Genomic DNA, 108534 nt, shown 5'->3' on the forward strand with positions numbered 1-108534 from the left:
CTTTATATATTTTACATAGAGTTACAAGTATGGACACAGATGAGTGTGGATAGTATGTTTTTATGTTTGACAGTGTTTTATTTGACAAAAGGAGTTCTATGTTTTTCCTATATGGTGTTACCAACTGTGTTAACTGACACTAATTGCATTAATTACTAAATAAATATGATAGAATATGTTCCACATGTTTGATTTTGGATACATTTTGTAGCTAGAAAAGCAACACATAAAAGGTTAATTTTATCATGTATTCTGTCATGTCTGTCGGGGCCTTTTATAGTCGACTATGCGATATGAGCTTTGTTAATTGTTGAAGGCCGTACGGTGACCTGTAAAAAATTTTGTGTCATTTTGGTGGCTTATGGAGAACTGTCTTATTGGCAAACCACATCTTTTTATATGTTTATTTGTTTACTACATGTACATGTATTTGTATGGTTCTATTATATTACTTTGTGGTGGATCGTCAGTATCATTTATTTAGTAGAACATTTTGCTAAAATGTCGAATTGTTTCTCCGATTACAAGAAATTTGATGCTTTTTTAGCAATGAACATGCCTGACATGATGATTGGGGCTAGTAGATGAGCTAGAAAGTTGACTTCTGTGTTATTGGTGGTTTTTTTTTATCAATTTGTGATAATTATAATATCTCCTTCAAAGCTGGTCAAAGCAACAAAAATGTTTTGACCAATTTGAAAATGATATCACCAAAAGAACCTTAGTGAGCATGCTTCATAACTGCTCCAAAAGTAATCTGATAGAATTTCAAGCATGTCAAGTGGATATCATGAACATCTTCTTAATATGTTTAAATGTCTAAAAGGTTATACATAGAGTTATGATGATATTAGCTAAACATTGGAATGCTAACCTTTTATATCTCATAGCTAGCATAGAAATGTTATTGAAGGAGTTTTCTTGAAAATATAGAAAAACGGAGGTTTGTCACATTGGAATGTACTGTATACTTGTTGATATACTTAACGTTTTTAAAATTTGGAAAAGAGCGAAACCTGTAGATGACGCAAAATCATTAAAAAGAATAACAACAACAATAACCCCTCGACTTTTTTCTTTTTTTAAACAAGCGTATTGTTCCATCTTTAACCTATTTACTACACCGATTTTAATAACTTTACACGACGAAGGGGACAAGAAGGGTTCCATTAATTAAATACATGCATGTTGTCTATTTCTGTATAAAGCTATTGCATGACACAACTGTACCACGTGAATAATTTCGTCATTAACTCATTAAGAAAATAGTTTTGTTCAAGTTGTTACTAGTAACTTCTCAACAAAAGCCTTTATTCAATTTAAGAATATAATATTTCACTTGTTAACAAGACAATTCTTAATTAACCAAATCATGCCTATAGTTCCCTAGTTTCAGCCTAATTTATTGCATAAAATCTATTATTACGGTTTCAGGTCAGTGGCAATATTGACAGGGACTATAATCAGATAAACAGACTACAATCTATTTAGAACAATAGATCATGCCATGCATACTTAAAAATTTGGCAACAAATCTAGATCTTGATTTTGTTGGTTCTGATTTTATTTAAAAGTACAAGAGTTGGTTTAACCTATATATTGCCTTGTAATTTATCTTGTATCTTTTAACAATTTTTTTTCTGAAGAGACCCAGACATTTTGGATGAGTAAACACTCCAACCTATGTAATCTTCCGCATACAAGATTTTCAGACACATTAATAACACAACGCAATAAAAATTGCATGATATACAATTCAATATTTTATCTTGAAATTGGTAAAATCTTAGTTAAAAAAGCTGCATCAAGAACCTTTACCTGCATTGTTACTGTTTGACAGCCATTCGACTAAACTCCTTGATACATATTTACCCTCGCAACATTATTGTATTTTTTATACTACTTGCATCATCATATCCTCTGAATCTTTTTTATTATACAATATACAGTATTACTATATACATTTTTGTAGTTTATCTGCTTATAATGAGAAATTATAAAAGTGTAATGCAGATTTTGAACACTCGTGTCACCAAATTCTTGTAAGAAAACTCTTTTAAAAATTGTGAACATCATGCTATCAAAACTAAAAAACAAACAGCATCAAATCAGCTGTAGTATTCACCCTATCGTTTGCAAAATTGCAATGTTCGTTTTTGTTATTTAACGCCACTTTTATTTACAGATTTTCGGTTATTTCGTGGCGGCCAATTTATATTGGCAGAGTAAGCTGAAATGTCCGACCTTCGGAAGGAGAACTGACAATCCTAGTCAATTAAGATTGGGGTCGAATGCATCCTCACGGGGTTCGAACTCACAACCTTAGCTACAGGTTAAGCAATTGTACATGTATTATGGAATAAGTATCTCATTGTTTAAAGCATGTCTGGAACCATTCCAAAATGGCGATTGAAAATGTTAAGATGAATTCACCATCATTCTCTTCTCAAAATAACCATGACAAAAAGTAACATAACAAAAATACCGAATTCCGAGGAAACGTCTAAACGGAAAGACACTAAGCAAATTGCACAACCAAAAGCTCAAAAACTAATGGATAACAACTTTCATATTCCTGACTTGGTGCAGATGTTTTCTAGTGTAGACAAATAGTAGATAAGACCTGGGTTTATAGCTAAATGTAATAACAACATAATGAAAAGAAATATTTTGATGATATTTTTATTTAAGCAACAATATAATTTATAAAAAATGAATACATATTGAATGACAAAATATTATATCACAGTTTGTATAATGGACGGTGTCTGATTGTTACTGTCAAACAGTAATGCTGATTACCATGGCAACAATGAAAAAAATAAAATTGTGAATTCAAGAGAAAACAAAACCACAACATAGATTTAAGAGACAGGTTTTTTGGTTGCTAAAATTCATAAAGTTACATAGATATAGATTAAGGAAATTCAAAATTCTTCGAAAAAATCAAAATTCCAAAATTTTAAATTATTAGATTTATGCTATACTAACTCAAGCGTACTTTTCTCAAAGTTTTTTCTTAAAAAATACAATATTCCATTGGTATAACCTCCAATGAAATGGTATAGTACAAAATTTAGCATGTGTTATTCGTTTCCAAGAGGAAATTATTGTTCACCTGTTTTCAAACCAAAATATAAAGCCATATTTTTTTAATTCAGATTAAAACTATAAAACAAAAAAACGTCATAATAATAGAAGTAGTTTACTTGACTAGTGAAGAGGTTTACATTGTTTATCCTTTTTTACCATCAAAAGAACGACTTGTTAAAGTTAAATCCAGAAATCTGGAATTTCATTTTGAAATAAGGAAATGAATAAAAGAAAGATGAGTACTGTGAGTTCATTTTGATGAGATTACATCCCAACAGCAGTAGCACTTTCGATAATGATAACAATGATAAAATGTAACAATAAATTAAATGCGGAAGTTCTAAACCTAATACAAACATAACGTAAGAGCACTTGCTACATGTCAATACTGAAATGGTATGTCCCAGCCTTCAAACTTAACCGTTTTGATTTAGGCTGATACAACACAAACAAACACTAACAAAAATATGGTAGAATGGGGTACCAGTTTAGAAAACACGAAACAAATGATTTGCAGAGAGAAATGGTTGTATTTGGTTAATGTAAAGGATTTTATTTTATATTTTCTCTGACTAATTTCAGATATAATATCTAATGCATAGACCACACCAAGAATTTACAGTTGAGATTGCAAGCAAGGACAATCTCATTTTAAAGAAATTTCTACATAAAAGGGAGAGAGTAAATGAAGTTAACTTTTAAAATAAACTTTAAAGAAAAGTTAAAGTTTGAATGTCTACCTAAATATATTGAAAAGCTTTCCCTATTCTACCATATTTATAAACTATCTACATAAGATGTTAAATAACAAACGAGGTAGGTATATATAATAATGACTACCAGAGGACAGTCCAACGATTATAATCGTCAATTTCCGTTCACAGTATCGACCACAGACGGAAATGGACGAAACCAGTGGACAGGGAACAGTATTGCATCACACACGCTATACGTTTACAAACAGTGTTCAATGTTAAATATGAAAACATCTAAATACAAATCAGATTGTAAACATGCTTGCACAAGTTAATATTTCAATGTGTACTATATTTTGATTGTGTTTACAGTTTTTTCATTGACAGATGGAGCTATCAATGTGATCAATAAGACTGGTTACCTATCCTTTTTCTGTTTCAATATAATAGATCTTGACAACAAGGGTGACCCAAATACCCTATTGTTAAATGGGAGATAACCCGTGTCTTTTACACTGTAACTTCATTGAAATTCAAAAACATTTCAACATGTGGTGATACCAATCCTCACACTGTCTTTTGATTGTACAATGTTTTCAGACAAGATAGACATAACAGAAAATAAATTATTATTCATCAAAACAACAATTTGTAAACAAATTCAATTTTATATTCAAATTATAAAACAATTAGAATGGAAATGATATGGCACCTAAACACATTTCACAACAAGACCTAAAAATAAAACTTTTACCCTCTCTCTAGCTTTCTATAATGACAGTCTCTATTTATGGCATCACGTATGAAATTATATACTTTTGGTAATCAATTACGCTATTAAATTACTTTCTCAATAAGGAAACATTATACCAAATCAGTAATATGCTGATCAAATTTCAGCATTTGCATTCAAATTGAGTTAATTAACACCAAATATAAAACATCAAGATTTATGCGTGTACATAATCTCATAACAATTCATCGACATATTCTATACGATATTGAAACACAGGCACATCTCTGTTTTCATTCATGATATGTGCTGTTAAAGTAAAGTAATAATTTCCTTCTTGTGGCAATGTTATGTGGAATGTCTCGGCGTTTTCCGAGTCTCGGATTTCTTCATCAATGTTATCTTTAAGTGAGTCAGCGTCCAACTCTGCACCAGGGCCAGAATACTCTAACACTGGTATTACAGCCACACCTCTTAGTAACACTGTCACACTTAGTTTACCATCGTAAGTCCGAATAACAGATTTCATACTTAACGGTCGGATATTAAAATGAAACATTGCCGGCCATGTTTTGACCGTGCCTTCAAAGTCTTCTACTGATAACGACTGGTTCATTAACATCCACCTCTTTTCCTTAGGATAGTGGGATAAAATTAAATCGTCTGGTGATGTTGCAAAATAGTGATCAATGAAATATTTCTCTTTTCTTGCTCCGAAACAAGGATCTACAAGTCTGAATTGTCCACCAATGCTCACTGCATTCCATACATGTAAAAATTTAGATGATTGCACTGTATTTCCCGGAAGATAATCTTTGTTTTTAACATAACCTTCGACCTTTTCACATTTAATGCCAGCAGCCCTGAAAAAATATGAAGTAAAAATAATAAGATGTGGTATGAGTGCCAATGCATATATAAAAAAACAATTTGTAAGTTTCATTGTATCTTTTCAATGACTGTTTTTTTTTTTAAATAACTAGTCTACATTGTTTGTACATTTCATTTTATGACTTAGAAAACCTAGTGCAAATGTAGATATATGCGTATTCGAGTCTGCGTGTTGCTGGAATAAGTATTTGAATTTCAGATCAATGCTTTTGTTGTGTTGTCTTATGAACTCAGTGCACTATGATAATGCGTTAGTCTATTTGTATTGTATTGTTCTTTATTTGAAGCTTTTTTAACTTGAAATCGAGTAGTGCTAGTATAAAGGCCACATACACATTTCTTCAACCAACAAACATAAAACAGATGCGTGCAGACACGAAAACCATTTATTACGCATGTTTGTTGCATTAAGTTTGTATTTTGTAAAATAAGGTTCTTAGTTGTTTTATTTACTAACTCATTTAATAAGGTTTATATAACCTTAATAATGTTTATATACGCGAAAACGATACTTGCATGACAAGAGCACATGTCAAATACTCCTATAACATTGACCTTTAATCCTTTTATTGAGATTTGTAACAATTAGCCAAATAGAGATGCTATCAAAATTGTATCTTTCAAATGAGATTCCAATAATCTATGAAGGTTCTATAAACAGAACAGAAAATGCAAACTATTGTTAACTAGTCTGACGAAACAAAAAGAAATTATGTAATACTTCCCAATATAGAAGATTGTGGTAAAGACGACAAAGTTAAAACCTGAGATTAAAAAACAACTTACTTGCATAAATCCTGATAGAACTGCGCATGACTGAGCTTTTTGTCTACTATCTGGCGTAGTTTAGCACATGGGGAACTTATTCGTTTCGTAGTATTTGTGCACTTATCAAAATTAATCCTGACAAGCCACTGGTATAGCGCCATAGCTTTCGTCTCAGTAGATGTTAGACCTTTGGTAATTCCAGCAACAAGACTTTTAATGTCGTTGAATGCTTCAGGTTTCACCTGCAATACACATAAACAATGTAACTATCTATAATACTAAAAAGACGAGGTCCAATTTGTCAGCCGTCATCACGTAAAATCGACGAATCAAAGAATTCAACTTTATATAAAACTAATATAGTACAAAGGTGTAGATTAAAAATTACATCACTCCAGGTCCTTTTGTTTTCCACGTAATTAACATTGCCAATAATTAAGAAGTTCCGGGTCGAGTCCGATACCGATACCAATAGTATATTCACCTGTTACCTTATCTGTACGTTCTGCATCTGACAGGCGCACCACCAAACGGTGTATTCAGGATTAATATGCTATATACACGGGTCATAATCACAGGGTTGACACTACTAAATTGTCAAATTGTTACCTATTGTAGTATTTTAATCAGTAAAACTTTCTAAGAGGTAAACAATACGAATACTAAAAATCTGGACTAAAAATAAGGCGTATAGGTACAGTTTTCAATTTGTCAGCGGGTATGACGTTAAACAACGAATCAAAGAATTCAACTTTATTTATAACTAATATAGGACAAATCTGTTGATTAAAAAATACCCCATTCCAGGACCTTTTGTCACGTTTCCAAATAATCAATATTACCAATAATTGATAAGTTCCAGTTCGACGGGTTCAAACAGAAAGATTTGAAAGCAGAGAAAACTGTGTATCTTAAAATCGGCATGACTTTATCAGATGGCAATACTAATACTAAAATAAGGCTTGCGAATAGTTATATACTTTAATTCAGTCACGGACCCGCGATATCACGGGTGTGCTCTAGTATTTCTTAAAAAGGGATTATGATAACGCTGTTTTAATTTTAAGTTTTCCTTTGACTAATTTTAAGAAAAATACAATTCAAAGGTTATTGTTAAACTATCTTCTCGTTCTAAAGAGCAAAGTAACAAAAATTCAAACTCCAAAGAAAATTCACAACGAAAAATTTCTTAATAAATGGCACAATCAAAAGCTCAAACACGACAAAGGAAAAGGAAACAACTATCATATATCTGACTTGGTACATGCATTTCCGAGCGTAGAAAATTGGGATTTTTTTTGTTTGTTAAACCCCTCATTTGTATAACAGTTCCAATATTGACAATAAAAAAGCTTACTTTTTCTACTCTATCAAGTAAAACATCAGGAATTTCCGATTGGCAGGCTTCGTCAATATCATCCCTTGGCTCCTTGGCGGTATCTGAGCTTGAGTAACTTGAGTAACTACCGGAAGACATGCTTACAGCGATGCCACTGTCTGGTCGGCTTTTAACGCTGAATTTACCCTCCGTCTGTTGATAAACAAAATACGAAACTAATAGATGGCTTGACTTTGGATTTATATAAAAAGATTTTGTTTTAAATATGCAAAACTAAAACCTTGATAAATAATAGATGTGAAACTTGGGGTGAAATAAATGGAAAGCTGCACCTTCTTCTCTCTATTTCCTTGAAATCATTCTTTGTGTTACTTTTGTTGTACTAATTGTTACAGCACTGTTTGGCATCTGTAATAATTTTCTGTCGCTGCTAAGATTGACGGATAATGTTGTTCAAACGGAAGTTGTTTTGTAATTATAAAAAACTTTCTATTTATCATGGTAATTTTGTTGTTTAAAGGAAATGATTAACACGGTAAGTAAACATGAAATTTCTGTATATAGCTGCGAAACAGGAGTTCATTTCGTGCTGTTTTGTTTCTATTACGTTTTTGTACGAGATCAGAAAGTGAATATTAATTAAACAAAAGTGAATGACCATATTTATAACATCAGCTGGTATCCAATCATAAACTGACAAGTTAAATACTACAATACACAACAATACACTAGCATCTAAATGGAGATTGGCATTTCATTTTCATCGTAATTACTAGACTAAGTTCAACCTACAATTTTTTTAATTTTTTTTTGTAAAATTTTATATCTTGCGTAAAGCAAAATATAAAAAGAAGGAAAATTAAGGTGAAAAGTAGAACTTAGTCCTTCAAATTAAAAATGGAATGAAATTTTTTCATTGAGTTTCAATAAAAAAAAAAATCTATACTTATAAATTTTCAAATAAAAATCTTTTTTTTTACACACACCTTTTTGGACACAGACTCCAATAAGTTAGTCTTATATGCACTGTTTTACTTATATGAATACAATGTCTACAGAATTATAAGTGTGATAATAACTAGAATATTAATTACCTCTTCCACTTTCGTGAGGTTGTTATCCTCCATGCCTTCATTTAAAGGTTCCATTGGAGAAATCCCAATTACTTGTGTAACTCCTGGTCTCACTCCTGGTCCGACTCGGCGTTTCCCCGTGGCCACTCTTGAGCGTGCTGATTTCTATAATACAAGATTAAAACGGTCTTAGATCCAGAAAATTAACTAATTTATTAACTGATAAAATTCCTTTCTTCATTTCAAGGATGATTTGCAGGTAGATTCTACGTGAAGATACACATATTTGGAATACGGTACGAATTTAACCCTCTAATGGAACTCAAATTAAAATATACTTGTGATAACAAAAACTAAAACAATAACACACAAAACACGATGACGTAGAAAAAGCTTCTTCTGTTTTTAAAATCGAAATAAAACCTATTTCGTTGTTCAAAACATTTTCGATCTAGCCTTTGTCTGTCCATATCAACAACATTTTGCAATTATTGTATAAATTTAAATATCATTGTAATCAGATGGCACACTATTTTAACAGTACAAGTAAGAGTCGTTGTACGGTTTTACCTTGCGTAGTATCTAGTAACAAAGTTTTCGTACAAAATGACTAACAGTCTTCAATGGAAAAAACCAATGTACAGTAGAAACCCGACCATCTTTGTCACAACTTCCAATATATATTTGATTAACTGAAGAATTTATTTAATAATGCTTATACTTTATTTATGAGAATTATTGATATGTTTCATAATGTATTTTGTTCGATAGGTTAAAAAGCAGGAACTCTATGACAAATTGTATGTTATATTATAATAGATAGTACTATTGACAATTATGTATTATGTAATTCGTTATATAAAATAAGCCGATGGAACTGAGGCTGACTTGCATAATATTTCAAATAAGCAACTTAGTCACTCTTCAAAAGTTCGACACCGAAACAGCATTTGGAAGTCTTACGAAATATTTGCAAGTAACTTTTGAACTACATTTATATTTTGTGCTTATCATTTGGTTCCGACATTGTTGTTAAAATTCAAGGTCGAATTATTAATACGAATTTTTTCAAGTATATTTGTTCATATTTTATGCAAAACAAATTATCCAAATTAAAGAAATTCAAGGTTAACTGATAATAAAATATTATGTTTTCAAGCATATTTTATCATATTTTATGCAAAACAAATTGCTAAATTTCACATTTAAGATATTTTTTACATTATCACTTTAATTGATGATATTATTGTTTACATATCTAATTGTAAATATCAAATGTTAGTTCGATCACCCCGTTCTAAAACGGCACACTAGTATTTATTTATATAATGTACATACATGAACTATTTAAAAGCCCGAGTTGAAGTTGATGATCAATAGTAATAAGAAGATGTGGTATGAGTGCCAATGAAACAACTCTCCATATAATGAAATCAGCACTTAATGTAAAAAAAGGCAGCTTTGAAAAAGGTAACAGATTTTTACTTATAAAATATACGATTAGATTTGCCGACGAATTCCGAGCCAAAGGATAATAAATGTCTAGAACATTTGCCAATAATTTCATTGTCTCGTCCACCTGCATACAAAATTCTTGTACAACAGCATGGATTATTTATGTATTCATAAAATGTAAGGGAATAATAAACAGCTTAATCATAATCAGCTTAGAAAAATGAACTTCAATATGGCATATAAAATAGGATTGTTTATGGATCATTACCAATTACATAAGTGTATTGCTTATCTGTGATAACAGTTATTCTTTTATCATATAGGATTTTTTACACTTGCTACCTTGGCCTTCCATCTCAAGGACATTTTTATCAGTGGCGGATCAAAAAAGAGGGTCCCACCCGCTATTGTGCTTTTGAATGGGGACATATGATTGGACCCCTTTTTATTCTTGATTGGAACGCACCTTTTCAACAAAAAATGACATGATCTGCCCCTGTATATCCCAATTCTCCTTTCATCAATTTATTTCAAATTTCAGTTCAAATTAATAACTATGATAATTATATCCAGAATAAATCAAAAATTAAGTGAGAATAAGAACCCACAAGGCGAAGAGAGGTAGAAAATCCAGACAAAAAAACCAAAAAACCTGGACGATGAGACAACTACAAAACACTACATAACTGCATAAAACTTAAGACTACAGGAACCCCAACAAATATAGGAATTTGTACAAGGTGCCCCGGATGAGCAAGAGTATACTTCTCCCCATGTTATACCCGTTAAAACTAGCAAAAAGACAACATAATTGGTTCCCTCTTTCCAAAACTAGATAAAAATGATTAATTTCTAAACATTTAAATAAAACTGGAAGCTTACCAATGAATTCGTTACATCCATTTTGGTCTAAAACATGACATACTGCTGTTTAATGTGTTACAATTTACATGATAACATGCTCCGATATATCCCTATTATCTCTATAAACATGCAGTAAAGTTTAAAGGTTAACTTTTTTTAACATGAATTCTGTTTTAACTGCCTCCCGCTAACATATTTGTTTTCACTTTTTAAAAAACAAAAAAATAAATCGCTACTAGAATATTGCTTACGTTGATCGATTTATAAATATTTATGACTGAAAAAACGGGTACCTGAAATTAGACCCACATTATGAAATCTTGAATCCATAATATATTTTTATTGTTTGATGTGTAAGGGTCCTCTTTTGTTGCTATTGTCGCCCATTGTTACAATCCTTCCGTAATAGTTTGGTAACTATTGTAAAAGCCAATTAAACCTTAAAATTACAATCACTTTTTTACTACAGTAAAAAGAAAGAAGTCTGATTTGTTAGAGTCGTATATTATGTATTGTTATTCAAACAATGATTGTACCAAATTGAATTTATTGTCAATATTGTTGAAACATATTGCCGGTTTAAGATGCTTAGGGGAGGGCGTTTATATAAAATCAAGCGAGGTTCTGACACGCTGTATATCAAATCTTGACGTTTTCCTAATTAATCTTTTGTGGGTATTACCTAATAAAGTTTCCTTATAATAAAATCTTAAGAAATCTTTGAAATTAATAACTTTTAATTTTATAGATATGTTTGAAAAAAGATATTAATTAGATGTTATTGATGTTGCTTAGACAGACGGGTGATGATAAAAACGACGTGGGACCGTTCGAGTCACAGGTAATATTTTTAACAATAGTAAAGCAGTTAAAACGGATTAAGGGGGGTAGATGTTCCCGAGGGGGAAAATTAATGAAATACTAAAGAATATAAAGTTTGGTGCGTATAACCACTAGTATACATGGGTAGACTTATGAACAAAATACAATGTAGACCTTAAAAGTATACCAACAGTTTTCTTTGGTCAACTTTCCATGAAGGATATGAAAACTTAATTTCATAATAGTTTCCAAATGTTTCTACAGAAAATTTTAGAATGGTAGAATGTTAAAAAAAAATACGTATCCAAGCACTGACTACTGATCTTATTGAAGTGACTGTAAAAGCAATGCATTAGCAGCAGTACTGAAGCCTTAGTTCCTACTTCTGTAAACAACATACAAATGCGAAGAAATGTAAAGAGGTCCAAATAATAAGCCACCAATATTACCGTTTATTTTATGTACGAAAGTACAAACATGTATTATCAATTATAAAAATCACATACTATACTAAAGGAAATAAATTTTCACCCAAGAGGTTCTTCCAAAAACTATTAAACAACTTTGTGGAGACATAACTAGTTGAGATACAAAAGAACGTTTAAGTCAATTATCTGAATAAATATGTACAAATATATTGTAAACACATAAAGATACCATATTATGAAGTTATCTGTCAACTATCGGATACTGGTTATGTATTGCCTTATGATGGCGTTTGAGTATAGTTTTCTGAAAGAAAAGTAGCGGGTTCTGTCTCATTAGTTTATACTCCATTTTTTTTTTATTATTTTGAATATATCAAATTGTTTAAAGAAAAAAGTTAATAAAAATGTGCACCATTAACATGTATTAAAAATATTGTATGTTATTACATGTATCTATGCGACCAAACCAAATCAAAGACATTTTGCATCAGTACTATGAAAAAAAGTTAATTCCATAAGGTGAATACAAAATTGTTATTAAATTACAATTATTCAAAAGAATATATATATTCGACTTTAACATGCATAATTTAATGGAACCATTTTTATATACGAATGATCAAAACTTAGACTAGACGGTTTCTCAGCAACAGTTCAACATGAACTCTTCTGTTAAAAAAGTACATCACGGCATATAAAACTTTCATATATATTTTTTTTATTCAGCTACCTTTAAATTATTCTTCGTATACTAAACTAAATCGATATCATACGATTTCATAAACATTTCTAATCATAATTCATATTCAATATTTTGTTCCATATAAACAGCAATGTAACCAGGTCAAGATTGGCATAATTTCAAAATAACTGTTCAAAATGGCTAGGACTTAGAAATTTATTAAAACGAAAAGAAAAGTATTAGAAATTCTAAATTTAGATTTTATAAATTGTTTTGTTTAACACGATATTGAGTTAACAAATTTTAAATAAAGAAGTGATTGATAACATTGTTAAATAGCATATCATGTTAACTGTGTCTTTATACGAGCGTATGTCGTACTGCAATGTTCTTTTCACAGGGGGTAAAAAGTCGATCAACGTTTCACTGGTTTTCCTTCCCACAGGGAGATAGTATTGCTAAACATTGAATGAAAATACTAGTCTGCTGGGTCATTTCTGGTCATGAAACCCTGGGGCATTAATAAAGACTACTTTTAAATCAATTGTTTTGTAAAAGATCTGTTTCTGCAATGAACAATCCCACTGCTCAATTTTAAATTGTATCCAATATCACTTAAAATTCCAAACGGTTCATTCATTATTTCAGAAATATTGAGTAACATTATTGATAAATATAATTAGGTCAACTAATTCTGATGTTTATTTATGAGTGTTATGACGTAAGATAAGAGATTTTTGCAGTAACAATTTACTATGCCGGGTCTATAATTTGTATAAACTCTATAATAACTTGCAACTACTTAAGTTTTATTTAAATCATTATTCATCAAATTATTACTATAAAATGTAATAAGTAATTTGGTATGCACAGACATCTGATGAAAACTAGTGTAATTTGAATATTAAAGAGTTTAAATAAAATAGGCACTTTACTTATGTCTGTATTGTAAAAAATCGAACTGACACTGCCCACTAAACAATGCTGTTGTATAATATATGAAATACCCACCAGATTTTAAATAAAGTGATAGTAAGTAATTAGGCCACCGTACGGCCTTCGACAATGAGAAAACATAAAGTATGTCTGAAGCTAAAACTTATAATTTTTGTAAAGTTTGTATATAAGGCTATCAGGTACTTTTATTTACATGGAACATGACGGTTTCATTTCTATTTGAATGCTAGGTTATAGTTTGGCAGTTACTCTATACCTAGTTGCTCTAGAAAAAAAACTATAAAAATTCTAGTTTTGAATCATCTTACAATTGAACAAGTTGTAATGCATATAAATGACATTGTGCATGGAAATGGCCATTGTGCCAATAACTTTTGGAGAAAATGGCTCTTAGTATTTGACTTGCGAAATAACCCATTACATAATTATAAGTGTGCATAACTTTAAGAGACAATTGCTCTTTTTCTTTTGACTTGTGAAAAACTATTATACAACAATTCATTTGTAATGGTCATGTTGTAACTATCTGGCAGAAAAATACTGTTCGTTCTTTTTTACCTATTATTTCATTTTCAATTTATTTTTCAATGGTGTGGTACATGTATGTACAAATTTTAAGGATAAAAATGTCGTCTCGATGACTCGCCCCCCCCCCCCCCATTATATTATATATATAATAATTATTTATTTATGGCAGTGCTTTCAATAAATTAGGAAGAAAATGGTTTCTTAATTTTGACCCTGGGAATGGCCATGTCGTAAATAACTTGGATTTACTTTTTAAAGAAACTTCAACAATATCCTTAAAAATGCTACAAAAAATGTAGGGTAGTTTGATTTAACTTTGGTACTGTCGACCATTTAAGTATAATATTATATTATAACACAGGACCTAAAGAGATTAGATTGAAATATTTAATCCTTTTTAAATTGAACAAGACGCAGTTCATGCAGGTTAATCGGACAGCGCATTAATATTTAATTTCACAGTTACTTAAATTTATTTCTTTACATTTGACAAGGCCAATTATTGTTCACAAGCTGTTGATAAAACGATACTTAATACAGTCTATATAGCCACTCTTGATCATTTGCCACAGTGTGTGATAACATGTCCTTGACCTTCACAGCTATAACTTGACTGTATGTCTCCCTTGGAACAGACATGGGCAACCCGAAGAGCATTGTAAGACTACAAACGGTTCAAAGCGGAATTGAAGTTGCACGCTACAAATGGTGCACAGACTATTAAGTTAAGCGATGACAGTTAAATGATCGTCGTGCACATGGAAACGAAGAGTGTACAATTATATAGTAATTTTAAAAAATAAAATATTTTAATGTAATTGCTTACGTCACTGAAAAACTCTGCTATTGTTATACTTACATAAGACATAAAGCTTTATTTAGAGTCGGTTTCATTTAAATCATTAACAAAAGATCATGCATATTTAAAGAACGCATCGCGACGATTTAGGGCTTAATATATTATACTTGTAGTTAGACATCTGTCTATTGTTTTAGACTAAAATGTTACCTTCTAGATTTCTTTGTGTTAGAGTAAGTCATTGGGTTGCTGTCAATGAGACTATACACAAAATCTACTTTCATCCGTATCAATATTAAAATTGCGACTTCAAACACAATTTGAAATGAAACTATGAAAAATCTAAATCTTTTCAATAATCAAACATGTCATACATAGAACAATGAAAACCAAAAGATATATATGAAGCATTCAGCAAGGTAAAGACAAGTCAAGAGTCAATCAACTAAATTCTAGTCTAATGCGGTTTATAAGTATGTTTACGACTGAGAGAATTCTACAATTGCCGTTATTTTCTTGTTTTATAAATACATGTATAAAATTAAGGTTGATGAACTAGTACTTTCAACGTAAACATTTTGGAAACGAAAACTAATTTCAAAATCAAATGAACCGCACACGTGTTATTAAATACTAAGTCTATTTTCAAATAAAGGTTTTCGCCGCTTTTAAAATATAAAAATATAGAAACATTCGAAATAAATTCTTTTAAATAATTCATTTTAAGAATAAATGAAATGCTATTTTCGTTAAAGGACATTTTTGTTAAAGTTAAATGACTTGGCGGATTCTGGCACAAGAATAGTCATAGTATTTATTAAAAGATCGTTTGCACGACGATGACACAGTAGATGCCCTGTATGAACCAACTGCGGTCTAAACAATAACCAGACTGACAAAGACGTAAAGATATGTCGGTTGTAGTTCGAGTCAAATGCTTTATTGTAGTAAATATTTAAATATTATTATTCAATTTTGTCATATTAATATTTTGTTTCTGATAACATCAACAATTTGTAATAAAGACTTTAATGCTATTTATTTTATTTTCATTTATATACGTATTATAGGTATAATTGAGTGAAGGTTTCTCTTTTTTTTTTGCTCGTTTTGATGGCTTATTAACAAAATGTGTGTGTTCATGAGAAGACTGATATTACAATAGACCAAAAGAACAGTGAATGCACCGTATCATTATGAATGTATTTTATATAAATAACTTATTTCTCTACCCATTTATAACAATTTAAGAGAATTTCTATGGATTGAAATTGAATTGACATTTACGTTCCCTTTGAAATCAATTAAGTATACATTTCATTGCTCGTTTTTTATCTTTTTCTTTTGAATAAATATAAGACTAATGATAGTGCTAATATAGTAGTAACATATCACAAAAACACGTTACCTTTGAAATTATTGAAACAACCAAACAGCGTATTCATCAATAAATGATGATTTTTCATGCCTTCATTTCCCCTATTCAAAAGTATTTTCAACTCTTTAATGAATTCTAAATGTATCATTTAATGACAATTATTGATTTCGGAATTTTTGAATAAGTGAGGAGAATGGTATCTATTATTAAATCTGAGAATAATTTTCAACTTCAATTCATTTCTTTATTAATGTGGTAAAAATTCTCTTTGGACCAAAAATTGTAGATATATTTTGTCGTTAACTTTTCTCAACTAAATCATGATATATTGTGTATATGTTGCTACATTTCTTTTTGTAAATAAACATAAGCCTAAACAATACCTACATGTAGGAGTTAAAAACAAATAGTTAATGATATTAAAAAGCAGCATTTATTAATTACTGTTGATCTCGCCAACATAATCCCTCGTTAAAACTAACAACAGGTTCAATTAACTCTTACTAACATTAAACAAAACAGTAATATTCAACAAACAAAAGTCGGTGAAAACAGTTTATCTGAATTGTAAAACTTACAGCTCTTTGGTATTTTTCCACTTCTCCCCAAATATCATCGGAATTGTTAGATCCCAATCCGTCTTTTTTCGACCATCTCCGCATGTCCGGTTCACTTTTCCGGCTGATGGTGCTTCCTGCACTGCTTGTGAACCCATCTTGTCTTGGGTCTATGGCATCAGTTAAACTATGCGTTCTTGATAAAGGTGCTTCCGCAACCTTAATGGTCTGAACGGTAACACAACTTGTTTTCCTCATGTGTATAATAATTAGTTTTTCCAAAATATCTTCCGTCACGACATTTTTATCTAACTTTTCTAGAATGTCTTTGGTGAAGCTATGGTCAAGTCGCTTTAATTCCTGAAATACATCCAATTATAAATGTTAATGAATCTAAATTATAAATTGTCTGAACTTTTGACCAGTACCAATTGTGTTAAATCAATATCCATTTTCACATTTTAAAGCACAAAATCAGGAAGTCAAATGTAAAATAAAGATTCTGATATTATTATGTAGACAACGATAGAGTCCTTTTCTTTCTTTTAATCATTCATTGTGTATGTCACACTCTATCCGTTATTCAAATAGCCACTTCTACTTTTCCCTTTCACTACCTATTGTGAACCTTCCTATGCTTATGAAATTATTATAAACGAATTAATATACCACAATGGTTACTGGTGCGTTTAATATCTTCGCTCAACTAGCGGATTTCCATTGTTATAACAATAAGTTTAAAGATCCCCCGCCAATATATACAATCCGAGAAGGAAATGTGATTCAAAGTGCAAAGGTCGTCTCGTGACAATTGTCGTTTGGTGTTCAAGTGATTGCGTTTTTTCAAACTGTGTCGCAGCAGACGGTTCAGAGATCTGAACCTATTGATGAACCCTGGGTGTAATTCATCTCCGTATAAAAAGTTGTTTTATGGCAGCTGTAAAATTATTTAGACTTTTATTGACCATAATAATTAACATATACCTGTGTTAAAAGTTTTTTAATAGCGTCTTAATTTTTCAAATATTTATACTTCTTTATTCATTTCGAAACAATTTTAACACTGTCTTTAATCTATCCGCTAAAATATGAGTATTTTTATATTCTTTTAATAAAATGCCTTTCCAACTCAATCATTTAAATATCAAACTTAATATTTATACAATTATTGAGACCACATCAGTGATAAAAATCGGATCAATTCGAGAATCGAATTTAACACTGATTTAATGACTAACCACCTCATTTCAGTCTATTACCACAAATTTTTAAAACTAACATTGACTTTCTGAGCTGTCAGAAACATATATTGATGGCTATTGACAGTTTTAAATCATAGCTGGTGAAGTAATGTAAAAAAAATAACAAAATTATTAAACACATTTTAAAATATCAAAAGAAAAAGGACAGATTTTTGCATATAAATATTCATTTATTGTATTTTTAAATCCATGTCGATACAAATATGGAAATAATACAATCGAACGCAAATTTTGCAGTATGGGATCAAAATTTAGGACAATTTTTCTTGAATAACCGAGACAAAAGCCGACACTTGCTATAGTCTTTCGTGGAAAAGAATCACGTTTGGTGCATTATCTACTAACCCTTCCGGAGAACAAGTGATCACTCCCTGTTTTGAGTGCGGTTCGTGTTACTTTGTTTATAATTTTTTAAGTGTGATTTGCAGACTGCTGTTGATCTTTTGTTTGTTTTTCATTTTTTTTTACATAGTTTTTTTTTACATAACATTACTAGTTCGTGTTTTGAGGTGGTTTTTTTTTTACATAATATAACTTTTCAAATAAGTTTAGCCATGCACATTGATGTTTAGGCAAATCAGATACATTTTCACAATTTTTTCATGTTTTGAAAACGAACTGATTTTTATGATCTAAAGATACATGAATTCATTTATTTATTTTTATATATATCTTAAACAACAAAACAACTTTTATATTTCCAATATAATTTTAGTTTAGGTTGACAGGTTATTACTATGTACATTTAAATTGCGGTAATTACTCATGAAAATTTGCCAAAATCTACCAAAGTTTCAGTTCGCAGCTATCTTTAGAGAGAGCGTATAAGCAACAAAAAAAAACAATGGAATCGATAACTTGTATTTAGCACAACTGCAAGGTCAAAGTACTTATAACCAGCTCATTTGAAACCATAGCGTCTTGTCATCTTATATCGGTTACTACAGTTCAAACAAGATTTCAGACGCGAATGCCCAAAATTAATTGTACAAATTTCAAGGCTAAATAGAAAAAGAAACATGTAAGTTTTGTTTCAAACTATAAATCAGCTAAAGATATTGTTTCGATCGCAACAAAAACAATTTTTAAAAAGAAACACAATTCCTTAACTTGCAATAAGCCTTATGAACAATATTACCATTAACTATTGGATGCAAAATAGCACTGTTATCAAATATCAAATGTTAGCTAGTGGTATAATATTTCAATACTAATAGCATTCTATTTGTGATAAATCTCTAGTGAAATTTTAAAATATTTATGATATCTTTATCCTTGCTTTAAAGGTTTTAAAGTTATGAAAATGTTACATGTACGTTCGTTTAAATCCAAAATGTATTCGTCCCGTTTATCCTAAACTTTTGCATGCAGATTGTATAACAAGAAATTCAAGGTCTTAAAATAACATCGACCACTATTACTGTTTAATTTATTTGTATATTTTTTATAGTTTCATTTTGTTTATTTACAAAAAATTGGAAAAATTTACAGAGAATATATATGTAGGCATTGTTTAAATATCAATCGAGTGGTCTATATGACATATGTATAAGTTTGCAAGAAAGAAAAAAAAACCGATCGGAACAATATTTAAGAACGAACACGTTGTAACAGGATAAAAACCCGGGGCCGGTTTCACGAAGCTATCCTAAGATAAGACATATCTTAGGACATGTCTTATGATCCTCTTATGACTATCCTAGGACATATCTCAGACCTCGTCTCGAAGCTGTCTTAGGATGATCTTAGCTAAGACATCCTAAACCTGTCTCAAGTTCTTTAAATTTTCAAATTTTCAAATATAAATATGATTTACGGAAAAAAATCATGTAAATGTAGTATGTATTTCCCATAAATTATTCTAAACGTATTGATCAATATAAATGACATAATTTGCAAAATAAATATAAAAAAAAGTAAAAGTCATTTATTTATAAATTATCTTCAAACAATACATCAATATAAATATGAAATTTTTAACTAAAAATTAAGAAAACAAGAATAAAAAATGATAATTTTTTTGGTAAAAGTGAGTTGAATTCAATTTCGACTTTATTGGTTATAAAAGGTTAAGGGATAAATCGTGCAATCTTGATATCAATTATACATCGAATTTACATTGTTGACAAATCATGATAATCCGTCAATCTAGAAAAATTACGTTAAAAGCAGGAACAGGAGAATAGATAATTAGATGATAATAAGATATTTTTTTTCAAAATTAATATAAAAAATAAGTTTAATTTGTATAAATAAACGTAAAACTATCCTAAGACCATCATAAGACACCTCTCGCGTTGTCCTAACTTTATGACCAACTTTAAGAGATGTCCTAATTTAGGACCACTTTGTGAAACCCACTTAGGACTAAGATATGTCGTAAGACCATCCTAAGACATGTCTTAGTCCTAAGACAGCTTCGTGAAACTGGGCCCCGAAATCTATCCTTGTTTTTGCCATAAAAATCATTCATATCTTATAATTATGTTCTTGCTACGTGTTGGTCAGCAACACTAGTCGTATTTCTAAAATAAAGAATGACCACATTGTTATTGGACAAATTGCCACACACCTTTTCTTCCCTTTGGTCATAAATCGGTCAAACATGGGTTAAAAGTGCACGCGAATGCAACCACATAGAGCGTAAGGTTAAAAAGATATAGACTATTTTCGTTTTCTAATTTTGATTTATCACCACAATCAGTGGTTTTATATGTTGTGGTTTACACCAGTGTGGGTCAGTGAGCAGGAGACGGTTTTGCTACATACAGTCTATTTAAATATACAAAAGACTATACTGTTTTACACAAGAACCACAAAACATTTTACGCTACTATACGATTCTAATTTCAAACCGAAACGATAATAAAGAGATATGCGATTAAAAGGGTGAAAAAGATTTTTTTTAAATTAAATACCGACTTTTAATTTTTGAAGAATAACAACCATTGTCGCTTTTTTTGTTTTTAAATTGAACAGATCATGAACATAGTTGTACAACTTACATTTTTGAAATTTATTCTGTCCATTTTAATCAGTTGTCTTTTTCATAAAGACGAACTTCTATAGCACTTATTGGGACGTATTGTAATAAAAATATGATAAATTCCTTTTTAATTCGGCAGTTTAAATATGAAATGAAATATTAGTATAATTGAAAGTTATGAATTAGCATAATAAAAAGTGATAAGTAGAGTTAAACGTCCTACACTACCCTCCACGAACTCTTCTCTCCTTGGGGTAGCGATTTAAACTACGTCATACTTGCACTATTACAGCTGTATATATCGGTTCGCCCTTCTCTAACGAAAGTTTGCGAAATATTTAATCATCGATTTTCCCATAATTTCGAGTGGATTTAAAGATTCGTTTAAAAATTTATTATATGCTAAATATAAAAGGTCTAGACATTTCTTTTGCATGAGGATATTATGACGTGACCTTTGCTAACCTTTGATTCAGATACAAGTGCAAAAATGTCCGTACTTCAAATTTAAATCTTTTGTATAAATTTGTATAGGTCATCTTAAGAGAAGCATGTCATCTTACAATAGCAGTGAAACACATACGTGATTCAGACACTTTTACGGGATTATGGTAAACACTTGAATATGAAGAGATTTATAATATAACATAAAACATACTTTTATTTTTAAAAAGCGTTTAATTATTTTGTTTTGACGTTGCATATTTTCTACAAAGAGCCGTATTAAAATAAGTGGTCACTTGAAAATCAGACTACAGTATAACGCTTTTAGAATGTTATTTTTGTTCGGGGAAATCGGCCACCCATTTCATGTTCGGACAATTTCGAATGCCTAATATAAAAATTAGGATGTGTGGCATGATTACCAGTGATACAATCACCCAATCAGCGTTCTAATGAAGTGGATTTGAGAAAGAATATAATATAGGCAACCATACGGCCTTCAACAATGAGAAAAACCTACACAATATGAAAGCGGTTATAAAAGGGCCCGATATGAAAAATAGGAAACAATTCAGATGAAAAAACCTTAAGATCTAACTTATAACAAAAAAACTTTGGATAGACACACAAAGAATGTGACGGGGCTGGTCATGTTTATAAGCGCTCATATATATAACAGTTTTGTTCTGCAACTGCTGGTTACGAACACGTGTGCCAGAATTATGATACATTACATGACGACGTTTTGAAAAGTCGTCCCAGTTATTTAAAATGTTTGAAATGTACCGTATTTATCAACAGATATAATTAAGCAAAATGTCTGTCTTTTACCATGGCAGTTACGCAAAAAAATGTAGCTACGATGAAAATACAGCACTCTGTCGTAAAACCCATTGAACTTTGATCTTCTCTGAGAGTATTTCGCACTAAGATATCGTGCTTTCAAAATGAAAGACCAAACATAATACCACAACATCAATGCATTTTGTTGTTAAAACAAAGTTTCAAAGTTTTAAAGAAAAAACGATTTAATAACTTTATTTTGTCATGTTAGTTTTTACCCAAAAAAAACCCCAACATTCTTAGTCATCAATTTAGTGCTGAATGACATTTCGATGTTGGAAGTCTCTAAAGTTTCTATTATAGAGTCTTTAATATCTAAATTGAATAAGGTTTTATCGGGGTTTTTTTTCAAATTTGACATTCTGAGCGAAGCGCATGTACGTAGTAACTTGGCTTTTTTTTGGTCTGTGATTCATTATAAAAGAGTTTACCCCATACAAATATATTGTAAGGAAGGGATTTAGGTGAAAATATCAATTTTTCATATATTTTTTTTTATTCGACATTCTAAGCGAATCGTATACGTAGTAACTTTACATTTTGATCTGTGATTCATTATTAAAGAGTTTACCGCATACAAGTAAATTGTAAGGAAGGGATTTACATGAAAATGGCATTCGGTATCTAAATTTTTATTTGTTCTTAAAACTTTCATGACACATTCAACTACAGATTAATTCTCCCCGATGGTTATTTAATTCACACGGTCATATACTAGATATCATTCTATATAGACCTGAATCCATTATGTCAACATTCTATTTATAGAACACAAATATTTCTCCAGCACTCTGGCTATTTTATACATTTGGAATATTATTTATAAAGGAATTTGATTGACCTGTATGCGAGATTATAAGCTTATGATAAAGATATGACCCATTAATTTTGTTTGATCTACATATATATATACTAGTATATAAGATTTGCGACAAAAGGTGTTCAATAGAAATAACACACAGAAGTTAAACATCGGTATGAATAATTTGAAAGGTAATAGCTATTCTTTCCACAAACTAACTTATTTTAACCAGATGCGTGAAATCCGGACGTTCGAATATATTAGTTGTAACGTAAAAATGTGATTTTCAAGTATTTGGAAAACTTTTTTTCGCTTCAAAACGTGCTTTCATTAGATTCTCTTTTAGTCTCTATATTTGACGAATATTAATGTAACAAATAATGGTTCCTTGTATATAGTGCAATTCTTAGGTTCATCTTGAACGAAAACCTAGCTACAGATTATCCTCAGAGATTATCGTGATATTTTACGCTTATTCAGCACTTTCAAATCCTTTAATCAACGTTTAAATATCATATCACAATTGAGGATGTTTGCATCATCATGGAACTATAATAGTCCTATATATTTCACATATGAAACTTTTTTAAGTACATATCTATAATAATTCGAATATATTAACCAATTTTTTAAAATGAAGTAGATATCCAACGAATATATTACACTAAAAAAACGTCAAATTGCTCTTAATTTTCGATTCCTCGCAACAGTTGAAAGAAACTTCCTTTCGTTTTTATCGTTATTCAATAAGTTAAATAGTTTTTTAATTTTGAAAATAATCTATTTATGTTGTCTGCTGCTGTGTGGAGACTTGACTCGATGTTTTATAGGAAGAGTTGTCTATATTTAACGGAACTAGAATCTACAGTGTCGGATGTTGGTGACGTTCTTTATGACACCGTTGCAGATTGTATACGCGTCATTGTAGTCAATACGATTATACATATCCTTTTCGTTTGTAGGTATTATATTTTTATCATCGTGTTTTTATTTTACAAATATAAAGTACAATTTCCCAAAAATATGCCAGTATAATAAATGTACAAATTGTTACTCTATCATTCGATTTGATTCGATTTCTCCGGGCACTACAGCTTCCTCCACCTCTAAAAACTGGCCGCCACGAAATAGCCCAAAAGTGGTGCTTCACAGTTAAGTTAAAACACAAAAAAATCAATCATTCGATTTGAATTGTCTACGGTGACCCCTCAAATAGAAAGGGGAATTGATTTACAGATATGGATGATTAAATTGGATGCGCGGATCTAGATTTGATGTTTAAACGGGGGCGTTCCGGGGATAAGGCATTAGAAGACCTTATTATTCAAAATTGAAAGTAATTTTATAGTTATTAGATTTTGTTTTCTTTTTTATTGCGTCCCACCTGAATTTGACAGTTTATGTTTAACAGACGAAAGCTTCATACTTTCACACCCCAATTTCTGGTTGTATGGGTATTTAATTTATGTAATTAAGTAAGATGACGATTAACATAGAAAAACAGTTGAATAACAAAGTTTAAAATGTAGTTCTGGTGCCATTCACTGATGTTTATATATACGTCAGAAAAGTGGATGCCATAGCCCACGCTTAATCGCTCCTTTTATTCTCTATGAAATATTTTATCCAAAAGAATAAGAATAATTAAAATTAATTTCAAATGTACGCATATTATCAAGTTATCATATTTTAGCATTATTCTTTGTAATCATCGTTCTAGTTTCCCATGCACCATATCCTTTCAACTTCTTATTGTTACCTTATATTAATATGGCATCTTTACAAAATATATTTATAAATAAAGTAAGACTATATCCACTATTCTCCTGATGGAAACAGTTTTCTTATTTTAATGTCCACTTTCAAATGTTTCAATCAGCAGAATGAGATATCGAATCGATTTTTTTTATATAAAGTCAACTATTAAGCTTTTTTAACGACTTTTAGTATTATTTTAGGAAATCTTTTTAGAAATTTCAAAAATAAAAAAAGTGCTAATGTCTTCCGATGATAAAAAGCATAAACAGCAAATGTTTAAAAGTTATTCTGTTCAACGTGCTTTAGGAATTTAAAAAAAAATTGCAGTTAATACAATTAACCATTGCTGACAAATATATATATATAAGCCCAGGTGGTCGTGTGGTCTAGCGGGACGGCTGCAGTGCAGGCGATTTGGTGTCACGATATCACAGTAGCATGGGTTCGAATCCCGGCGAGGGAAGAACCAAAAATTTGCGAAAGCAAATTTACAGATCTAACATTGTTGGGTTGATGTTTAGACGAGTTGTATATATATATATATTCAGCCTAATCCCTTATACACTATAATGGTTTACTCTTATACATTGTTACTTATTTGGATGGAGAGTTGTCTAATTGGCACTTTTACCACAACTTCCTATATCTTTAAACACTTTTTACTTTTTTTTTGAAAAGTGACATTTTTTTCTCAAACATGTACAGGTACTTACATAATGCCGTATTATGGCCCGCACTAGTTCCAAATTACTTATTTGTTTATCACATTCTTATAAGGATAGTTTTAGTTGTTTCATAAGCCGTAACACCGGTCACACCCCCTCATTTTTCATACTTGACCGAAACTTAACTAAATCATATGGAGGTCATAAACCAATATCAAAAGTTAAACCGATTCCTGTCTGTCTTTAAACTGATTGTATCTAATAATTATTGTTAAGGTTATGTAAGTAGATAAACCGACAAAATAATTGACAAGAGAACACCAAAATATTGTTGTTTTGTGTATTTAATAACAGTTCAAGATGATTAATCCCTGTTATTACTGACGCAATAGGGGTCAACGTTATCCTTAAACGTCTATACGTAATACGCCTATAGAAAATAAGGTGTACCCTTAGGAAAGCAACAAGTGAGAACAAAAGATTAGCGGTAAATATTAAACCACACTATTTAAAAATACATTTGCTTGTATTGTAAGAAGATACATGTATACATAATCATCATTCAAAATAAACTTATAGACTAGTATAGTTGAATTGATTAGGTCGTAATACGTTAAATCACTCAAGCAATTCAGCACTGACCATATTTAGTTGAATGATTTGTGTATTGTTTATGCTTATAACACAATACTTAGTTTTAAGACAAGATTCGAGACAAACATAAATGCAATCAAGTTATTATGTTCCTTTGTCTCTTTCCAATCAGACAGAAAACGTAAAAAAGCGTTGATTTTGAAATGTCTTTGATTGCTTTTAAATACACAACTATGTATAGTAAGATGTGTCGTGTAGAGTGCGCTCTTTGTAAGTTACGAGCAAAGATTTTCGGGGGCCGTTGGAAACCTTTTTTGAAAGGCAAATGTTGCTCCATTTTTTTCAGTCAAAAATTGCGCGCTCTTCATCCAAGTCGAACAATCTGACTAACATATCGTAAGTTGTCAGTGTTAAAATGCTTCAATCATTTACAAACGACAACCAAAAAACCAATAAGTTCAAAGTTATTATATGCCAATGTTACTTCTAAAACATTCAAAATAATTTACCCTTCCGGAGCACCTGATTTCACTCCCGGTTTTTAGTGGAGTTGTTGTTTCTTATTTATTATTTATAACGTTGATGTAAATGTCCTTTGGTTTTGTGAGTCTTGGTTTACTCCTTGGTTTTGATTGTTATTGTCTTACTAGCACACATAATTCGTGTGAGCAACAACTATTCGAATCATTTATTGAACATATATATCATCATAGAAAAGCAATGAAATAAGTCTACTGGGACAAATAATCTATTGGTTAAGATATATCAAAGAGTGACAAAATATTTAAGAGAGTAATCATCTCATTATAGAATATTCTACTTATGGTAAAAACAATAGTTTTAAAAAGGTAGCAGGAAGGATGGAAAACATTAGCTTTGGACAAATAATTAAAATATTGCCGCATACATTGCCCCATTATTAATAATCATACAAAGCATAACGATAAGATGCTCTTTTGAATTTGACATGTAATGGAATGGCACTGCACAAAAGAAAGTAACTTACCAGTTCAATTTCATCTGGAGTAGCTTCTTGACCACCTTGTTTCCCCTTGCTCGGTGTATCCTGCAAATGGAAAATATTCCTGTATCCTTTTTCTGAAGTTTATTGATTTAAAATATACAAAACATATACTTTTAAAGTTTAAGAACCTTAATGCATTCAAAGTTGTTTGCATATCAATTCAAGTTAATTCGCTGAGATAAATAACCATCATCATGTGTGCTTCTCCAAATTTTGATAATTTTAATTGACTGTTTATGAAAATAAATATTAATTTCAATTGTCAATGAACATCTAATCTAGTTATTTAAACAAAGATAAGACGAATATGAAATAAACATCGAACCCAAGGTGTGACCTGGGGGCTTGATAATGGACCCTGTCTTAAGTGGAACGTTTTGATCTTTTGACAAGGTTTAATTAAATGTCGTAAATAGCGATGATTTATTAACTAGATGATAAATTCTGGATTATGAAATTTAATACCAGATTAATAATTCGTATAATAATTGAAAATGTATTTCATATATATGACTGACAGTGTTTATTGACAAGGAGAAATAGTCCTTTTAGCTGCCAAGTCAATATATGAAAAGAGTTTTTATTTGAAATACAAAAGACTATAAAAAGCATTTAGCTTATGACTGATATTTCAAAATGCCAATAATTTGTTAAAAGGCCATCCTGTGTGTTGGTGTTGATTTTTATTTGACTTGTAGATACCAGACTACAGGACGTCGGGTTCGCATACAATACATAGATTCAACTTATTGTTTATTTGTCAGTGAACTAGAAATGGCAGCACATTCAAGTCCATGACGTGGAGCAGGACATTGTACTTAGATTGATCAGAACTAATAAAGTTCGATTCATTCTTTTTATTTTACTGATACAGTTACTTTTTCTATTTTCTTCCTTTTGTTTGGTGCATAATGCTATTACACCGCGTTGACATTTTTATTACAGCGTTCAATTTTAAAAATATTCAAATATACTGAAATTGACACTTCCACTTTATTTCTTTTTATTTCCATAAATAGTAACAACCTTAAATTTAGTACACGAACCCAATTTCTAAAGTGATTATCAACAATCATCGAGTATCATTAAAAGTATGCCAAACTCGGAGAACTCACTACTTAGTGTGTTAAACCATCGTGGTTATATAGGCCAACAAAAGAGACACGGATGTTGATTTAGAGACACTGACTTCAGTATTGGAAGAACAATTCTCAACTGAAACTTCAGGCACATTTACATTTTATTGCCGACTGTTTTCTAATTTCTCGTATGTATATATGCCTTACTAAGATGAGGTAAACTATTTTTATATTGTAATAGTAATATGATCGCTATTTTAAGAAATTTTCATTTGATAAATAAACTCGTCATAGATACCAGGATTAAATTTTGAATTCTAATTACGCCGACGCGCGTTTCGTCTATACAAAAGACTCGTCAATGACGCTCGAAGTTTAAAAGGCCAAATAAGTACGAATTTTAAAAGCATTGAGGACCAAAAAATACTAAAAGTTTTGCCAAATACAGCTACGGTAATCTATTATTGATGTAGAAAGGCATTTAAGTTAGTATTTCAAAAGTTTAGTAAACAGTTAATTTATAAATATGACCATAATTTGTTATCAATGCTAATTCATGTCAGCACAGAAGTGCTGACTTCTTGGCTGATGATATCCTCTTACTGACGGAGATTTCCTTTCTCAGCACAGAAGAGTGATATGAAAAATTATCGCTAGAAACTACGGGCGCACGCGTCCGTTGTCAATAAAATTAACAACGTCGTCATAGGTAAAATAGAGATTATATGTCCTTATTTTATTTATATGTACTATGTCTTTGCATTAAGTCTGGTTCTTAATATATTTCATATAATATAAAGTTTTGAAATGTTATCGAAGATGAGGGTAAATGGAAGGTAAGTTTTATAAGATAAAGAGGAGGGAGGTATCGATACAATACATAACATGACGGGATATTTATAATTGTGTTTTGTTCACTAGCTAGGCTACTTACATAATTTATGTAATGCAATTATTCAAAATTCGATGATTGTCATCGAACGATAATGTTTAATCAAGAGTAGCGCTTCAAACCTTTAAAAGTAGCAAATTACAAATATTATCTACATATACATAGCGGGTATTGTATTTTTCTCTACTAAAGTGAGACTAAAGTGAAAGTCGGTGAAGGCTTTGTTAGTTTAAATATCAACATTTAACATCAATCAGAGATTGGTTTTAATTCGTTTTATTACATACCTTTCATGTCAACATTTATGTTTCCTTATACAAACTAATACATCAATTAAACTCTTACAGTTTACAAAGTAAAAGGGGTAACTTAATTTTAATAATTATTCTCAAATTAACTGTATTGTTATATTGTTATAATTAAGTTCATACCGTACACTCTTTGAAAGTAATGGAAGTGCTTACTTTGTTTTATTTGACCTTCATTTGTGGTTAACCTTGAATATTCAATTTGATACATGCGCCCCTCACTGAGTAATTGTTTATTAATTTCTTATTTTAGTTCATATAGCTTTTACAGATGTTCCAAAATAGTTGATAATAGTAATATTGCAAAAGATAAATATCAGCCAGAATCAAAATTACAAGGATGCAACTTGAACAGCTATTGGTTACCGTTATGCCTTCAACAATGCGCAAAAACCATACACAGTAAAGTATGTACATCGACCTATAATGGTTTACTTTTATTAATGTATTTGGATGGAGAGTTGTCTCATTGGCACTCACGCCATAAACGAGACAAATTTATATTTTTCTTACAGTATGCAACATAAAATATGTCAGTAATATATTTGACATCATCATATATGCATGATTGTATATAGGAAGTCAAGTGCAAAATTATGTTTATGAAGATTAAATAAAAAAGAATCAAATAGTAGTTCTAAAGTTTTACAGAATTATGACTTCTGCTAATAAATTATTTACAAACATTTACGTTCTAGCGACTTAAATTCAATAAAACATGCTGAATGTCTAAATAATTCTTCTTTATTAATATTCGTTAAAATGAAAATTTACGACTTTATTTTAATTTAAACTAAATTGTGTGCAATAAAGAAAAAAACTTACATTGACATTTATTTAATTTCATTCTTTGATTCGCTTTCTGAAATGAAAGCCTAACCAATCCTTTTTATATGGAACATTGATCTTTATAACCTTTGTATGCATTACAATTATATTATTCTCTTCATTATATCATATTTTTTAGTCAGCTTTCGAGGAAACACCATTGAACGCTAGACCATTAACAGGGAAGCCCACTTTAAAGAGCATACACAAGTCAACATATAGAAGTTACCATCCGACACTTTCCAGGGGTCGTAGGGAGCGTACAAAATCTACATAAATATTCAAATATTAAAAAAACCAACTAAAAAACATTTTTTTTTTATTATCAGTCATCATAAAACGTTCTCGTTTAGGCAATTGCCCTGAATGATAGACACTTTATAGAAATTGAATTGTATCACTAATCCGAAATAACATTAAGATGAATGTTTATATGCTTGGCACATATTTCTTTGTCAAAGAAACATGTAGATTGTTTTATCATATGGTTATAATGTTACAAATAAAGACAACAGTAGTATACCGCTTTTCAAGCTAAAGAAGGAAGTAGATTCGCTCATTGTGTGTCTCGATGTTTAACTTTATTTGTCACAATGTTTGTACGCCGGATTTATGGTCATACAAGCAAAAATTGATGAATGGCTTAATGCAAACAAAATACTGTAAGGCATTGATAATTTGTTTTGACAAGTTACATGGATAAATGAGTGTTTCTGACAGTTGTAGTTGTTTTGTAATTGTAGATGAATAGCCGCTATCGAATGGAGGTCTGATTTTCATCAACCTTTTTGTTGAATTTATTCCTCTCTCGAAATATAAAGTGTGCAATTATTTTTTAGTTGGAGAGCATAAGTTTTCAAAACATATTTGTGTCGTCATTTTGTATCGTTCATGGCGGACTTCATAATGTGATGATTAATGACAAAATCGCACGTTAGTTCGATTCCCTCAAATGAAAGTCTTTTTTTAGAGTAAAAAGTTGATACGCGTCAAGTTGGGAGTGGATTTCTAAAGTCAGAACAATAGATCAACATAGACATAGATTCGATTCTTAATTAGCATACTATGCTTTTGAATTTGTGTTTTTCATGCCTTAAATATTATGTGATGAGAATTTTCAATGTAACCTCAAATCAAATCATACTTTATTCGATAGTTTGGTTTTCCAAAGGTATGGGACTATCGTTATGCTAGTTTGTTAAAATAAAGTTATTAACAAATCGAAGAGGATGTAGGAGTAAAAGTCAATAAAAAGTTACTCAATAACAATATAATAAAAAAATACCTTTTGATATCTTTTACCAAGAATCAGATATCAATTTCATTATTATTTATAAGTTTTACAAAAAATCTGTTAAATTTACATTTTCGTGCTAACTTGATCCCAGGAGATGCATGCAAAACCGTATAACAAATATAAATGAAATTAATGACGAACTAACATAAGTTCCTTTAACATGATATGCTATGTACTTATAAGTGTTCGTGTTGTTTTATTAAAACAACCATGATCATTATCGATGAAGCCCAAAACATATTACATACATCTAATACTAATGTATGAATAATTATTGTCATAAAATAGAGGCGACGTACACCAAGAGATATTGACAATAATGTCATTGCCTTCAACTCCCAGTACACTAGGGTTAATTTAGTTTATTAATTTTGAAGTTATAACGAAACTAAGGTTTCAACTCCCTCAGGCAAAGTTGGCTTTAGATGAATTTGTCTATTTGATTTAGGCATTTTTCACATATAGCTCTTCAACGGTTTCGGTACGTATACATCTTCGGATTTCAAATGTTTGGCTTTGAGCGTAACCGATGAAGGTAAATCCAGAAAAGGGCTTCGGACCCACAGAATTATTAAACGTGGTTTTTTTTCAATTTTTTACGGAGAAGTATCTGTTATCAGATCCGAAACCGCTTATTAATGCTTTATGAAAAAGAAGATTGCACTGAATGGCCAGGGTTCTGCTGCAAAAACAAAAACGAAGAACTTCAACGGTTATTGTACACGAACATACAGGATACATAGTAGCTTTATTGTGATATATTAGCATTATTTTATTGAAAGTTTAAAAATATAATATTTTTAGTTTAAAGAACATTCCTTTAACAAGCTTTAAGTCAATTTGATTGAAGTGGTCTTCGCGAGCATGTAGCTTTTCATTAAATCAACTAGTATAGTATGATTAAAATCTAGGTATAGACTTCATTTATCTGATCGCCATCGGAGAATTTAATTATGTGATATTCTATACGACACTTCGACCTGCAAAGTTTATTGTAGTCATTCTGTCACATAAGGTCAACTCGACTTGCTTTCAAAAGTATCAAAAACGACGTAGTTATAAAGAATTACTAAACAAAAGCTTAACCTTAATCATTGCATCGGCAATTTAAATGTTTATAACAGTCTATATTTTTATACGTTTGACTTCAAAAGGTTTAAGGAGACACCAAAAATTAGCATTTAAGTGGGTGTCAAGTTATCGCTCGATCAGTCTAAAATCCTTGGTTACAAAAGAAACAGAAACATATTTGTTATCCCAATTACCAGTAAAACGAATTGAAACAAAAATGAAACAAAATACAAGTGTTAAGTTTCTTGTTTCTAAATTAAATAAATTTAAGTCATAAAAGCATTCTCAAAAATATGATATTTAAACTCGCACATCGTTAAAAGAACCGTTTTGTTCACTTTTCAAGTAATCATTTCATATGGATTCTAATGTCCTAGTTTTTGATCTCTTGCTATTACCTCCGTAACATTTGTTGTCCTCTTTTTGTATATGAGTTTGTAGAAATAACTCTTTATTAAATTCTTTGTAAGTTCGAACTGTTTTAATTTTTTTTTTTCATCAAGAATGCTCAAACTAAAACATGTCAAAGCCAAAGATAATGAATGCGCAGAAACTTTATGAGTTATATGGCAAAAGGAAATTTAACATATATACCCTAGTTTGTACTTTTAGTAGTGTTATCGTAGTCTCCTTATTAATCATTGTTTTCTTTTTCTTTTATTTATTATTTAAATCTCATCTGGCCATTTTGAACAATGCATTAAAGACAATTTTCCAAGCAGACATCTTGGTTTTTGACTTTTTGTTTATGTTTATTTTACCATTCGAGTGGTTTCTATGTTTGTGTTTTTATAATTCTCAACATAAATTCTCGGTTATGATTCTATTATCTTGGGAGCAATCATGAAGTATTCGCCAAAAGTAGAACAAGTAGCATAGGATCGCTTTTCAATTGCAAGACAGTTAATAATGAAGACTACGTATGTAAATAGAGACATATTCTATCAAGGTTGAAAAAAGGAAACTCAGATTAATAGAGGATAGATTTGAACAAAACTAACAACTAAAACTTGAATTGACTCGAAAAGGTTTAACTACCGGATGAAAAGTATTTTAAAAAAAATATATGTCAAAATTTATAAAGTACAAGTTAGCCTAAATGTGCAGAACAAAATATGATTTTGCAGAACAAAATCATGATTTTGTTCCAGTGCATTAAGCCAAATGATTACTCATCTTTGTTTTAAATAGTTAAAGATTTATAACTCGGGAGATATCTATCACATTGCCCCATACGTAGTCGTTTATAACACGGGTGATTACTTAAATTTAAAAAGAACCGGTGTCTTGCATATCATTGTGTAGTATCATGTTTTAGGTGTTAATATTACATTGTAACATATGCCTTCCTAAACACTTGTAATTAGGTATATGTTTCAAAACCTTAGGTATATGGAACTAATTTCTTTTGAAATGAACAATGATAGTAAGCCATATACTATTATCATTTTTGTTAATTGAATAAACAATAATACAAATATGAAAGTTAGACAATGTCATTTATTGTCTGAAATTTTAGTCTTCAGTATAATGACCAACATTTTTAAATGACCGTGAAAAAATGTTGAAACTGTGTTTACTTCGCTTAAACTTATAATTTAAATAGGTCTTTTTTGGGAAGAAAAAAATGAATAATGCCATTTCTAATGTTAGAGCAACAGTACTAAATCGGAGATTTTTTTTTCAAATATAGATGGGTATTCCATGTAATTCGTATTTTTATAATCGGTCAAATATAACTCTTTGTTTAAAACACTCCAGCACGATGGATGAGATAAACTTTAAAGAATTTACTACATTTCAAGTTGATTTGGCTAGAACTTCTGATTTTCTTTGTAGTGAATTGTAAATTAAGGATTTGTGCTTGTCTTATCTTTGATTTTATATGATTTTACTTTGGCTGCACACTATTTATCTCCTATCTTATTTTCTAGCCAGTGTTATGTAATAATTGTTTTAATCTTTTGCAAGACATGATCTACGAAGTAACACAAACAGAAGATCATAAAGGTATGTCTCGACTTTTAATGCGCATAAGTATATCTTGAACGTTATATCCAATTTCAAAGTACAATTAAAAGCAGGTCAATTGAAATGGTTCGCACATTAGGTCAAATCCAAACAAAAAACTGGGCCTGTATTGGTGGGCATAACAAGATATAATATGCAGTCGATCATAATTGTCATGGAATTTTATGAGTCCACGGAATGCAATTCGTGCAAATCACACCGTAAGATTAAGGATTCAGACATGGCCCCTGTCCCACAAAAGTAAGGACAAACTTTTATGTTGTGGAACGGATGAGCAATGAAAAATGTTAAGAACGCTTTGCAGTGAGGGCATCTAGATGCACCCAGACAAAAGCCTCTTCCGAGATCAAATATACTAAAACAGAACAATCGACAAGCAGTGATTAATTTGATAACAATTTTAATAAGAGTATGACAAAAAATACCGAACTGCAAGAAATGCAAATATAAGAAACTCCATAAAAACTAACAAAATTAACGTTATTAACAAACAGGACGAATGAAAAATAATATATGATGATGTTATCATTACACTGTCTAGTGCAAATCACTTTTTTGTTTCATTCGCTCATTATGGTTCCAAACCAATTTTTTTATGGAATAAAAACACACTTCTGTCCAATCCTTAGGATTAAGATACATTCAGCTCGCATAAAAAATTGGAAAAAATATTTTTGAGTTTCTTTGGAAAACCAACAATGAAAAAAAGAAATCTGTTATTTCAATATTTAAAAATCTTGAGAAAACAATTTTTGGATCATGTAACGAAACTATAGAAATGAATCATAAGTATAAAATAACTCACCTTAATCAACTCTTTGAAGTAATGACCATATTGTAATATGAAATCATCTCTCGCTGTCTTTATCTGCTGACAGTACTCTGACATCGACTGACTTTGACGTCTGCTCCAGAACAATTGACACAACTCTGTGGCAACTACCGCTTCTTCATTAGTCTGCAACGATGCAATGATCAAAACATTTTTTATAGCACAAAATAAAACGAAATTATAAAATTGGTAATTAGAGTGTAACTTTTATTATTCAAGCTTTCGTTTGCTTAAAGAAAAAACAAAGCACTCGGTAATAATAAAATACCGATATAATATCAGTTTGGCAACATAAAAGAAGTACTTATATAACCTTGAGATATGAAATATATAAGGAGCACTTATTTAACCATAAGGTATGAAATATAAAAGGTTTATTTTATAATCGCTTTATTATTTTATGCAACATAAGTTTATATCATCTTTCTATGCTTGAAACTATAGTATCGAACGAAAGTAAGTGTTATAAAAGTTTAAACGAGAAATTAAAAGTTACTCTAAGGGAGACAAGTCAAATACAGTATATGGAAAAGAAAATTATAAATGTATTATTATACGTTAACTTCCAGCAATTTAATATCTGATAAAGCGGTATAAGGTGAAACATAAATTGCCCGATAATCATATTTGTATCTTAAAGACATTAAGAATATACACCTATTTAACTTAGTATGGAAGCCAAAAAATGATAACTTATATGAAATATACATTGACATGTTTATAAATACGTACCAAATTAGGTGGAAGTGTACACTGCAGCTTCTGTTCATCCAGAGAAATGCTTTTCTTTAGTTTCGAGACCTTTACTGGAGAATTTGTCTGTGGAAGGTTTGGCAAATCGGCATCAGATGTACTTTTCTTTAAAACCTTAGGAAAAGAGTCTGTTCCATTTGTTTTCTTCAAAGCGGAATTATAAGGTTTTGATTGGTTGCTCTTTTGATCAGTAAACATTGGTGCATTAAGCGATGTAAATGCTTCATCGGCAGCTTGGTTTTGATTGTCAATGTTGGATGGTTGTATCCAGTATGTTTTCGTGTCGGTTGCGTCAGAGTGAATCATGGCCTTGGGTGTATCACAGTCACTGCTATTTTCTATCGTACTTTCAGTATCACTGCTGTCCAAAACAACTGGACATACAGCATTACCTTTTAAGCTTCCTTTGGGTTTAATTACCTTTTTGTTTTTGGCACTATTCAATACGTTAGATTTAGTCTCACTTAAAGACTTGGACTTTTGATTATTATTGATTTTAGGATGGGCGGTAGGTGGCGGTTTTTTTCTTTTATTATTATTTGTATTATCTTTACGAGAGGAAGGAGCAGATAATAGTCTCTGTTTTGTATCTTGATTAGTCTCGGACGTATGTAACCTTCCCGAATCCCTCACATGTTGAAGTTGTTCTATAGTCCTGAGATGGTCTCCCAACAAGCATGCAATGTCTTCTTTACTTATATTAAGACCTTTCTTAACAAGTCGCTTAGCCAATTGCTTCTCAGAAGTTTGAAGAATCTGTAAGAAATTATTAGGATATTGTCAAAATTCTGTTTTATTTTTATCTAGAAGAAACAAAAAAAATATATGTTGAATATCTTCTTTCACTTTACGTATGGCGCTATGTTTTTGGTTATGATGATATACTTTTCATGAAAATATATCAAATTGCATTATCTCTGTCGCAGCTTTTTGTAGAAAGACAAACGTTTGGCCTAAAATCTAGCTTTCTTCTATGTTTATCTATGGTCGTAAAGAATTATTATATTAGTTATCTCATATGTAGGTATAGGTAGGATAAATTGGCAAATAAATCAATTACTGAGTTAATCTGCGAAAGGAAACCCTTTGAAATCAAATGCCTGCATTTAACACAGTGCAAATGAAATTCAACTGCAATGCGATTGGAATTTACACAGATGCAGAACGAGAAGTTCAAATATTAAACATGTGTTTACCTCTTGTTACTTTGGATTAAACACGTATTGGCTCAGTCTTTTAATTTTTCAAATAATGAATTCCCTCAGTTGCCCCAAAATTCGTAGTCCCCGAGGGTATCATCAGCTTAGTTGTCAGTACCTTGGTACTGCCATGATTTAACACAATTTTCTAAAATTGTCCGTTTTAAAATTTTGAAATTATTAATAACTAAGGTTTCAACTCCCTCAGACATGGTTGACTTTAGATGAGTTTGGCTATCAATTTTAGGTATTTTTGTCATATACCTCTTCAACGATTTTGGTACTTATACATCCGCGGATTCCAAATGTTTGGTTTTGAGCGTTCTTGATGAAGGTAAATCCATAAAAGCGTTAGGACGCATTAAATTATTAAACGTGTTGTTTTCAATTTTGTGTTGTTTCCACAACAATATATATGTTTTTTTGTTTTATTTAAGGATGCGGTACCTTATATGTATATTCATCCCAGTTGGTGTGCAAGAATTTGATGTTAGTGACATATGCAAGAGCGGATTCGCATAAACATATATAGTACTATGTATCAACATGTGTGTTCAGTCAGCCTTAACCTATAATGTTACTACCAGTGCATTGCGCTCTAATGTCAACGACTGTATCGTTATTGCTGTTTTTCATCTTTATCACCAGCTTTTCATACTTTAAATGTATGCAAAAAGTTTTATATTTGTTGAATATAACAGCTATACTCACCTCCTCATCTGCTGAATGCAAATTTATCTGGACAGCCCATGGGTTATCCGAAAACAAAGACTTGGATTCCGACTGAAATTGATTTTATGAAACACATAAGTGATGCCACAGTTACAAACACGTATTTGGTGGAGAAAAAAACAACATCTCGAATAGTTTCACATGCAAATGATGTCATGTTAATTGGCATCTTTTAATCCTTCCAAAGCATGACAATATCGTGCACCATTGAATGACAGGAGTTTTGTATTGATACAGCATGAACATTTTAACAACAAAATTCTTCATCCAAAAAAAAATTTGACAATACACACTAAAACAACTGATTTTCAAATGACCAAGCACATACTTAAGCCTTCTATGTAAATACAAAAGCATGAAATTCAACTAAAATTTACTTTGTCTTTGTCTTAAAGGAAGAGAAAAGAGTTATTGTTTTATAACCAGTTGAACAAAAGCATGGCAACCAAACAAAACGCATGTTAAAAAAACTAAGATACAAAATATCAAACGAGAATAAATATTTATTTAGACTGCAACACAGCCATATTACAACAAAGGAATAAAAAGTGCACATTGTATATCCGTGATATGATATCGATATTGTAGTGAGGTGTTTGAAGCATTAATAATAAGATATTGTTCATCAAAGAAAATTCAAATTTCTGCATGTGCACTCAAAACAAAAAAGTAAAATTACAATATAAAATTAAAAGGATAACTGTAGAAAAGAAAGTCTCTTATATTCTGTGTGTGGTAAAGTAAACAAAATAATTGGAAAAAATTAAACCTGATATCATTGAATGAGCTGTAAAGTTTAATATAGTATCAATATACTGCATTGATATATATATATAATTCGGAGTAATATATTGGGATGAAAACCAGGCTTGGAAATATAACACTTATTAGCTGAGTGGGCGAAACAATACAGCTTATATATATCAAACATCATTAATTATTGCTATTCACAAAAGTAATGATTAGTTGTTTGCAAAATACAATATAAAACAACATATAATAAAAATCTAATCTACAAAATGAAATGGATGGAGCTTTCGTGAAACTGACCACGTGATCTACATACCCGTAAATTATTATTCATCTCTAATCTGATATCCTTTAGATTCTAATGAAAATACACGAATAAATGACATAAGTAACTATCTATTGTCCACAAACTAAAATGATTTACTCGAAAAAATGAAAAATGATAATTTTTTGAGAGTGAGTTTGAATGCGACTTTAATTTCTTATATTTAGTTCCATTATGTAAGTTAATTATAGAATGAAATGTGGACATTTACAGATTATTTTTCATAAATTAAAATGTCTTACATTTTATTCCCTTGTATGCTTTAAAGAGCAAATTGAGAAACTAATCAATACTATGGCGTTAGGAAAACATAAAGACAAACATAATGGAAAATTCATACTCAAAATTAAGAGAACCTGCATTGGTAATGCATCATCCGCTATGATAATGTTGACAAATTTAAGTCAAAGGTTAAATCAATCTGATGTTTGCAAATATAAGACGGCACGCATGTATCAATGGATCTGAGAGTGAGGCAGATCGTACAAATCCACTAAATTAATTCGAACGAAGTCCTGTATTATGAATATGCAACAAGTGTAACGTACCAATAGAGATATGTAAATCAAAACTTATGTTTGGGCAGAGAGTATGTGTTTGCTGAGAAATAAGTAGTTGACGATTGAAAAATAAAAATAATCAGTTCAGTGTTTCCGTTATTCCGTTGTTTTCCTCTTATTTTTTTATTTTTGTTGATTTGCTTCCTCGTTTTTGATTCGTGACCCTGATTTGTTATCGCTTAATGATTTATTACTATTGAACAGCAGTATACTTAGGTTACCTTTATTTGTGATAAATTCTAGTTTTACGTTGTCCATCTTCCGGGATATTGAGTGGCAGGACATCCTCAATATATATGAGTACTTTGCGATATGTTTGAGGGGCTTTTTGCCTTTGAGAAGGTGTTTTGTAAATTCGTACTCCATATGAGTACAGTGAGGGAACACAATAACTACCTATTAGAATATCGAATCCATGATGAATTGTCAATTCACTCAGCTTACCAAACGTAGGGTCGTTCAATATGTGCAGTGCATTTGCTTTTAAACTTAAATATGAAGTTAGCCAGTTACAAGCTATTTATTAATGAATGTGTTTATAACCTTTTAACTGAGAAATCTTATTTACAGTATCATTATTCTTTGATTTACTTTTTACTTTTCAATTTGTTATTTTTTCATTTTGTTTCTAATCCTTAAGATATTCGAAGACATGTTTGAAAAAGTGATAGAATGGAAATAAACAGCAGTGGGATTATAAAAGCTGAGACATGAGCATGTTTCAGACTTATTTGAGACAACAAACATTTTCACTATGCATTTTTTCTTTAAAACAAATAGTAAATTCCAAAAAAGAAGTCGTGCCTATGAAGATAAAAACAAAAACAATATCTTACCGTGACTTCTATTCTGGGTGTTGAGTCGTTATTTATACAAGTGAAGACAAAAGCGACCAGCTGATTCCGTAGATTCTTCATTATACCCTCATATTCTGTTTGAGTAAGTCTTCCTTTTCTACGTCTTTCACGGAGTGAATTCATAAACATCGTCACCAAGTCGTCCATTTTCTATAAAGTAACAGCTTCTTGAAGATTTATTCAGATACAAATTGGATAGATACAAAATTCAACAGCCAATGAAAAACGAGAAAATTTCGAAGTTGTGGAGGCTGATGTTTCAAAATTTGTCCACTTCGGATCGATTTTCAATTCACATGTTTTCGCTTATTTTTAAATTTTTAAAACAGTTTCTACATACTCCCCTGGTATCAGATCACAAAAATGTATGTCTTTGTTAAATCACTGAAAATGTATACTCCTATTATATTATTTATCAGACAAATCTATGGACCAACGCAGTAAATTGCATGGCTTATTTCTAGTTGATGATGTGAAACTGTTTTTATCTACACATTTTTGACAGATAATTCATTATTTATATAGTATAGGTAAAATCCTACAGAATGCAATTTCCTTGTTTTTAAAAATTAAAACATTCTCTTTGTAAAAATTGCATTGAGATGTAAATTTAAAAAAAAAAAAAGATCAATGTAAAATGACAATATGATTTTTGTGTTTTCTGCGTGGTGATATTGATTTTGATTATTAGTAGGTAAATCGGTTTCAAATTGATATGTAATGATGTTTTTAACTGTAGAACAAATATTTGTTTTTCATTATTTTAATGGAAGGTATTGTTATTTTTTGTCATGTGAGAAATATATCCAGGAAACATACAATGGATACTGTCATTAAAAATCATTTATTAGCAATTTGCTAAATAAAAGCTTAATCGTTAGTAAATTTCAAAATAACAAAATAACGTTAATATTGACATACAATGTATATAGTTATGCTTTTTATAACCTATAAGACTTAATGTTTGCATTACTTTATGAATATAATAGTTTAATGAATAATGAATGTGCATCAAAACACAATGTAAAAATCGCAAATAATCTTTTAAAGCATTTAAATCTTTCAAATAAACTCATCATATATACCAGGATTAAAATTTTATATTGACTCCAGACGCGCGTTTCGTCTACATGAGACTCATCAGTAACGCTCGAATAAAAAAAATGCTTAATAGACTTAATAAAGTACGAAGTTGAAGAGCATTGAGGACCAAAAATTCCTAAAGGTTTTACCAAATACAGCTAAGGTAATCTATTTCTGAGGTAGAAAAGCCTTAGTTTTTCCAAAAAAATCAAAAGTGTTGTAAACAGTTAATTTATAATTATGAACATATCGATGATAACTCAAGTCAACACAAAATAACTTATTCACAGCAAACATCACATTTCAGATATATCATATCACACTTGAAACCAGAAACAACCATACACGCATTCATACATTGGCATTATATAGGTAAAAGCACTTTTTAGTTTGCAAAGCTTGTCTCATTTCAATTTTGTTAAATAAAAGTTAATATATGCTCATGATAAAGGTGTGCAATAAAGGATTATCTATCTTTCCCCACAACTTAAAAATCTTCTACCAAAGCTGTTGATTAAAACGCAATGTTTACCTTCAGTGATATAAATACTATAAAAGCTGTGAACTATTCTATTAGCCATGTTTTCTATTGGGACGGTACATCAAAGTTAAATAATCAGATCGAAATCATTGTTTAGGTACAGGCATTTGTCTTTAAAAAGGGGGACACAAGCGATTTTTTATAAAGACCAGTGCCTTTGTCCAAACAGTTAAACAAAATCAAAACTTTTAAATTACAGGAAAAAAAATCTGCTTTTCTTAGCTTTTGTATTTAAATTGTGTAGTTTAGAATATGCAATCAAGATCTCCATTTAAATTGTATGAACATACTTCTTAGTTGATTATCTTCTTATATTTAGTATTTGCGTATTTGAAACTTGAAATCTGTATTAACTTAGTGAATGAATAACTTCATTCCAACAGAAAACAACATAATATCGATTTCTCGAGTAATATAGTATCTAAATATAAAAAAAAACGTGCAGCACCAACTGTGAAAATATATTTCTTATTAAGGTGGTACCTAACACCACAGGGAGATAACTCTGTAAAACCAGCAGAACGTTTTGATTACGTTATGTTGTAAAGGGAATATTAAGCTTCTCAATGATCAAAATAAGTGTTTGTCAAACTACTATATAACCAGTGTAATTTTTCTGACAAAACGGCTAGTTCAAAATTTTTGAAATTTTTATATTTTTGTTAAAAGGTCAAAGTAAATACTTTGTTAAAATTTTAAGAAAATTAAACGAGCCAAATTAATTTTAGTTAAGGTGTTAGGTTCCACCTTAATATTACATTATTCTTAAATTGCAGTGTTAAAATTCATTCATGGAGAACTTAGAAGATGTCTATTCATTTGAGTATCATTTAAAAGTCATCCAGTTTTATGAAGGAAAAAAATGGTGACCAACAAAACAATAGATATTTTTATCATTTATAGAAACTCAATATTCTAATTTCTCCATGTATGTGGTTATATATGATATATGTGCACTAACCCTTTGCAGGTGAAAAGGCAAACAGTTAATAGGTTCATCCAATTCTGTGTTAGTAGGCGATATTAAGCCATCACTCGGCATTAGTAAGATGCTGGATATAGACATCTCGCTTGCTTTCTTCATAATATGTGCATCATAGCGTCGGTAACTGTCACTTACTATTCTGTAATAGTCCAGTCCATTTTGTGATCTTGACGTCAGGGTTGGAGATTCCGTTTCATCACCTAAAGCGTCATCTTGGCTTACCCAGCCTTTTCTTTGTGATGATCTCCTAGACTGATCAATTGTTTCATCCGGAATAACCCACGTTTCACCGTCACTGGATTCCCCGGATGAGCTATTTAGATCTCCAATCACTGTGGCGCCATTTGTGACTTTACCACTTTTTAACCTACTTACTTTAGTTCTTTTGTCTTGACATTTGAGCTCTGATTTAATATTTTGTTTTGTGCAACCATAGAAACTGTCCTCTCGTTCAATGTCTTGTTCGTTTTCATCTGACGAATTATTTCCAGTTTTACCATTTCTCAAAATCTTCACTAATTTGTCTTCTGCTAATACTATATCCTCGGGCTTCTTTCGAGATGATGATCGTGTGCCGAGCCGACACGAGTGAGGCCGAGAAACTTTGGTAATTTCACTTGGAAGGATGTCATCATCAGACGACTCGTCGTCGCCATCTACATCTTCGTCGATTATATTATTTTCGCCATCTACGGTGTTAAAGCCGGGGAGTCCGTGTGGAATTTCATTTTCTATACCAGAGTCACGTGACTCACATGGATGTAACTTCCGGGGTGACTTTATGATATTGTCATTTACATCTTCTTGTTTTATGTTTTGGACGCTCGCAGAAATGACCACCGTAGATCTCTTATTATTACAGAGTACGCTAAAGCTTGTTCCCATGTCACCAGTTATTACTAACTTTCTTGGTTAATTGTCGATTTAAGTTCAATGTCTCTTCTTGTTTCCATTGTGGTTTCATCTGCAAGATAGTATAATTAATTTTAAGTAATTTAAAAACTTAAAAAATATTTATTTGGTGATGATAATTTTAATGGCAGTTTTTTTTATTGTAAATTTGTCGATCTATGAGTTTGACTGCCCATCTGGTATCTTTCGCCCCTCTTTTGCAGACACCTGTATTCTTTTTTAAACTAAATGTTGCATTTGTGGTTTTTTTTTTTAAATTATGTTCACTAAGTTCAATATAAAAGCCTATCACAAAAAAGGAGTTTGTAATTATATATATGTGGCGACGTGATGATTCCATAATCCTACTAGAAATGCGATCATTAAGTCCGTTGAATCCACTTTGGTTTAAATTACAAATCATCGAGCCGATGGAATAATGGACCATATTTCCCGATTAAGGGTACAGAAAGATTTCTTTAAATGCAATATAAATTAGGGAAAAAAACTTAACAAAAGAATTAATAAATCAGAAATTGAAAGACTCTTCAAAACCCAAACCTTGGATGGTCACGATAAATCGAATTTATTATTTTCTTCACGTAAATTTGTGAAATATAACTCTTTTTGACATTACAAATTGATATATTTCACATCTACTTCAAGTTCTGCAGACAAGTATATCAATACTTGGTAGTTTATGTTGAATTGAAATTTATAAGTAAAAGAATATTTTCAAAGTCACAATGATGACTTGTGTTTTGAAAATTCTACAAAATTAAAAAAATAAATAAGTTAAACAACAAAAGTACCGAACTCCAAGGACAATTCAAAACAGAAACTCCTTTATCAAAAATTAATGGCAAAATTAAAACTTAAATTAAATAAATGTAAAACAACTGTCATATTCCTGACTTGGTACAGGCATTTTCTTGTGTATAAAATGGTTGATTAAACCTCTCACTTGTATGACAGTCGCATATAATTGCATTGTATTGACAACAATGTGTGATCAAAATAAACCGATATAATAGGTTAAAATGTAAAAAAACAAAACAAATTAGGGTTACCGCAGTCAACATTGGAGTATCAGCTAAACTATAGCATTCAAGTTAACGTTATAGTAAATTTTATTGTTACAGAACAACTATGTAAAGAGAGAAAAAGTTGTTTTACATGTTTTCTTTTATCGATATCAAAGAAAATAGAATAAGTCAGAGGATACATCAGACTGTACCTCGTAAAATTTGTAAAACCATTTTGCATATCTTGAGGTTACGAAATCAAATTGTTGAGGTCAAGAAAAAATAATCTGCGCGCATGTCTGTAGTGTTTAAAATTTATAAATCAACCATACATAGTTGATGGCGTTTTTAAACAATAGTGCATGATCTTTCATACACAGGAAGCCATTGAAAATTCAGGAGAAGCCAAAATCTCATTTAGACAATGAAAACACTAATGTTGCAAGTTATTTCGACGTATCAATATGGCCAAGACTATGTTTGATAATATACTTTCATGATTCAAAAACAATATAAAAGACCATTTAACTGTATGCATGTATTACTACATACGAGAAATAACTTTAATATTTAAGAAAACGGAATTCTTATACATTAAAGTTAGAAACACGCCTGAAATATTTTAACCTCAGTTTGTTTTTTAACCGATTTATTAGTTATAATATCCAATCGAACTTCGCGTCTTAATTGATTTTAGTGAACCGTTTGATTAAACATTACAGCACACCTCATCTCCGACATGGCCAATCGATTTTATTGCACTCGATTGCAGACACAAAAACACTATGTCAACTTTAACTTTTATATTTCCGTTTTATTAATTTGTGATTGATGAATTATTTACATTGTGAAGGAAATTCGTTGAAAATGTTTCAATTATCAATAACACTCAAAGTTTCTTCACTATTTTTCAGAAATGGATATTTTTCTTTTATTGTTTTCACCCATAATGCAATGGGCTTGAATTTTGTCAATGACTCAAGTCAAGGCAAACTTTGGTTTACGATTGATTTGCGAATTAGCTTGTCTTCCAATGTCATCGATGTTATGACAATACTAATTCAAAATGTAATGATTTATTTATTTTTATTATATAAGATTTTTTGTTTAAGTGGGACATGAAAGCTTTCTAAACGTATCCATTATCTGGGGTTTTTTGTTGGTTTTTTTTCTCGTGGGTGTTCATTATGTGGTTAAGTAAAACTTGCATTGCTTGTTCTAGATCCTGTACTTGCATTATAATTTTTATGTAAATAAATGTATACATACAAAAGCAAACAAAAAATGCTGGCACGCTAATGCTCGAATAATTTCTATATTGTCAATCCATTGAAAAATTATGGTTCTTGCTAAATGAATTGCACCCTCAAACTCCGTGAAATCTACTTTTTATAGTTCCTTACGTTTTTGCGTATTCATTCTTTCATGACTTTGGCAAGTTCGGAATGGGTAGTTCCTGGCGATGGTAAATCGTTGCGTTCACTGTCCAAATGGAATTTACTTCTTTCAAATGTTCAAAGGCTTCGTTTGTCATGAATGATCTTGGAAAACAGTTGTTAAAAACGCTACCTAATACCGTATGTTTAATTTTATATTTTTAAACACTACAGCCATTTGGACATTCAGTGTTGTCTTGACCTTCACAATTTGATGGCGTTGTTTCAAAATATATAATTGGTTTTGGAATTTTTATCCAAAACAAATCTACCATTAGCACCGAATGCTTATAAAACCAGAAGAATTCAGATATAGCACGAGACAACTACGGACGAGATCAAACTCGGGTCTAAATTGGTAATCCAATGATAAATCAACTTCTCAAATTATTCCTTTATTGCTTTAAATCGATGATGTACAAGTTTTGATATGTTATCTTTATATTTTGACTGAAACAGCCATCTGTTCACAAATGCCTCAGATTATTTTTGTAGTAAATTATATGTGCGTTCCTTTTCAATTTGTCGTAACTCTTTTGAGACCTCTCTTATGATTAATTTGATTAAATAAAATGGAAAATGGAAATGGGGAATGTGTCAAAGAGACAACAACCCGACCATAGAAAAAACAACAGCAGAAGGTCACCAACAGGTCTTCAATGTAGCGAGAAATTCCCGTACCAGGAGGCGTCCTTCAGCTGGCCCCTAAACAAATATTTACTAGTTCAGTGATAATGAACGCCATACTAATTTCCAAATTGTACACAAGCAACTAAAATTAAACTAATACAAGACTAACAAAGGCAAGATATGTATTTGAAAATTCCAGTTTAGTACTGTACCGAACAAAAGTGTTAAGATCAAAAACTGAACGGCCAAGTATAAAATAACAATTACAGACGGAACCTGTTGAATTACAAGTTACTAAGTAATTGGTCCTTACAGACGGAACCTGTTGAATTACAAGTTACTAACTAATTGGTCCTTACAGACGGAACCTGTTGAATTACAAGTTACTAAGTAATTGGTCCTTACAGACGGAACCTGTTGAATTACAAGTTACTAAGTAATTGGTCCTTACAGACGGAACCTGTTGAATTACAAGTTACTAAGTAATTGGTCCCAATTTTACTGCACAAAATGCGTATTTTGTCCATTGTCGTTTCTGCAATGATGATGGAGGCCATACTATTTAAAAATCGAAATATAATAAAACATAATACAAGCTTTGAATAGTTGATACAACTAAAACAGACCAAAACGTAAAGTCTAACCCGAAAAAGTATGAATCACTGCTATGACTTTATGAGACATATTCCTCAATAAATGATTTTTTCAAATTCAAAACAGTAAATAAAAATGCAATATTCGTATTTTCATGTCAGAAGAGAAGTATCAGTTACTGGACTAGAGATAAAACGGGGAACAACAAGTAGTCCACCAATTAGGAATCGAACAAGCGATAGTTAAATCACTGATGGTACCCATTTTATTGTTCACGGTATGTATAATCTATGTTTAACTTAATATATATATTGATTATCAAATAATGGTTTCCAATGAGATTTTGATCTTTTAAGATTTGCAAAATAAAAGCGGGTAATATTCTTGCTTACACAAGATGGACCTACACGTTTTTGTAAAGCACAAGACAAATGCTTATGTCTTATGATCTTTTAACATTTTCCTATACGTTATCCCTATGAAGGAGTTATCACTTTCTACTTGTTCAAAACTCTATTTTAGTCCCTGTCTGTAATTTTAAATCAACAGTTTTGTGGTATTTGTAAAGTACTAAACGTCAAACCTATCACTTTACGTGAGTTCTCTTATCAGTTTACTAATTCATTTACCAAAATATTATTGAAAACTAAAATAAGTCAACAACCTGTTCTTATATCACTGGTAACGACAACATTCTTTGAATACAAAAATATCTTATCTTTCCACAATATAGAAAATATTTGACCCGTTGTTCAGAAAGAACACAGTTTTACAAATTTATTAAACAGAATAAAAGAATGCTCCGGATGTTGTCTAAATATGCATTGATATTTCCTCGGAGACAAATTATTCCATCAATATATTACAGTCAGGTTCGATCAATGGGGTCTGTCACGTTTTAATCGGTGCAGTAGTGCTCTTTTGTTCTGTAACCCACCGCTTTAACCGTTCAGATAACCTCGGACTGGAATATTGCCAGACTATTATTGAATGTTTCTGGTATTTAATCCTTAAGTTAAATCTCATAATGTAAATTCAAAGATCTGTGCGTTTATAAAAATTAGCATACGGAAACTAAATATGAAGTCTGAGCTGAAGAATTAAATAATGAATACGGGTTTAGTCAGAAATATGTATAGTCGGCATCAATTAAATATATCATGTTTCTCTATTTGAAACAGATCATAGCGTTTGTTACAAAACCCAAATACCTCGATTATATTAAACGATTTTTATATTACATACATATGAAACTTGTTTCTTTGATTTAGTTTTAATAGTTTCATGCACTTCATCTATATGTAGAAAATCTCTTGGTTGAACTAACAGGTTAATCGACTTTCTGTGAAATTGTTTGTAAATAATTTACATAAACTTGAGAATGGAAACGGGGAGTGTGTCAAAGAGAAAAAAACCAAACCAAAGAGCAGAAAACAGACCAAGGCCATTAATGGGTCTTTAACACGAAAAAAAATCCCAAACACACAAGGGAGGGTGTCAGCTTGCACACAAACAAAAATGTGTGCTAGTTCAGTATAGTAAAGTGGAGACATGCAGATGCGCAGGAATTTAATCGAACAATTCAAAAACCAAAACAACGATTTCTATTAAAGCATGCGTGCTTTTTAAGATTAACCACTGTAAACAAGATACTTTTTTGAAACTTTTATGACGTGACAGGTGAAAAAATAAAACACGTGTAAATTCGCCATGTTGATTTTTATTTATTTTTATTCGATAAAGATTTTTCACAAAATAGTTCATGTATGATTTATCACAAATATGTTGGTTTAAATGTCAGTTTATAAAATTTGTTTAATACTTGTATTGTAAGCCCAGTGGCCATGTACTTCGGAACTGGCACCAAAACACAGACATTGATTTATTGAAATTTTCTGTTATATAACTATGGAAACATTTGAAATTTTGAAAATGCATATTTTCGCACAGTTAGCCAGGTATTGATATACATTTTTTGTTTTATCTACATCGTCATTATTTTGGTTTGTAAATTTTCCGATATGTTGGCCTCGAGCTTCACAGTAAATGTAAAATGTACTTCTGGTGCAGTACCATTTCAATCCTTAAATAGTCTTGTACTAAAGCGATTAACTTGGCTTCGAGAGAACTATTTCAGATAAGTGTTTGCTATATAAGTTCTCTAATTATGACAAGCATTCATCTTTCTACATGCTCCAATTGTTTACATGACTGTACGTTTGCTCTACTTAGAATTCTAATTTGAAAAATTTAGCTTATTCGATGATGGATAGGCTTCCTTAAAAGGTGGAAGGCTAATGAAGCTTAGCCAATATAGATAATTAACCTTCTCAAAGAGTTCAACAAATTTATATTTTCATCATCCATGAAATAGGTATAATTACCGGCCCTGAAAGTCAAATTTATAGATAAAGGTTAATGATGATGGTACTATTAGGAGTTTAATGAACCTTTCTATATCATGATTAAAAGAACCCTTGATAATAAGATATTTTGTCAATGGAAACGTCTAAATTGTGAACTGTATATGGACATTCATCATTCTAATGGATCTGTCAAAGATTTTGATCATTTAAAAAAATTGAAGTTTGTGATATAGTATAATGAAGGCATAGAAGTTTCTGTTTAAAAATTGTTTTGAAGTACTTTCACCTTCATACTACGGATCCCTATTTGGTCTCGCACAGATATCAAAAGTAGAGTTTGAAAAGTACACAGCTTTAGAACTAAGCCAGCATACGAGTTTAACTCTATCACTGACTGTAATAAAAGTTATACGTGATTTGGCTAAATTTATTAGGCATTTGAAAAAAAACATATAAGAAAATATAATATGTGATGTACTAGAGACTAGGACAAAAGCATACATGTATTCACCTTAAATTGCGATGGCAAACATGTCTTTTCCATGAAGTTGTACTAGCTTTTTGTTTTTGTCTCAAACAAGTCTTGTTCTTGTACACTGAATCGATTTGACTGCATTAGGACTTAAATATATACATCGCTTGTTTTGTCATTCAATATATCAAGGTTCATACAAAAACGATAATATTGATTGTCTATTTGTCCTGAATTGACGATGACCTAATTCCAGGACACCACTTAAACAATGGAATCTTAAATATTGAATGTTAGCAGCAAAATCAAACATGTTAAGTACTATTTAAAACCATCAGTGAATACTGACTTCAAAAGTAAACAAAACTACTTCCTAAAATTAAATTCATGTAAACTGTAATGGCCTAGTGACGACTCTAGTTGGGAGATCAATTTTAAAGCCACAAGAGGTTTGAAAAAGAAGGTCAAATCTATATAGTTTTGTTACATTTCAAGTTGTATCTTAAAAGAAATCAAATATTTCTTTTAATAAAATAATTCAAATATGATTTAATTGAGATTACGTCAATCATATCTATTAATTCATTTAATTTACATTAAGAAAGTCAGCGATCTATAAGCCTTTGTCACATATGTTTTGCTATGTCTCACAGCTGTATTTCCCACGTTATAGAATGCTCATAAAACATGAGTTACAAAATTAAATTTTAATTATCGAAATACCTGAAACTTTTTTTCAAGTTTTCTATGTAGGGGACCTGGGCAAACAGTTCAAATATAGAATATTGCTGAAGTGATTTATAATTAGTAAAGTGCATCTAAGATTTTCGACCATTGTAACGGTTTTACTAGGAACATGGCATGAGAAAAACGCAGAAAGAAAGAAAAAAGAATTGCAAATATAAACAATACATTATGATTAGTCGTTTTTCTGTATTTATCATATGTGTCTATAATTATCAGTGATTTTTAGGTATGGTCATCAGTTCAGCACATTCGTTGATATAGAAGAGAGCGGAAGAGAGCGGAAGCTTCCAAAGTAATATCCTCAAAAGTCGATGATCAACTGACAAAGACAAACAATAGTATATAGAAAACTAAAGACTGAGCAACCCGAACCCCACTCACAACAGCATTCGGCAATCCTCGGTAAAATCTGATACTCTCCTTCTTTAGGTGTCATACCACCAATTACTGTCACTCCCTCAAGTGAAAGTAGGCCTACTCGGACAAAAAATAGTGCATTTGATGTCATTGTTTTCTTAAACTAACCAACAAATTGGCAGAAATGAAACTTTTGGTGAAAGAGAAATATATTAAGACCATTTTGAGCTAAAATTTACATGTTTATGAGTTTGCATTCAAAATTGAGGATTAATGCACTCCATAGTATACTAATTTAAGATTTCAAGAAAACCAGGGGTTATTTTTAGTGGTAACTCTATTCGGAAGACCTTTTCTTTTTTATATGATTTTAAACACCTGATGAAAATTGGCATGTAGAAAGCTGATACATGTATAATTCAGGATATACCTAGTTTCTATGAAGTTAAACTTAAGGTAAAAAATTTAGAAAGCTGTGAAAATTGTAAAATTTGGTTGAACAGATAGGGACTTTAAATTGGTGGTATGACACCTATAAGGGTACGGAATCGGCCGAGTTGAGACGAATACCAAAACAGAGGTCGATCTCATTCCTTTGTGGCAGAGACATATATATATATGTGTATATATGTCTCTGTTTGTGGTTACATGTGAAAAGTTTCTACAACATAGAAATCGGATACTTTATATTTCCTAGCTTTTTCTATAACACATGAGATTCAAATTTAGTCAATACTATTCTCTTATGTGATCTCGCACATGAAGGTACGAAAGTGCATTTAACCTGAAACACTCTGTAGGTAGAAAATATATTATGTAGGAGCATACTTTAATATTTAATGTGAAGTCATTATGACATTGTTTACCACAGATCTTCATAAAGTTACACTATATCACTTATATCTGAATACTGTGACCGAATAGTATTTGCCACTTGGAGGCAGTATGCCAAAAGATTGGCAGTTCTCGATAGTATACAGTTTATTCAACTTTAATTTGAATATGTTTGAAGTAGCGTTTAATTTGTGCTCGCTTCAAAATATATCACAAAAGTATTAAATCCGGTTGATACATTTTAAAGGTCTATAAAATCTGTTTGATACATTTAAAAAAGGTCTATAAAATGTTTTAAACCAATTATATTATTTCCGTTACTTATGTGATGCTATTAAAACATCTTACTTTAAGTTTACTACGGTTCTAACATGTGTAAACCTACATAAACTGTTAGCGATAGAATTGTAAGATAGTTCAGTTTTAATCGTATGTATGGGAAAGTCCAAACGCAGTTCCACAGATCTGTCTTGGAACAGATTTTTGGAAAAAACATTTATTGAGGGTTTTTTTCTTCAAAACTTTAAAAGTTTTGATTTTCGAGTTCGGGTACACTGGTTCTAACGGTATTACTAAATAGTTCAATGAATATAAATTGTGACAAGCGCTTTGGAGGAACGAAATATATAACGGGTCATTTTCATTCATTCAATGGTGTGCATGAAGTCTAGACAATTTCAAGATAAAATGGCAAATGTATCAAACATCAATCTATATATACAACAACTATCAATGTCAAAATAACTGAAGCACTCTGATCTCTCTCCATTTGGTAATCCGATAAGGCTTTTCTCATTAAACCACCATGTATTCACTTAAGAATTGAATGCTTCTTTTTGTAAATTTATTGGGGTGTAAAAGCGTTGACCGAAGTACATTTTGTATGAAGCGCGTGTATGAAGCGCGGAAGCGCTTCATTCTAAAAATGTACGCACGGTCAACGCTTTTACAACCCTATAAAGTTACAAAAAGAAGCATTCAATACTTATAATTACATTTTTTAGCTAGGATTATAAAAACACGATTTTCATGAAGTTTAATTTTTAATTCACCTGTGCACTTTATTGTGGGACCTCGTGTCATCATGAATGAAATGTTATTGTCTCATGCAATTGCTTACGGAATAACATGTGATGTGCAATTAGCCAATCAGAATAACGTATTATAATGAAACATACATCTAATGTAATTATTAAAACATATGTTTTTGAAATGTATGTTCTATATATGGTCAATTTAAATACTTGAAATATAAAAGCAACTGGACATAAAAAGTCATTAAAGAGGACGAACAATCATTATGTTTATTCTAGAATATAATAAATTGTAAACTTAAATGTTGATAATCTTTTTATGAAGGTATAACTATACTTAAGAACTAGTAATGAACCAATATTTTGGATTTACACAGCTCCAAACTTCAAATGTATATACATTCATTCTGTAAACTTACAATTCTAAACTGTTATTAAAATCAATCTTTAAGCACTATAATGAGGTTGATAAAGTTTGTCTGCAATTGTTTGATTCCTAGACAAATGTTGATTCAAAGGGTGGACTCAGTTTTAAACAAATTGTGTATATTTTTTTTTACATTTATAGGGTCATGTATTAATTTTTGAAAGTTCCACAATCAGTAATCTTTATAGCACCAACTGGTTAGTCAATATAATCAGATGGAAATATTAAATTCGTTAAAATTTTGCGTATAGTATCGCAGTTTTCATATACAATTTAACAATGGTTTCAAAGGGGAGAGTGATTGAAACCCGCAATTTTTCCATACATGTGCCATTCAGTTTAAGCTTACAACTTACGGTAAGGATTTGCTCATTGCTGAAGGCAGTACGGTGACCTTTATTTGTTAACATCCCATTCTTAAGTCTTTATCTAGTATGTCTTTGGCAATCATAATTATCACTCTCCTTATTTCTGTATACCTTTTCTAAAAGATTACGATTACATCGGTTATTAGAGGTCAACTTACATGTAGTTCACTAAAACCAAAGTAACCGCCATCTTTCCTGTCGTTTTGAAATGAAAACATTTGAGCGATATCCGAATTAAATTGCCTTTCAAAGTTGAACATTTTTTTCTAAATTGTGAAGCATAGCTTAAGACGTCGATATATAATATATAAATCAATTTATGTATGGCAGCATTTCAAAAAATAAATGAAGAGGATTAAGGTAAATTGAAGACATTTTTAATGAATGGAATTCCCATATGGATTATTCATAGATGCATACAAATCGTTGACCTTCACACGTAATTGAAATACGTTTCATGACGGAAGAGGGTTTCGTGTTTTACTCACTGCATGTCTTTGCATAATAATGCAGATTTATTGACGATTTTAATTGATTTTTGCACTTCATTTTACACGACCGTTTAACTTTTTAATATGTATTTAAGTCATTTAAATATTAATACTTGTGAATATAAATACGTGACATTGAATTTAGATCAACGAGTAGAGACACCTTTCCAAAATTGACTTTTCGCAGCAGAATGTATCCCAAATATTTTCGTTCAATAACATTAATTATTGCACGTACCCTATGCAATATGTTCCCTTCTACACGATGAATCTTTCAGTTGGCACAGATTGTGTTATTATAATTTTTAAGTTTTGACTAACATTGAAAGGGATATTTACCAGTCGCGGATCCAGAGGGGAGGTTGCGTGGGTTGGACCCCCCTTTTATTTGGACAATCAATGCATTTGAATGGGGACATGTAGTTGGAACCCCTCTTTGTCTTGGGTTAGGAACCCCTCCTTTTTAAAATTGCAGTATCCGCCCCTGTTTACTAATATTGGTGAAAATTAACCCACGCAAAATATCAAATCCACTCTCAAGCTTCTGCAAAATAATATTTGGTCAGCCTTAACCCTTTGTTTGAAATAATTGCCGACTTGTATAATTTGTTATATGTTCTGTTTGTTTCAGCTATGTCCAAATTCATAGTAGCTTATAAATAATAAATTCGTATTCTTTGTACTACTCCTTTTTCGAATCGTACTTTTGAAATTGCTGATTAATTTTTTTTTTCGAAAATTAGTAAGCGGTTTTAAAAGCGCATGTTTTTGAAGAAAATAGTTCCTATACTGAAGGGATTGTCCTTATCACGCATATCATGTATCATGAATATTAAAGAAAGTGAAACAAACATATTGGATTTTCTTATGAATGTTTCTATGATGATTCTAGTGTAAAGTCGTGCTTGAATAAAGCCAACAAAAATTCGTTAGTTAATCGATACGGTCTCAATTCAGTTTGCTGAAATCACTTTCCATTTTATGGTTTAACGGGTAATTTGATTCTTATTCAAAGAAGAAGATAAAGAATAAGAAAGTCGCACGAACACATGAATGACAACAAAGAAACAAGTACATTGTAAATGGGATGCGAGTGCTTGACCTAGTAAGAAGTAACCCTTTTAAGTCAATGAACTTACAAGTTCTGCACATGCAATAATGAAGATTTTTTTATGGAATTAGCCGAGGCTGTAATTCATAAGTCAAGAAAATTGAAAAAAAAAAGAAAAAAAAAAATGATCTTAAATATGAAGTGCGGGTGGATGACTAATATGATCACAGATTAGTGAAAGAACATGAGTCAAAATCTGCAACTTATGCCTATATGAAATGTTCATATATTTAATTGAAATCCATAATCAGTTCAAAGGGGGGGCATGTTCTAGCTTCAAAATCTGAAAAGTAATTCTAACTAGAAAATAGATAACATTGGTAGATTGTATAATATATAAATTTGGAGAAGAAAATAACGATTAAAATTGAATACACCTATTGGGGTTTGATTGATATTTTAGAAAAAAAATCATCCAAACGTTTGTTACAAGCAAAGTGCCTCTCCTATAATGGAATTCTACGAATTGTTTGCTATTTTTGAATTGCCAATTTAAAAATTTAAAGTAACATTTTGCACATCAATACAGAAGCCGTTTAGTGCCAGGGGGAATAGTTTTTTTTTTAAATGTTATTATAACTCGCTAAATCGACTTAGCTAACTTGGTTTAACGACTAAGCTTACTCGTTTTAACGACTTAGTTTCTCGTTACAATGACGTAGTTGCTTAATTGCTATTTCGAATTAAAAAAACAATGTATTTCACACTGACACTAACCGGCTTCCATACATCTTTAACTTCTGCCTGCTGTTGGTTATTTATCCATGTTAGGGATATTAATGGATGGCCTCGCACTTAACTCTGCATAGATGAGCTGGCAATATACATACATTTGTACGAAGATAGGACATAAATACATGATAAAGTGCTCACGGTCTTTTCTGTTCAACATGGATGTTATTTTTCATTAAGTAAATACCATGTTTTCGTTATAAATTTATCCTCTCACATTCAAAGTTTTTATGATGAATGAAAAAAAAAATGAAATAGCTCTGCATAAGAAACTTTTTTTTATAAAAGGTCAACTTTTTTATCATTTAAGCTCAATGTCAGTAAAGGATTTTTTTTTGTGGTGGTTTATATTCGTATGTTGTATTTGTAAACTACGTTGATTTTGTTTAATACATTTGCAATGTAAAATACAGATTTTGTATTATACTTATGCAATCAATCATTTTATGCATTGTTAATTTCATTTTTTTAATAACAGTGTGGATGACTGTTAATATAAAAACTAAAATTCAAAAGTGAATGGCGTAAATATGGACATTCTCTTAAAAATCTTTATAGCTTTAAAAATAAATGTTGAATTTTATTGCATTACATGATATAAATAACGTTATCCACCATTTAGTAATTGATTATTGGTCTTTGATGGGGGTTTTTTAATATTTTTTAACAGGTTATGGAGTCGCTTGGAATAAATAAATATTTAATAAAATGAAAGTAAAATAAATTATATAGTTCATACGTTATAAAGAAAAGATCAAAAAGTCTTACCTTATACATAAACCATATTGACAATAATCCGCCACTTCAAATAAATTCCATATATAACATCAAATTTAAATCTTATTCCGCTGTTAAAGGTCTCGAATTGTTTGTATTGTGCAACAATGTGTTACAAAGAACTAAAAAATATTCTTTAGGGCATAACACTTAGCAATTAACTGCTGATTAATACTGGCTCGTTCAGTTCTGCTCATGCTTTGCTAGGTTTAAATATCGAATACAAATGGTACTTTATGATTTTATCAATACTAAATTGACACGAGATTTAATACCTTTTCTAATCTTTTTTGTGTGACATTTTACCTCCTCCTTTTTAATAAGCCAAATACATTTTAAATATTTTTCAAAATAAAGACATTCTTTAGACTAAATTTTATCAATCTTTGATAAAATTATAACGATCTTCATTTATTGATTAAAGTTTGAATTAAACCCAAAAGCAATACAAACTTGTCACATACACTACATGAAAAGGTTAAAATAGTTGAAGTGTCTCGTTTGTAGACGTTGTAAGCCAGCGTGAATTGCTAAGATATCAGAAGTGCTGGCATGAGTTTGTCATTTGCCCAAGTTGAATAAAACTACGCCATGATGAAAATATTCACCTTGAGATCTTGGTTGGAGGGATTACAAGAGTCTTTTATACAGTTAAGAGCCAAAATCAAACATATAATACTTTGTCACCTCTCTGACTTTTTGTTTGATGTTATTTTTTTAACTCAACATGGTTTATCTCATGGTGTCCCCAAAACCATACTTATAAAACAACTTTATATTGGAAACATATTTTTGTTTAGAACAAGGCCAGGAATATGAAAGAGATTCTTCAGTTGGTGTTCAAAGTTTGCCAATATCACTATTAATGTTGGGGTTTTATTTTTTTACATATTGATACAAAACACTTTTTACGGGCAACATCTCTTAGATTCATTTCCAACCTTTTATCTTCATTGAGTAGCCTCTTAGCTGACCTAATATGTAACACACATATACTCAAATGTTTTGCTGACATGACAAATTAATGTTATAGATGTTTGCATGAAGAAAATTCTAAAATTTCGATGAAATAATAAGTGTGACGCAACGTCCACGAAATAACAATTAAAAGATACCAAACGTTAAAGCTCATAAAACTAGTAAACTATAATTTGTAACGTTGGACTAAATAAGCTACTGACTACTGAGCTGCTGTGACTTTGAAATAATTTAAAAGAACAGCAATAAATGCGCTGTTCCTTTTGCATTTTGTGTTTATTTTTAGCTGTGCGTGTACTGATTTTGTCATGGATGGATACCCAATATCATTTGTTTTTCTATTTTTTAAACTGTTGCGTTTATCTCACAGAATGACCATTGCTTGACCTAGTTGAACAAAAAAATATGTTCATTTGTTTGGCAACATGGTGGATAGTTAAACTAGCAAAGGAATCATTTGTGAACCAACAATCTTTGGTATATACAAAGATGTTAATTAAACGTAGCAAATGTTTGGCAACTGACCAGTCTTTAATCAAATTCCTACACCAGCTTTATTAAATTTCTATAGACAAAGATATATTTGATAATGGACCAAACATTTTGTACATAATTTAAATATGTAGGCCCATGAAACTCAATTAATTTTGAAGTTTTTCGTTAAGACGAAATCAAAATACATATTTACTTTCCGATCAAAAAAAGTATATTAAAAAAACTCAGAACTCAAGTTTTTATTTAAGCTACATAAATTTCTAATTTAACTTTTTTTTCGAATAGACAGTTTCAAAATCTAGTTCCATACTAGTATTTCAACTAAGTTTTGAACAAAGCTTTAAGATATCTTGTTCATAAAATTACAATATTCTAATATCATAATTCTCTGAACAATTTTATATGATTTCTCGGGTTGACATGTCAAAAATGTTAATCTTTATCTAAATAATTTGTTCGACAATGAACAATTTCAATGATAAAACAGGCACTTGACCTAATGACCTTATGATTAAATATTGTGTTTATCCAAACTTCTTATAGTAATTCTTAAAATTGATAATCATTTGTAAGTGGTCAATAGTCTCGAACACTAAACAAATATTATATTATTATTTGGTTTTAAATTTAAATACCGTATTTATGACCTAAACGATGAAGTGACATATCTAAAATTAGCTCGAGACCGTCAAGATTTATGCCTTTACCTTTAAAGCTATGTTCCTTGTGCTTGTAGAGTAAAAAATTGGTTTGCTCGCTTTGAATCGTTTTACATTTGTCATTTTATGGCCTTTTATAGATGACTAAGCGGTATGGGCTTTGTTCATTTATGAAGGCCTTACGGTGACCTATAGTTGTTAATTTCTGCGTCGTTTGGTCTTTTGTGGAGAGTTGTGTCATTGGCAATCATACCACATCTTCTTTTTTATTTTGCTTCTATAAGCGTTTTTTGAAGCTTAGTTATTAAGATTTCCACTTTCAAACAATATTAATAGGCATGGTCCACCTTTATATTTTATATCTAAATTTGATTGAACGTTATACCAATTACAATTGTACAATATATATATAAACAAGAATGTGTCCATAGTACACGGATGCCCCACTTGCACTATCATTTTATATGTTCAGTGGACCGTGAAATTGGGGTCAATACTTTAATTTGGCATTAAAATTAGAAAGATCATATCATAGGGAACATGTGTTCTAAGTTTCATGTTGATTGGACTTCAACTTCATCAAAAACTACCTTGACCAAAAACTTTAACCTGAGCTTCACACTATCTTTTTCTTTATTCAGTGGACCATGAAATTGAGTCAATACTTTAATTTGACATTAAATTAGAAAGATCATATCATAGGGAACATGTGTACTAAGTTTCAAGTTGATTGGACTTTAACTTCATCAAAAACTACCTTGACCAAAAACTTTAACCTGAAGCAGGACGAACGAACGGACGAACGAACGAACGGACGAACGGACGAACGGAGGCACAGACCAGAAAACATAATTTTCCTCTACTATCGTAGGTGGGGCATAAAAAAGAGCTAGTACATGCATTACGAAAATAGCAGCTAATTTGTTTACCGACTCATGTCACAGCTTTCTTTAATAAAACACGATAAAGAGACGTGATATGCATACCAATGCTACAAATATCCACCAGAGAACAACTGCCATAGATGTTAGCAATTCAAAAGTCACTGCACGGCTTTCGACAATCAGAGAAACTCATACTGTATAGCAAGCAAAAAACAAAAACCGAACACACTTAACAGTAAATTAATTCAAAAGAGAAAATCTACAGCAAACCAACTACTACCACCAAACAACAGACTCCTAACTTAACCTCAACTAAAAGAAATCTATAATATAACAATGAGAAGAAAATATTTTAATAGTCTAAGCGTGAAATGACTTGACCAACTTTGATACAGGAATAACCTTATCATGAGACCCTAAAATCAGAAGATCAATAAAGCCCTTACACATTTTGTCAAAAATAATGACATGAGACTATACAAATGATGCTTAACGATGAAATTACTTTTCATTATATGTTTGCCCCTTTTGAAAGAAGAACACAATCCTAATGTACAAAATGTTCCGATAGATTGTTAATGTAACGCTGGAAACGAGATTTGACAGTTTTCTACCCGCCAAACTAGGGTACACTATACAAAAAGTCATGTTTCTGATCTACTACATTTTTTGCATATGGCTATGTGTTTCCTGGGAAAAACGTTTTGTACTGATATGATAGAATTGAAATATGTATGTATTTGATCTATCCCAGAATGTCATTTTATCGATGTTTTGCAGTTTCGTGATGTTCTATTTTGTCTTTCAGAAAATTGGTCCCAGGGTTTTATACTGCATAACGAGTTCTTTAATTATGGTACATTAAGTGTTGCTACACAAGTAAATTAGATCCTATTTTCTTTAATATCCAACAATGTTTCGCTCTCAAATTTAACAAAAGTATTTGCTTATGATACAAGTGGCAATTCAACACAAATATGTAATCTACTATTTCAACAAAATATGGATTACTTTTAAGAACTTTGTTGTATTTTTAAACAATTCGTTGAATCCGTGCTCGTACCACAGTAACTTATTATTTTACTTGAAACAATAATTCAGACTTGCTACTTAGTTAAAATTGTAACATATTTAAAAAAATCTATTACGAAAACTATAATGAAGTAGGCGTTTCTTGTACATAATACGGTACCAGTTTGTAAACATTCTATCAAATTTATCAGCACTACCTGTTTGGAAGTCAATATATTTGTTATTTTGAGATAAAGACTGATCAATAGATTGGGGTTTGAATTCATGAAAAGAGCTGTTCAAATGTAGTTAGTAACTTATTATACCATAGTGTCAACGATAGACCTATGTCAACCTTTATTAAATAAAAAGGGAATTGAGAAAATTACAAGTGTAGAAATCATCTTAGATACTTATTATACCATATTGTCAACGACAGACCTATGTCGACCTTTATTAAGTAAAAAGAGAATTGAGAAAATTAGAAATCATCTGGAACACTCCACTTATTTGATCTGTTATACAAGCAAGTCACTCTAAAGTATGATGTCTTTTTTATATTGAATTTCTCAAGTGTTTCCTTTTTTCGTTCTACATAATATTTAATTTTACCAGTTGAAAAGATCTTCAAAATTAATTTACTCTATGATATATGTACAAAAGAAAGAGCACAGAACTGCTTTGTCAGTTGGCGACCTTTGATTAAAGAATTCCTTTGGCTTTGATTGATGACTGCCATATACAAAATGAATTTTTGTAAAATTATTCTCCTGGTACCTTTAATTGCTATTCTAACTGAGCGTACAGAAGGGAAAGTGACATTGAAATTAAAGTATGTGAACCTGTAGGTCAATATAGAGAATACCGAATAGAATGCAAAAACCAATACGTAATCATAAGACACACAAAACCAAAGGTACCATCGAAAAAATGTGCTAACTAAACAATGAAAAACAAGCCAGGGTGACTTTTCCTTCTTAAAAAAAAGTATCAATACATACATACAAATTTTTGATCAGTTATATATTGTTTCTACCCGTGCAGCTGTTAGGGCTTGAGTTAAGTACTTATTCCAGCAAAGACAAATAAGGTACAGAATGAAGAGGACATTGCGATTAAATAACAAGTCAAATGCACTAGACAACATATAATGCATTATTGGTGACACAGCTTATTTTGACCAGACGAGATAACATTTTTTATTCGAGCACCGAACATGGTCCTACAATGGGAATACAGGTTCATAATTAAATTACATATTCGCACATTGTATTGGTTGTTAACAACAGTGCTTAAAAATAAACCAGAGGCATAAATTGTGATTAATATTATCAACAAACTCCAAGCAATTGCTTCTTTAAATTTCCCGAAAGTTTAACGCATTTTTTTCTCAATTAGTCTATTGTGTAAAGTGACAAACGCTATGTAATTGTATGAAATTGCATACGTAATGTACAAAGGAATATATTTATCCAGCGGTTTTGAGTTTGCGAACAAAAGGAAAAAGAGATAACGATAATGAGACATATGTATCAGAATGTAGTTGTCATGAAGAAACAAGTGAAATAATGAATGTAAATTTTTTTCATAAATAATTATTGATTTAATAAATCCCTAACAATCACTCAATTGAGGGCGTATGCGAATTCTGGCGAGGAGAAAATTCAGGTTAGGAACAATCATTCAATCAAGCAAAGACAAATTAAAAAACATCTTGTTGTGATCGGCAATTATCTCATTGGCTGTATAAGTTTATCAAAAAGCATCTAAACTTTCATATAGCATGTAAAGCCACATCTTCGCTAGCCAAGAGCGGGAGTGGATCGTAACCCTTGGCTAGCGAAGATGGTAAAGCCACAGAGCTCATTATTGCTTTGATACGCATACAGTAGTTCAAAATTCAGAAGCCACACAACGTTATGGTTTGTGAGCCTTTTCTAAGTAAAATTAACAATACTTCTACAGTTGTAATATAATAGTTTTAAAATTTGTTTTATTTGTACGATACGTCAATTATATGTACAGTTTTAATAACTGACCTCATGACACAACCGTAAGGTGTTAGTTAGTCTTTAAGTTTACCACGGATGATATACCAATGACTGTCTGAATGAAAAACAATGACAGCACTGTACATTTGATATTTTGTTCTTTTCCGTGTATTTTCCTACATATGATTTTTGTCGTCGTAGATCCTTATTTTCCCAATTTACTACAAAATTCACTTAACAAAAAATGGAAAATGGAAATGGAGAATGTGTCAAAGAGACAACAACCCGACCAAAGAGCAGATAATAGCTGAACGCCACTAATTGGTCTCCAATGCAGCTAGACAATCCTGCACACGGAGGCGTGTTTTTGCTGGCTCCTAAACTAGAATTAAACTCTCCATTTGAACAAGAATGCCTTAAATTTCAATTTGAAATTGTAAAAAAACTAAATCAAATTGTTTTCTCAATCCATAACCTATGGCCTACAGTTTGGCTAAAACCATGATTTTTCGAGAAAATTGCATAGACAGCGGATGGAAAAATTGTGCAAATCAGTTATCAACACGCCTTTCGCCCTGTGCGGTAAATCATAATATTTTATGAAAACTTTTTGGACTAAATTAAGCTTTTTTTATCTGTCATGCCAATAAATATTGGCACGACGACTGACTCTTATTAAAAAGCAAAACATAGTTTAATAAAAAGTATATCAAGTGGAATTAAGACCGAAAATATTGACAAACATTGATTATATAATATAGTATTATAGTATTATATAATCTTACAACCAATAGATGTTTTCTATATTGCCAAATCATTTAAATACTTCGTCGGGAGGTATTTTTGAGTATACTTAAAAGACAAGATATCTCATAAGTTTATAACGTTAAATTACCCATAAAGAATTACATTTGATGCATATGGGGGAGAAATGTTAAGCTATTACCATTTAAATGTAGAATGTGAATTCACTTACAGATCAACTTTTATTGTTTTATTGTTCAATTGTCTTCTATTGAGTACGTGTGAATCTCAAACACTATAGAAAAAAATACCGCAACATCTGAAAATGGGTTTTATTTCAAGATCTTGGATATTATAAAAGGAGATATGGAGTATACGTCAAATAAACAGTAATCACATGATACAAATGACTAAAAGACATCTATATAGGTTGTTTTTCGTTGATTGTTTAAAAAAAGAAGAAGATGTGGTATGATTGTCAACGAGACAACTCTCCACAATAGACCAAACGACACAGAAATTAACAACTATAGGTCACCGTACGGCCTTCAACAATGAGCAAAGCCAATACCGCTTACCGTTTGACAAGCAGGAGACGTTTAAAGCTGACTTTACAGTAACTGAAGATTGAGATACACAAACCAGCTTGAATTGAGAGGTAGAGCTCAGGTACTAACAGCAGTTTCTTCTACATAAATTGCACCCATCATGTGTAAAACGTAAGTCGTGAAACATAAGTCGTATGCATGAAATGAGGACGGATTCATACTCTGATATATTCGTTTAAAAAAAACAATTAAGACCTCCCATGTGCATCAGCTTAAATGTAATCCTATTTACGCAAGATTTCCGTTGTTTCAATTATTAATGAGAATAATTATTTTAATATATTATTGTTAATTTTATTTTTCTAGCTCTAGGTCGATACCGCTGTTGGTAGACTGACAGTCCCAGATTGCATCATCAAATCAGAAGTCAGGGCTTCTGTCCTGACATAACATTGAGAAACAAAGCGTCTAACTCTTTTTTGCAAAGTTGAACATGAGCGGATTTAGCTATGGTCATAAAGCTTCTCTCGGATTCAAGAATAGGTAAACATCTTTGGTTTTCAAATATTAAGGTTTGAGAATTTTAGTGAAAGTAAATCCTGATAGGCACATCGGACGCATACATATTATGTGATATTTTGGCAGTAAATAACATTTTATGTAGTGTCACATTACACCTTATCATAACATTCAGAAACAAAACACACTTGAACAGTGTCAGGTTTAAATGCTTTCATTTGAAAAATCATTTGAAAAATCTAAACTACTATTTTGTTTATGTAAACCACCCAAACAACATAAAGAATAACATAGAGAATTGAAATGGGGAATATGCCAAGAGAAACAACAACCCGACCACAGAAGATATAACAGCCGAAGTCAACTGATGGGTTTCAACACATCGAAAAAAATCCTGAGAGAATTTAACCGTACCGGACTTGAATTTAGAATTTATTTTCACGATTTAATGGACTTCAAATTTTAGTATTGCATTGTTTAGTTCTAATTTTCCAGAGACAACTACATGCACGTACTTGTCATCTTATTATAGTATGCTAATTGCCGTTTTATACAAACGAGTTCTGTCAGTTGCTAGTTGCATATAGAAAATATACTAGTATCATTATAAGTTAACTATGTGAGGTTTTGTACTATATATCTACTAACTCAACGATGTAAATAATGAGTTATGAAAGCATTAACTTACCTCAAATCTTTCCGATTACATTCCGTCCATACTAATTGTATTCCTTTTATTCAAAGTGAAACCATTCCAACAACCTAATCTTACATTCCAACGTCGATATTGATATTTATGTTTTAAGATTTATGAACATATATGTAAACATCATGCCTATTTGTACACTTTGTAGCAATTGATCAATACAAATTTATTTGTTGATATGGTTAAAGAAGTTTTTATTAAAAATCGTCTCTACCGTTCTATGGATATAACAAAAAGCCCTATGCAAAATTAAAACTCTACATGAAAAAATTAAAGCTTTTATCAATAGACTGCAATTGAAAATACATCAATAATCGGAACAAAAAGGAAGGTCAAAAAGGAAGTTTCCGAACGTACGTCAAATACTTTACCTAAAAGCAACTACCCGAGTTCTGATCAAACTGTTTAAATATTCAAGCTTTAGTATAAGTAATACAAATAAGGAATTCGATAAATAGACGCAAATATCAGAAAATAAATTATTGATATAAAAATATGACAAATTATAAATTTTTGAAGTTGTCAGACTTTGTAATATTGGCTATTTTTAATTAAAATACTACTTTTTCCAGGCAACATATGTTTCTGTGATACCAGTAAATTTTATCAATTGATGCAGTGAATACGAACTTTAAGCCTTAAAAGCTTAGTAAATGTGTATGTTAAACCCCCTTTTAAGTATTTAGAATGGAGTTGAATTCGTACAGTCTAAAGTAATTTTTACTAAAGTAATGCCGATTCAATATTTTTGACTGATTGGTGTGTTATTATAAGAAATGAAAGTCTTAAATCATACACTTCTTTGTCCGGGTGTCAACTTTTTACAATATTATTTTGCCGTATATAAAATAATGCAAATTAAAATCTTTTCATATGAGCGTCTGAGGCGTTATAAACCAGGGTAATTTATGCGAAATTAAATAGAACTTCGGAGATATGTAAACACACAATTGGAAGGTGTTATTAATTTCACATGAAGAACATCGTTGACGTCATTCAAAAATTACCCATGGTACCTTTCTTTTGTTCAGCACATTTTTTTTTGGTAAAAATGTAATGGTGTTCAATTTGTAATATTTTTTTCTTTGTTGTTAACGGATGTCTATCCAAAAATTAACTCAAGGATAACTGTTTAATGGATGACTTGGTTTCTTTATTTCTATTCAAATATAGTGCGATTACACACGCGTCAAGGAGCTTCGTTAAGAATTCAATAATGAGACTCAGCCCTCCTTTATTATTTTGATAGCAGAGATTCACAATGGCATGCACTAACGCAGCAGAATTCAATTATAAACATATAATTGCTTTAAGTCTGTTGCATATCTAAATTATATTAATTTCACGCCGTTCATAGTAAATGAATAACATTGTCGGACCTTTATTATCAAATGTGCAGGTTAATTTTAGAAGAGACCCGAAAGATAATGAAGGGAATTACAAAAAGTCGAAAACAAACTAGCAATCACATGTCAAAGAACGAAAAAAGGCGAAAATACAAACAAAAGTATACAAAAACAACATAGAAAATAAAGACTGAGCACCATGGACCCCACTAAAGACGTGGGTGGTATCGGGTGCTCCGGAAGGATAAATAGGTATATGCAATCATGGGTTTAATTTCAATTTGGGTTTCCGATTATATGAGAATGGTTGTTTTTTACATATAAATTTCTACGACAACACTAGTAATGTTATTGTTTAAAAAATATCATATACACTGTATGATATTTTAATGTGACAGTGTTTTGACAGTCTGGTGTTTTTAAGAATTCCAGATATATATAGCAATGGGTAATTTGATGGAAAAATTGCATGCAAACTGTTCTGTTATACTTATTTTAAATATTTACAAATGCTTAAACTATGGTAAAGTGTCAATTTAAACACTGTTAACTATTTGTCTTTTTTTTCTGGAGAATTTGAATTACATATGTAACAAATAGTTTGCAATATCAGGATGGATCTATATCTTTACATAATGAATTTATTCAATTATTATTTTAGTCAAAAATGGTACATCCTGGTATCCGCATTACAAATTCAAAACTGTAATAAAATATACTGAGGTTAAATAACGGAAATCCACATAATTCAGATCACATTCAATTGAAATTGTTTGTCGAAAGCAATTAGTAAAAACAGAATTATCACTATTCTAGTCTTAAATGTGAACGAATAACAATTTGATACACATTTAAGGCGAGGGTCGTTTGAATGACTATATAATTCCGAAGCAATTTTGGTGCAACTAAAATGCACAGCAAAAGAGATGGTTTCAATTTTTCCATTACACAATTCCCATTGCTTGCTGGCGACGTTCCCATTTTTCGTATATTACATGAAATGTATATGGTTTTATATTACATGGAATGTATATGGTTTGCTAGCAGAGATTTCCAATAGATAGACATTGCTTAAGGTATCAGACATACCTGAATATATTTTGAAAATTAATGCAATAAAGCTCGAAAAAAGAGCATAGATAGCATATATTTCTGCTTGTTTTAATTTAAATTGTTTGCTAGCATACAGTTTAAGGTTTCTAGATGATTATTGTTTTGGTTGACATTTTATTATCTAATTCAAGCAATGAAACATCTCGATAGTTTTGATATCGTTTTATTTTAAACTGTTCAGTAAAATAAACTAGTATATCGCTGTTCAAAGTCATAACACCACACGCGGATGTTTTATTAAGCTTAGAAAATCGTTTTTGTCTCTCAAGAAACTAATGAAACCAAGTTCAGTTTACAAGATTGGAACTGGTTTGGAAGGACAAACAGAAGATTTATCAAACCTTAAACAGAAAACTAAACCAGTTAAGAAGCAACAAATACGCCCATAGATTGAGCACGGCAATGAAAGTATAAAGGGTAAACCCTCGACTTAATGTGGACCTCTGGATCAACCATTGGGCGGACTGCTGAGTGCTGAGAACTAAATTTTTGGAGAGAGAATGTGTATAAATACAAATATATTGAAATGAAATAAAGAATAATGAAAATGACAAAATCTAAACTCCTGCAAAATTGGCCTCTTTAAGAACTAGAATCTTCCAGACACCAAAATCAAAAGGAGGATACCACCCAAATCAGAACTATTCAAGATGCTTGTTCTAGCTGCTGTCATTTGCTTAGAACAATTGTACATTCTTATGTTAAAAGCGTACGCCAATTTTGATACCAACCGTTTTTCTTTTGGACTGTAAGGAAAACTTCCACAGTATTGATTGCCACGAACTATAATAACTCCACTAAAATTAAGTCTCTAGTAATTCCTTAATTATATTAATTGGTTTCTTGATAAATGTTGGAGGAAAAAGCGACTTGAGGGAATGTTTTGACAAGTTAAAAAAAATGTCTTGCAAGGATTATTATGTTTTAACAAACAAATGAAAGCGGGGGTAAATTATCAAATAAAATAACTCATTTTGATAGAAGATATGTTACACCTAGCCACAATCACAAATCACTAAATATACATCATGTATAACCTTAAATGGCAACAATATAAACTATCATTTAGCTGATGCCATCAAAAATGCATTTAACAAATCTTTATTCGACATTTTTATATCGTAAACTTATTTTCAATATAAATCACGATCATATTTTAAAGATAAGACATTTTAATGTTATCGTAGGCATCTTTTTTGACTGACGTGATTTCTACACGCCATATGTATTGTTATTATGGCATGGAGGTTGAATTGACAAAAAGTTTTCAACTTTGTATACATATATTAGATCAAAAGGGTCTGATATCAAAATTATACAAGTAGGTCACCCGTAGTTAATTTTTAAAACAGTATTTGCATTATGAACTGTGTTAGTAGTATAACATGGTAAATAAATTCACAGAATTGTTGTTAATAATCAGTATTGCCACTTTGTACATATATTGAAAGTGTTTATTTACAAGTTATTTTATTTAAAGTGCTTAAGAATGGTTTAAGAATGTCAAACTCTAAAGCACGCGAAAACATTATTTTTCGTTTTAAGTCAGTTTAAAACATGACAGTGGCATAATAGGAGCTTCAATGTATTTTGTTTTCAGCAAAGCAAACACGCTATATATAAATATCATAAATATTGAGCTAAAATTGGTGCTTAGTACAGATGTATATGCTTTGTAGTTCATTTCCCATATTAAATTTCGTGTACTAAAGAATAACCTTAATGACAGTGTCAAAAAAGGTTAACTAGTCTTTCGTTCTATGTTGCACAGTATGTTACAATTATACAGTCAGAAAGAAAAAAGGCCATACCATTTAAATAATTTCAATTTAATACATGAATCATATCGTGGTTTACATATCTGAATGATAATAGAAATTAAATTTAATGATTTTAATACTTACACAAATATTATATACTGCTTTTGTCATATTGATATGTAGGGTTAATTTGATATGTCAAGGCTTTGACAAGTGTTAATAAGTTTTCGTTAATTCTACTTTTAAAAAATTGTAAAATTCGCAGGGGGGTTTTATTTGAAAATGCCTTTCAGAGTGTCTTTCTAAATATCCGATCAATCCGTCTAATCTTAAAGAAATAGCTGATCAAATATTTAATTTTCTCATGTTTATTGACAAAGATATTTTATTCGTTTTGAAAGGCATATTTTTATTTCATACTGAGCTTTTAATTTTTCTATGGTTTCAGTTATAATTAGTTTATAAAACATTCGAAGAAGTACTATTAGGAGAGATTATATATATTAAGAAAACAGCAATTACATCTATGTATTCAGTAATTACTAAAGGAGATCTATATTTACCTGATGAATGTTCCATGTTAAGAATGTTCCTATTTAACCTAAAATATTTGTTATAACATTTTCGAACTTTAACAAAAAACAAACATTTTTTATTGCCAATTCCCTTTGTAACGTTTTGAAAATTATCACCTCAAAAAATCTTTCAACAAGTATATAAATGTCTATCTTTTGACCTTAAATGTAATTCTGCACCAGTTTTCAATCACCCAAGTTTCCCTTTTAACAAAGAACACTTTCAATTATATTTTAAAATAGTACTAAGTGACAATGCTTTCGAGTTGTTTTAAGTTGGATGCACTTTGATGGCATCTAATGATAGCCAATGACTAAGTAAATATTTAAATAACTCTCCGTATTCACTAAATCACACTTAAATACTACATTCGAACCCTTTAAAACATACATAGACTATTACTTTTATGTATGTGTGTGTATTTAATGCTTATGGTCGAAATGACTATTTCTTATTCAAACATACAAAGTTTGAGTCTTTTGATTAGAATTGGAAATCATTTCGCAAAACACTGAAAGAATTTCAATAATCGTATTATGAAATAACAAAAAAAAAACTAAAATTCTTAAAAAGAAATTTACATTTGACTAACATATTCAGTTAAGACTTTGAAGTTCAAAAACTCAAGTTAAAACTCTAATATACTAAACAATATACTAAACAAATTACTTTTCAGTCTTCTTGACAATCCGATTGGTCATATATACTGATAATTCATCATCAGATCCTTAATCTATTTTTAATAAGCCAAAACAGTAACTTCCATCTGCCTCCCGAGGTTCCTAAACCATTGCCTTTATTTAATCTATTATAGCATGAACAGTAGATGTAACCTCAATATAACAGAGCGTACACGATAAAATTGAGAATAATATGGGGAATGTGTCAAAGAGGCAACGATAGCTTTTATCTTACTCTACATACTCTACGCGGTAGCCGTCAGTTATCTCTAACAACGCATGAGCGATATCCTTTATCTAACTCGTACAGAACTTTCAGGCAAACTTTAAGTTATCTCTAACGGAGCCTACACGAAAAACTGTAGGTATCCCTGAGTCAGCTTGCATTGAAGATTAAAGCTATCTTTGAAAATTTCTAAACGGAATCTTAAAGATATCTCACATAGAACATAAACGATAGCCTCATGGCATCGCTATATCTCTATCAACTGTATCAATTATAACCGAGCCTACAAAGATATATGTAATATAAAGCTATCTCTTACAGGACATACACGATAGCTTCTCTTATACAAGGCCAATATGAACGCATAACTACCTCGAGATAGAGACGATAGAGCCAACGCAGTAGTTTCAAGCTATCTCTAATAATGCTTACAAGGCACCTTAAACAGCTCTCCAACATAACCTACACTATAACTTTATCATGTTTATGAAATATCAAATTAATTCAACAACACAGTAACTAGATAACCTTTATTCAAATTTACCAGAGCAAAACGTTAGCCGTTATCTACTCTAAAAGAACCTACACGACAACTGTATATTTTCTCTAACTGAACCTATGCAATAGCTTTAAGCTAAACCTTTCAGATCCTTTACAGATAACATTTATATGCCTCTAACTGAATATACACGACAGCTTTAAGACTTCTCTCACAGATACCACACAATAAGTTAGCCACCTCTAACTGAACCTACACGACAGCTTTGAGATTTCTCTCACAGATACCACACGATAACCTTTATCTGCCTCTAACTGAACCTTCACGACAGCTTTGAGATTTCTCTCACAGATATCACACAATAACTTAGCCACATATTACTGAACCTACAAAACAGCTTTGTGATTTCTCTCACAGATACAACACAATAACTTAGCCACCTCTTACTTAACCTACACGATGACGGCTTTGATATTTCTCTAACAGATACCACACAATAACTTAGCCACATCTAACAGAGCCTATATGACAGCTTTAAGTTTTTTGATATTTATAAAATCAACTGCGAGTAAATAATAAGCGCAAAAATAAATTCTTAATTCAGACCGTGCGAGACCGTTATTGGTAGTCAATAAAATAATCCCCCTTTTTTACAGCAGTACTTTTTTTTGTAATTCAGTTTTGTCATCAGAATATTTATATCTGGTTGTAAAATGCATTTCCCATATCAGTAAGTCACGTGTTTAAAATTAACATACTGTTGACACTAATTTACTCTTTCAGGAAATTTATGGTACGTTCATTATGTTTTACTTTCAGAATATGTTGATAAATATTATTTTCAACACATCTCATAGAACAAACAGTATTTTTACCATTTTTCATTTGCATATCAATCAATATCATTTAAGTAGTATTGCATCTTACAATTTCATTTTGCAAATGAAATGTTTAAATTGCGTAAATATATATACTTTCTATATTTAGAGGTGACACGTCAACCTCATTTCCTTGTGTTAATTCTTATTTATATATGAAAGTTATCTAATATATGTATATATTGTATTATAGACCATTTAATATTTATACATCTTACAGTATTGATATATCTATAAATGCATTCTTTTGCGCCATTGTTCCTCAATTTGAACGTTTCAATGAAATATCCGAAAGAAAGAAATATCTTCTATGATTAACTTAAGTCGAGTTACTTCGAATCGAGTAAACAAATCAGTCAAGTCGTCAGTAAGCTTTCAGTAATGATCTATTAAAAATTCATTTACTGGACGTGTACAATATTATTGACCTTTCCATTAAGTATTTAACATCTAATAAAAGTACAATTGTCCACAGTTAATAAGGCATGTTAAATGTTGACCTGAACAATATATTTCAGGATTTTAATTTGAGTAGAAGGGTCAACATGACTTTAATTACATCTGCGCCTAATATTTATGATATATTCACCATTTAATGCGCATAATAACATAGTTTGCCTTTCCAGCCTTTTATTAATTACTAGTTATTACCCCTCATTGCTATAAATATTCACTTAGTTCCCCAAAAACGAACAGAAATGCCGAGAAGGAGATATTCTGTGTTAATGGTCATTCAATATATGAGTTACACATTAATGACTCTATAGTCCCAAACGCTACAAACCAACCAACTTAGAAAACTGATTTTTTTTATCTTTACATTTCTGGCCATTGCTTATAATTGCAGTATAATGTAAAATTTTAAAAAAATACCGAACTCCGTGGGAAATTCAAAACGGAAAATTCGTAATCAAGTGGCAAACAAAAAGCTCAAAGACATCCAACAAATGGATAAAACTGTCATATTCATGATTTTAAACAAGCATTTTCTTATGTGGAAAATGATGGAAAAAAGCTGGTTGAATAGCTAGCTATAACCTCTCACTGGTATGACAGTCGAATAAAATTCTATTTTATTGACATCGATGTGTAAACAATCAACCAAACGTACTAGGGAAGAATGCTTAAAATTGGGGTACAGCAGACAATAGTGTGTTTTAAAATTACAACATGTTGGTAATGAGGAATGATTTGGATCTCATACATGAACTACATTCATACTTTCGAAATGCTTTTCTGAATTCATACATAGCTTACTTACATTCATATGGATTTTATGAGTATTTATGAAGATAATGAGGTTCCATTCAATATTTGTCTTTAATATAGAATAAAAAGACATACTAGTATCAAGATATACGGGACATGAATTTTAAGATTGTTGAATACAAAACTTTTATCGTGATATGTTTTATTCTTAAAACTAGGGCCAAGTTGTTCAAAATATTCAGCCCAAGAATGATCACATCTTTACTATTAACAAATGGACTTAATGATATTATACGCTGAAAAAAGTTTGGATCAAGTAAGTCAAGGAAAATTTCCATCCAAGTATATTTATATTGTAATTTTGGTATCAGTGTTTAATGAAACAAGCTAATCCCACTTAGAAGTATGAATCCACATGATAAAAATTAGCCCATGTCTCGGGACCTCGACTGAAATATACACACAAATGAAATTTACAAAGAGAGGACGAATATTTTCGTGACTCAGGTAATATCAAACAGATAAAAACAAAAGAGGAGAGGGGGAGGCTCACCATTTATAAATTTTTTTTGAAATTTAGTGTGGATGCAGGATGATAGTTCTTACAAATCTGTAAATACAAATATCAAAGAAGACACCCTGGATATATTAAATAGTTTTGGCGTATTGAATCCAAGGTTTATGTTATCGACTCCTTTTTGCGAATGCTTTATGTTCTGTTGTACAAAACATTTCCCCGTAACTTACAAATAAAAAAATGTGAAATACATATCGAATTGATATGAAGTATGCAGACATATTCCCTAAGAGTTAGGTATTTTTGTTGTTATAGTTTTTGTTTCGGTAATTACAGAAGGCAACTGTGTTGATTGTATAACTTAGATAACTTACATAGACAGTACTGACGACTTCACAATGTACATACATGGACAGTACTTACGGCTACAAATGTATGTACTTATTGTATAATCACTGTACAGATGTTCAGTTGTATATGGGTAATAGTGACGACAATCTTTACTCTTATAGCAGTCACTTGTTTGAGTTCATTACTTTAAAGCTAATGATCAAACTTAATAATTTGTCAAAAATAAAATGTTTTCACAATTATAAAAAAACCATTATAAAATCGGTCATTTTCTATATAAATATGTTGGTGTTTTTTTACAAATCAGTTATGTTTTTTTTAACTCACAATTATATACCATGATGCATGAATTTTTCACTTTGCACGAATGTAATGAAAACTTAACCAAAATTTGTATACTAAATGGATATATTCAATTCGCGATTACTTTACAGAGCCTACTAGTTGTAAAAGATTATTCGATAAATGTGAATTTTATACGTATTTAAACTGCAATTTAAAGACTCATTGTATTGGAATAATATGTGTAGATTCATTAAAAGATATTGAACAATCAGGCCTCAAGATTTAAGAGATACATTTTACATAACAAAGTGTATTGTACATCTTTGGCAGTCTAGTTATTAAATTTATTTCAAACAGAATAATAATAACAATTAAATGGAATGAATATGTCATGAAATATAACAATATTTGATTGATAGTTAATTATATGAATTACCCCCATGGAGATTGACATGAAATTGTCTAACTGTATATTTGAGTTATTTTTTTAAATTTTAACTTCCTTTAAGTAGTATCAAATTAAATTTCAAATCATTTTTTTTAAACGTTTTATGTTAATTTTTCATCGCCAATTTATTTTATGTAATTTCTTTTTTTAAGGTAAAATTCAAATTCAAACATGCAATATATCAAGAAGTGTAATATATATATATATATATATAATACAAGATTTAATATCTATTCTTATATTATTGATGCGACGAATGACATGTTATATATATTTGCGAAAAAATAAATTTTTCGGTGTTAGATTTAGTTTTTCATGTCGTGATGTTGCATCCTTATATATGCAACAATTAAAAGTGTTGCATCTGCAGGAATGCTTTTGTTGAAATCAACATGCAACAGAGTATATATAAGTTTTTGACGCAAAAGTTAACCAGTGGTTTATACTATATCTTACAACTCCATTCATTTAAATGTCTAGTAAATTCATACGTTCCTGTTCTGTTATCGATTTAAAAACTTACCTTCGTTAGCATTGGAAATACATCTGATAATTTAACTACAAACACAAGAAGTGAGAATAAACGGACCGTAGTGGATTAAATCCCTTTTATTTCTAACAAGTTAAAAAGACAATCGCGACCGGGGCTACGTCAGTCCATTCATAAGCCGCCATTATTTTAATCGTCATGACGACGTTTTGTAAATGGCAGTCAGTGTATTGAATTTATCTATGAATGCTGTTAGTAAATAAACCAGGCCGACAAATAGTAAATACACTTTACCGTGTTTTTATTTTCTAACAATTTAGTTTAAGTATTGATTTAACAAATATGTCAATCAACTTATATTTGGTCAATCCCAAAGAATGAAAGAAATTGCCGCCATTTGTATCAGGAACCAAAATAAAAAAAAAGATCGAAGTGTGATCGTAAGCAACTGTAACGAACTTAGTCAATGTATCACTCGGAAACCATTGTCGTTTATCGCATATATCTCATGGGGATTTACATTATATGATTTGTCACTAATTATTCTTTTATTGCCAATTAAAGAAAAATGTAAAACAAGGTCTTTACAGGACACTTTGTCAATATCAGACGTCTGGTATTACAAAATACTACGCAGAAAGGTCTAATGGGATATATCATATGTTGTAATATAAAGTCCAGACAGTCGCATTTAATTTAATTTTGTCTTGTTTTTCTATACAAATCAATGATGATCCTCAAGAAAGATCTAGTTTATATTAGTAATTAACACATTATAAAACTCCAACACCAGTAGTAATTCATATTTTTACAGAAAATTTATATATATTTGGGCACCGATTGTTCCCACTTGATACACAGAAATAGAAGTAGTTGGAATCTATTTGTTTGGTTTTCGGTTCTAAATGAGGCATATATTAAATCAAAGGATAGGACATGCTGCTATCAGAAAAAAGCTCAGTATGGATTTGCAGATTTATACATATAATGATTTTGGAAAAAAAAAAAAAAAGTCTTGTTATGAGAATTTTGGCAAGCGAGATCATTGGTCGAGTTCAAAACAATTCACATTCCCGGTCTAAGACTCAAACTGTAAATGGTATTCTTCTTTACTAATAGCCAAGTCAAGTCAAAATTGGTAAGTCAAAATTATTGAGGCCAAACCAAACACATATGCCGCTATGAAGCAAATATTAAGAAGTAATGAAAGCTTGGAAAAGTCACTCAGGCACTGCGGGTACCGATATGTGTTATTAGCAACACTCATTTGTAATTATGGAAAAATAACCTATTATTTGGAAATGCACCCGTTTCGGGAGTATATATTTCCTCGCTAAAAGATTTTTCAGGGATTTTATTTTATCTTCTATGGCATTTCCTTGATGTCTTGTTCCTTACAAGGTAAAATATTTAATCAAGAAATATTAATGATGTAATGAAGTAAAAAAGTAGATTCACATAAAAAAAAAAAACTCCGAGGAAAATTAAAAAAGGAAAGTCGCTAATCAAATGGGAAAATCAAAAGCTCAAACACATCAAATAAAGATTCAACCATAATAGGAATATTACCATATGCACGATTTTGCAAAATACAGCTAATGTAATATATCCTTTGAGTAGGATATAATATGTATTTCGAACATTCAAAGTTGTGTACACAATTAATTCTTAATAATGACCATTCAATGATAATTCAAGTCAACACAGAAGTGCTGACTATTTTATATATACCACGAATGTTCAATATATTGAATCGTCTCCCTTGTCATCCAATTAATATTTGACATTAACAAACCGATGTCTTTTAAATATTTCTAATTAATCTCATCATAGATACCATGTTTTCTATTTGCACCAGACGCGCATGTCTTTTACATAAGACTCATCAGTGACGATCGAATAAAAAACGTAAAGAGGCAAAGCAGTTGAGTTCTTCTCCAGTACGATTCGTCTAATATAGTTTTATTTTTGCACGTTTAGTGTCGTGTTTTGTATTTTTTTTTTCATTTTTCAAATATAAGTTTTTTGTGATACTTATGACTTAAAGCAGTTGAGGTCTTCTTACCAAGTAAAATTCTACTGATATTTCATTTTTTATTTTTATTTTTCACGTATCATGTCGTGTTTAATTGTCTTTTATTTTTTCTTTTGCGCCAGACGCGCGTCTGGCGTATACTAAATTTAGTCCTGGTATCTATGATGAGTTTATTTACAACCACTGGATAGATGCCACTGTTGGTGGAGATTTATTTCCCCGAGGGGATCACAAGGCCAGTAGTCAGCACTTTTTATGCTGACATGAATTGTTATTGATATTGTTATATTTATAAATTTTCTGTCTACAAATGTTTGAATTTTTCTGAAATACTAAGGCTTTTCTACCTCAGACATATATTACCTTAGCTGTATTTGGCAAAAGTTTAAGGAATTTTGGTCCTCAATGCTCTTCAACTTCGTACTTTATTTGGACTTTTTAACTTTTTTGGATTCGAGCGTCACTGATGAGTCTTTTGTTGACGAAACGCGCGTCTTGCGTATACTAAATTTAGTCTTGGTATCTTTGAAGAGTTCATTTACCTCCCATTTTTCTCAATATCAAGTTCTTTGTGATATATAAGATTTAAAAAAGTATACTAAAATGAACATCATTAACTGAAATAACATCAACACTTTATGAAAGTATTGTACATAAAAATAACAATCATTTTGATCCTGTATTTTATTTTTATATAAATAATTTCTCATATGAAAACATGTACACGTTAAAGATTTAAACACGTAATTGTTGCTTATATCTGACGAAATTATGATGCATATGAGAAAGAAGAATATATATTTAGTTTCAATTTATGCATAACATCATAAAGTAGGATTTAAATGTTTTTCATTATTTATAAAAGTAATGGGCTTGAAATGTTTAATATAATGAATGAACTTGAATATTTATCGGTCCGTCAAGTTTTGAGAGGTAACATGTTACTTATTTCTATATCTTTAAATTATGGTTTTAATTTTGGTTAACTTTTCACTTATATTTATTTATCGTTCTATTATTAATCTAGAAATTGTTTTCTGCAGGATTTCAGACAACAAAATTGTAACAATCAAAGTTTCGATTGATATTAACACATAAATGTGTTTGCATTTAGTAAAATAAAAATAAAAGAAATACCAACCGTTTTGAACGCCACAGCAATATCAACCACCAGATACAAAGTTCTCTTTATTAAAGTGACATATTGTTACATAGTTATTGCATTATATATTTATGTAGGTTTTATTTGGAAATGACAGTGTTTTCCGTAGGTGTACGGATGTCAGATAATTGGACGGTAAAAACGAATTGAAGATTTCTGTCTTAACTCGATTATAATTTTTAAAGTTCTCCACCGGATGAATATCACAATAAATTCAAGTGATTCATTTTTTTATTTGATTTATAATTTAAGGTAGATCATAAGTAAATATTGTTTGAGACAGAATTTTCTTTTAATTTGCCAAAATGAAGATTTTACTATGCTTTTTTCAAAAATTTTATAAAAAGTATGGGTCACCGTGCTATTTTTCAAGCTATTAGTCATTGAAAATTGCCAAAATTTGGTTAGTTTGTTCATGAAAAAACACATTAATGTGCATAAAAAAAAATCTATGAGATAGAATTTTGAAATAAATTGTGAGAAGATAGGTTTCCTAATATGTTTTAAGAAAATAAAAAGAAAACATGGTGTCACCGAACTTGTTTTCTTGCTTCAAGTAAAAATAAAAAATTTCCCTATTAGTCCAGTATAAATTTTGTACTAAAAGAGTTATCTCCCCTTAAATGGCTCATTTGATAAACATGATTTTAGAACCCAAAAAATTGATATTTGTTAAAATATTTTGTTTAATACAATTGATTAACAAGTTTTTTTTATATAGAAAAACAGTCTAACCATTGAATTACAAATCTTTATTTAAATTTGCAGATTTAGACAAATAACTAGACCGATTTTGTACTGTGATTGTACAATCCAAGATGGCGGTATACCATCAATCTACCTTAAAACACTTTTATTTCAGTTCTTATGCTGCTTTTTTTTTATCCAATCGAAATAACGTTCATCGCAATTGTCGATTGGGTGTGTTCTTTAAGAATGTAGAATAAACAAATTTCTTCAAAACAATTTAATGAACAACTTCATTCAGAAAGCACTTTCATTGTCTTTTAAATCTGAAATTCTGTGCTGCGACCGAAAACTGAGCACGAAACAGTTACAGCAAATTGAAATTAAAACATTGAATTTTTATCTAAAAAAAAACTAATCATATATACCAGGATTGAAATTTTGTATTAACTCCAGATGCGCGTTTCAACAACATCTAACCGATTGTAAATAAAAGCAACAGTAGTATACCGCTGTTCAAAACTCGTAAATCTATGGACAAAAAACTAAATTGCGGTAACAAACTAAAACTCAGGGAAACGCATTAAATATAAGAGGAGAACAACGACACAACATTAAAATGTAACACACACAAAAACGGACTAAGCAGTAGACACAGTCCGATATAACAAAGATCACTTCCAGACGTAAATCAGAAATGTTAATCCTTTATATATATATACTATTAACAGACTGTCATTTAAAAAAATGAATTAAGTTGCTGCTCATTATCATATAGAAATATGGACTGTTAAGTAGTTGAATATCCCGTGTAAAGGTTATTTCACCAGGGCTTCACATCGACCAAATAAAATTAAACAACCAATAAGGAGCGTAACTTGTCTATTTTATCTTACATTTTTTGTTTTGATTTTCTAGTTTTAAACTGAAATATCAAAATCTTGAAAAGGAGTGCGATTGCTGAACAAGTGTTTATGCTACATGAAATTTTTGACGAACAGACTGCCAGAGTTTATTTTCAAAAAACTGTTCACATGTTTGAACCGCATGATTTTGACTTTAGCGAATAGTTGATGCGACAATAATTTACCAATGTTTAAATTTCGTAGATCGATTTGGAATGGACAAATCAAATAACTTACAGAAACTTAAATAAATATCGCGTGAATTCCAAAAGATGCGCGACCGGGTACATCGACATGGTAAGCGTTAGCAACTATGCATGTATAAATAACAATGAATAACTATATTAAGAAATATTGTTTGCATTCATTCATACCGATTCTGATGAGTGGACGTTAAGATTTTATAAATGCGACACTAGAACTTTGTCGCATTCTATTAACACATGGCATATACTTAGGAAGACTGTATAAATGAAATTCTCAAGGGGCATGGAAAAGAGCAAGCATTAGGCTTTAGCTTGGTTGTCCTCTTTGCATATTTGTTTCTCTTACTAGATAATTCAAAGTTTTTCACACAAAGACAACAGTTTTTAACTTATTAACTTTAATCAGACAGAGATATAATTTGGTCTCCTTCATGCTTATACCATCAGTTGGATTTTAACGGTTCGCTTGGTTAACATTACAGATATGATAAGACGTTATTGTTCTTACCATATAATGGGGGTCTTTTTATGAATAAAGAATTAAGCAGGTGCGGTTTTTTTTTTTGCTTTGTTCTTTTTTACTCCTACGTTTGGTCTTAATTGATCCGTTTTTTAAACCACTAAATACTGAAACCTTACTCAAACCACAAGGTCACATGCATATGAGAGGCAAAGGAATTACAATTAAATAAAAAGTATTAAAAAGTTACCGCTATTTCATTCCACTTTATGTCCTTTTCAATATAAGAAGTCACTATATTAAAAATAAAGATTTCAACATTATTGTATTTGACATAAATGAAATATTATTTTTCAAACAACCAAATGCATGTTATTTAATTCTTTCAAATAAGTTAAGAAATTTGATAGATTACTGGAGGTCTTAATTTGGGGGTTTTAACCTTAAAATCATACACAAGATAATCTTACATCTGATGGTATTTATGTATCATTACAGAAGACTCATATAGAATAATGGCTCATTCAAAATTGCACCCGAAGTCTTATCTAGTATAATTTCCGCGACTAAAGTACATCTGTATGAACTTCCAGTAATGTATGGAGAGATTAATACAGTTTCTATTATTCTAGTATCATTGATAAAACAGAGATAACTTCAGCTATTTTGATTAAGACCCCTTGTGTAAGTAACTTCTTTTACAGCAATGATTATCTTTTAAAAGAAATCGTGGTAAGAATATTAAGATCTGATATAGTTATTGTAGTTTGACATGTAAAAACGTTGAAAATTGCAAATGATTAGCATGATTAGATAAATGAATAAAATCATCAAATCATAATGTACATTTTTATCGATATTAATTATCGATTATTAAGGCATCAACTCCCAAACTCAAATGAACAACATTCTTTATTTTGATATTTTCAAAGTGTAAAAAAGGATGTTTTGTGTCGCAAAGGAGGTAATATGCAGTTAAAAGTTCAATAAACCTTCCACCATACGCGACAGATATTTAAAATAAGGAGATAGGTAATGAGACAACATTACATCAAAGTTCAAATTCAGTGGATGTTAGCAGCTGTTATAGACAACCATAGTGTGTTCAAGAATTTGAAAAACCCATACCCTTAAGGTGGTAGACCTAGGTTAAGGGAAATAACTCTTAAAATCATCAGTACGTTTGTGTCAGCCATTTTCATAAATAAGTTCTAAGCTTCTAGTATACATAGATTATTTTCAATCTGTTTCAGGTAAATGCTTAAAATACATTAATAAAACTTGACTATTACAAACGCATCACTGAATTAAAGAGTTATCTCCCTGGACCAAGGTCTACCCCCTTAAGTCGACTATAAAAGATTTCGACATGAAAAATATGGAATAATTCAATTCAGAAAACAAACGGCCAACGTTATAGAAACAAATTGCGAAAAACAAATATGACACACATGCACCACCGAACACCACTGAACTACAGGCTCATAATTAAGGATATTGTGGTAACGAAATTCTTTGACTGAATAATACAAGTAATACATAAAATACGCTAATTGAAATCCAAAACGTTACTATAGACAGACTTTGAAAACAATTTTTAATAGTTTGTTATATCATGCTATAAAGCTAAGCTAACCCTTTCAGACGTTGCAAGACCTTTCCAATTGAACAACGATATTAATTGTCATGTGGCTGACGTATCTTACTGTCAACATGTTCAAAGAATTGAATTTCATTCTGTTGAGTTGTATAAAGGTAAAAACTTGGAAAGATATAGTTTATATATTTAGAAAAACAGTTATGATGTAGGTCTACTTCATAACGATTTCAATGTTTATAAAGACAGAAGGAAAAAGCGTAAAGTCATTGACAAAAGAATACTGACTCAATATATTGTAATATTATACAAGCATCCACCCCAAGCACTAAAACAAACTTCTACGATTTTGGATCGGCACTAGGAAATACTACTTTGTAAAAACTAGACTTTTGGTATATTCCCAAACATGAGCTTTATATGAGGATTACAGGAGTGTTGATAATATGGCACTTTTTAAAAGCAATTAATTATGAAATGTATTTTTGTTCATGATTATATAACACTTGAGAATATATTTGATTTTTGAGTCAACGTGTACGCCTTTTTGTGTATCAATTGCATAAAGTAAACAGAACGTTGAATGCAGATTAAATATACTGTGACCTTTACCTGCTTTCATGAACTCTTACCATACTTGGTGTACAAGGCAGTTACATTATTGTATGCACTTGTCAATATTTTACTAATGATAAAAGGCACATACATTTCAAACATAGCGTGTAATATATATTTGTCCGTTCTCAAGGAAACGTATAGTATTAAGATAATCGAGGGTAGTTAAACGCAATATAAGAACAAAACCTTGCTTATTGTTCTGCATATTTAGTTCTCCTTTATATTTAGATGTAATTTAAAAAAAAAGTCATGACTTATTTTGTACAACCAAATGTTAATAGAAAATAATGGATTTGGGTTTTTCAAAATGTATTCCTTTTACTAAAATAGTTTTCCATGCATTTTATCAACTCGTACGTGTAAAGCTTGTAACGGAAATTTATTCTGTTCATTATTTCAGCCTGCAATATAACTAACATTTATGATTTACAAATAACCTTCATTTATTATAATAGTTGTTTGGTGGAAAGGCGGATATAACTGCGTTTTTAAGTGTGTGGGTTAGTATGGTGAACTAAGACCGTTCGGCATCTTTCCTGCAATCTTTACAACTTCAATTTAAAAAGCAAAGATGCTATTTAAAAAAATAAACAGATTATTCTTAGTATCTACATAATATTCTGAATTGTATACAAACATGGCACTAAATGTAGATCATACATTAATTATTGGTCAATAGTTAAAGGATGCAACATATCCCACTCGAATGATTGTAAGTTATTACACACTTATATCATAACTAAATAAGTGGATACTCCGATATAATCACATTTCCAAATACATAATACATGCTCTAGCACACTTGATGCGTTCATAAAAAATATGCTTCGAAGGTACACCTACAGTCAAGATTTTTGATAGATTGAAATCCCGCCATCAAATTGGTTACGCCAACATAAGTTATACATTAGTAAGTGCAATCGGGTTACATACATGTTGCGAATGTATGATCAAAGTTTTTTTTTTATAAAACTTAATTATTTATTTTAACAAAAACTAATAAACTATGAAATATAAATTTTATGTGTTTCTAATATATTTAATGAGGCTTTTAAAGTCGATTTCCGACTTGCGTTCTGATTCCATTAAGAAAACATGTAGACATTACTATTACAATAAAGTGATAGCTATAATTTACCGATTACGAGCTGTCAAATTGTACAGTGCAACTTGCATAATTGTTGAATTCTTGTCCTTCATTTTTGATAATGCGTCTTCTTGTGTTTCTCGTTTACATATGACATGGCTATACATTTATCCATCCCTTCATTCTGTTATTGTTCAATGACCTTTTCTGTATTCTTGCCTTTCGTTTTTGCTTATGTGCTTTGTCTGTGTGTCTTATTGTGTTTCTTTCTTGTATGTGACTAGGCTATGTACTGATACATCCCGTCAGTGTGTTATTATGTCATGGTAAATGTTTGTTTATAAATCTGTTTGTTTAATAATGATTATGATTATAACACAACGTTGACTGCTTTATCCCTATTTTTACAAGTGAGAGGTTTGGCCAGCTATAAAACCAGGTTTTAACCACGATGTTCTACGAAACAAAATGTCTATACCAAGTCATGAATATGACAATGGATGTCTGTTTGTTTGATGAGTTAGAGCTTTTGAGTCTGCCATTTGATTAGTGACTGTTTTAATTCTTAACATGAAATTTCTGTGTCAGTCAACGCCAATAAAAATTAGAACAGCGTTTGTGTTGCAGTGTTGTTTTTTTTTTATCTCGATTTCACTACGAAACTCGTAACAAACGACTTTAGTTAGCTAATATGTTAACCACTGTATTCATGTTAGATTTGACACAAAATCAGAAGATTTTTCTTTATCTTTTAATTAGCAACATGACAAATGTCAGTAGTGGGGTACAAGCTGCATGCCTTTCCGTAGTATGTCAGATTAAAAGTTGTCTGTCTTATTGTATATTTATTTCTTTTTAAATTTGTGTTTTCCTTTTTTTCGTCATATCGGGTTTTGTATTTCTCCATTCATATTTGTGATATTGTATGTCGTAGAGTTGCAATGATAATTCTTACATTTGATTTATTAAATGTATAATATTGTATTAGTATTATCCCGTGCCATAAGACAAATTGTCAACCCTTCAAGTCATATTGTAAATAGATCGTGCCCTTAGCACTTACTAAGTAATTTCCCTCTACATATGTCATATTAGTTTTAAGTCATCTTGAAAGCTTTAGCAAAACAGTCTTCCCCCAAACCAAATAATTATGACAGGATGAAATATATACTTCGTCCTTAATTACCCTTTGACAGAAGTTAAACATTTCTAATATACAAATTAACAAACATCACAATTTAAAACCCTTCAGATAGCATTGTAGACTTTAACTTGAACTTGTCACTTTCGATGTATGCTAAAGTAAAAGTAAAAACTTATTAACACAAACACCTCTTTATAAGACGCTTAGCAGTTCAAATCATTGAAACGAAACCATATCCTGCTGCTTAGCATGCAATGTTCGCATTATAAACATCACACGAAATGTGTCTAAAAATGTAACCAGTTTTTTACACTCCACAAATGCCTATTTCAATTAATTTCATTTGATATATTAACATAATTAATATTACAGATTTTTTAACTGTTGTAAGAGAACACGTGAAACGTACAGACTGCTTAATGCAACTACCTGGAAACAGAGACGAAACGTAATCTAACGTATGTGTGTGTGCAAGCGTAGTTTGAAGACATGTAGTAGATACCTTAAAATTTTCCTTGGGGAATGAGGAAGGGCTTTAGTAGCTGAGATGTGGTAATGATTGTATGCACTTCTCTTCTCAGTAAAATAAACAGTGACTGTTTCTTAATCGGTTGATCGCTTCAAATACAAAAAGTTTTGATAGTACTTTTTTTTTCTTATCCAGAAAAAAAGTAACATTATTTATCCTATTATTAGTTTCTAGATTATTTTCGAAATGCGAATATCACAATAGTTTGCGATCAAATACTACGATTGCAGCTTGTCATCTATCAAGTTCATTATCTGAAACATATAACTCCTTCGCAAAGGTGACAGTCTTGACGTCATTAGTTACTAGCTTAACGCTTCATTTTGATATGTTTGTCATCAATTTGGCAAACATGAGCAAACTCCGCTGCTCATTACATTAGCCAATTTAATCTCAAATGCAGAAATCGGTCATTCTAATTAAAGTTTTATAAAAAATATGAAACTAAAACTATTGGTATGAGAACAAATGATAATAAATTTTGAATTTAAGGAATGTTCACTTGCGTTACAGTGAAATTAAAGAACGAAAAAATATATAATACTTAATGTAATAATGATTATCCCTGCATGAATTAAGTTATTCTACAAAACAGAATTTACTTCTAATTGTGTGTAACTATTTTTGATTTATTAATGTTTTAAAGTTACAATACTCAATATAATGACAGACTAATATCTCAATCATTTATCAACTCGTCTACATGAATATTGTAAATTGAAGAATTTTGTTAAGATTTATAACAACTTTCAAAATTTAAATACACGAAAAATATCATTTGGTACTTTAAATCTTATTAAAGCTTTTCATTCGTTACATTACAGTTGGGACTTGTTTCCCCAAATTAATTTCATCGCATAATTAGTTACCGTAAGTATATGAAATCATAAGTTGTGCGTGATTATGAAAAAATGATTTTTATTTGAATTAAATAGAAAGAAAATGTATATTTTATTTCAAAGTTTCTGAATGTTTTTTAATGTTGTTCACTCATAAAAAACGTTTTAAATACCATAACATGTATATTATTAATATGTGACTTACATCTTAACGGTAACATAAACAGCTGTCATACAAGTGGGATGTTTAGACGGCTGTAAAACCAGGTTTAACCAGGGTTTTTTTTTCCAGGAAAATACTTTTCAAAATATGTTCAAATTAAACATATGACAGACGTTCGTTCTGTTCGTTGATATCGTTTTTCGTTTAATTTTGACAGGTTTTATGAGACGTTTTGGTTCACCTAAGAGTCCGGCATTTTTGTGAATGCATTTTGATTATGGTATTTCCGTTTTTGATTTTCCTCGGTGTCAGTATTTTTGTTATTTTACTTATTTCTTGAGTCTTTTTGTGATATTTTTTTTAATTACTTATTGTATATGGTTTGTTTGGTGAAATATCGTATATAAATCATATATATATGTAGCCCTGAATCTTTATTTTTTTGGAAGACATATTTCAACGTTCAGATTAGACTTTTTTTACACGAAAAAGTTACGTCTGTATTTTCAACACGTTCATGTTTCAACTAATATCCTGCATTCAAACAAAATATACGATAAAAATCAAGACTGAAACGCTGCATTATTTGTCTTCATTTCGTATGCATCAAGCCAAATATCCACAGCCTTCAAGTATGGAAAACCAAGCTTCTTCACAAACACCTGTTTATCAAAATTTAATCAAGCGCGCAGTAAATGGGTTTGTTTGCACGTATAATGCTTAAAAGGTAAAAACTAGAACAATTTCAGCACTAAAAAGAGGTATGAAATTAATTTTTTTAAATGTGGTTAACCAAACGAATTGATTACAGTGATTTACTTCTTTGCAATGAGGGTCGTGTTTCAAAAAAGAGTCTTATTTTGCAAAGAAATAAATTTTATCTAATTAATCATACTTTTTTATATTCAAATGAGTATACACCAATGTATGTGATTATATGAACTATGAGTGTTATGGTCTTAATTAAATTCGATTACGTGCCTTATACTTATATTTTAAATGGTCATTTGGACACCGCAAACTTTATGTGGGTGCGCGCAACTCTTTGCAAATTGTTTATCGTTAAATATAATTTACTTTCAATGATGTTCGTCATTTTAACAAAGACATGTGCAGTATATTAAAGTGTATTTGATTTTAACAGCAAATTTTAGGGTTCATAAACTGGGATATCTTTACTTGTCGTTCATGGGTAAAGCAATTATATTGAAAGGTTAGAAAATCTTCATACGTCTTATCATGATATAGTTTGCTATCGGGAATTTAAAGAATTGTTTAACAGAATTTTAGGGAGGGTTGGAAAGGAGCCGTTATTCACATTTTAATATTTTCACATTTGTCGTACTTGAATTTTTTTAAAATTTTTTTTAAACTAAAAAAGACATTTTGCTGTGCAACTTTTCAAAAAAAAACAATCACTCTTATTCATCTGACTCCACGTTAATAGCAATTAAATTATAAAAAAAGGAAAAAGGAAAAATACGGGTTTTGATTCACTGGTTCATATATAAATTACTTTTTATATGATTTGTGTTAGATCGTTTCTGTTCATAAAACTGTTATCAACAAGTCTTTATTTGGGGTATATCAATGTTTGATTGCTTATCTTGTTTGGGTTGTTTCATAAAAGCAGATATTACCGCTTTTTAATAGTTTTTTATTATTAATTTTCAGTGGTATTTTGTACTTTTTTTATGATATTTGTCAATCTTTTTTTGGAGAGGCCTTCCCATTTTAATAATTAACTTTCGAAAGCATTAAATTCTTTATTGATAAATGTCTACGGTTCAACCATTATATATTTGACGGTGTTTTGGTTATTTACACCCGTACAGTCACATACTTGCCTTTTCTGCATAAAATTGGAAGTGTCCGGGTTCATTAGTTTCTATGTGTCGTAGTGAAACCCAGATATTTGGTATATTTTAAAGTTACGAAAACATTCTAATGTTATACTTAACTGTTTATTGAATATTTTGTCAGATTAAAAATACAGATAATGTTCCATAAATCTAGTGCACATCAAATTTCAAAAGTTGCTCTTTTATAGTTGCAAATTTATTGGAGTGAAAAGCAATTACATCTAATATCTAAGATTTAATTCAGGTTTAAAAATCGAACAACATTAAAGTATATAAATAAAAAAATGCATTTTTTTCTTTGTCAATTAAATGCTATGAAATGCAATGTTTGCATTCATATAAAGTGTATATTAATAAATAAGTCCTAGATAGTTTTGTTTTATAAAATTGAAAAATTAAATGGGGAATGTGTCGAAGCAAAACCAACCCGACCATAGAGCAGACAACATATATGTTTTCCAATAAAAATTAAGATAAAAATCACATATGCTTTTTGTATTAATATCGAAAGCAATTCGTACGTTCGGCATTATAAAAGAGGAAAATACCGACATTTAGATTAAAAAAAAAAGAGAGATCGTCATTGTAAAAGTTCTACTTTCTATAACCACAACAAAGGAAAAAATAGTCTTTAAATACGAGACTGAGTCAAGTAATGGTGTGAACAAAATATGGGTACCCTTAATTGTGGTCACATATTAACCTATTGTAATTCGTACATATATATATCGGTTGAAGTTACAATATTGACATGGGGAAAATTCATCGTGTCCATCCATTATTTATTACGAAGAAAAAATGATAAATCGGAACTTCTCGACCTTTCTGGTTGCACGAAGAAATACTGCATTGCGAGAATGGCCGCGTAGTTACGATTCATAAAACAATTATATGGATTATACAGGGAAAACGATGCCGGGGCTGAGTATTACAGGATTTTAAAAACAAAGACCGAACTTCAAGGTAAATTCATACAGGGGATGTCCATACAAGATGGCATAGTCAAACGTTGGACTATGTTTTCCGTATGTTATTTTATGATTCATCGTCTGAAAATGGTCAATTGTGTTAGAAATAGGCAATTGTCTTTTTAAAGAAGCATTTGATTTGTTTTCTCTCATCTTAACGATTATATTCACCAAAAAATGTTCAAATGGAACTCATCAAATAAAAATTGAATCGCGGTTATTTGACTATGTCACAAATTTATGCATGCGGTTTTGTATACATTTGAGACATGTTGAACTCAAATATAGAATATTATGCATTTACTTTTCTTTATTTTTTACGGATAGACATAGTTAAAGAATGACGGTAGAATTCAGGAAGAAAAATGTTTTAAAAAGTAAACTTAAATCAACATTCTTTCACAAGCAGTTGTCAGATTTTTGTTTTCAAGATATAAAATATTAAAGTGTTACTAAAAATACTCTAACGTCCAAAATGGTTCAATAACATGGCACAGAAAATATATTTTTTTATAAATAATTTTGGGTTTGCTTGATATCAGTTTGGTTCAGTTGTTATGTCAAATTCTTTTTGTTTTTCTCTGATTGTCTTGTGTTTTAGCACACGAGAAGGGGACCATGCATGATACCGTAAATTAAAAGAACATAATCCTAAATTCAGATAAAGAAAGAAATTAATATCGTCAAAAACTCGCGAGAGAAACAATGAGAAAACAAATCATCAATAATGGTTATAACAAGTGTTTGAAGTCCTCAATTTGTCATTCATGACATAATTTTACATGGTTCAACTGTGAATTTTCAAACAAAACAAGTACATATGCACCTACAACACGACGAAGTTCCATCTCTTAGTTTGATATGTCTCGATAATTTCAAACAAAATAAAATAAAACATACGATATTGGAAAACCCAGCAATGTTACCGACACAGGTTAACTTGTTTTTTATTAGGTGCGACTGGATCGATTTATCTTTTGATCTTTTGCTTAAATGGTAAAGATAAGACATATGCTGTTATTAGATCCACGCTCAGTAATATAGAGAACGTGAATAAAATGGTTGAACCAGCCAATAAAATGGTGGTTCATTGTTTTGTTGTAATTGGCAAAGTGTTGTAGCTGTTTTCGTGTTTATTTTGAAGCTTCATGTGCAAAAAATCCCTTGTATGGTGTGAATGACCTATGGTGGCCTATATTTTTGTTTACACCGTCTCCTGCCAGCTGCTGGCGTATTGTTGCTTCAACCCAATCACTTCTTAAACTTATAATATATGAACTATAACAAATGTTGTGCAATTATCTTTTTTGTATACATTTCAAACTAAAATAGATTCACTTATTATGTGGTAATCGTCGACTTGACTGCTTTTAAACTTTTTACCATTGATGTCATTGATTAGTCGACTTATTTATTGCTTAACGCTGATTCAATGTTGTTGCTTGTTTAGAAAAACTCGCCAAATAGAAAAAAAATCAAATAAACTGGGATTATAGTCTCTTAAGTACGCGAGACGTGCGTTTCGTCAACAAAAAGACTCGTCAGTGACGCCCCGATAAAGAAAAGTTTAAAGGCCATGGTAAACGTCCACGATGACAATGATTGTATATTCCAGCCAATCATATGCATCTGACCAATTTAGTTATATTTTACCCGTAATTATGTTTTGTCTTTCAGATTACATAGACAGATGAAGCTTCGTGAATATAATTTATTATCATCACATTTATGTTTCGTTAGTATTGGCATTGTACACAAAAACAAGAACGAAACTTGTTGCTAAATATTCATAAACGGTCCATTTAGCAACACTAATTGCGATTATAAGAAATAAAAGCAATATTTATCGTTCATTACACATTAAATGGTAGTAACGCTTCATAAAAGGTTTATCATAATTGAGCAATACACTTTGAACAAAATAATATCGGGTAGGTTGACTGTAAAGTATTTCGCCTATATTTTTTTGAAACGAAATTGGAATAACCATTAACCTAAAGTCCTTTCAAAAATCCAACAGGCTATACGAGATTTTAAGGCAAACTGTATGCATATTATTTTGGATTTATGATAATATTTATCCCCAATATCCTATAATTTTTCTGAACTTTACCAATTTTTTATAACAGGTTTATAGATATTTTGTTTACAACTTTAGAAGAAATCTTTTCCTAATAAACATAAAACATACCATCTCCAATTTAGACTACAAAGTATATATTCGTGCTGCCAAAAATAAAGGCTATTTAAACTTATGAAAAGCGCAAGCACTTAGGTGTATATGTTTGTCAGTATTGTTGGAGATGGAGTATTTTACAATTATTTTTTTTCATTTTATCTAATCCAACAGCTGCACTTAAAACTAAAAGTTAAGCAAAAAACTATTATTCAGTAATATATTTGTTTATATTAACTCAATTGTCAAAATCGTAGAATTAATTAAAAATTAGAAAGCGTCAAAACAAGGTAATTTCTAGTGCAAAAACCACTACAGTGAACAGGTGCTCATACTGTACCATTAGCTATCTATCTCTAATTTTGTACACAGTAAGGGCTTTCTGCTGCCAAAAATAAAATAGACCATATACATCATGGACCGTTTTAAATTCAACTATGTATAAAAATTAAGAGGTTAATATAGACGGACAAGCTGGAATGAAAATTTTGTATTAGCAATACAACTTTACACAACATACATGGTCAGAAAGTACTTAATACTAGTTTTTTCTGCGTGTTGACATAATGGATAATGTACTGAATCGCAAAATGTGTAACCTATGCATATAACAATTATCAATTTTTCATTAAATGTTAAACTACGAACGATTTCATATCTTCGCACACATGTCCTTTCTGTAGAATGACGGTTTCATATGGTAACGAACGAAATATCATTCTTATATATGGCACTCAAAAAATTGTTTTTACCATTATAACCAGAGGCTTTTACCTCTGATTTGATGAATGTGGTGACTGTTTTGAAATATTGACCTAATATTATGTTTAATCATAACTCTGTTGTCATCTTTTCTGCTCTCCATTAAATAGTTTTTCTTAAATTTTTGTTTCCGTAGGCGTTTGAATTGAAGAGGATGTTGACGATTATCAAACTGTTAGCCGTGCCGCATGTAATCATACCAGTCAAAAGCCAGGATATATACGTCAGTGATCGTCATGTTATTAATGCTTTTCTGTCGTTTCTAAACAAAATATTTTCCTTCGTTTATTTAATCTTTAGCACACAAATTTGTAAGTTTTCAAACTCTCTTTATGTTTGTAGTTCTAGTGTACCAAAAACCAAAAAAAACAGTGAGTAGAATGTTTTGCCTTTTTACATCTTGGGACATTTTCTCATGCATTTCAACCTTAAATCTGTTCTACTTTAAATACATTTTTTTCTTATACACTAATTAAGCTAAAGACAGACTGTTTAAAATAGTTAAAATACTTACATGGATTCCCTCTGGAGATAAACGTACAAATAATTCTGTTGAAGATTTACCACAGTTTATATAAGTTATTCAAATATGAATAATTCTCATTATTTCTAAATAAAGCGTCCCTGTATCATAGAAATAACTTACCAAAATGATCATTAAAATATCATTACAGTAAGTATTATTTTTTGATAATGCATAAATAATACGGCATTAGTTTATTTAGAAGTTGTTTCCTTTGTTGTGGGTTTCCATTATAAGTTCATTATTAGCATAGTCAATACGGAACGCCTTTTTCTTGTACGTTATGCACACGATAATATAGATGCACAACATTTTACCAAGTAAACGTGTCTTATCTTTTGCAAAAAGTCCGTTCCCACGGCTCGAGTTCCCCAGGCTACAACCACTGACATCAAATAATTTCGTCGGTTTGTGTTTCTTTGGGTTTTTCTGCAAAATGAACACGATTTGAACACGTTTTAAAGAAGAAAGACTTATTTTCTATATCAGATTTGTTCATTTGCATCAGATTTATTCAAATAAAGGTTATGTAATACTAGTGAAATTCTACAATAAACATTTTTATTAAAAGAACTATCGGCTAATGCAAATACGTTTATCAATTAGACCAACATGTTGATAAAAGAATTGGCAATTGATATTATGCATGTGCGTAAACATACAAACATACATTTTCTAAATTCCTTCCAAAAAACTATTGAAAATTATTGGGTTTTTTTTAATTTAAAAAACAAACAAACACACAAAATCCGGGAAATCCATCACCAAGAGTTGCAAATTTATCTTTTATGATATGGTTATGGTCAATTATTATTCAACAGTGAATGTTTAAAAAGAATATTACTATGTTATTGCTTTCCTTTTCATTCAATCCATCATTGCTTTGTAAGTACATAACCGTAAAGTCATAAACTACTCATTCATTATAAGTACAATGATACTATCAGTTACAAAAAGTAATATTTAAATTTCATTTATTTATAACCAAAACGTGATAAAAAAAAAGTGAAAAAATGTGAGTTCACATTAAAAAAAATGATAAAGAGTACATATTCATATATAAAAGCTCATTTTTCTCGGTCGACACTTTATTATGTAAATATGTGTGAAAAAAGATGATAACACTTTATATCGGTGTCATTATGTAATGACCACGTTGTCTTGATTCGTATTCTCTTTTTTTTGTCATTCAACTCCTTATGTATCCAGGCTTCTTCACGTCCCTGGCTTTCAAATGGTTAGGATTGAACGTTCTAATGGAATTTGTGAAGTAATTTATTGTTCATGTTAAGTCCTCTTTTTCAAATATTACTGCATTAGTTCAGCATGTTCAGACATAACGATCGTTGAGGTTGTTAAATTTGATAGATGCTTTTTGTGCTTCTTATATATTTGTTTTGTTTTTTTGTTTGTTCTAATTGATAATGTGACACAGTAGTGACTGCGTTGCCCCTATTATTACAATTTTACCTATTATGTCTGTTTTGTTCACGCATCGTAAATATAATGGAATTTGATGCAAGTGAAAGGTTAAGGGCAATTAAACCAGGTTCAATCCAACATTTTCTACTTTTGAAAATGCCTGTACCAATCAGAAATATGACAGTTCTTCTCCATTCTTTTGGTGTGTTTTATCATTGATTTTGCCATTCGATAAGGAACTTTCCGTTTCAAATTTTTCTCGGAGTTCGGTTTTTGTGATTTTACTTTTTCTGCTATCAAGGAATGCATCCAGTAAATCTTTTATCGAATCTCTATCTTGACAATATGGCAGTTTAATATCTGGTGCAAGAAAATTGGTACCGTTTATTTTATTACTACCACTGGGTCGATGCCTCTGCTGGTGGACTATTAGTCCCCGAGGGTAACACCAGCCCATTAGCCAGTACTTCGGTACTGGCATGAAAATACGGATTTTTTAGTGTTGTTAAAATTTACTGTTACAAAATATTAGAAATTATTATAAATTAAGGAATGTATCCCCCTCATGCAAAGCTCTGATTCCTTTCACGGATTTGGCTAAACTTTTTGGACCTTTTGGATTATAGCTCTTCATCTTTTATGTAAGCTTTGGCTTTCAAATATTTTGGCCACGAGCATCACTGAAGAGACATGTATTGTCGAAATGCGCATCTGGTGCAAGAAAATTGGTACCGTTTATTTTATTAATAATAATACAGATGTTTGGTTTGATAACTTTGCTTTATATGCACATATAGAATTAACATTCAAGCATACTTTACTTCTCGGTGATTCTTAATCCTAAGATAGTGATTACAAATGACACATATCTTCATTGATTCTAATAGTGTGTTGTTATACCACTTTCCAAAGTAGATGGTAGTTTTGATCGTTAAATAACATGTTTACGCCAGTCAAATTCTTCAAATAACTATCGCCAGCCATGAATAATATAATTCAGTGTCATTGTTGAAATTTGTTATTATTGTTTTTGCGTATTGGTGTGGCAGATTAAGTCGTGGGTTTTATTTCCTTCGAAATGATTCACATATGTTTCGGACCTATCTTTTACCGCTTTCTAAAATGTATGGAGGTATTTCCTTGTTAATCTTTTGGTGCTCTAAACGGCTTAAATCCTTGTCCTTAAGTCTTTGTGGCTAGAAATAACATAAAGTTGCAAATTTGTTCTGCACCAGAAGCGCTTTTCGACAATATATTTATCTTTAGTGATGTTCCAAACAAAACATTTCACAATCCAAAGCTTATTTAAAAGATCAAGAGCAATAAATCAAAAAGGACAAAATCATAGAAAAGGCGCATTAACAATACAACTATTAGTATATCTTTTATTTTTATATCAAATAACATATACAAGTTCCAAGGTAAATCAATTCAACAGAACGAATTTGCCGAAAACGTATCAAACAAACCAAAAGAAGCTTCTAATATATCTTTAATAAGTATTGATTAAAACCAAGCTTATTTATACATTAAAATATCAAAATGATAAAAGCTAAAATAGGGTAGATTACTCGCGCTTTCGTCACTACATAAGAAGGGAAAATTAACCATGTCAATGATTATTGTTGTTGAAAATAGAGCTGATGATTTTTATCATTTTTTTCATACACAAAAAAAAAAACACACGAAATAATTCATTAAATATATCATAGAAACACTTTTCTGGTGTTTAAATTATAACAATTAAAATGTGTGTCTACTTCATATATCCGAATGACGGAGGAATGCATATTAAAATTAAAATATATTATATATAGAACAGACATAATTTATGTTCAGTTTACTATGTAGAAACAGATAAACATGGGGGTGGTATAAACTCCAAATGAGATTGAATAAATATACCTTCTTTTGTAGAGCGGAATAAACTTAATGGTTAGATATTGCTGTCCTGTATAAGTGATTTGACATTTGCTCTGAAGGGTTATATCGGGTAAAAATCAGAACGGACAATATGTTGTCAAATCTGTCTGGGTTTTGTTTACCTAAAAATTAGATTAATATTTAATTTATGAATGGATAAATATTTAGCCATCGGCTAATGTGTTAAACTATAAGGATTGTTTGATAGTAAAGATATAATGTACATGTTTTAAAATGCATTACATCTGTCACAAAAACTTCTTCTCGTCGACATAACATTCCATTGAACTAAGAAGAAAAACGGTATTAGTAAAAACTAGTACCACATCTTAATGATTGTATAAAGAAGGCTGGATTATTGCATTTAAGCAATAAATCGTCTCACAAGTTTCAACATTTTTTTTTAATTTTATTTCTCATACACATTTTTTTGTATTATATAAATGTTAATCATATCACATGCATGTAATGTTGCACGCTGTGATCTTCCTTTTATGCATCTGGATAACTTATAACTCAGTAAAGTGTATTTCTTCTGACAAAAGAGCTGAAGATTGATTTTCCTAGATGTACGACCAGGTAAAATTCATCATTTTCTACATAAAATAAAAACCTCCACCAGTTGTTTTCATTCCGTTTGATGCAGTTGAGATTTTGATTTTGCCATTTGATAAAATACTCCGTTTTGAATTTTCTTATGAGTTTGGTGTTTTTGTTATTTTCTTTTCCCTAGAACTCTGTTGTTCTTTTTTATAGCTCTTTCTTATACAATTGATGCATGATAACACATCTGAGAACAATGCATGCGACTATTTCAAAGAAAGTCTTATAACCCTTCTTCCACTATCAAATACCAACACTCATGTGTTAGTTATAATGAAACTAATGGAAGTTTTATTAAGTTTTCAGTATCCTTTTTAAGTTCAATTTCCATTGATTCTTTGCACTTAGTTTAAGTGTCCTTTTAGCTTTGATATCTAATTCCAGCTGAGATCAAACAAAATGGATAATTGTCTTAACATGGCGAAATGAACATAATAATTGAAACTGCATGTCAGTCTACTAACATGCATATACAATGTAATTTAATTCTTATTGGTCGTTATTTACAGATTAGTAAAATCTCCTCAAAGCAAATCTTATTTGACACTAGCGAAAAACGTCATGAAGATTTCAAAGTTTAGCGGAAACGTTAGTGGTCGTGTCTAAAGTTATAGGGGTGTCAGTGAAGGGAATTATTTCGGAAACATCCGTTTTGCATGCGATATTTTTGTTAAACTTGTTTTGCAGTACATGCATCAAAGCTTTCGATCAGGTAATTCGATTTCTTGCATTGTTACTGGGTGAGTTCTTATATCTAGATCCAGTTGCCATCTCTTGCAAAGATGCCTGCAACAAAGAGTTATATGTGGGCCGAGAATGCATCTACAGTAGTCAACACTTCGATGTTGACATGAATATCAATAATGTGGTCATTTTTATAAATTTTCTGTATATAAAACTTTGAACTTTTTGAAAAACTAAGGATTTTCTTATCCCAGGCATAGATTACCTTAGCCGTATTTGGCACAACTTTTTGGAATTTTGGATCCTCAATGCTCTTCAACTTTTTACTTGTTTGGCTTTATAAATATTTTGATATGAGCGTCACTGATGAGTCTTATGTAGACAAAACGCGCGTCTGGCGTACTAAATTATAATCCTGGTACCTTTGATAACTATTTCTACAATTGTTGAAACAATAAGCTTAAGTGAGACCTGGTTCCTAGGTCAAGTTAGCATCCCTTGTATTAGCCTTGCTTCAAGCAATTAATGAGATCTTGAACCACACACAAGTTAGCATTTTCGACACTACTTATATCAATGTGTGCGATCTAGTATCTAAATCGAGTTGGTATCTCCTGCAATGCTAACAATAACGAATAAGATACGACACCTTCATCGAGGTTGCATATTTAATATGCTTTTAATTATAAGTGAGAACTGGGACCGGGAACCAATTAACATGTAAAAGATACAAACTACAAGATCGAGAGGGGAAACTTCAAACACTTTCCTCATATAATAATGCAAAATATTGTTACGATGCAATACTATAGTATAAGAATCAAAGAAAAAACATTTTGAATCCTAAATATCAATTCACACTTACACAATACAGTGTAAAATAGTATTTTGTGTTCTGCAATTATAAGAGAATAATCAATTAAAGCTTCACATACAATTCAAATTGAAGGTCAGCAGTCTGAAAGGTTGGATGTCGTGTATCGAGACCTATATCTATATATCAATGCATTAAAAAATCTTAACGGTGGTCTTTTGATTTATTTACTATAACCGACTTGGTGTGGTAATTTCACATATTACAAATAAGTCATTGCATATGTCTCAAGTGTGTTTACTCTCTATCTATTGATAGTAAGTTTGATAAAAGTGTCATCATTGCAACTGTGGATTCAACAATTTATCACCACTTAATTAGGTCTTACCATTGTTGTTAATAAATCATATTTGACACACGAACTCCTACTTTATATTTAATATGATAGATTAGTATGGAAAATGACCTTTAAGGTTATAGAGAGCTTTCTATGTCACAATTAATACGTATATTAGTAAATGAAGTGTGCATAATTGCACTGACTTACCAACCTTTGTACACGGGAAGATATCATATTCAAAATAAGCTATTGAATTTTTTAGATTATTACTCTGTGAAAAGGGTCCCAATTAGACTTTCGTCCATACATGTTTCTTGCACTTATTTAATAAGGAACAAAGCAAATACTTTTAATTTACATTTGATTTATATAATGCTGTAAATCAGTTAAAATGATAGTTGTTTGCTACTGTAATTTGCTTTGGCATTAAGCCTGTTCATATTAAAATGCAGGATAAAAACAATATAAGTCAATGCCAGAAATATCTGTATGTACTAGCTGCAACATAAAGGCTTTATTTGTTCTTAAACTTTTAAGATAAATTTTACAATTCCCAATAAGCTTATATTATGAATAAATCTATTTCGTACTTCAAACATTAAGAAAATAAACTTTCGATATCTAACACAGTTTCAAAAATATAGCCTTCATTAATGAAAAAAAATGAACGCAACAGTACGTGAAATCTAACTAGAAAATATAATTAAAACTTTAAGTGAAGTTTTAAAGTGTAGCAGTTGTTTTACTAAGGTTATTTTAAACTTACATTGCTGAACAGTTTTTCAATAAAGGGAAGGAATATACGTGCAAAAAGACAAATGAAATAAGAAATCTTATGCTCGCCAGCCTTTCAACTTGATGTATTCATGCTTTGACCTAGTAAAGCTTTTGTGCCTTGTTAAAAATATTTTCATGTGGAAAAAACGTATATTCAATAGTATTTTCAGAAGCCAGTGACCTGCTCTATTTCCTTAGAGTACAACGTTTAGTTAAACAAGGTCAATGGAGTAGAAAGAGTGTCAGTGTCTGAATCTCGTACTGAATCACTTGAGTTCTTATAGTGTTTGTATTTTGGGAAACATTCAAGTCATGAAAGGCAATCTGAACTAATTGATAATCTGCTTAATAAAAGAATGTGTTTGTTTGTAACAATGTATTTGATTTCATCACAAGCAATCTCTGTATTACTAAAAAAATTATGACACCAGGAGTTTGAATATCATAATTTATATAAACTATTTAAAACATTTCCTAAATTTTATCATCGGTACAAGGACATCATTCGTAAATATAAACCAACATACAGGTATTTCACCTCCAATTGTTTGTGGTTATATTCTTTACAAAGCACAAAAATGTCGGTATTCACCTCAAAAGAATAATGATCCTTTAAACACACTTATTCAGAAAGGATATAGTTATGATACTGTTGTAAGGTCATTGAGGATTGCATATTTCGGAATTAATATGGGCATAGGCATGGCATTTGAAAACTTTCTTTGCTTTCATCGATCCTTTAAGTAATAACCAAGCAAACAAAACAAACAACCAGCGGCGCAAAAAACATTATAGGACTAATTCAAAAGATCTTTCCTTATGAACGTCCAATTCGTACTGACCAAGAACCAGAATCAACATTCAGTCGTATAATATTTAGACAGTGTACAATAAGTATTTATTTATGGCGAATGCAAATCAAGACTATTGCTATTCGTCTACATGTTTGTTTTCTTCACATAATGAAATTCTCGCTTAAGCTAGTACATGAATATCAGTAATCATAATTATACAACGAATGGGTATAGCCTTAATTTGATGCGTTCGATCGGGTTCGGAAACTATTATTGCTGCATCGGTTACACAATACATCATTCAATTAATGCGGAACACAAATACTTAAATCCAGTATGCAGGTGTTATATGTACTTGCATTGTGAAAACAATCTTAAAGATAAAATCACAGACGTGCTACAAGCTATGGTCTTTTGAGGAAGGGGATTTGTTTGGATTATTTTACATAATGGCCTCATTCTGAACCCATAGTGACAATATCAGTAATAAACAGTGTAGTGACCAAGTTATAAAGACTCAAACTATAAAGTTATGAAGTAGCATCTATATCTAAAGTAACAATTAATATTGGTGAATTGTTATATAAATAGTTCAAAGATAAGTGTAAAATAAAACAAAATATTACATACTCAAATGTATGTCAATAGGTGTTTCTCTATAATCTATACAAATACAATTTATTAAGTGAGCAGTAAAAACAATCACTATTTTTATGTTAGTGATTCATTTAAAATAGTTATTGCTGTACGGTATCGCAACAGGAGAAATATGTATGTACTGAGTTTTTTTGTCATGTAGCAAAAACATAATTTTGAATAATATTTTTCTTGTCAAATTATTCAACAACAAAACAACAGAAGCATTAAATGATATGACAGTCACAAATTTTACCACCAGGGTAGGAAAACTAATATTAAAAGTTACGAAAATAGATCTTTAAACGTTACATTACGTTCTTTATTTTATATATTCATCGAAAAGAATTGTTTTAATGTACACTTGACATGTCCGCCTTCAAATGGCCAAATGAATAGAAACACAGACGTGTGGTTATATCGAACGTGTTAACATCAATCATAGGTATATTAAATATAACAAGACTGACAAGTTTTTAACGAACGTATGTTTATTAAATATCTATTTTTTTGAAGTTTTTTTAATTCTTTTTTTTTCAGTTTTTGATGACAACATTGCAAGGTGAAACAAGGCAGAGACAAGATATATCGATTTTGTTAACACTGAAATATGGAAGCGTTGCTTTTGCACTAGAGGCTTTGGTGTTGGTAGCATATTTTTAGTTGTACTTTATTAAGCCTTTTTAACCTTTTTTATTCAAGCGTCACTGATCAGTCTTCTGTCTGGTGTCTAGCCGTATTTAATTATAAGCCTGGTACATTTGATAACTATTTACACTACTGGGTCATTGCCTCTGATGGTGGACGTTTCGTCCCCGAGGGTATCACCTGCCTAGTAGTCAGCACTTCGGTGTTGATGTGATTATTAATGATTTGGTCCTTTTTATAAATTTCCTGTTTACAAAAGTATGATTTTTTTCAAAATACTAAAGATTTTCTTATTTGAGGCATCGATTACCTTAGCCGTCATCGGCACAACATTTTAGTATTTTTGTGTCCTCAATGCTCTATGTACTTGTTTGGCTTTATAGCAATTTTGATCTGGGCGTCACTGGTGAGTCTTATGTAGTCGAAACGCGCGTCTGGTGTATTAAATTATAAGCCTGGTACTTTTGATAACTAAGTACATAACATGTTTTTCCTGGTATCTATAACGAATTTGTTGTTCACACAACCTGACTTGTAGTGTTTAAATAGTACTAGTATATATTGCCGTGTATTTGTCTATATTTCAAATCAGCCAAGTAATAAACTATGTATTACTACGCAATTTACATCCCTTCGTAAATGTTACGGACGCCATCACGAGTTGGTTGAACGTATAGCAGGATCAGCTAACCCTTCCGCAGCACCTAAGATCACCCCATTTTTTTGGTGGGGTTCGTGTTGCTTATTCTTTGGTTTTCTATGTTGTGTCATGATTACTTTTGTTTGTTTGTTTTTCGTTTTAATTTTTAGCCATGGCGTTGTAAGTTTATTTTCGATTTATCAGTTTGACTGTCCCTTTGGTATCTTTCGTCCCTCTTTTACTGTCAACAATTTCAAATAATTATATTTCATTTCAGATTTGTATAAAGTTAGATAACTTGGAAAGATATAGTTTGTATATTTAGGGAAACAATTTGGATGTAGGACTACTTCATAACGATTTCAATGTTTATACAGACAGAAAGAAGAAGCGTGAAGTCATTGACAAAAGAAAAGTTATCTCAAAACATATACTAAATATACTGCAATATTATGCAAGCATCCACCCCAAAAGCCAAAACAAATTTCTACGATTTCGACTTGGCATTTAGATATTTTAAGTTGATAAATCTGGACTGATTGTATATTCCCATCATCAGCGTTATATGAATATTACAGGAGTGTTATTAATATGGCACTTTTTGAAAGCAGATAATTATAAAATGTATTATTGTTCATGATTATATAACACTTGTGGATATATTTGATTTTTGAGTCAACGTGTACGCCTTTTTGTGTATGTATTGCATAAAGTAAACAGAATGTTGAATGAAGATTAAATATGCAAAGACCTTTACCAGCTTTCATGAACTCTTACGAACACTTGGTGTACAAGGCGTTAACATTATGCACTTGTCAATTTTTTACTAATAATATATATATAAGGTACATACATTTCAAATGTAGCCTGTAACATATTTTTGTCTGTTCCCAATGTAACATACAGTATTAAGATTATCGAGGGTTATCAAACGCAAACTCAGAAAAAAAGTCATGCTTATTGTTCTGCATATAGGTCTCCTATATATGTAGTTATAGTCGAAAAATAAAGTTTATACGTATTTTGTACTACCAAATGTTATTAGATAAAAATGGAGTGGTGTTCTTTTAATGTTTTCCTATTATCAAAATATTCTTCCATGCATTTTATCAACCCGTACGTGTAAAGTTACAATTACAATTGAAAAGGCAAAGATACTACATAAAAAAATTATACAGATAATTCTTAGTATCTACATAATGTTCTGAATTGTATACAAACATGGCAGTACATGTAGATCATACATTAATTATGTGTCAATAGTTTAAGGATGCAACGTATCCCACTCGAATGATTTTAATTTATTACACACTTAAATCATAACTAAACAAGTGGATAATCCGAAAAAATAAGACTTTCCAAATACATAGTACATGCTCTAGCGCATTTGATGATTTCATGGAAAATATGCTATGAAGGTACACCTACAGTCTAGATTTTAGATAGATAGCTATATAATAGTAATCTCGCTATTTAATTTGTTATGCCAATATGTAGTAATACACTAGTAAGTGCAATCACGTTACATATATGTTTTAGAATGTATGATCAAAGTTTGACCTCCCTCTGGTACCTTTCGTCACTCTTTATTCTGTGAATTTGTGATATTTGATTGTTCGATGTTATAGAGAATAGAAAAATCACAAAGTTATATCTAAATTTTATTTTTCCGAAATATTTAGAGATATGTGTGAAGAATACTATAAAATCTCGTCAGTGGTTCTGTTTTTTTTTTGTTTTTTTTTTTATCTTATTTCTATTGTTAATAACTTAATATCAGTTATAGTGTAGTTGTTGCATCTATTGGCCTTTTTTTGCTTTTTTGGATTCAAGCGTTGCTGGTGGGTCTTTTGAGGATGAGGCGCGCGTCTGGCGTATATACAAATATACATGAGTTTATTTAACAAACTGTACAGATATTTTTTTCCATGGTAGATCACTATCTTGTTTGAGTTTTACTGAGTGTGGTTGCTGTCCCATCATATACCACCTTGTACGTCTATTGGTTACATAAATGCATGTTTGCGAATTGCGAATAAATAAACATACTTTAGGGAGTCTTTGGCGATAGAAATGTTGTTAATATTTTTTACTTCAGAAAAGTTATATTGACCATGCTGTAGTTTGTCTTGACAAATTACAATTCTACAGTTTTAATCTACAGGAATGAAATATTTTGAATGGGGAACAAACCTTCTCATTAGCACCCATATTTTCATTTGAGTACTCTATTCAAATTCGTCAACTTTGGTTTATAATTTACTAGACAGTGAACTACGTACTAAACTCAACAAGGAACTATTTGTCAAAATTATACTTATTAAAATTACATAAATGCAGTATCAATATGGATTTGTACGGGTGTTGTATTCTAATCTAATTTAATCTATTCAAAACAATTCATCAAAGCTACAGTAATATGGAAGCTAAAAATCTTAATGTTTAAGTCTAGATCGATACAAATTGATCGTAAATTGTTATTCTAGTTCTGTATCTCTGGACAAGAAATATGTATGAGCAAGTGGGTTCATTAAAACCTAAACAGGGTATACACTTAATCCCCTAACATGTCAACTTTTACATTCCCAACAAAGACATGTGCTGTTGACTACCTCCCCGAGGGGTCATACCCACTTCGGCAGAGCTAAATTGGAATGACAAACATTTATGTTTAACTAAAAGAAATAATTGAATCATACAAATTAATATCATGTTTAAAGACTTAATTGTTTTATATTATATAATATTGGATAACTGTCCAAATCATAGCTTTGATACTGATTATGTATGCAAAGTCAAGCTGTTACTTGTTTCATTATTAGCACGTGCATACAAAAAAAAAGATTATTGCTAAATAGATATAATAAAACAAAAATAAGCATCAAAATAATATAAATAATGTCTAAAATGTGCATTTCAATTTTTAATCTAAGATAATTAACCAGACCAGCATTTCACATTCAGAAGGACAGGTGTATGACCCCTTCTGTAGCCATTTGTGTACGAACTTTTCAAACTTCAATAGTATCAAAACTACAGATATAATGAATAATAGAGATAGGCCATTTTGTACATATACCAAAAGGGTAACTTCACGCAAAGCATTATTATTTACTGTTTCATTGCATTTAAATGAAAAAGAGGACTTTGTGTCAAATAAATCAAGATTTTTATAGGAAAATCCACAGCCTTTAATATGGAGATTTTTGTTATAAAATTTGAAACATAGATTACTCATCTGCTTTTCTATGATGTGCTAGAGTTTATTTTTTACAAAAATTTCTAAGAAACCTGTAAATTTCAAAACACCTCGTGCTCATAGAGTCACTAAAGTCGAGTGCACCATAAAAGGTGTACTTGATTTGGTCCATATTTATATTTGTTTTAACCAATAACTACATCAATAAACTTTGTTTAAAGGAAATCAATGCTAGCACGGCATGTAATAATCATATATCTACCAGTCAACAAATTGCCAAATATGAGAGTACAAGGATAAAGGCTTTGGACTTTTTATAAAATTTCTAAATTTTAAAGTGCACTCGACAGAAGTGACTCATCACGAGGTATTTTGGAATTCACAGGTTAGTTTTAAACATAAACGTTCGGCATATTTCTTTTTATCGAACAACAAAGCACAGCAAATGCACATTCTGGAAATCTAAAAAAAATATATGCTAATAGCATTGAAACGGTAATAATAAGCGACTATGCCGTGGACCCTTTGCAGAAAATAGCGATAAAACGTTAGTGTCTTTAAACTGTAACATAATAGCTGGACATTTAAAAATTCGGGTGTTCAGCCTGAATTATCGAATCATTCATAATTTGCAGATTTTTTAAACCCCTTGTAATGTTTAATTTGAATATCAAGTCATTTCAAAATAAGAAAAAAGCAAGTACATATGTTTTTGACCGATTCTTCCATTTTCTAATATTAATCCTTCCAAATTACTACTTCTTACACATAACAAGCTACATTCCAAACGCATCAACCATGGCCGTTTTTAATTATTTATTTTGCGAAGTTCGTATGACGTCATAGTCCGAATCTGAAAAAATCTATTGTACGAAAATGCAGGGAAATACGTTTAATTTGTAAAAAATTTAGGTAAAAAAAATCTATTTTATGCTTATTTAAGGAGGTAGACCTAGGTTAAGGGAAATAACTCTTAAAATCATCAGTACGCTGTGTCAACCATTTTCACAAATATATTCTAAGCTTCTAAGATACATAGATTATTTTCAATCTGTTTCAGGTAAATGCTTAAAATACGTTGAAGAAACTTGACTTTTACAAACACATAACTGATTTAAAGAGTTATCTCCCTGAACCAAGGTCTGACACCTTAATATAAATGATATAACAAGTTTCACATATTTTTGACGTTTTCTCCATGTTCGTTTAATGTATCATAGATTAAATTTTAATAACCTTCTCACATTATGAGAATTTTCATGGATAGTTGTAATCATTTTATAATAAAAATATAACCTTCCCATTTAAAATATGTTTAACACGGATGTATAAAGCTACTTTAAAACACGCATTTAATAGTTTGTCAACTTTGTGCACGCCGTCACAGTAGTTCAAAGTTCATAAATCGATTGAGATAAAAGCAAATCCTGGTTAAATTAACTAAAGCTGAGGGAGACGCATTTAATATAAGAGAGCTACGACTCAACAGAAACACAACATTAAAATGTTACACACACAGAAAAGAACTATAATACAACATTATCTATTTTCCTGACTTTGTAC

The 108534-nt window shown here is 30.6% G+C and overlaps 1 protein-coding gene across 1 annotated transcript; it reads right to left on the bottom strand.

Annotated features, from left to right (window-relative positions):
• Positions 1-2664: 2664 nt before the first annotated feature.
• LOC134727366 (uncharacterized) lies at positions 2665-76911 on the bottom strand. The gene is made up of 12 exons (XM_063591779.1): positions 76802-76911; positions 43540-44527; positions 40934-41104; positions 38442-38513; positions 36511-37287; positions 35752-35904; positions 27423-27482; positions 17084-17437; positions 8614-8757; positions 7538-7711; positions 6199-6422; positions 2665-5384 (listed from the first exon to the last, which is right to left on the bottom strand). Exons 2-12 carry the CDS (start codon positions 44446-44448, stop codon positions 4757-4759), a joined length of 3666 nt encoding a protein of 1221 aa, XP_063447849.1. The 5' UTR covers positions 44449-44527; positions 76802-76911; the 3' UTR covers positions 2665-4756.
• Positions 76912-108534: the final 31623 nt, after the last annotated feature.

The sequence above is a fragment of the Mytilus trossulus genome, chromosome 1 (assembly GCF_036588685.1).
Source record: "Mytilus trossulus isolate FHL-02 chromosome 1, PNRI_Mtr1.1.1.hap1, whole genome shotgun sequence".
NCBI lineage: Eukaryota > Metazoa > Mollusca > Bivalvia > Mytilida > Mytilidae > Mytilus > Mytilus trossulus.

What these genes read in the sequence shown, in the direction of transcription:
- LOC134727366 (XM_063591779.1), bottom strand. Translation starts at nt 44,448, where the DNA reads ATGGGAACAAGCTTTAGCGTACTCTGTAATAATAAGAGATCTACGGTG. An exon ending in TGCATTCAGCAGATGAGGAG is followed by an intron (nt 37,288 to 38,441) that starts GTGAGTATAGCT and finishes AATTTCTTACAG; the next exon opens with ATTCTTCAAACTTCTGAGAA. An exon ending in CTCCAGATGAAATTGAACTG is followed by an intron (nt 17,438 to 27,422) that starts GTAAGTTACTTT and finishes TAACATTTATAA; the next exon opens with TTGGATGTATTTCAGGAATT.